Below are 144,179 nucleotides of genomic sequence, written 5' to 3' on the forward strand. Positions count from 1 at the left end.
TCTAAAGATCTCTGGAGATGAAAGACAGTACTTAATTTTAAACACTGGGAAAAATTCCCAGTATAGCTGGAAATTAATGACAATATTCCCAAGAAACTTCATTAGAAGGAGTATTTGGCTCATGTGACGTAGTACAGATGTTTAAATTTTGTCATGATGGATACTGTGTAAATGACTAAATAAAGGAGGAAAAGACACGATGAAATAAAAACAATAATAGTATGTATTTTATAAAATTATCTTAAAATGGATGCTCAAAATAGATGTAACTCTAGGCTTTTGCTTTTGTGTAAAAGTCTTTCCCCCATTTTAAGTTTCCATTTGAATGAACAAAGAGATTTCCTAAAGCAAACCATGCACTAGGCAGAGTAAATTCGAGCTCAGACAATATTCATATAAGTGCATGTCGTGCCTGTAGAAGTATATATGGTTTCTTTTCTCTGGCCACTATAGAATTCATTCTATTGAGAACCAGCACAAACTTGATATATCTGAGAGGAAACAGAACAAGAGAACAGTATGTGTCTGCTTATCTGTTTCAGCTTATTTTTAAATGTGAAAAACTTTCAGTAAAGCCAAACACCAGCAATTAACGATCAGGTAATCCTTTTGGCCTGACTGATCAAGAAATGGTATTATTTCAGTGCTACAAATGAAATGGTTCATAGAACTGGCAAATGGGATACTTTTTCCACACTAAATTTAAAACAGTTGCAATAGCCAAAATTAGCCAAGGTAATAGCCATATATGAAGGTGCTATTTTGAACAGAAAAAATGAGCTATCTGATTAAAAAATATATATTTTTACCTTTCTGTGTTTTGGAAGCTTCAGTGTCTTTCCTTCTTCTCCCCTATTCTTCAAATAACTTTTCATACCACTGTGTTTGAACAGTAAAAGCTGTTTGTACCTGGTAGCTTAAAATGAGTGCTGTGTAAGCAATTCATTCCTCCTGCAATCATGGGTGGTGCCCAGAAGAAATGACAGATTTTCTGTGTGTATTTTGAGAGACTTGAGAGTCCACATTATCCTGACCATTACAGAATGGTTTTGCTCCAACACATGTCAGGGAAATGACACTGAATGGGCTTTCAGGGAAAAACTGTCTGACAGCCCAACTACTTACAAATCATTAAGTTGCCAGTTTTTTCTTTCCTATCAATAAAGTAAGATAGAAAGCAGAATGAAGTAATTTAGCCACATAGACAGTTAGCACATGCAAGTTCTTGAGAGCAGAGGATGTTGATTAGCTATGGGACCTATGAGAAGCCATCTTATCCAGGTAATTATGAGGCCTCTGAGACCTGCTGGTCTATTGCCTGGAGCAGTACTATGATTTTTGGCTGCTAGATTTTTTCCAACAGTTCTTGCTAGAGCCACTGTAGACTTTTAAATCATTATTTTGGCTGATGAAACAGTAAAGGCTTGAGTTCATCATCCGCAGGATGAACTCACTGCTCTGCAGGTATCAGGCAGAGATCATCTCTGCTCTCTTTTCAGCCTTGTTGTAACACAGGTTAACTACAAGAAATGTGACTATAAAAGAGAATGTACTTCTCAGTATTCTCACCACCAAAATTTACAACATATTAAGAAATTTTGAAATAATTAAATAGCATTGTAGACATGTCCTTTTTTAACAACAACAGGTTCCCTCTGGTGAAGATGGGGTCTCAAATACCCCTATACCCCTTTTGTTCTTTCTTAACAAGGCAGCACCCCCAAAAAGCACACATGCACAAGCTTCTGTGCTGATTTTGTGAAACCATTTGTGTTTACATATGTATTTCATTAATTTAGAATAAAACAAAATGATTACTAGTAAGTCTGCCTATAGTCAGAAATATTTTGTCCTGTGGTGGTATGAAGTTAGTTATCTGTCTCCTGTCATATACAGGTCTGCCTAAAAGAAAACAGAGCAAAGCAGTGAAGTCTCATTATTATTCGTATCTGTCACTATTTTGGAAACTTATGTAATTTCATACTACCTTCATACTACCTTTACCTTAAGCATTGTTTGCCACTTTCAGCACTATCTCAGAATGTTACAGGCTCTGTCTCCCTCTGGTGATCAGCGAGGCCACAGGGCAGCCAGCATCCCCATGATGCGTTTCTGTGGTCTACACATAGGACACTGTTCATTTGCCACTCAAAATACAAATGATTGCATGCCAACAATATCTGCATTCTTACCCATGTCTTCTATTTTAACAACTTGGTCCCTGCATTTTGCCAAGTTTGTTGAAAAATGTTCCTGTAATACTTTAGTGCCTGAAGCTAGAGAAAATGTTAGAGTTATTCTTTAAAACCTGGAGCATGCTGCACTCAGTGTTGCATAAAAAAAGCATCTGGAATACAGAAAATAATATTCTGAGTATATTTATTAATTGGATAATTATACCACTGACATATGATTTTGCAGTTACTGTTTAAAATATAATTCCAATACAAATGGTTTGAACTTGTTTTCTAAAAAGTTTGCATGTAAAATCTTTCCAAGCCATGTTGAACCAAGTTATAAATATATCATTAGGAGAATTGTGGCTCCTAAAGAGACTTTAATGTGAAATAGTTCTTAAAGAGCGCTGTATTGCCTTGCACAATGTACTTTCAGTTCTTTGAAGTTGCTGTTATTCTGAATAGGCAGTGCTTGACTGACATATGTTCTGCTCCATAAATCTAGATGAAGATCATAAAATGCCAGAGAAAACCTGTTAGTTTAACAGTAGCTGCCAAGTTATATTTTGTGTTATACCTATGTGACATCCTAAATTCTTCTGATGTGTAACTATACATTTACATATAAATATACATATAAGTGTATAGCTATACACATCCACCCACATACTTAGAGGACAAGGGTAGAAATAAAAAACCCATCTCTGTAGAAATGTATTTCTCCTGTTTCTAGAATTCTGTGCTCTCCTTACTGTCAGAAAAAACTCATTCTCTTCCCCTATCTGATTTAATAGTCAGTAAGATGGTACCTTCAAACTGCTTCAAAAGGTGCGGTTAGAGGAGAAGCATGAGGGGCCTCTTGACTGCCAAGCACTTTTCTGAGAGGCAGCAATGGAAATCTCCATGTGGCTTAGCTACTTCAATTTTAACCAACACCAAACTCTCTTTTCCTTAGTCTCTGCTGGATATGGTCCAGTCTTTGTTTTAAAAGCTGCTCAGAACAGGTAACAAACAAACAGCATCTGGTCTAAAATGTTCATGTGGAAGTGTAAGTCTCTCCTGTCTTTCAGGAGAAGGTTTGAAATAGGCATTGAAATGGCTCCCAAATGCCTACTATTTGTCATGTGGCAAATTTCTATACCCAGCAAAACCAGAGGACTTTCACAAACACAACCACAAAGTAAATTGAAGCATACATATGGATTTGATGTCCAGATGAGTATTTTGTGTTTTTAACACTGCTTAATGAAATATGTGCCTATTTAATGTTTTTTTTTTAAGTATATCAAAAGCAAATTAAGAGAATGCCTGAGGTTTTTAACTGCTATGGCATAAAAAGGATTTTCTCCTTGTTTCAGCCTGTTCATATAAATACAGCAAAGACTTTCAATGTGAATATCTACAATGGGATTTATTTGTGGTAATCTTTGTTTTTTGTTTCTTTTAATGCTTTGAAGTACGCTTTAAAGCACTTACCTTCAGTATCAAAAGGTTTGTGAAGACATACTGCTATTCTACCAAAAACTGGCAAAAATCATCCTCAGTGCTGACACTGGATGTCACTGGATGGCAATTTTCTACCACAGAATTAGAATTGCTGATGAATATGTTTGTTTTCTACTCCATACTGTAGAGGGAAAACAGCTTCATAAAAGTCACCGAGGAGAGTATGCCCAGGAACTTATCAGGCAAACACATTCAAGACACTGAGACATCATCGTGACTTTTAGGTGACACCATCAGCACTTTTGCCACAGTGCTGTTTGTAATATTTTAAAAGCAATGCATGTAAATTTATTTCTTGCTAATGCATTCCCAGTAGATCCCAAAATTATAGACTATAGATTTTGAGGATATTTCTTTTTTTCTGTTAGGATTTTAGGAAATCCAAAGACAACTGTGATCTGTAACATCATCTGTAAGGGGTATGCAAAGGATTTTCTCAGTATTAGGTGTCTCAGAAAGTACTCCCCGCAAATGCAGCTGCCTCAGACATGTTTTTGGGATTTAAATCTTCAAAGAAGAAGTTTATTGTCTCCTCTAGATCAACTGTCAGATAACATGCTTCAGGAAATAAAAGAATTGGCTGATTTATTTACTTTTTTACTTGGGTAAATAAAGGACCTGGAATAACACAGATCTAATCAGCATCCTATTGTGATTGCCAAGTGAGTTCCTCTTGAGCAACATCAGTGAATTATCCCCTGACACATCAGGAAACAGTGTGCAATGCAGCATGTGAGCGCACTGCAGCATGAGGTACCCAAGACATAGTACCTGTGGCAGGTTCAACCAGTGACATGTTACAAACCATTCCTTCTGAAAAACATGAAAAAACTGTGAACAGCCTGTTTTCACATGCACTTTTATGGTGCAGCTCTTTTCTGCACAGGCCTTGCTCCCATTGCTAGGAAAGCAGTTTGTAGAGCACCAGCATTTATGTCACTTTGCAGATGTTAGGGCAGTGCAAATCATAATGACTCATAGTGGCTCAGTGAGAGGCTTGAGTACTTCATGAAGCACCTGATGCTGATGATGCAACTCTTCCTCTTTTTTCTCCCAGAATATTCCAATATCAGCAGCAACTCTGCTTTAAAGAGCTCTTCACCAATGTTCCCTTCTAATGCCAAAGAACTTACTCTATCACTGGAATGGCAAAAATTTTCCTGTGCTGCTAGAAGGACTTTTTTTTTTTTGGTATGTCTAAGATGCTTTTTTATACATATGTCCAGTAAGAAAATGACAGGGTCCAAGTTTGAACAACAGGGAAGGGTACTAAGAATGCCAAATACAGGACAGGATTAATCTCAGGACCTCCATTCTCTCATTCCACACTTACTCTTTTAACTCACTTGGGCAGTGGGAACTTCCCTTCACCAAAATTTTAGTTGCTGCTCAAGATTCTTCCCTTTAATTAAAGCTGGACTATTCAATTACTCTTTGTAAGCCATCACAGAATCAAGAGAATGTTTAGGTCTGGAAGGGATCACTAGAGGTCAGCTAGGCCAAGCAACCTGCTCAAGTATGTGTCCCTAGAGCACATTACTCAGGATTGTGTTCAGACATATTTTGAGTATCTCCACAGAGGAGACTCTACAACCTCTCTGAACAGTGTGTTCCAGGGCTCAGTTATCCTCACAGTTAAACTTTCCACATTGTTTGAGGTGGAACTTCCTGTGCTCCAGTTCCTGCACAGTGTCCCTTGTCCTATTGCTTGGCACCACTGGGAAGAGCCTGGTCCATCCTCTAGACATCCTCCCTTCTGATACCCACAGACACAGATAAGAACCCCGCTCAATTGTGTCTTCTCCTGGCTAAATAACTCCCTCAGCCGTTCTTCATATGAGAGGGACTTAGTTCCCTTCTGTAGTCCTCTGCTGGACCCCCTCCAGGAGCTCCACGTCTCTCTTGTGCTGATCCCAGAACTGGACACAGCACTCCAGGTGATGCCTCACCAGGGTCAAGTAGAGGGGCAGGATTACCTCCCTTCACCTCCTGGCAATTCTCTTTGGAATGCAGCCCAGGATTCCATTGGCCTTCTTGGACACATCAGGTCTATTTTCTCCTGTGCCACTACTGCATGTACAGTGAAACATGAGACTCCTGTAAAAAAACCTTTGCTTATAGCTCCTGGTGCCCAGTGAGAACTGGACATTGCACTGAATAAAATCTTTTTTATCTTTTAAGATAAAATCTTAAAATCTTAAAATCTTAAGATAAAATCTTAAAAGACCAGAAGAATATTTCAGAAGCTGTCGCATTTGGGTAGATATTTTCAAGAAAGTTTAAAGTTAAGTCACTCATTTGATTCCTTAGCAAACCTGTAGGTAAATCTTACCTGACCAGTGCTCTCAGAAAATAAATGCCATATCATGGGCCACTTGCAGAATTGTTGGTAGTCTTGATAGCAATATAAAAGTCACAAGGTGTCAAGACCTCACAGATTTTCCTTTGTAGAATCACATTAAAAACCCATTAAAGAACTGCCTGAAAGGGATCTCAGGTCATCCAAGTCCTGCTGCCTCATGGCATTTCTGATGGTTGTTGCTGGCATGTAATTTCTGACAGTCCCTTCTCCCACCTGTTCTTAAAATCGTCTAATTACGACTCTCTCCCATCTTCCCCTTGGCTATTGTTTCCAGTGCTATCATTACTTATGGAAAGTTTTGCTAACACATGACCTCCATATCCTTTGCAACAGTTCTATATTTACTGCTTCTTGTTCTGCCCCTAGTAGACAATGTGCAGACCAGGAAGGAGGGGCATTATTTCAATCCTTTTTAGCAGTGTACTGGTAGACTTAACACTTGGTCTTAACATTTTCATGCATGTACAATCACATAGGTATATGGCCAGGCCACAGATTTTTGAACTGCAAAGCCCCTGAAGTTGTCCCTAAGCTGCAGTTTTTCCATACCCTATTGAAATGTAAGGCTATGTTCATGTCTGAACAGGAAAGAGGGCAAACTCCTTTTGGGCCTTTTCCCTTTACTTCCAGACACACATGATTTTCTTTTCTTGGAGCAGTATTGCCTTCTGGAAAACAGAGATAAAAAGGTAGGTCTGTGCTCTAACAGCATAATGATTTCTTATCATTTCCCAAATACACCCTGAATAATTATTTTCCTTCTTCCTGTGCACTGCTTGCCAGTAAGCACACTGGCAAAACACCTAACTGTTAGAGTGGGAAAGGAAGTGACTTTGCAGCTGTCAAAGAAATGTTCTCCAGGAAACAGATGGCTAGAGCTATTATTTACAGCTGACTATATATGTTAGACAAAAGCCCACACTACAAAATCTGGAGTATCTGGAAAAGTGGTGATGCATTACTCAATGTATGCAAAGAGTGGTTGGTGCTGTGCATGCAACACCCTTCTTTACTTGGAAGAAGTTGTGTGGCATATTAAGAACCTATCTGATTTCTCCTGTCTAAATTCTCTGATACTTGGATGAAAGTTTCATATTGACAAAGTTACATGCTACCTGTTCCATTATAATGAAGTACAAATTAAATGAGTACAAATAGTGAATTGTATGTCTAGTGTATGCAAGAAGGTGATAGGTCAGTGATATTCTACAGAGGCAGAGGATGAACTGCTGGTAATCCCCGGCCTAGGCTTCTACACTTGGGCATACAGTGCTCACCGTAGTTCTATGTCTGAAAGATATTTTGGTTGCAGGGCATGTGCTGTACTTCTCCTGTAAAACTGCTTGCTTACTTCCAACCTCAAAATGCAGAGAAAAAAAAAAGTTATACAAAAGCTAACTAAGTAACAGCCCATACTTGGGCATAGCTGTACAGTGGGAAAGACATTCCGGAACTTATGACAGGAAATGAAATATATTTTGAGAAATTATTCCTACTATGTCATTGAAAAGCCATTTTATGACAGACAATTAAGCCTTGCAGTTTGATGCTAGAAATGCAGGGACTACTTTTAAAACAAATCTTTCTGTTGATTTTTCCTTAAGTTTTTAAAAGGCTAAGAAATATTTCAAGTGTATGAGGAGGTGAATCTTAGTGTACAGGCAAAGTTGTCTCACCTTTGAGATCCCTTCACTAATCCATTAATTCATACCTGGCATATGATGTGCTAACATTTTTGTGTTAGTTTTGATTGTGTTGCATGATCATATCCTGACATTCCTTGTGATGGCAGGTGATGAAACATGCAACAAATTAGGTCTCAGAGAGCATATTTCTGAGACAGTTACCATCTTGTTACAAATAAGTGGATGTTGGAGTATTTTTTTTACTGTTATGCTGTCAGTCATATTTTGTTATGCAATTGATCTTATGACAATTTGATGTTACAAAAAGGTTTCTGAATGATAATTACAGTAAAGTGAATATTAAATCTAAACTAACTAGTCTCTTTCATTCACTTCATACAACTATGCTGACTATAGTTCATTTATTAATATCTCACTAAACCTATGTAGTTGACCTCTCATCTGGATACTGAAAGGCAGACAAATGGAGTACTATGAAAATGCTGCTCTACTAATGCAGGACAAAGCACAGCCCACCATTCTGCTGATGAAATTAAAGCACCATTCTTGCAGTTTTGATGCTGCATGTGCATCCATATGCTGCTTGTCTCAAATACCAGAACCAAATAGATCAGTCAACCATGAAAAAAATCACAAGGCTCTTAGCAAATTATTTTCATTTTTCAAAAAAGGAGACAGAGATTACCTGAAATTCACTACTGCTCTCTGGCACTCTGTTCATCACCTTTGGTTACAGAACTGCAGGATAAACACTGGGAGGCTTATGGGTGACAGATCATGAAAAGTTATTCTTTGTATCTGTGGTGTCCACAGGTACAGTTTTACTAGGACACACACTGGTTCACTAGCAAATCACTCACTTCTTTGATCAACTTCTGAGTGGATGGAGGAGGATCTTTTATGCAAGAGATGTAATTATAAGGGGTTTATGTTCCTGCTAAAGGCTTTGGATAAGTGATATTTTCTGAAGATATTTGATGGAAATTCCCTGACCTTCTCTTCTGCCTCTGGGAAATGCTTATGCTCTGCTGACAGAAGCTTCACTCATGCCAGAAGGGACATGCTTGGAGGATTATAAACTAAACAGGAGAAGTAACAGAACCTGGATTTTATAACTACTAAAGATACAAATACACAAAGCATGCAGGCATCAGCCAGCTGAAGATCACAGAATTGTAATTTCTCTAAAAGGCACAACATCAGATTGTACCATGTACAGGCTTTGGGGCCCTGGGTAGGAAAGAGACTACAAATAAGGAACAATAGAATCAGCAGTTTATACAACATGAGTTCACCTTAAGCCTTCCAGACACTACTTTCATGCTTACATCAAGCTGGCCTCTCTTCTGCACTAGCTTGTCCCAGCATATCCTTCTGTTGCAATGTGCTCAGGAACCATGGATGCCTTTAACCACAGACCCCAAACATCTCCTGGGGGATCATCACCATATTATCTCATCATATTATCTCACGTAGTAATCTGTATTGTCCTAGGATACTTGCATAATTAGATTCTCCACATGCTGTATAAAAATATACTTTGGAAATACTACATTGCAGAGAGCAGATAACTTTTAAATTCTCAGCCTCTAGAGTAGGCAGTTTCTTACTTCCAGGGTTTGACAATATTTACATTTTCCTCTGCTTCAAAACCTTTCACTGAAATTCAGTTTTATCCCCTGCTTCAGCTATGTATAACAGACTGTGGCAGACTTTACACATCTCCAGTCAGTCAAGATCATTCAGAAGGATTGCTGCTTTTGCCATTGACATGAACATAGTCAACTCTCTTCACATTCCCAAAAATGCAAATTGCCAGTTTGTTTTAAGCCCCTCTACTAGACACAGAATCTCTCCTTTTTAGCTCTCTTTCACCACTCTGGCAATTGCAGCACATGTGTCTCTTCTCATTTTGCTTTCAAATTTTTCATATGCACACAGATGACAGGAGGCCCAGTTAGAGGTATTGCTGTTCCCGACTCACAGATATTTTTAGAGATTTGGTTGTTTCTTTAAACAGATCAGCTAGTGTGTGAAGTTTATCACTTTAGCTAAAAAATCAGAGTGCTGCCAAGTGGTAGATAAGAACTGTGGAAAGAATTTCTGAATTTCATTTCTGCAAGTACAGGCTTTTATTTTTTTATATTGTGTGGTTTTTGTGTATATCTGTGCATATCTTTTTGGTTTGGTTTTGGTTTTTGTTTGGGCTTTTTGTTTGGTTGGTTGGTTTTTGCTTGTTTTTTTATTTGTTCTTCTGATGTCTCAGTTGGCCCTGTATTTATCCAGTAGTACTCTGTGTTTATGCAAGATGCCTGGAGCATTCAGCCATCTTGGTCCATGCAAGACATGTGGCCAAATGTGACATCACCCTGAAGACTGACATAAAGACATTTATCACACCTAATCAAAGGCACCAAAATAGTAAGTAACTATTCCTATAGCTTTACTATCTCAGCTCCCCTGTAGCTGTAGTAAGTAGGAAGGGATTAGCTGATTCTCCTGGCAAATAAGACATATCCAATAGGGAGAATGAATCATAATCAGAAAGTTTCTCTCTCCTCACTGACCATAAATGAAGCCAACTGTCAAGATAAACACAAAAATAAGGCAAGAGAAACTGCACAGAAAACAACTCCATTGTACTTAATCAAAATCCTCATATGCCCACATTTTTTTAGTTACTAGTTTTGCATTTGCAGGAATTTAATTATCACAAGACCATAATTTTTATGTTCCTGCCCACTACTGGGAGGTTGGAAGTCAATAAAGGTCCTGTCCAGCCCAAACCAGTCCATGATTCTATGACTGTCTTTGTGACAAAGAAAAATTTTACTTGGCAAACTTTCTTTGACTTCCCTGTATTCTATTAGAACAGTCAGAAAAACAATTCCTCATGAATTTGAATCTTTCTCAGCAAACTGTAGCAGTCTTCAAATGGAAATAAATCAACATAATCAAAACAAAATAAAGCAAATATATACACACATATTTACTATAAATAAAAGTGACAAGTAAAGACTGCCTAGTAGTCTGCTTTTGGATGTTGTGCTGTAGGATGCATTTGAAGCATGTACTCATAGTTTATCAGAAACAAAGTGAATTAATTCACTTTCTCTGAAAAGTTAAAAGGACATTCAATAAAGTTTTCAATTCAATGACAGCTTTGGAAGAATGTGGATTAGAGTTTCATCAGATTATGCAGTAACTGCAACAAAGCTGAGTACACTGCCAGTGCTTGGCAAGTAGCAGTAATTGGCAACTTAAAACTACATTTGTACTTTTTATTTCTATATGTTTTAAAGCTGATAAAGGACTGCTAAACATTAAAGCAACTATTGACACAACGAATTGACTGAAATCCTGAAACTGGATGTTGTCTAATGAACATCAAAATGAACACTATAAAGAACAAAAAAACCTTACAGCTCAAAAGAAATCTGCACTCAATGTATCCTATTAACAGTATTTATTTCCTTTTTACAAAAAAATAGAAATAACAACAGACGAAACATACTAAAAAAATCCAATGCTTTTGCCTTGATCTCACTGAGGAGCTGCACAGGCAGAGTCCTGGATGAAACGTTGACAGTATATGCTGTTGACAAAGGGAAATAAAGATATATGACAATATATCCATGCAAGACACAAAGTACAAAATGTGTTCCGTGGCCTAACAAACATTTTGGAGATTGCAAGTGTCATAACAATTTTCAAATTGTTACTTCTGCTCACCCATGCCTTTACACAGCACAGCTTACAAACAAGTTACATATACACATATATCATAAAAAAGATTTGTATATGGTCTGATACAAATTAAGGCATCCAAACAGCTGCTGTTTTGCTGGTGAGGGATATGTCTCATATTTGTGTTTCCAGAGGCTATATTTCAGGTATTTCAAACTAAGTGAGACATCATGACATGTTTTAGAGGAAGAATTCCTGCAGCTCTGGCTCTTCAATACTCTTTTGACTGTCAGATTTCTGGATTTTCCAGTTGATGTCATCATGCCTGGAGAAAAAAAGGAGAAAATTACTCAGTGGTAACACTTAAAATATAAATGGGTTGGCAATGTGTTTTTTTACCCTGTTTTGTTCCATTTGAATGTATTCAAATCAGAATTCATCTTTCTCTCTGCGCTTATTTTTCTAGACATATGCTGCACAAAATACTTTTTAATATTGTGGATTTTTTCTAAGTTTTAACTTTAATTCTGAAATCAAACCTGGAAACCAATGGGATGATGAGAAGCTTTTTAAGTCACAGCACTACTGGTGCAGTCTTGTCATGTTCTAGTAATAATGCAAAAAATATTTAAAAATTCCTTGTACTTTAGAGAAAAGTATCACAGTGACAGAAAGATCCACTACAATCAACATTAGACATATCCTATTGGTTTTTTACTCTATCTGTAATAGAATTATCTGTCCCCATCAATAATTATCAAAGAGAAATTAACCTCTCTATCTGTTGCATAGGAGATTTGAATGACAGCTTGCCAATTAGAGTAGAAAAATTAAACACAACATATTTGTAGCACTCATTTTCTTTACTTCATTTCATATGTTCTTGTTCTGAATTGCCAGTATGTTCCCCTTCTCTTAAATTAACTATCCAGCTGATTGTTGACTAAGCATCCAATCCATGGCAATTTTCAAACCAGTTACGAGCCTCACTTTTAGTTTTTACTACTGCAGAGCAAAACTCCTACAATACAATCATGACTAGTTGGTTTGCTGCTGACAGACACTAGTGAGCAAGAGTGCGTATGAGTTGTTTGCCTTTAACTCATGAGCCTGACTCTTGTAAACCAGAATAGCTTTATTTCAGTCTACAATCATCACAAAGAGCCAAATATTCCCAAGAAACTTATACTTAGGATGGTTAGTTAACCTGGTGGTTACTTAAGGGTTTAACAGAAGCTGATCTCATGGTTTTGGGTCCTAATAAGAAGTGCATGAGTGATCATTCTATTTTAAAACCCCCTTTATTAATCTAAATTACAGCTGACACATATCCAAAGCAACAGCAAAAGGCACTGAATTGAGCCAGATGACACTGACTTTGCAGGACTGAGTCTGAGGAGATAAAAGAGAAGCTTAACTCTTTGCCATACCTACAATGTTGGCACTTCATGTGCATTGCTATTATCATAGCATTAACTGTGTATCTTTACTAAAGGATGCTTTAAAAGGCTAAGACTAACCTGCTGCACTGGCTTAGGCTCGCAGTGTTGAAAGAGCCTGTGGGTGAGTTCCCCATGTAGAGGCTCATGAGGCACACCAAAGACCCACTTTGGCAGCTCTACAGTTGCAATGTGACCTCAAATAAGAAAATTTGTAGCTAATGCAGAGATGTCTCTAGGTGACAATACTGAACAGATATGCCTTTTACAACTGTGCCTCCTGACCTGGAGAAAATGTATTACTAATATTGCTAATTAGTGACCAAATTCCTAATTCAATTTCTAACAGATTATAGTGCCTGTATCACCACTAATACACCCTCTCATGCATCAAGCAGTGATGCATGATCACAACAGTTCACAAGAGAACAAATGTAAATCTTCCTCAACAAAGTTAGTTTCACATTCATGTTATACTCTACTAGTATGAATGTTTAGAATTTTGTTGGACATATATATAAGCATTCTTTTTCTGGAGAATATATTTGAAGTTGTAATCTATCCAGTATTAGGCCTAGCACTGGGATACGTATTAGCTTAGATCCATTTGCTATTTTAAAAGCATGCCCATTTTGCTATGAAAGACATCTGATGATGGATTCTGCTAAGTGCTTCACAGTAGGAAGCAATTTTTGCTGATCATAGCTGTACCCAATATAGGTTTCCATATTGATATAGTGAGTCACATAATATTTTAATGCAATGCAGATCTCAGATGATTCAAAGTGTGGGAAAGAACTGTTCATTGGCATACATGTAAGATGGAAAAAATACTACAAGTATTTGCTTGGAGTTGTAATATGCAAAAACGAGCTAATTCTTACAAAGGAGGAAAAAGTATAGCAAACCATCTTGCACATCCAAAATTTCTTCCAAAGCTTTAAGAAAAATAGGGTGCATAAAATTTAAATTTAGCACAAAGAATTTAGCACAGTCTTCTACTATTAAGATGTGCCCAACTTGAAAAAGTATACTACAAAGCCTTAATGCATTTTAGGGTATTTTGAATGAAAACAAAAAAACCAAATGAAAAGAACAGAAGCTGAAGAAAAAGTGCTGGAAACTAGTTGGCAGGAATGCAATCTCACTGAAACTAGATTTTGTATAATGACTTCAGATTTCAGAAAATCCTAATGAAATCCCCTATTATAAGGGTGTAGTGTCACAATGGGCTTGGGACAGTGTTCAGAAATATAACTGTCCAATGTAAAACCTGTTAAGGTTTTAACCACCAAAGACTGTCCTGTTTTCCAAAAAAGTTTTTTTTTTTTTTCAAAATAGTTCTGAAATGTAATTACATAGTGTCTCCAGACTATCCAGGGAAAATTCAAACAGTGTCCAGGAGGTTGTAGTGCACACAATGGTGATGTTCTTTTATGACTAAAATGTCGCAACTACTGGTCATCATGCAGTTGAAAAATGACAGACATCCATTTTTCTATTAAAAAAATCATAACATATGCTAAAGGTTATTACAAAGGCTAGCTTAGAAGCTTTGAGAACCTTCAGGTCTGTGTCCTGATTTCTGAAAAGCAATATACAACTTCCATTCTTATGTGATATTTGGAAATCTCATGTCACAGACTTTGGCACATAGTTTGCCCACTTCCTAATTTGTGGGTACTATAAAAGCCTGCTCAAGCCATGCCGTTTGTCCACCCTGCTCCTTGTTTCCTACTCTCTGTTTTTTCAAGTGTCTGTGCTAATGGGGGCAGCTTTAGGACATGGTGCCTGGACCAGCAATGCCTGGAGTGATAGCCAGGAGTTCATGCCCAACCATCACCCTCCCAGCAAGTGACTCCACAGCCCTGCACTGGCAGCCAGCCATTCCCTATCTCTCATTTCTGGGAAAATGACACATTGCCATTCTCACACAAGAGCAGTTATACAAAGCAAGTGACAAATTACAACAACTGCCTACACCTAGGAGATGGCTCTAACATAAGGATGAGATTAATTATTTTGCATTACTCTATGATCTGGACAGGCAACTGGATGTTTTTACTGGAAGCTGCCCACTGATGCTCCCTCAAACTGCTGCTATCCAGTTTTCTGCACAGAAGTTTCCGTCTTTGTTTTCAAGAGAGAATAAAGCTTCTTGGAAATCTTACAGTTTCTGGTTTCAAATACACTGTGCCAATAGCTTCTGAACAAGACTCACATTTCCATTACAGAAATTGAGTTTTTAAATATGGGAAGGTCCTGGCAATAGAAAACTAGTGAATGGACCACCCCCCCTTCCCCCCTGTGTTAGAGATTTAGGAAACACTAACTTGAAAGTGAGTTAGGACTGTAGAAAAACTAGTCTCAAACTAACTTTACATTTCAGTTTAACAGAAAAAGAAAAAATTAATTTTTAAGTGTTAAGAGAAAATGACAAGTCATTTTTAGAGAGCATTTGCTTATAAAATAAACATTTTATCAATTGTTGATTTTTTCCAACATATCTTTATGGAATTGAGGGACTGGTTTCTATCTGCCTGAATAATCCTGATGGAACAGGACTAAATTAAGGAGTTTGAATACAATCAGAGTTAATCAAAATTTTAGAAAACAGATTTAACTTCAAAGTCTAAGGGAATATAAGAAAAATGTGTGAAAATTGAAGAGCACTTAGACTTACAGTAGTGCATTCTGCTCTATGGTCTCTGTAGTCTCTATTTAGAGATGAACTGTGGTCTTTTTGCTCTTCTCATGAGAGGAAATTTAATTTCCATTCTCATCTGGTACTTGACTTTTATTCAACAGAGGCAGATATTCAGCCAAAATCTGCCATATACCCTGCTGGATTTCGGAACATGAACAGTTTCTATACTTGCTTGGAAATGAAATCCTGTAGCCAGTTCAACAGTGACATCAGCAGAAATCCATCATAAATTTCTGTTTTTCTAGGAATTCAGATATTCATCTACTTTCCCTCTTGTGATTCAATCAATTCTAGTGCTTCAGTTACAATGCTAATAAACACATACAATTTGAGAAAAGAAGGCAACAGAGATGCTAAACATTACCATGCAAAAGCACATACCAAGCATAGTTACACAGCTCTTCTTTCAACGTGCTAGAAGAAAGACTGGTGTAGCTGAAGTAAGGATCCTAAAGAAGTATAACATCATAACAATTAACAGCATGCACAGAAATTCCCACATGCCTAACATGGAAATCTACTAAAACATGCAGTCAGCCACAGTAACATTTTAACAGATTTCCTTTTGCAACTGAATCTGTTACCTCTTTGAGATATGTGCTGTGGTCTTTTGGATTAGTATGAAAATTTCCTCCCAGTTCTGATGATGGCAGCAGGGACATGCAAATATGGCCTTTTCACAGAACAAGCATGTTATATTGCAAGCATCAACACTGTTAGAATTACTTCATACAATCCTTCAAATTTCTTAGGGGAACTACAAAAAATGCTCATGGCCTTTCCATCTATCAGCACATCTTTCAAAACAGGCTGTCTTTTCCCCATCACTATGAAATCTGAATTACCCATTAAAAAACCAAAAAAGCCATTGTGTTATATACTTCTTTGTTAGATTGGCTGTTCAACTAGATGGTGTGTGTCTTTAAAGACTCAAATCAGTAGTTCATATTGTGATTCTGATTAGACTTTGAGAAATGCAGTCCCACTTCTATTTAGCCCTTTAGGCCTCCTTTAAATTTTTCATTCAGTTTCATTTAATTTAATTTCAGTTTGCAATAGTACTACTCGTCTAACAGCACCCACTAATTTGGACTATTCACTGTTTCCCAGTTCTCTCTTTCCACTCTTTCTTTTGCCTCCTCTTTGTCTAAATTTTTCCTGTATTTTTCTCCCATTTACCTTGTCATACTTTTTACTGTACATAATTCACTACTGCTGCTCCTCCTCCTATTAGCCTGCTTTATGGTTTTTTTTTATCCTGAAATTATTCTTCGCCTCATGTCTTTCCATCCACTGCTTCCCTCCTTGCCTATCTTCCATAGAGGATTAAATCATCTACAATTCCCTCTCACTCACCTCTACTGTATCTCCAGATGCTCACATTTCTCTCCATTCCACATACTGCACCCACAGCATTTCCTACATCTGTCTCTTCTATTCAGTAAAAAATCACAGAATCATAGAATTAACTTGGTTGGAAAAGACCTTTGAGGTCATTGAATCCAACATATGACCTAAAAAATTGAAAGATGCATTTGTTCCAAGTATTTAATCCTTTTTTTAAACATGAGGACCAGCCTTTTAACTGCATGCACCCCTCTTTCCCTTGAGTTCCCAGAAAAGGCACTCTATTCACTGCAGAAAGGGGAAGATCTGAACCCAGTATGTTTTGTAACAGGCCAGAAGACTGTCCTATGAGGAGAAGGTGGGCAAAGAAGACTTGCTGCTGACAGCTTCAACACCTAGGGCTGACTGTAGCTCCCACAGAAGTTGGAAGGACCATTCCTGCAATTTTTCCTTGTTATTTTTCTTATTCGGTTGGCGCCATCAGTCTTTATAGGATAGGACAGGGCTAGTCCTTCAGATGTTTACTCCTAAGAAAACCCATGGTTTCAAGACTGATATTCTCATTGTATGTTTTTGCACTCACTGCAACACCAAACATAATTTCCATGAGAATCACATCTCTGTGGAAGCTTTAAACACAGAATATGGCAATTACATGCCCTAAGAGCACAGATTCTATACATAAGCAGTACCTGCCACTGCTTGGAAAATTCTTCCAAAGCTAAATAAGTGGATGGATTTTCTTTAGGTCAAATACAATAAAATATTTGTGTGTATCATTTTGCAATAGAAAGGCAGAAGGAAGATGTTGTCAAACTCATGCACTACTTAATGAGACAAGGAAAAAACAGCCCCTCCTTCTTTCAGTGTACTCACTGGCTTGTTTCTTCCTTTTGAGACAACTGCTGGATTTCCCTTACTTTCTGTTGTCTTCCTTCCTAGTGAGGTAAAAGGTAGTGTTGAGGAGGTTTTGATGAGGTTTGCTGTTTGACAGTTGTTGTTGTTATTTTGGTTGCCACTCAGTGTCTCCATTATGGATCGAAAGGCTCCAAAAGGCCTTTTCAGCTGGTCCCCTGCATGCTCTGCAGAGCTGGCTGGAGCCTGCACAAGTCCTTTACTCCGGTCTTTATCCTTTTCCTCATTTAGTTCTGACTCTGCTAGTTCCACCTGCACCACAGGCTCCTCAAAAGTTACTCGAAGTTTCAAATTTTGAGAGGTTCTGCGCTTTGAGGATGGAGACTTGAGAGCACTCTTTGGGCTAGTCGCAACCTTTTGGGCAGTAGCACTGTCTGTGCTGGATGGAGAGTTGTCTCCACAGAACGGGTTCTGAGGTACAGTACCAGACTGATATGGGGATTCATTATCCACATCGCTGCTCTCCGAAGTAGGGGAAGGACTGTGGCCATCCACAGATTTAGAGACCCTGATACCAAAAGGGAAGCGCCATCCTGCTGTGGAAGTATGCTTCTTAAGCATCATGTTCAAACTCTCTGTGCTCTCAACACTCTCCACTATAGGCTGAGGTCTTGGTTTGTCAGTTCTTTTCACAGGGGTGTTCTTATGGTCCTCAGAATTAGCTGAATCTGTATCAGACTCGCTAAGAGACCGCTGCATCAGTTGCCTCAGTCGGGCTAACTTCAGCTCCCTTTTCTCTGGCAAAATCTTCTTCACATTCTTGGAGGATGCATGAGCATCCTGAAATTCCAAAGTCAGCTTTTCTTGCATACACACATTTTCAGAGATTTCTTTCCCCAACAACTGACGCAAGATTTTATCGGAGTCCTCATCTTTTATCTTAGCTTGAGCATGAGTAGATGTGCTCATTCCCAAGCTGCCAAGAATCTGAATCCCATCTTGGGTGTTCAATTTACTTTTTGGTGGAGACAATTCATCTGCTTCAGATAGTTTCCACTGGAGCTTGCCAGAAGCAGGAGATGATGACAAGCTTAAAGAAAAAATGAGGAAATATCACAGTAAAATTAAGGCATATCTAAAATGTGAAAGTGGCATTTACAATATATGTGTCTGTCTCAGTTTATTGTTCCTTATCCTTTTCATTGCTACTCCCATGGAATTCATAACTGTGATGCCACAGCACAGACTCCATAGAGAAGGATGTAATACTGTTTCTACTCCTATGCAGAATCTGAGTATCTCTACTTTCTCTTACCAAAAAAAAAAAAAACAACAACCCAAATATCATTAAAATCAAAACACCAAATATGACTTTATGAGGAAAACTCCAGAGAAATGACTCCTATCTGTGTGAGCTGACATGCAAAAAAACTCCACAAGGCCAAATGCCTACTATCCAAGCTACATCATAATACAAAAGTAGCATATTCTAAGTTCTGTGAAAGTACCACCTCTCTGCACAGCATTGATTTCATAAATCTAAACTGTATCTGGTATTAATAATAACAAACCATATAAGACCTCCTAAAAAGTCAGGGCAATTTGCTCTGAAAACCTTTTCAGATATGAAATACTGAAAAGCAAGAGAAAGGTGACATGAATGCATTTCAACACTAACAGAATAATAAATTAAATTTAGAACTCCAACTGTTTTACAGAAGGAAACAGCAATTACAGCAATGTCTGATTTGTGAAGAATGTAAATTGCAAAGATCTTTTCTTTTCCTGTGACATATGTCAGAGCTCATAACACTTCACATTCTTACTGTAAACCACTTTTCCTCTAAGGACAAGGTGACAAAATTTAGGTTCTTGTGAGGCTGGCAAGCACCTTCTTCTCTGATGAGTCCATAGTTCTCACAGTGTAAAAAATTTACATGCCTATAATAAACACTCCATTTCCAACTAATTTTATGTTGGTTTTTTTTTTCCTGTGGCAAACCTACACACTCTGAAAAACATGCATTTATCTACAGTGCACACTCCTAATAAAAGGGATATGTTCTCTTAAATCTGCTACTGCCTCTTTGGATGATGAAAATATCTACAAGTGAGTTCCAACTAGAAGGAAAAGTAGTAGCCAATGATGAAATAAAATAAATAGAGTGTAATTTTCAGACTTGCTCTCTTAACCAAAATGATGTTGAAGTCTACCCTTTTACAGGAATAATGAATGATGAGAGATCTGCTTCCACCTGATCTTATCTGATACTGAAAGTAAAACAATCCTGGTGCACACCAGAACTCAGATGAGATACCACTTGAGAAAATCAGGCAGCAAAAATCACAGAAACCAAACGAGCTGGAAAACAGCTTTTGGTGCCATTGTCGCTGTTGAGCTGCACACACAGAAGACAAAAATTCCTAAAAAAGGGCAAAACCCCCTTTTTCCAGTGTGGCCTTCTGTTTCAGCAGGAGTTTGGAGTTTACAGCCCTTTCCTAGCTGAAGTTCTTTTACATGAATGTGTCTTCAATCCTAATGTCTTTGTTATCTACAACTGCAAATATCTGTACTTGTTTGAAACAGTGACACATGATATTCAGGGCCATGGAACACTTATACAGGAAAATGCTCTGTATGTGGCTTCCAGAGAGGAAAATAGATTAACAAATAAGGATAAATTGACTATATTTGCAGGTGAGTTACTTTATTTCTTTCAAAATCATCTTCAGATTGCTGTGAGAGTGAAGTCATGCTTCATAAGCTTCCATGCAGACCTCTCACTGTCAGAGAGACCCCGTCCTCTGTCTTCCTTTTTAATGTCTGAAACCTGTGCTTCTTTCTGTGACTCTGACAGGATACATAAACAATAGTTTCCAGAGTTTTGACTTTTTATACATGCTAGAGCAGGTAAGAGATTTAATGAGTATAATGAACCTTATTAATATGAAAGCAGGTTTTTTGGTAACTTTTTATAACTTACTGCTAAAAGTAATGTATGATAGGCCAACAAAACTTTACATTTTTTCTACGGTTTCTAGGATCTTCTGATGTTTGTTTAATTCAAAACATACTACATTCCACTATAAAACTGGCTTTCACTCTATTGCAAAGCAAAGACTATTTAGTTTATACTCAGGAATTTCCAATATTTATCAGCAATACTTACTGTCAAACTCTAGAAGCTCAGCTTCAAGTCCATGAGGTAGCCCCACATTTTCTTTACAGAACACATCTACTATTTAGCCAGATCACAGCTTCTCCTGATAACTGAAATGTGCAAATACAGGCTGTAGCACAGTTCCAGCCACCTTACCTCGGGGATGTAGGCAGTGACTTGCCCTCCAACCGCTGGGCTTCTAAAAGCTGCTGGAGCTGGTTCTGTAATGTCACACGTTCCACAGTCTGCCTGCAAGAAAATGGAAGACTCTATCTCAATTTTTTTAAAACTGACTGAATAAGTAAGTTACAGGAAAACTGAAACTACGCTTTCAACTTTGAATTAAAGAAAGAAGTTCTCTTCACCTGTACTTTATATACGGAATAGAAAATTTATAAATAAGAACATAGTGAGTTTGCGCTTCTGTCTGAATCTCTGCTGACATTTTGTGATCACTGTACAAGAACAACTGAGAAAAACTTATTTTTCAGATTATTTATTATACTTCATATAAGGACAAGTGTATGATCATAAGCACCAATGAAATGAAACTGACTCACAGACACAAAAATACGGTAAACTTAGGGCGCATAGATTAAGCAGCCACTTCCTACCTACGTTCAATGGATGGCCTTCATCATCCGTGCAACAGCTCAGGCAACTGTTCTCTCCCTTTCTATTTGCAAAATGAACTCAGAGAAAGTTTCTGCCCACTGGAAAGGATTGCTCCAAACTACAGTTGCAGGATGGATCTGGGTGTTTGATGTCTATACCACATCTGCTTTTTGTGCAACCTTTCCAAAGGTCCTACCTGGCCTCTGCATCCACCTTATCCTTGTACTATAACTACCCAAGTTTATCACATTGTGTGGTGTTGTGATCTACACTGTTTTTCAAATAACTTTAGAGACCGGCACTTAAAAATTGCAATAGTACCTAAAAATTGTTAATGAGAGTGATATCCACAGTACAAACTCCATTTTCCATTTGTCACCTGTAATCACATCTGTTTGTCCTGCAACATACCTATTTCCCTTGGATGGTCTCAGTTGAGCATTATAACCTGCAAACCCTCAAGTACAAGAATGGCAGATCAATTTGCCACAATTTCCCATAGTATTTTTCCTGCTTCTGTACAATTCAGACATTCCATTCTTACATCAAAACACCCCATTTTGTTGAAAATTAGAAATTTAGAGGCTTTTATTCCCTGGTCCTGACCAAATGACCATGGGAAAATTACTTTTTATCTGCTTCCCCCAGGCTCTGCTTCTGTTGCTGTCTATGTTTTTAGTACTTTTATTCTTGTTGGATATGCAGAACTAAGGCAGTTCTCTACCAGTGAGCTGGACACTTTCCTAGCACAAACGCCATCAGCAAAAGATTTAGCTGTGTTCCAAATGCAATTCTTATAACTGCCAATGTCAAGGCCAGAAAGAATCCAGATCACTTTTTAGAGGTTGTACTTACAGGGCTGGCAGAAAAAAGATGTTTTACTTTTAATATATCAAAGTGAGTTTGAAAAATGAAATAGAAATAAAGATGTGATCTTGACATACTACTTTGCATTTTACAACACAGCCATATTATATGTAGATCCTTTCTTTCTTTATTTTCCATCTTTCTTCCTCTGGCCTACACTACTTCTTTAGACTATTTTAAAATTACTTCTACCATCTGTCAACGTTAGCTTATATTGCAGATCCCCAGATACTCTCCTACAAGAGGCAGTGAAATTCTTTTTAGGTTGTGATGCAATTAATCTGTTTTCTTTTCCTTTTATAATTTCTTCAATTTCTTTTTCTAAATAATGCAGCTACCAGTTTTTTATGTTTTTAGCTTCAGAGGAGATCTATGACATGTCTGCCTCTTGAGGTAATGTTCATTCTACTTAAACAATTTATTGTGCTAAGAGTTGAAGTTTACTCCATTTTCACAGTTTAACTAGTTAGTACATAACACAGACACACACACTTCTTGCCAGCACTATACCTAAAGATAAATAACATACACATATATATTCCAAGATAATACTGGAAACAGGAGATTACAACCTCTTGGAATAGCAATACTGCAAAATACTAAAGCTAGACTGATTTAGAAGACAAGATCACTGTATCTTCAGAGGTAAGAGGTATATTCATTTTATTATAATTGATGGCCACATTCTGGGGATCTTACCTTAGCCAATGTTCCCAGTGAGTGATATGTAAAGACCCTTCAGTGTCTAGTTAAGACATCTGGGGACCCCAAATATCTCCTTATGGAATCAGAGAACTCAGTAACTGCAGAGGGAATAGGCTGAGGCACTGGCTTCTACAGGAGCATCTTTCATAGCATGTTTTTTTTATTTATCCCTTTTTTTTTTTTCAAAATAACACAAGAATGACTGTGCTACAAAGCAGAATATAAAATGGCTTAACTAAGTGAAAAAGAAATTAATATTTCAATGTTTTTATTTGGTTTCTTACTATATGTCTGTATAACGTTCTACCCCAAAAAAAACCCATATAACCAAAAATCACAGCAACCTGCACACACTTTACCATACCACTACAGAGATTTTATTATGCAGTTAATTTTACAGCTACTTCTAAGATGTTCCAGGAAAATAATGGGTTTCTTTCATACAGCAAAAAAAGTGTCTCCAACAGAGAATATTAAGATTATTTTCTCAGTCTTATCTTTTGACTCATGGTTTGTTTTGATTTTTGCCTTAACAGAGATTTTGGCTTGATAGCGTATCAGAAGAATCATTAGGTGTCTCACTCATTAACTGATTTCCCCATTCATAAATGCATGACTGTAAAATCTGGAAATGCAGGTCCATTTTCAGGCAGCATTGCATAAGACATCTATGGAAGCACTCACTTTATGTCATTAATTCTGACATGGTTTCTTCAGAGCAGGAAAGCCCAAATAATACAAGTTATACTGCATGTAGGAATTTTCTACATGAGCAACCATGGATTTTTTTGCACAGGTGAAATCAGTGCGAGAATAACTAACATTGTAAGACCTGTGAAGACCTCAGGAAGTAAAAGGAAAGCAAATTTCTTTGTATAGTCTCTACAGGAAACTTCTGTGACTGTTCTAAGTATTTTGTTTAGCTCAGAAAGTCATACTGGATTTTAAACAATCTGTAATTAGGAAGAGATTTAAAGGAAAGCTTACATTTTGAAACCAGTAACACCAGGTCTTTGTAGGCCTCTTTTCTTTTTACCTATGGAAAGAATTGCTTAGATTTTTTTCCCTTTTAGGGGAAATCCACAGCTAATACTCTTGTGAAGATTTGATGGAACATTTGTAATTTCCACTTACTTCCTTCTTCCCAATATAAAGGCTTTAGCCTCTGAATGGAGACTTAGAATATTTTTCTATACTCCTTTGTATTTGTCATCTGAGCTGCTTTGGTTCAAAGAGCTGAAAGATGTGAAGACTGGAAAAAAATGATGTTATTGTTTTGATTTTGTGTTTTCTGTTAATAAATGGCTCCAAACAGAGTGATGGTTTGGAATAAGTTCTCTCTAGAATTCCTCTGTGTTGCTTTTCTTCTTGACTGGAAGAACTCACAAAAACAGAATGGAACATCTTTTCTTTGGGTTAAAACCTTTGAAGATATAGGTATTGATAAGTACTCGTCTAAGAGAGTTTCCGCACTATTTTTCCTCTTATCAGTCTTTCTTTGGCTGGGGAAATAGTATTACCAGATGAGGCTCCTTTGTTTCATCAATAAGGAACTCAAAAAAAAGAAGATTGCATGATCAGCTCTCACTTATGAAAACTGAGGGAAGGCTGGGAAGCACATAAGTGCCCTCAGTGTTGATACTGACAATTCAGGTAATCCATCATGATAAAATCATACCTCTTCTCTCTCTAGAACAGTGTTCATTAACCCTGGGAGAAGTATTGGTGAAAATCCAGGAAAGACAGCTTAACTGCACAGGTTGCAGTTATTCCTATGTAACAGCTATGTTACATACATATGAAAGAATTAGATAGCAAACTTGACTCCCGTCTGTTGACATCTAATGTCCTCAGGATCTTCAGAACTGCTTTCAAGATTTTCAGAGGTGTTGCAGCCAGTGAATTCTCCTGCTGTGAATAAGGCCCCCTTGATGAGTTGCTCCACTTTGTACCATCCTTGGATTTTTCAAAAGGATGGCAACTGCAAAACAGGGCAAAAGTCTTCTTCCATCATTCTTTATGGCTCCTGAGCATGAGCCTCTGAACACGGTCCATTGGTTTATCAAAACCACTTGTGGCCTGAGGCCAGCAGTCTCAATAGCCACGCAGAAGCTGCTCCCTCAAGCAGAAAATACATTATTTCACTGCCTCAGTAAACTGAAACAGGGTTCCCACAAGAGACATATGTTGTGGAAGAGGGAGAAAAGGTTGCTCCTGCACTTACTAAAACTAATCTGAAGCCTGAAAAATAGGCTGCTGAAGGGAAGCAGACTTAACTCCAGATGAAACAAATAAATTCATCAGGAGTCAGATAAGTATAATTTCAATGTCTTCCTATGGATGCAGTCTGTGAGACAACAGGGATACTCGGTAAAGGGCTAAAGCTTTTGTCATGAAAGTCACAACTGGACTATTTCTGTGGGACTAAGACTCATATAACAACTACTTTTTTTCCAAATGAGAGGTAAAACTTTTATCAAGTACTGGGTGCGAACAAAAAAGAACTGAAACATGGGTATTCTGTGGCTGCCACATCTACTTCCTGGTGTGTGTGTGTATAGTTTTTAATTTTTTTTTCCTATTGAATTATGGGGAAAATGTATTTCATTATATTACTCATTATATGAGTCAGCTGCTAATTCTGTCTTCTAGGGAAATACCCAATGTTTATTTTTTTCCTTTATGTCAGATGATTGTATTTTTCAGCAAATGGACCAAGTACAACCAGGTATGTTGACATATCCAGGGAATATTGTCAGGCTGTAAATTATGAAAATGATACATTTTATAATGATTCTTACTGGGATACACAAAACAGAGTACTTTAGACCTTATCGGGTAAGAGATTTGCTAAATAAAATGCCTTGGCAAGAGCAAACAGAACTTTGAGACTTAAATCAAGATTTCAAGATTTAATCAGACAGATCTACCAGAAAAAGAATATTACTTCAAACTCTGCAAGCAAGAGATGTTGTAAAATGCGTAAGTTTGTTTGCGTGATTTTTAATCCAATCATTGTAGTAAAATTTCACTAGCCTTCCTAAAATACTATATAAGAATTTGTATTCAATAATAAATTCCGATTCTTTGACTACCTTTGACCATCTCACCAAGTCCCTGTCTCTCTCTCATCATCACTGATAGATCCTCAATTCAGTGTTTGTATTTATAAATGTAAAAGCATGAAGATATTGCAAAGAGAAAATGTAAAGGTAAACACAGGGCAATCACTTCTCTATTACTGTCATGGACAAAAGAGATTCAACATGGGGAATGTAACTTAATTCATAGTTAATTAACATAAATTTCATTACTGGTTCAGGTATTAGGAAACAAAGGACAGACATTTAAAACATCTATCCTCTCCTTTTCCAAGTTCCACTTCTCTCCCAGATTCATCTGCACACCTAGCTCCTCTTCACCATTCTCAGGCTTCACTCCAGATACCTCTCTTGCCCTCTTGTCATTGCTGCAGGTTGTCCCCAGTCTTTTCAGTAAGCCAACATGTAGCACAGGTCAGGGTTCATGTGTAGCACTTTCTCTCTGTTGTTCCTTTCTTCCCACCCTCTCCTGTTCTGTAGTGCAGGTCTTTGACAGGCTGCATTCCATTCAGGAAATCACTGAGTCTCAGCTTGTCCATGTGCTACAGCCTTTTTAAGGGATGTACCTGCTCTATCATAGGTATTCCAGGGACCATTTGGGGCTGTGCCTTCTCCACCATGGCGCACCTCCAGCTCCTCTGGCCTTGCTGTTCCCTGTGATTGTCACTCTTCTGTTTCCTTTGTCTCTCTGGCATTTTCTGCTCTTTTTTAGCCATGTTTTCACAGAATGACCAGTGGGGCTTAGCTGTGTCCTGCAGTGGATCTGTTTCAGAGAGTTCTGTCTAGCAAAGGGAAACCCCTCACTCATTCTCACTGAGGCCACTCTGCAGCTCCCCTGGTACCAGAGTATTGTAATTTATACCAAATACAATTAGCTACACATTTACCACCATAAAAAGATATGGTCTCCTTGAAACATGGGGTTATCAGTAGTCATTTTCATTGACTGTGATAGCTGACATCTTGATCATATACCTATACTGGAAAAATGTCAGGTCAGTGCTGGTGGTTTCTAAGAGTCTTATGAGGATATTGACATGCTAAGCCACAGTAACTGTCTCTACAATTAAAGCAAGCAACTAGAAAATTTGTGTTTCAACATAATAGGGTCTTTACAGAATACTTAATGAAAACTATACCAAAATATTAAAACCAGTTCATATGACGAAATAGAGAATAGAAGGTTATTTCCTGAGTAGCCATTGTAGGTTTTGGTGACTTTCCAAGACCAAAAAAAAGCTCCTTGCGTTTACTGTCTCTACTACTCCTGCCAACATCAACACCCAGCACTGTAGATAAAAACATGCTATATGAGCAGAAACGATGATCTGTAATTATGTGATTGCCAGATATGCAAAGGGAAAAGGAACTGGATTTCTTCATACATACCCTTTTCAGCTGCCACTGCTAATAAACTGAAGATCAATTAGGGTATTGTTTTAAGATAATCCCTCTTGCTAGCAATGAAACACTTACTCCTTCAGCTGCTTAGTCAGCTTGACAACCTGAGAGGCCAGTGACATACATGTCTCCACAACTACTAAGTAGCGGGAACACATGGTGTGCCCATGTCGCTCAGCACTTTGAGAGGGTTTCTCTCCCACATGGTTTTGCATGGTGACATTTGCTCCATATTCAACCAATGTCTGTAAAAACATAAAAGGGAACAGCGGCATCTGTAAGTGTAAATCTCTGCTGTGATTTCTGATCAGCACAAGAATGGTTGGAGAAAAAGCATTCCTGAATAAAATGCTTGAAAAACATTAGTCTAAGCCAGTAATTTTTAAAATTCAGTCACTGACAAAAACACTGACATGTTTGCAGCTTGAATTCAAACCACATACCAATAAAATATACCACTCAGGTGCAACAGGAATACAGAAGAGTGAGCTGCAGTTCAGAGGAGCTATAAAGAGACTATATTTTATAAGTTACTCCTTCCTCTCCCCTTGAAGTTCTACTAAATTAATTTGTTTTCTGTTCATTCATTTGTATAGCATAGCATCACTTGTAGCATTCATACAAATGAAAACAGGACTTTTGTCTGGCCACCTATTGATTCTCTCCTGCACCACAGTAACAAACTTTTGCAGATGTAGATGCATTGTGATAACTTTACATATAGCAGACCTAGAAAAGAAGACACATGACAGCTGTTCTAGATGACATCCAGGTCCAGAGCAGCATGAACATATTGCAAGCCAGTTTATAGTGGGTAGTGATAAGCTGTAATAGTTTGCCACGTCTTTTCTTGGGATCCCCACACTGCAAGGTATTGCAACATACCCTCAGAATCTCATTTTAGTAATGTCTTTGCTGCAGCATTTGCTGACTCTTTTTGTTAACTCTTCATTTTCTACCACAGCAGAATCCCAATGTTTAAAACACTCTATAGGGAAGTCTCAGTGTCCTGACTCTTAACTAAGCAATGCTTAGATATGAAATATAGGGCAGATACTTTAGGCCAGATAGGCACAAATTTCTTATTGCAGATAAAGAACTGTAAAATTACTATATCAATCCAGCTGGAATTTTTGGGAAGTCTGGTCACTATGACTTTTTAATACTGAGAGAATCTCATTGCTTTGCACTTTCTTAGTTAGTCACTATTTTCTTAAGACATACTGATATATGTGTCAGCTTTTAGTCTTCAAGAAAAATAAGATTTTATACTCTGATGTATATCCCTGTGTTACTCACAGTACCAGAAGAGAACCCTAGCTTGCTGCTGGAGAACCATCCAGGTTGTAAGCATGACGTTTGAATTATTCTGAGACCAGACAAATAGTGTTCTATATGCAAAAAAAGTTCTGTCTGACCTCAAGACATCCAATAACTAAAGCAAGATTTCAGACCAAATCTTCCCTCTTTATAATCTGTTTGTGATAATCAGAGTTAGGAGCTATTTGCATTACTGGAGTAGGTAAATAGGACCTAAATATTCTCAGCAATGCTTCGATATGCATTGATACCAGCCACTAGGAAAACTTGTGATCCTGTACAGACAGAAACTACAGCATCATTAACTTCAGGCATACACATGCAGAAGAGGGATTGTATGGCTGAGCTCTTGGTTAACTTATCCAAGCAGAGCTGGTAAACCACTGAGGGTTGGAGTGACTTGGATAACTACAAACAGCAGACACAGAGACCTCAACATATGACAGAGAAGTGGAATGGGTGGTCTGTCTGATCTGCTAAAACCGTACAGAAAGGAAAGTTATGAACTCTTGCACTGCATCTCATATCAATAGGTTGTGCTTAATTTGTCAAGAAAGAAAACAAAGGAGAGTTATTACCTTGCATAAAGTAATCATATAGTTTGAAACATGATAGAGCATCATGTGATTATATTATATTATATTATATTATATTATATTATATTATATTATATTATATTATATTATATTATATTATATTATATTATATTATATTATATTATATTATATGCTTATAAACACAGTAAGTAGGCCAAGGAATCACTGGCAGCCTGTGATTTTTCAGTTTTTATGCTGTCGCCTACAGTTTCTCTGTTTTCTTTATCACTTCTTTATTCTTACCAGATTATTCACTGTGCATTATATTAAATTAGACTGTAAGCTTACTGGGCACAGAGCTTATTTTGTTTCACAGCACAAAGTATCAACTACACTTAAGTCTGTGAGGTGTTAGTGAAGTGATATCACTGACATTGGGTATTTTTATCACCACTAAGTATTTTCATGATTTTCATGACTTATTTCTCATGGCCTCACTTCAACAATAAGTACTTCTTGAATTGCACATTTACTTAAAATAAAATAATCTTTAGAATTCAAAGGCATTTATTAAGGTTTGTTCTTCACAGGGAAAGCAGGGTTTGTTTGTTTCCTTGTTTAGTTCCATGAAAACATCTGCAGATGTCACCACTCTGTTCAAAATAATCTATACCCATTTCTCCTTCAAATGCACTGCACATCTTGATGAGGCACTGTTGAGACCCTAAACACACATGCCACAGGAACCCTACACACACCCTTTACCACAACAGTGCCCCCCACCAATAAATCATAAACATTTCTTCTATCCATTTTTTTTCAACTGATCATAGCAATTGGCTACAATACAATAGTAAACCCAGTAGATTCAGCGTGGATGTCATGGTTTGTTTATTTTATTCTCTTATGAGTTTCTACAGGATCCATTCTTCAAGTCCTTAAGAAAAAAGACATGTCCTCTCAGTAAGAAAACACAGAGATGGTCATGTTCTCCAAATCTGACTGTTTTCTTTTCAAGTCTATTCATTCAGCTCAACCTGTTTTTCTTTCTTCATTATGCGATACTCTCAAACTGGCTTTTACAGAGTTATGTCTTCTGGGTGAGCAAATATATAAATAGACTGCAATAATAATAATAGCTCTGCAGCTGTAGATACAGCCTAACAGTGTACACAAATATACTTAGCTCTCTGGAGAGATTAGCTAATGAAAATTCACTCTGTATTTCTTTTTGGGTTGGACTAATACAAATGTTCTGTGTTTGCTGTGGCCTGAAGAGTGATGTGGATTGGTTCATGTATGGTAACATGTTATTACATGTTTACTGATACATATCTGAATCCTTAGAGATTTACTCCTCCTTCTTAGACATGTTTTCCTCCCTAACTTGACTTAATCACTTAAATTTTTATTTCTTGCCTTTCTGCCAAGAGGTTATTTGTTTTTTTTATCTATTCTTCTCCAATGTCTAGTTTCTTTATCAAATACCTCTCTGCAATTTCCTGGAATAATTTTATTATTATTTCTTCTCCAAAGAGCTTTTGCTCAAAGTGCCGACAACACAAACACTGAAATGTACTCCTGTGACTAATAATTCTAGCAAATTTGATTGACAGAGGGTACGTCTGCAATTAACACAAAGTTAAGTTGCTTCACCTTCAATAATTTACCGGAAGTGCTGATCAGCCAGGGAGGTTCCAGTGAGTGGAAGCTGCCAAACTTGGCACCCATGTATACAAGGGTTTGAGGAAAGAAGGATCCAGGGAAGAGCAGGTCTGTCAGCCTGATCTCAGTGCCAGGCAAGTTCATAGAGGAGATCATCATGACCATCCTCATGCAACAAGTACAGAACAACCAGGGGATCTCACGCATAGCATGGGTTTATGAAAGGCAGCTTTTGCTTGACCAACCTGATCTCATTCTATGACAAAGTGACTGACCAGATGAGGAAAAGGTGTATTTACCTAGATTTTAGTAAAGCCTTAGATATGTTTCCCCACAGTATTCTCCTAGAGAATCTGGCTGCCTATGGTGTCATTGAGTGAAAAAGTGGCTGGTGGTGAATGAATTTACCTCCAGATTGTGACTGGTCAGTGGTGGTGTTCCCCAGGGCTCAGGGTTGGAGCCAGCCCTATTTAAAGCAATCAACATGGACAAGGGGATCAAATGCATCATAAGTAAATTCACAGATATGTCAAGTTGGACAGGAGTGTTGATCTGCTCGAGGGCAGGAAAGCTCTGCAGAGGGATCTGCACAGACTGGATCAAAGGGCTGAGGCCAACTAGATGAGATTCAACTGCACTTGGACCACCCCAAGCAGCACAACAAGCTTGGAGCAGAGTTGCTGGAAAGCTGCCTGGCAGAAAAGGACCTAGAGGTGCTGGCTGACAGTGGTTGAACATGTGCCCAAGTGGCCAAGAAGGCCAAGGGCATCCTGGCCTGTGTCCACAATAGTGTGGCCAGCAGGACTACGGCAGTGGCCATACTGCCATACTATGCACTGGTGAGGCCACACAAGCCCTGTGACCAGTTCTGGGCCCCTCGCAACAAGGAAGACATTGAGGTGCTGCAGCAAATTCAGACAAGGGTAGCAGAGCTGGAAAAGGGTCTGGAGCAAAAGCCCTATGAGGTTGAGGAGGCTGGGGTTGTTTAGTCTGGGCAAAAGGACACTGATGGGGGACATTGCTCTCTACAATTGCCTGATAAGAGGTTGTAGCCAGGTAGGAATTGGCCTCTTCTCACAAATTAACAGAATGAGAGGAAGTGACCTCAAGGAGAAGTTTAGATCAGCTATTACGAAAAAAAAATTCACAGAAAGGGTTGTTAAGCACTGGAACAGACTGACCATTGAAGTGGTGGAGTCATTTTCCCTTAAAGTGGACAAAAAATGGGCGTGGATGTGGCATTTGAAGACATGCTTTAATGGTGAATATGGTGATGGAACTAGTTTGATCAGACTTTATGATCTTTGAGGTCTTTTCCAGCCTTAATGGCTAATGATTTTGTGACCAGCCATCCAGTTCCACTCCATGACTTTTTTGTTATGCTTGCATTGAACACAGGTGCTGGACAGAGGTATCCAAACTGGCTAATTCTGGCTCCTCTAGGTACTGTAGATGTGTAAGCCTTCTCAGCTGGACAAATGACCATTTTTTAGCACCTCTGTAAACAGAACTATATTGTTTTCAGAGGCCAAGATGAGTCAGAAATTAGTTAAATTAGTTAGAAATCAACATCACTCTTCATTGTATAGCACAGATTTATTCCAGGATGATAAGTCTGAAAAGGATGGTTTATTCAAGGTGTAAACAGTTCAACAAACCTATCTTCTATAATTCCCCTCATCTGGATAGCTACAACTATCCTTTCTCAACGGAAAAAGAAACAGAAGGAAAATATCGGAGTAATGAGAAAAGTATGCATATCTGCACTTGCTGCCCTTTGTAACACAAAAACATACATATTAGCTGTTTATATATAAACAATATAATCATGTTTTCATCTTGCAATACAAGTTAGTTTAGGTTTACAACAGCATACTCAAGAGTAGAATCACAACCTGGAGCTTTTCAGTATTTCAGTTTGACTCCTACTGATTTAAAGTTCTTCCTTCTGATATATTTTAATGAATCAATAAGTATCCCCACTTAGATTTCTAATAATACAGTTTTGGCATTCAAGCTTGAAGTTTAGAGATTTCTGCTATAGCTATCACTCTACCTGTATGCATCCTAGATAGCCATGTTGAGCAGCTATGTGAACAGCAGTATTTCCATCCTGGTCAACTTCATCCAGTGAAATCCCTTGTTCTTGCATAAACTGAAGAAGCCATAAAAGGATTTTCTCCTAAGGGCAAAGAAATGTCACAAAAGGTAAGAACTAATAAAAAGGAATACTGGTGCTGTCATCTATAATTAATACTATCCAATAATTCTTTGTTTTCTCTCTTAACTTTGTAGACTTAGTGCATCATGGAACTTTGGTTTGTCTTTTTCAGGGTTTTGGGTTTCCTTTTTTCCTCCCAAGGAAAAAAGCTGAAATATTTTATTTTATAAAAAGAAATAACAGGAAAAACTCAAATACTGTAATGCATTCTGAGAAATTGTACATGAAGATTGTGAGAGCTTCTGTATTGCTGATGAAACCTGAGAAAGAATAACCTGAAAATCCTGAGGAAGAATATCAAGCTGAAAATCAGGTTGTGAAATTTGGTCAAACATCATAAGCCTCTCTGGAAAATTAAAATAGGATTATGCTCAGATCACAGAGCTGAGCAATTAGATTCTTCAAATCTATAATCATTCCCCATCTCTGTGTGTTTGTGCTAAAGAAGAAGAAACACAACTAAAATCAGAAAATAAAGCTACCCTAATAACTCAATGTATTGACTCATGGACCATTTGTATGTCCTGCATGTTGGGAAGGATAGGGAGACTTGGACTGCAAAAACTTGTTGGTGAAGGTCTGGAAGCCAAAACTGAAGTAGAAACTTTCTTTTTTTTAACACCACCTTTTTTGTGTGTATATAGGTGCAATACACATTTATTTGGGTATTCTTTTCTAACAATGGAGAGTTACACATGTGCACTAAGCTTTTTTGATTTCTTATTTTCCCCAGGGAGTTTATTTGGAAAAAAAAAATTCTTCTCTCTAGGAAGTTCCCATGTTACACAAGATTAAATTTCATTTTGCCATAATGAATACAATACATATTGAAAATCTAGAATAAATCTATAGATTACATGGAAAAGTGGGGTCCTTTAAAGCTGACTACAGCTGCTTTCCCAGTTTTTCTGTCTGGAAAGGTTAAAATACTAAATTACTTCCTAGCATAAAACTTTTTTATTTAAATGTGTATTTTTTAATGTCTTGCATTGATATCTATCATGTTATACTGACTCAGATCTACATTTCAAAGGGGCTTTGTGGATTCTAGGTTACTGAGGCAAACACTGATGCACAGGCTTAATCTGCAGCACCTTAGTAGCTTCAGTGACACATAAGTACATAATCACCCAAAATTAGAAATGTGATAAACTAAAGCAGACATAAATAAAACAGTACTGAAACCACATACAGGACACTGAGCAGTAATTATTAGAAAAGACAAAGAATAAAAATGAAGAAATAAAATTCTTAAAACGTTGGATATAAACCTGCATTTTTTGGTGTAAAAGTACTACAAAAATTTTAATCTCAATGAAAAGGAGAGGACCTTTCTAGACCTACTCCAGGATGATTCTGTCTATTTAAGCATCTGGGTCCCTGATTACTGCTTCAGAGGGCTGCTCTGTCTGATGCTTATCTTCTTCATATCTTCACTTTAGCAGCAATTTTGTTCTTATTACAGGGTGAAGGAATAGGTATTTTGACTTCTCCTTTGCTGAAGGCCCTACACAGCTAACAGTCAGCATGGAGAGATGACTACATATCACATATCCCTTTAAAAATACTTTTGAGCATTTCTCAATAAGCCAGTGGTGCTGGCCAGCAAGGAATAAAGATTGTACTACTCCTATGACTTGTCCCTATGTTTTAATAATTAAAAGAAAAATATTTTAGCAAAACTGATTTGCAGAATTGGAAGACAACTATAGCTTTGAAATAATATATTTCTTTGGAATATATAAGAGACCAGAATGTTAAGCATGTTCTGTAATTTTATGATCACAATCAGCATGGAGCAAATTATACTTTCTAGTAATTTGTCTTATCAACAAGGAAATCTAGTGGCTGGGTGGCTCTGTTCAATCATCTATACTTAGGACTACCTGTACACTAAGTGATCACAGGCACAGTGTCATAAGTCACAACAAATGTTTTGTTTCAACAAATGTATCCTTGACCAAAAAAAAACCCAAGAAAACAAATAATTGTTTCACTTAAAACCAGTGAAAACAAAACCATCTTGTATCAAAATATGTCACATTTCACTTTATTAACACTCATAATATGTATTTGCAGGAAAAATCTTTTCTGAAATAGATTTATAGTCTTCAATTTATTCAAACATAAGGAAAGATAGTAAGACAATTCATCAAATGAAGACAACGAAAAATTATCACTTTTTTTGTGAAGTAAGAGTAACTGATAAATACTGATAAATTATTCAGTATTACTTTAAAGTCCTACAAATGCTTATGCTCCAGCAGTTATTAAACCCTCTCTGGCATATTCTAGACCTACAATAATACAAATCTCTCTGCAAAAAGATTTCAGGGAAATTTGGGACAGGCTGCTGACTTTGGTTCCATCAGACGACTTTTAGAGAAGAAAGTACAGCTAACATGGACAACATAAATCATGACATGGCCTACAAAGGGAAGGGTAAGCATGCTGAAGAGTACTGTATCTACAGCTAATCCTAGCCTCATCACTTGGTATCAATTAAATAAGCTGGCCTTCCCAGTATCCCTTCACAGTAGAGGAGTAGGAGTGAGTGAAAACAACACATTTCCTTTGTAATAATGACAATAGACAGGAAGACAAATATCCTGAGGTGTAAAACAAAGGTGTTTTGTTAAGTATCTGCATATTTGACTGTCATATACTCCTTCCCATTGTGCTCTCCAGAACTGTACCACCATCAAAGCATGCACAGGACCCCTTCTAGGTCCTCAGTTATGTTTCAGGCTGGTTGACCAAAGTCTTCCTAGATTCTCCTGAGTTCAGAAACCACAAAGCCTTGGCATTCCCCATGCTCTGCCTCTTACCTGTGCAGTCCATACCACAGTATCCCTGACAGAAAGATATTCCAGCCCCATGAAGCTCTAAGTCAGTACTAGGACAATGTGCACCCAGGACTGCACCACCACATTCCTGTGAGATGGTGAACTGGGTCAGATACAGCTGGCATGCCCAGTACTCATGACTATGCCCAGTGTGAAAAGGCCAGCCAGCCATCATGGTTTCTCTTGTATAATCTCATGCTTAAAGAAACCCTTGCTAGGAGCTACGCTGACCAGGCTACAGGTTGACTTTGAGCTTTTGTTCTCTTCAATCACATTAATTTATGCGATCCCCTCTCCCATTGGAAAAATAAAATGTTGCTACATGTCCTTGGAGGCAGGCCATGACTGTAGTTTGACGACTTTTAACATAGGAACTTTGCTATGAACTCCCTCCTGCTGCCCATTCTAAATTATAATTCTTGAAGAAAAATACGGCATGCCTGTCTAATGCCTGCAGAAACAATGGATAGACTGACTGTCTTAGAAAAGGATTCAATAACAGGTCTTCCTTGTAAAAATATTACTCTTGTAATTCTGCCAAGACCAGTGTTTACATGGATTATCTCTCATGTAAGTAATGGTAAAATAAATTACAGGACAGTGCCAAGTAAGCATTTAAATTTCTTGAAGTTTTTTTTTTTTCTTAACAGAGTTGGGTAAGATAGTCTGGCACCCCTTCAGCCTCAATATTCCCTCATTTTTAAAGGTTGTTTATGGATTATAAAATAAAAGATAATTGGCATTACATATGAACTTTGTTTGGCATTCAGCTAACTAAAAAAATTTGGCAGTAATTTATATATCAATTTATATATCAAATTTCATGGGTGGCTGACTGTAGCTGGTGTTTCTTAAGTGGTAGAGCTTCCGTTCTGCTTTGACAAGAATCTAGATAAAGTGTGCCAAATCTGTTTCTGGCAGTAGATACCATAGCTCACTGAAAAAAAACCCAAAACTTCACTGGCTTTAGTTTATATAAATATCTTTAGAGATGAGGACAAAATCAGGTTAATCAAGTGAAGACAGGAATTTAAGTTCACATGCAACTTTCTCTTCCCAACTTTTTATTCCCAGTAATAAGCACTCTTTTCTCTAATCCAGTTCTGATCTGGCTCACATATTCTCTATCCTCAGTGTTAAGTTTACAGCAAACTTGCTAACACCAGCAATCTGTATAACAAGCAGGGTCCTATCTCACACCAGTAAACATCTGTATAGTAGGAAAATGTGGTGACACGCAGCTGTGCGAAAGGCAGAAGTCTTTGTGAATCTGAACTTAGAAAGTTTTCTTTTCTGTGCTCCCCTGAGCCCTCACCCCTCCCCTGAGTTATTCCCATTGGATTTGACCTGTAATGTATTCAGGCTGGACACTGTCTCTATTTGTTTTCCCTTATCACCTATACTCCCTATAAAAACTGTAACCAGACCCCCGCTCCTCTGTCACTTGTGCCTGCAGGGTTTGAGCAATACAACTTTCTTTGGACTACACACAGGTGGCCTCTCTTGGTCTCTTTGTCTCGGGTCCTAGTAGCGCTCTCAGAGCAGCACTGCCCGCGTCACAGCGAACTCACTGCTACCTGGAAATCTCGGCAGTGACCCAGGGGCAGCGGCGTGCATTCCTCACCATCGGCCACCCACGGGCTGCTGCGGGCCAGCGCCTGGGCGACGGGAGCCGCGTGGAAATAAAGGCAACAGGAAAATGAAGAAAAAAGGAGGTCTTTGCACAGCATGAAAACAAGGGTGTCTCTGTGCCTATGGAAACTGCAGGAGAAAAGGTAGACTCCTAGCTCCACAGCCTTCCAAACCTGCCTCATCTCCTTCCCTACCCCTACAGTAAATTCATGCTTGGACAGAAGCAGTTAGCAGCAGAAAAATGCCACAATAATTGTATGGCATTGAATGAGACAACCACACATAGCAAAGAATGATTGTCTTAGTGATTATATTTTGTTTCCTCTCTCAAGAAGAGTAAAAAGCATTAGCACAAAATCAGTGAGGTTTGGTGTCCATGCCAATATCTGGGGAGTTGGAACTGGATGATCTTTAAGGTCCCAACCCAAACCAGTCTATGATTCTGTGAGTCCATGGTTTATATTTAATGTCTGTCAAAGAAACTGTGGGATAAAATGGTCCCTCTGCTAAAGAGATTAGAGAAGAATAACTGATCACTATTTCTTTCACAGTAGATCCTGGAGAAGGTCCTCTGAAGATGAGTTACTGGAAGATTTACTTAGGAGAAAACAGACATTGTGGGAAGAGAAGATAGTGTAACTAAGTGGCATGTATGTTCCTCCAGATATTAGCAAAGCAGCAAAATGCTGTACTTCAGTGCTGTCTCATTATATCAATAGACAAGTTAGGTGTGAAACAGGATTGATTTACAATTAGCTCAGCTGGCTAGAGCAAGGTACTAATAACACCGAGCTTATGGGATCAAACCCCATATGGGCCATTTATTTAAGAGCTGGACCACATGATCCTTGTGGGTTCCTTCCAAATCATCAGAATATTCTGTGAACCTACAGCTTGCTTTTGTATGTAGTTTTCAAGTAAATTGGTTAAAGCTAGACAGATGGTGTTCAAATTCCACCATACTTCATGCCAATACAATGAATTCTTAAACTGCAAAATTTTTCTTGCTCTTTTGATGCATCCTATGTGTCCTCTAGATTACAACTAATCTCTGTAGATATTCTTAGGATTTGCTTGTTGACTTAATACACCAGTTAATCTTCTCCTTGCCATTATTCAAACCTTATAAAACAAAACCCAAGAAAATGCTGAAAAAATTATACAGGTTAAATTAGGAAAGATTTTGCTATACTTCAACTAATTCAGAGCACCTGTAATTAAAAACCACAAAATGCCATAGATACTTTAAATCTTGTACAAGCATCTAAGTAATCTATTTGAAGTAAAATAAAGTCATACCTGGCCATAGCAACCTGCATAATGAATAAGGCTTGGGTGGTCTTTTGAGCAACTGAGTTCTGCAATAGCTTCTGTTTCACTCACCATCCACCGAACACACTCCAGCTGACCATTCTAAACAAGATAAAAAAAAAGTCTAGATTCCAGCCATTTCCATTCTAAATACATCTACTAAAGAGCAAAAAGCTTATCAGAATTATTAAAAATTTCCAGTTTGTTTAAGAATTTAAAGAATAAGTCAATAACACCTTTTGCCTTTTTCTGCAGAAAGGCTGGCTTATTTAACAATTGGTTCCTTCCAACAATACTTGAGCATTCTTTGTCATTCACAGAAAAGAGTGTGAATGTGCTGGAGTTCTTCCTGTAAGTGAGGATGCCCCAGAACAAGTATTTCTAATGATGACCTACATAACTGGACTTGTCCTGGTCATTGCAAAGTTCTGTAAGAGCCTTTAAGTGATATGGCTTAACTAAATATTGTAGCTCTTGATCCTTCCTTCCAGAGTGGTTTTCAACATTGATACAATGATATTTATTTTTCTTGTTTCTTTATACCACTGCAACTCCCATAATGTTGTACTATGCAGGGTGTGGCACCTCTTTTCCACAAAAACACTAAGTATCAGAATTTACTGGTTTACAGACACATTATATACCTACCTTGAATAAACATGACAGAAAAATTGCAAAACTTTTCTAAGACTTTAAACTGGCAGACTGTAACTATACAGTTTGACACAGGCCAAGATTTTGGAGCATTTCCTTAGTACAACTAGAATCAGTTTAAATTTCTAATTATACGACTTGGCCCAGAAAATAAAAAATGCAACTCTGCCACCTGCACTAGGGCCCTAGATCATTGAAATGCCACAAAAATGCAAAACTGCAGGTTGGAATCCACCAGTCTTCTCAGTTTCCAAACCCTTCCCAGGAAGCAAGTAACAATAAACCACTCAGAAGAAACAGAAACTCTTGTATTATGTTTCACCCCTTCTCTTCTTTGTCCTTAAGGTATTTAGAGAATAAAAGGAATTATATTTAACCATTCACTCTCACTAAAGAACCAGAACTACTATGGTTAAATCATCAGACTTACTGCACAGTCTTTTATTTTAGCATAGTAACAGTATGAAATTTCATATTTTTCTACAAAGTAAGTTTTCCCGTAAACCTGGACATTAAATTTATTGAGATTTTAACAGGTTGTTCTGCAACATGTACATTTTAACTTTTTTGCAACTGCTTTAGGCAACTGGGAATTTTCACCTCGAAGTGCTTTTATGCTTTGTAAACTTATTTTCACACTTGCCTTACAAGATTATACCACTATTTGTAAAAAACCAAGAAACTGTTACTCTCCCTAAAGAAACAACTGAATCCAAGTTAAGTGAAAGCTGCTTGAAATATAACAAATATTCTTTAGATTCAGTAAATTGATCTAAAAATTGATGCATTGATAACAATGTAAAAATTCTGTCATTATTATTCAGTGGATATTACATTCAGTGTAGTAATTCATTTTACTTTGCTTATGTAGTATCAGCCAACAGGAGTTTTTTTCCCTTACTTATAAAGCTTGAAAAAGAACATCCTGCTGGATGTGTTTCTTACTGCCATGACAGGAGGAAACTAAAAGACCTTTATGTCACCTTACAGTAGAGAAAGGGCCTATTACCTTTATTGCTAACCCAGCTGGAGTTAGCTGCAAAATGTTTCGTTCATTCAAACAGTCTTCACCCATCAAAGAAGTGAGATGCTGCAGGCATTCTGCATGTCCCTTTGAAGCTGCTACATGCAACAGATTGTTGTCACATTCATCATGGATCTTATCCAGATTATCTGCTGCTAAATGTGGCTGTTAAAAAAAGCAATATGTTGTTTACAACTAAGGATAAAAAGATACATTTATCCTCACAGCCCCAGACACAAGCCAAACACAAGGAGGTTTCCCAATAGGCATGTTATTTTACAAGTCAAAATCCAGAGCTTTTCACTTCACTGTATAGAACCTGGGTACTATTAGCATAAGGACAGAAGTGGTATGTTCATTGGTTTGATTAATTGTGAAGTTTCTCTCCTCATGCAATTGTCATGCAATAATGCAAGCTCTTAAGTGCCTTTAAATCTTTGCACTAGTCTAGTCAACAAGATAGCTGTAAAAATACCCACATGCTAATAATTCCTGTCTATTTTGAGTTTTCTCTGATTTAAATTTTTTGGCATTATATTGATAAGTAACTAAAGATAAAATATTCATGATTTCTGAAATACATTTCTGATTAATTTTGCTTATCATAAAATGGTAGCTTATGCTAAGCACCATCTAAAATCTAGTTAAAGCACAAGACAGAAGACTTTTTATGTGATAGCTTATTTCCATGAAAAAAACTGTTGAGATATTTACTCTAAGTTCAACAACCACTATGGTGTAGTACATTATTTCTGCCTAATTCTAATTTAAAGACAAAACAATTGAATTGAGAAACTCCAGAAGAAAAACAGAAGATTGAAGACAGAGTCAAGAAGTACCAATAACGAAGTTCCTAGAGTTACATAGTCTTGCCAGAGTATTGTTCCATGAGTGTACTTCATGAAGAGGTTTCAACCAATTTGGAAAAGATACATATTTTCTTACCTATGATGTCCTCTTTTACCCCCCAGTTTCTATTTCAGGATGAATTTAACTTGCTTTTATTTCTTAATGAGTAATCTAATATTCTCTTCTGCATCTGTCTAGTTTTGAATATCTTCCTTTGTCCTTGCTTCTATGTTAATGGCATGCCTTCGTGCTTGAGCTAGACTGCTAAACAGAGAAGCTAAACAAAAATCTAACAACAACAGTTTTTACACATACACTGTGCCTTCACCAGCTGTTCTGTGTGGAGATCACATGCTCTCCATCATTGCACTAACTTGCAGCCGGTTACTTTGGAAACCATCATTGACATTGCCTGATCACAGAGCTAAAATTTACTAAAAAACCTTCATATGGGTTAGAGGCCAACAAGGCTTTACAGAAAGCTCCTCCCTGAGAATGCTGCTGCAACAAGACAGCATAAACACTCCTGAATAATAATCAGAATACAACAGAAGCCTCTCTGTTCCCATCATCAACTTCTACATAACCACAGTGTAAACCAGCAAAAATTGAGCCAACTGACCCACAAATGTGAAAGGCAAAACTCAGGATTTAAATTTGATATTTAAGTGATCCTATCGGTTAAAATGTCTGCCTTTACAATTTCAGTGTACTACATAAAAGAGCAATCTTGGCCAGGCATGCATAAACTTAGTATCTTGGTTTTCCTACATATTTTATTTAAATATTAATACTTTCCATTTGGAAGCCCATCAGGTCAATTTCTAAGGAGTCTACAAGACAAAAAGGGCAGTGATTCAAAGTAGGAGCATCAGCTTAGCTAGCTTAATAAACCACATCATATGTCACTTTTATTCTATGTTACTTATGAAAAATATGATACTTACCAGTAAAGATATTTGGCCTTCTTTTACAATGTTTAAGATGCTTTTAATTTTTTTCACCTCTTCGCTCCTCTCTTCTGGGCCCCCTGCACTGCTCCAGTTCATACTCAGCTCCTCTAGCTGCTTGCTTTCTGCCAGTGCCGTCTGCAGGTGGAAAGTCCTCCGGTGGCAGTTTGGCATAATCTTCTCAGCTTTGTGAGCAAGAGGATCACCAAGTGTCTTGCTGAAGAAGCCCTTACCTCGGGCTTCAGATTCATGGGCTGAGCTACACTTAACTAAATGCTGGGAAAGCTCTAATTCTTCTGCTGAATGCTTTTGCTGATCAAGAACAATGGGTTGTGTTTTTCTCAGCTGAGTGCCTTTTACAGGAGACAGTACACAAAACTGCATCCCGCCAGCAGGCAAGCTCTCTGTGCTCCCTGCAGGACAGGTCTTGACACTTGGACCATTCACAGTTGAACACACATTTAGAAGTTTTTTCTCAGGAGCTACCTTTATAAAAGGAACAGGTTGCTGACTTGATTTAATATAAGGCACGTCCAAAATTTCATCCATATCCAGATCATAGTGCTCCAGCTCCCCAAGCAGAACAGCAGGCTCAGTGCTTTTGCTTTTAAGGCTCTCTCCTTCTCCTGGACTCTGGTCATCATTTGGAGGTGCAGACTGAGAATCACTGCCTTTCTGGTATTCTCCCTTCTGGTTCTTCTGGTCATCACTTTCATTGTTCTCAGAGCTTTCTGGATGGTGCTTTAATGGAGAAACCCTCTTCACTGGTCTGAATTTATTGCAGACATCTGCAATTCCTGTTGGTTTCTGTGCATTTCCAAGAAGAGTTGAGACCCCACAGTTCCAGCTGCTGCTGGAAACTAGAGAAATAAAGGAATTGATTTATCAGTGAGTGCTACCTAACATGTGTCATGATAGCATGCTGTAATGATACACCTGGCCAAACACCAGAAACAAGAATTATATGATAATATGCTGAATTCATATCTAAACAGATTTAATGGCATCTCTATCAAAACTGAAGAATTTTACATTCCTAAAATAAACTTTCTTCAATGATGTATTATGTAATAATTACAAATAATTAGTTAGAATCAAATTCTAATCAAAACCACATGTTGTCTGTGAGCCAACAATGTGTGCTTGTGCCCAAGAAGGCCAATGGCATTCTGGGCTACATCAGGAAAAGTATTGCCAGCAGTGATCTAGAGGTGCTCTTCAACCTTTACTTGGCCCAGATGAGGCCACATCTGGAGTTCTGTGTCCAGTTCTGGGCTCCTCACTACAAGAGAGACACGGAGGAACTGGAGTGGGTCCAGCAGAGAGCTGTTACTAGTAAGGGACAGGACCATCTCTCTTACCAGGAAAGGCTGAGAGAGCTGTGCCTGTTCAGCCTTGAGAAGGACCTCATCAATGTCCATGAGTATCTGAAGGGAGGGCTTCATGAGGAGGGACCAGGCTCAGCTCAGTGGTGCCCAGCAATAGCAGGAGAGGCAATGGACCCACACTGATGCACAGAAGTTACACCCAAACACAGGGAAGAACTCCTTTACTGTGCAGGTGACTGAGTACTGGAACAGGCTAACCAGAGAGGTTTTGGAATCTCCTTCACTGTAGACATTCAAGAACAGTCTGGACACAATCCTATGGCACATGCTCTGGGATGGCCCTGCTTGAGCAGGGAGATTGGACCATGGAACCTGCTGTGGTCCCATCCAACCTGACCCATTCTGTGAGTAATAGCCTAGTGGCATTTACAGGGGTCCTGTCCAACCATATTAGTTTGTACTCTGCTCTGTATTGAGAGGCATCATAAGATTAGGATGATTTCCTGAGAGGGCAGTAAGAATTAGCCAAACCTTTTTAGTGGATTTGTCTTAGCACCAATAACAATAACAACTCAATTTTAAAGACCTGTTTCCTCTGGAAGATGTATTTTTCTTACAAGAACTAGAAATTCATGAACATTAACTGAGAGTTTAGACTGTTCAGCTTGGGAAACGAAAAGATCAGGAGGAATCGCATCATTAAGAAGAGGCTCTTCTCCATGACAGGGCAAGAGGCAACCAGCACCAAGTGAAATATAAGAAATTCTATCTCACTACAAGAAAACACTTTTTAAATTGTATGGCTGGTCAAACACTGGCATAGTTGCCCAGAGACTTTGAAATCTCCATCATTAGAAATATTCAGAATTCAACTGGACACACTCCTAGCTTAACCTGCTCTAGCTGCCCTTGCCATTGAATTAGATGATCTTAAGTGGATATCACCAACCTAAACAATTCTGTGATTCTCTGATCTAAAAATTAAGCCTACTTATTGAGATGTGATGTTCCTTTTGAACCTCTCCTCTCTGTGTTGGGCTTCTCTGTCAAACTTTCCATCCCTTATATGTATAACCTGTGTACACTCACACACCCACATCCCCATCTACACCTATAGCTCTGAATCTTCCAGACAGTTATTTCAGTGCACTGCAGGATATTTTGACCAGGGAATCTGACTTGAGAGAAGGGAAGGAGCTCAAGTCAACAGAACTCTTAATCCTATTGAACTTGAACTCAATCCTACTGAATTTGTACTCTTTCAGAAATAGTCCCATCTGGTAATATTGATGATCTTCATAATAAGTGGAATTTTGGCAAATAGTTTTCTTTCTCTTGTTATTTTCAGTTGAGGGACAGCACTACACTAAAACCACAAAAGCATTTAGGCAGTTAACTATTCCCCTCTTAATGTACACTAAGAGTTAATGCAGCCTAAAAGTCAAGGATACTGTTTAAACAAAGCAGATTTATAGCATGTACTAACTGCATATCAGTGGGATCTAATTTGTGGTGAAAACACACAATTTGCCATGAACACCTTCCTGAGGAAACAGATATATACACTTTCAGTGCAACATTAATACCTGACGCAAAAGATTAGTATGGCTTAGTAGTAATGGATGTCTGAAAATTACATTAATACTTTTGGAAGTGCTTAAGAAAACATTTCCAAAGAAGAAATAAAAATAATAATAACCAAAAGGCATGTAACTTAGTGGGCCAATACAAAGAACGCACTGTACTGACTTATTTATGTATTGTATAAGATTCTAGGTTCAAAGGCCTACACTTTTATGTTGGTTTTATTTACATGTGAAATTTTTTCCAAGTGATACAGGGAAATGGATACCATATGTTTCCCAGCTGTTTTGTTCTACAGGAACTATTAAACCCTCAGTATGGAAATGAATTCTGTCTGAGTTTTATGAAAACACTGCTTTCAACACAGGGGTCTAGACAGAGGAAAAAGCATCAATATTTTGTTTGTCGTCACTTTATTTAAGCTCACATTTATTTTGTTGCTTCACTTTCTCCACTTTTTAACTTTAGTAACATGCATTTACAGAAATACTGGTGACCAAATTGTAAAATCAGGCACTGAGAAGAAGCACTGATGTTTGTTACAAATCTGCCTCGGATAACTGTGAAGTCATGTACTTCTCCTTTCTTTCATTAAAGTTAGAGCAAAGTAAGGTATTTCCATTTTTCTTCTTTTTTTTTTTTTTTTCCCAACATTTCCTTACACACACAGGTTTTCCAGGGAAAAAGAACCAAACTGGAGCACCAAAAACAGTCAGCAATATTTTCACTGACTTAAAAACATCCTCTTCATTTAACTGAGATAATTTGCACTGTTTTTAATAAAGGATTAGAACATAGCATTTAACGATATAGTTGAAGGGATGAAAGCAAGTCAGACCAGCAGACACAGTATTTCTTTGTGCCATTTACCCCTTGGGAGCTGCATCAGTCCTTAGGCAATTAGAGCATGATTTCCCTCTACATGGCACTGCAGCCATATCCTGGAGTGGACCAGGACATGGCTTGAATCTCTTTCATTCTGCTTTCAGATGCTTGTTACCTGAAGAAGCAAAAGCAAGTGTTGCCTATAGCTTCCAAAGCACCAGTACAGCAGGAGTTACGCTGAGTAGTTTAAACAGCTGCTCCAGAGGAAAAGCCTCTTGCTCATCTCTCCATACTTATGAACTCAGAAAGGAGCCATTAAAAGTCTGAGTCAAATAAATACTGTTTGATTATTTTATAAAGAACAGTAAAAGATGGCCTGAGTTTAAGGCAGGGGGCTAGAATGTGGAGCAGCTAGTTTGATTCTAGAATCTGACAAATAATTCTGGTATACTCCTAAAAGGTGATGAAAATTTTTCCCCTAAGCTACGTGTCAAATTTCCCACATTTTCATTCATTAATATAAGATATCTGGATTATCCTACTATTGTATTACTGAGGCAAAAAGACCAAGGTACACAACAATTGCAGACTTCTTTTGCATTGGTAAAGAAGTGTTAGCTGCTTGATAGACCTGAGTTGTCAAAGTACTTCTATGGCATAAAAAAAACTGCATCTGATGAAAATCTGCAAAGGTCAAATTTGCAGATGTTGCTCTTCTCTGTATATTGCACTCTATTTTTTTTGGGTTTTTTTGAGGAAGACAAAATGCAAATGAGTCCAGAGGCCTGCAGGTTTATTTATAGGTTTTCTTATCTATTTACTTAGAGATGTCCTGGAACTATGGCAGGCAAATAAGCAGACAAGCGGACAACTAGGAAGCAATTTCTCTTTCAATTTAATCCCCATCTGACTCTATTTTCAGGAATCAAAATTGATTCTTATAACATGTTTCCAGTTGGAAGCATCTGTTGACTTTGGAGTATTTTTCAATCATCTCTGTGTCTAGAGCACTCTGTGTCTAGAGTATGGAGTTTTTCTGGTAAACAAACATCCATAGAACTACAGGTTTTCTTCAATCAAAAAGATAACCTCATGCACAGATGAAATTTTACACTTGTGACATGCAGTTTCTATGATACTTACAGTTCAATGCCAAACATCAAAATGCCACTAAATTGTCCTGAGTATAATGAAAACATCAATATAGTGTTTTACTTTAATGAAGTTTGTGAGCAGCATTGACAACTGCTCATATTTTTTTAATGCAGTATTTCAGCATATTGCTCATGCAATATTGGGAGGGGATGTGTAGCAAGTCTACAGAAAGTTTTATATTTGGAGTTCTACTCTCATCTGAAAGAAATGCCTGAGCTTCTTCCTTGTGATATGCCTTCAGCAGACTTGAATCAATTAAGACCTGCATTAATTCTAGGTCCATATAAAGCACTGTGATTCTGACGTTGTATACAGGTGCTGAGGTGTTGACTACACTAGGGAAACTTTCCAAAAAATTATGTTTGCTATCACCAATGTATTGCCAACACTTACAGGAGTATGTGGGCTCCATGTGAAAGATGAAGGGGTGTCTCTTACAAATCAATGGATAATCAGAGCCAGATCTGAATATCTATTTACCCCTTTGTTAATATCACAAAATCCATATTTTACTGAATTCATTTTGACTGAAGGTGGCACTGTTTTACAGTTTTAATATGTCAATAACCTGTACCAGGAATACATACTGGAGTTCTTTAACATAAACTCTATATATAGCATGAGAACCTCAGTTAAAGAACAATGCTGAACAGATAAAAATGGAGAGGGTTTGCTCCCATTTAAGTGGAATTTCAAATCACTCTAAAGAAGAAAGGAAGAGTATACAGGGTAAATAATAATTAAGGCTTTTAAAGAACAGTGCATCTTTTCTAGGTAACTCAAACATTTTGTATATCTGTAAATGACTGTTTTTTTCTTATCTTCACTTGAGGAAGAATAATACAAAAGCCATCATTCTCAAATAGATAATAAAGGAAAGGCGAAGAAAATATTGAAATAAATAAATTTGGTTTACTCTTGTATAGAGCAATCTATGGATGCAGAAGGAAGGTAGCATGCAAAGTTTTAACAAAAAATCAGAAGAGATCATTCTGGCACAAAATGTGTGAAAAAAGAAGAGGGAGGATGCAAAAACTAGGTAGGAAAAGAACTTATATGTAGCTAGCACAATTGGTTTTTTACTAAGAAAATTCTTCAGTATTCTACCAAGGAATGATCTAATCAGTATTTTATTGTTTTAGACATATTTACCTGGGAGATATTTGGAGAACAAGTCTGTGAAATTGACGGTTTTTAACACTTCTTCCAAATCAAATTTTACTTTATTTTCTCATACAACTAAAAACTACCAAGAGCTTGAAACAGAAAATTTCTGCTCATTGATTTATTTTTCTCAATTAGGAGACTAATATTTTGAATAATTTTTCAAATGGCAGTTTCTTTGGGAATGAATAAAGCAGTGCAGAGGGATAACTGCTGGACATTAAAAGTGAATTTGTTTTGCCAATCAGTGAATAAAGATCTAAACTAGTATATTACCTTCATTTGAAACAGCCATTTAATGACAACTGAAAGTTGTCACAGGTGACAGAATATACTTCCACAATGACATGGTTCAGTGAAGCTTGCAGAACATTGTTGTCTTGAACCTTTTGTTCAAGTGTCCTTAGAAAATTTGCCCAGGAAGAATGCAACAAATTTCATGCATAATAACATAAAGGACTGATTGCTGTTTCAGTTTATCAGTCTATATTAAACAATGCTGGAAATCCACAGGCACTTTGGTTAACACTTCATTTCAGGAAAAATGTGCTAGCTTGGTCCATTTCTAAACTACACTCTTTAATTTTCTATCTTTGAAGATAAAAATAATTACAGAATCACAGAACAAAAAAATTACAGAATAACAGAATATTCTGAGTTGGAAGGGATCCACATGGATCATTGAGTCCAGTTCTTAAGCAAAGGCCCTGTACGGGGCTTAAACCCACAGTCTTGGAGTTAATTATCATCTTGCTCTAACAGCTGAGATAATGTCCATCTTAGTGGTTATAATGCTATCTAAATGATCATTATCTTGAAGCATAATTGTAGAAAAAACAATTACCCTTAATCACCCTTTACTGTGGACAAATCATTACTTCCCCTGCAATTTTTTGCCAGTACAGTATCTCTTTCACCTTGTAATCTGGGGGTACTGGCACATATACTTTGGCTCCAAGGATCCCTTGAAACCTTCCTGAGTCAGAATTCTCTATCCAAGAAGGACTCAGAAAAGTCATAAGGGACTTGGATGCAGGACTTGAATTAATACTAAGGAAATTTACAGATGACACAAAATTAGGAGGAGCTGGTTATTCCCTCTGAAGACACAGAGGCCCTGCAGAGAGATCTCGACAAATTAGAGGCCTGGGCAATCACCAACTGTATAAAGCTTAAGAAGGGAAAGTGACACATTCTGCTCCTGGGATGAGGTAACCCTGGATGAACAGACAGAATGGAGAATGAGAAACTGGAGAGCAGATCTGTGAAAAGGGACCTGGGGTTCCTGGTCAATGGCAATTGAACCTGAGCCAGCAGTGCCCTGGCAGCCAGGAGGGCCAACCCTGTCCTGGGGTGCATCAGGCACAGCATCACCAGCTGGGCAAGGGAGGGGATTGTCCTGTCTGCTCTGCCCTGCACTTGGGCAGCCTCACCTCACATTCTGGGGACAGTTCTGGGTGCCACAACACAAAAAAGACATTGAGCTGTTAGAGAGTGTCCAGAGGAGGCCCATGAGGATGGTGAAGGGCCTTGAGGGGAAGCCGTGTGAGGAGTGGCTGAGGTCACTTGGTCTGCTCAGCCTGGAGGAGACTGAGGGAAGACTTCATTCTAGTTCTGCAGTTCCCTTCTGAGGGGAAGCAGAGAGGCAGGCACTGCTCTCTTCTCTGTGGTGACCAGTGACAGGACTCAGGAGAATGGCATGAAACTCTGCCAGGGGAGGTTTAGGTTTGATAACCTAAAGGTTTTTCACCCAGAGGGTGTTTGGGCACTGGAAGAGGCTCCCCAGAGAAGTGGTCACAGCACTAACCTGACAGAGTTTAAGAGGGTTTGGACAATACTCTCAGGAACATGGGGTGACTCTTGGGGTGTCCTGTGCAGGGCCAGGAGTTGGACTGTGATGATCCTTGTGGTACCTTCCAACTCAGAATATTCTGTGATTTTTTGATTCTGAGTCAGGGCGGAGACTGAGCTGCTTCATGGCTGTCATGCACCTCTTGCAGAAGAGAAAGGAAGAGCAGGACATACCAAACAATACACTCCACCTGCCAGTGGTCTCCAATAAAGGGAGGCGATGGTGGCATTTCAAGGAGGAAAAACTACACATTGGGAAAACTTTCTAATACCTCCCTTTTCAAAAGAACAAGTAATCTGAGCAAAAGTTACAAGCCATCAGAAATAGTTAAAAAAACCCCAAAAGTCTTCTGAAGGAATTATATTAAATGCTTGAGAAGACACACTGACTTCTAAACAACAGTACTTGCCTAGGATTAAAAGCACTTGGAGTAATTTGAAAACAATGTAACCAAATACTTTCATATGTTACTAGCTTATTATTCAATTTTTACATGAAAGGGGGAAAGAAAATCAGAATGACAGGCCTATTTACCAAACTTATCTGCAAACAATGAATAGTAACACTTCCATATTATTAGCCATATAATTAAGAAATATAATTACATAACAATAAACTGGTCTGGTTTATATCTGTTCTAACAAACCTGCTTGTGAAAATATTTGCCTATATATATATATGCATATATGCATATATGCATATATATATACATGTATATACATAATTATTTTTTCAAGTATAAATTCTAATCTTACTTTCTCCACAATTTTGTCTTAACTGTAATTACTGATCTAAATATTTTCCTGAGACAAAGATGACAGACAATTGCTTTTTAGATTATGATATGTCTTATCTTTTTAGATTATGATATGTCTTATCTATGGTCAACATTTGCTTAACTTTCAGCTTTTCTGAAAAAGGAATTATTGGATAGCTACTTTCACAGTGCTCTCTGTTTTAAAGGAGAAATGCAACCTGTAACTAAGCAGGAGTCAGTATGAGGTAAAAAGCTGTATCAGCACTTTGTAAAACCTGAGTTTTTCTTTTAGTAACTACTTGAATGAACAGTGGAATGCAGATATAAATTAGTATGAATGCTTCATGCTATAGTATGAAAGTTTTATTATGTAATCCGTTTTCATAAAAAATAGCACACATTATCAATACTTTGGCAACATTATTTTAATGATCTACAATATAGAGAAGAAAAAGACTTCTCAAAAGCAACTGTGAAAATTTATCAAATGGAGCCTTATAGTTATTAGTTGACTATACGCTCTGTTGATATTTCAAGATACTTGAGATACAGAAGTCTATACAGACATGTAAAGTGATACACTCCTCTTCAGCACTGTATTATTACTCAGTAAATAAACAGGGTAAAAATAAAAATATTTCAGAACTATCTCCTATTCACCAAAGTACATGGTAAGTAGCAAGGAAACCCAGCTTTCAGTACTGTTTCCACTTTGCCAATACTACTATCAGTGCAAAAGCCCTGTTTTACTCAAGACTTATACTGGTAGACTCCCCAGAGATATTACTGTCTTTCAGCAATCCATGTATTTGCTTCTGTTAACCCCTTTTTAAGGGAATAGATGAGTACTGATATAATTAAAATCATAATAAAAAAGTCCATCTGCAGAGGCAGATGCAGAGGCAACCATGGAATACAACAGATACACAGTATGCTGTCAACATCCCACAATCTAAATTAAGACCTCATAACCAGTATTTCATCCTTACTATTGGACTACATTTCCCTTTATGTCTACTACATGAATTTTAAATGGAGAAAGAATGGGAGGAAAAATATGGGAGAGAATGGTGGGAGTATATGGGGAGCAATGAGGGACTAAATGCTATGGAGAATAGCAGGGAAGTATGACGAGCAGAACAGGGAAGAAGTGAGTAAAAAGAGGAAAGGAGAAGAGAAGGCAGCAGGAGGAATGAGAGAAGAGCAGGAGAAGAACAGTGTGGAGCAATGGTGTGACAGTAGGAAAACAGGGAGAGTGGGAGTTTGAATGGCTAGGAAGAGAAGGAGATGGGAAGAAAGTGGCAAGGAAATGTAACAAACGGGGAAGATGGCAGGATGAAAGGGATGAGCTGGGGGGAAGAACCAGCAAGAAGAAAGGAAGAAGACAGAAGAAAAGGGATAGAGATGAGGCAAGGGAAGGATTGAAGGGTTTAAAGGGGCAGGATGGGAAGAAAGAGGGGAATATGCAGGGGAGAATGGAGGGAAGGATGGAGGAGGATGAGGGGAGACTGGGGTAGAAGGAGATAGGGCAATTTGAGGAGGGTGGATCAGGAGTCTTCACCCATTACACTTCTGTCCTGCTCTTGCTTGCAACAAGTAAGACTTTGTGTTAGTCACAGCTGTGCTCTATGTAGGCAAGTAAGAATTGTAAAAGCAATATGCAAATAAGTACTGTAAGGACAGCTTTGCTTCTCTTTGTTGCCAAGGACAGTGGTATGTGGTGACCTGGCCTCTAATAACTCTGTTAGAAGAAGTAGCAATTAGAGAGTTTCTACTTACATTAAACACAGTAGAAATTTTTAAGTCTGAAAGGAAATACAGAATTAAAAGTTGCTGAAGTATAGCATGGTTCTTAAGTCCTTGTATCACCCCATTAATTCCAGATCTCCTGTTTCTGTTATAAAAGTACTTGATGAAACAACATTAACAAAAGTTCAATTAAAAGATGAAAAAAACACAATAAACTTTTCATAGCTCAACAAAAATGCTTCTCTTACCAATTCATTTCTCCTCCATCAGGAAGAGAAAAATAAAAGCATATTAATCTGATTTACAGAGTGAAAAACAACACTGAATGCACTTTTTGTCAGGGGGCAGGGGGAAGATCTCCAGCTGGTTCTCATCTGCATGCCATGATTCTTCATTTAGTTTACACTATTAAATTAAAAAACTCAGCTTTAATCTTAACTGTTACAGTATGCCTTAGAGTAGATTATATCATGTAGCATCCTTGATATAGTTTCAGACTCTGGCAAAAAATCATCCCTCTGACTAGTCGTGGCCATATGGGTAGTAAATGTATCCAACATTTTTTCATTGGCGCCTACATTATTACGTCTTGTCACCAATGGTTTCTCGGGTTTTCAAGTAAATTGTTGCACATACTGTGGTTTGGAGCTGCTGAGATGAAGCCCTACATTTATCTGCATACAGCCAAATCCTTTTTTGGAACTTTCTTTCCTTCTAATGAACTAACATCTGTTAAAAAACAAAAGTAACTCATGTTTCCAACTGTACATAAATGAGAAAAATCAAAACAACAGGACACTACCAAGAAACTACTGTTGCCAAATGTTACATGATTAAAACAAGGCCTAGAATATTGTGGGTGGACAGAAATTATACAGCATCATACCTGATTTGTCTTCATTTTGTGACTCACACCTTCTGCATAATTCTGGGATGGTCTTGAGAGAAGTTACAGAATACTGTAAAAAAGGAGAAAAAAATGTATAGAAGTAATAATTTAAAAATATACAAAGTAAGATTTTCAAGAGGTACAAGTGTCATGGACACTAAATCTACAGACCAAGGCTGCTTCTGGCAGTCTGATGGTCTTCTTAGGTTGCATGAGAAAAGCAGATGGCACCCACTTTTGTTTCCCACCAAGAGACATATGAAACAGACTTTCAAAGCCAGAGCAAAACACCTCCTCACCTCAGATTTCTCCTTCCTGCAGGTCACCATTATTCAAGGCACAATGTGAGCTACATCAGAGGTCGGACCACATTCAGGCTTCAAGGGTCTCTATTTGCCCACATGTATACCTTTTATGGTGTTGCACTGCAACAATTACCATGCTTTAAAATTACAATTCAAGCTGTCATAAGCCAATATGTAAAAGGAATGCAGATTATCTGCACTGCAGAGATTTGATTTTAGAGAGGGGGGGTGTCAGAAACAGGCCCATTTCTCTAACCTGGGCTTTATTAAAGCAAACTTGTACAATTATTTTGATGTAAATAAAATATTTACAAAATAAAACACATCTAATATGAATCAGCATGTTATTCTCCACATTAACCATTCAAAAATGGAAAGAAAACCCCAGACATGCCATAGGTATTTTACTAAACAGAACTTTTTAGTTTATACAGTTGTGGAATACCTTTGGAAAGACACAGGATCCAGTGTCATAAAACTATACATTCTGATATGCAGTTGCTTTATAGCAAGTCTTCCTTAATCCAATGCTTAAATGTTACAGGAATCTCCACTTGAACAAATGAAAATCATTATGTTTGTGAAAGAAATATCAATTACTTTGCTTATACAAAAAAAGACCATAACAAAACAGTGTTCTGGAAACTTAAATAGAAAAAAAGTGTTTAGGATTAGTGCAACTGAAATTTTTAGAAGAATACATAAACACCATATGTTTTCAAAAAAACAGATATTTCCAGTTGGTGTGCTGTTGACCAATGAAGCAAAACAACCACATATAAAACCATACGAACTTTCCACACACAAAAAAAGAAAGGATGATACATAGGGGTTTGCTGACAGTTTGTCATTCAGTGTTTGACATGCTTTTAAAGCACAGCTGGCAATCTCCTTCAAAATAATCTAAATTCAAGCTCATGTGACCAATTGCAGAGTAATGTACTTTTCTGGTACAAGTTTAAGACTGTTACTCAAATGACTGTAGTTACTTCATTAAACCTAGAAAACCTCCTAGGCCCTACTTTTTCCCTTGCCAACCTAATTCAGGGACAATAAGAACCACAAGAAGAAACCCTTTTAAGTATTCCCAGGATCAATACCCAACTTATTAATTAAATTGTGTAGCAGCATTCCAGAACTACCCAGTGATTCCAATCCCCATTAAACAAGGGGTTATCAATAAGGCTGTGACTGCTTCAGGATGTGACAGCCTAAAGCAAAAAAAAACCAGAGCTCAGACAGGGAGAAGGATGCTACTAGAGACAAATTAATACAAGTTAGACACAGACAAACACTGTGTGCTGTACTTCACTTTAGTTATTATTTAATAAAGCCTGAGCTGTTAAGCTATACATCTTGCTATTTTAGCACAAATGCAATGTTAGAATGCTGGTCTAGTAAGATTCTTAAAGGAATCCAAGGAGCGTGTCTCCAAGGAATATGGTAGCTTTGTAAGACCAGCTGTTGCAGTTTAAACTATTACACAGTTTGTAATTCAATTAGAAAGAGGCCTTTTGTATTCTATTGCTATGTATTTTGTGAGGCAACTTCAAAAACAGAAAGCTGTCTTTCTTTTTGTCTTTTTCCTGTTCTTTCATGGAAAACCAGATATTTTTTATGTTTCAACATTGCTCTAAAATTTATTCAGTTAGTTGTCCCACCACCAAAAATCTACTTTTGTAACAAATTTATAAATTAGTTGTGCATTTTATTAATATTAGCTTGATTTCATTAACAGATTTCCTCCCACTTAGCTCTGTTCTCAAAAATACTTCTGCAAATTCACATTTCTGCCTTCTGTAATTTGTGGTTAAAATGTAAAGAACCAGCTTTTGGTCCACAAAACAAATAAAATTACTTTTTCAAGTGGACCTTTCCCAAACATAAAAACAATCAATTCCCAGCTCTTCCCACTAGAACTGACTTCTCACATATCTAGCTCCAGTTCTAATAATCAGTAATGTTTTCTAGCTTTTGTACAACCATAAATTTCAAGGTTACACATGACATCAAAAGAAGTTGAGACTGCAACCCTTCCTTGGAACAGAATTTAAGACTTAATACTTATTCAACAGCATTTAAAATTAATTACTTCCAACTCTTCAGACAATAATTTCAACTTTTTTTGCATGCAAAATGAAACACTACTTGTCATGTTTCACCATTGTAGTAAGCACATCAGTCAGGGCTGAGGGCTGTGCCCAAGGGCATAACTGACTAATAGCTGAGCACACAGTATTACTTCCTCAGTCAATGCTTACTGAGCTCTTTGGTATTTAATTAAAGTCTGTTGTGGTTGATGGTGACATTCTGTAACAAACTAAGAGCTTGTTCCTAAGATAACACATGTAATGGAATTTTTGATTACTGTTTTAGGTCTGGGTTCCTTTTCTGCATTTAAGGCCTGCTGAAATAGTGAATTCTAATAAGCCCCTAAAGAACTTTGTAAGATGGAAGAGCAGTATCAACAGCAAATGAGACAAGAAACAGTAGCAAGCATTCCATGCAAATGCAAGACATTTCCAGCTTTTTCCAACAGACGCTGCTAATTCAGGTTAAAATATACAATACATTTGTTTATTATGTAACACTGCACTACAGAATCTGAATTAATGCCAATGTTAACCTTTCAAATTTCACATGGTTTTCAAATTTTAATGCAATGAGTTTTAAACAAAACACATGAGAAAAAATATCTTTAATAGAGGTTGTTCTGCTCTGTGCCACTTGTCCACCACTTGCAGATGCACTAATGTTCTAGAAGTACCAGAAAGAAGAAATAACTGATTATGAGTCGTAGCACAGAAATATTACAGAAAATAGTAAAAAACCCAAGTAAATCAAGAAACAAAAGTTACTTTTCAACATTCTGCTGTATCCTAATTGTAGTCAAAGTGCAAAGTTGTATGCATAGTACAAGTCTCTGACCACATTGTCATAACCATGACACCCTCAAAGTATGAAGGACCATGCCCACTGTTTGCAGTATCAGAACTCAAATAATTTAGCACCACCAATGATCTTGACTGGATAAAGACACCGATGACTCTGGCTTGATCCTAAATGCACAGCTCTTTGCTTTCATTTTGGTACTAAAAACAGGCACCTTCCTCCATTGCAGCCATTTTTTTAAGTGTTTCCAAGTAAATAGTCTCATTTCAGTTTATTTGTGATAGTGGAAGAAAATGTTTCATTAATATTAAATATCTTTTAAATTAGTGACTTTACAATGTATTTTCTTAATCATTTAACTGTGCAATGCCATCATATTTCTGAGACATTTATTTGGGAATAGCAAGATAAACTGAGAAAAAGTAAAGGAACAATGCTTGGTCTGATGTTGCAGGAAGGTTTTTTTCAAGAGTAGCGTCAATTTAAGCAGCTTCCAAACAAAAATCAGAGAAGGAAAGAGATTAGACTGGCATGGTGCATGTGGGTAATATCACCTCCCCAGACTAAATGTCTTTCTTACAGCTATGATGAACATCTTTGGAGCACTGATTAGGTTATTTGTGCCATGTGTTGTGTATCTTATATAGACACTTGATATGTTATTCTTCTTTTTAGCTTAAAAGGGGACCTATATAGAAACTACTAACACTGCTAGGGGTACAAAATGTCTGTCTGAAACTAATACTTCCTATGAACAACCCAGTGGACATCTGCATTTTGCTTCATTCTGAAATGGGAGACAGGAAGAAAAGAGAGAGATGTAAGAGAGAGGTTCAGATGGATGGTAAATGAATCAATCTGCTGCAGTTAATGACTGTGCCTGCACAGCGATGTAGGACTCTGCACACCGAGCCCAGCAGGACTGGTGGCAGAGTAGGCAAAATCTGGCTGTGTGTGAACCTGAGGGGTCATCCAGCTCTTTCTGTGCCAAAGGAAGGGTGCAGCAGGCTCAGGAAGGGCCCCGTGTCGAATAAATGGGAGGCCTAGCAGCTTGGGCATAGTCTTGACCACGCATAGTCTATGTCTTCCTCCTTGCCAGGCAAGGATTAACAAGAAGTGTTTAAAGTTGTTCCAAAATTCCTGATGATTCAACAGGTGTTTACTTAGATTTGAATGCAATTACTGCACTTACATTTCACAAACCTTTAAATCAGGCACAGTCTCACACTGGCACCACTGAACCTGGCTTTCATTCATATGGAGCTAAGAGAATGATCACAGCAATGATCTATACATTCAATCTCTAACAGTTTACAAGTATCTTAGCATGAGGATCTCTGGTTATGATGAGGCTATTTTGTACTATTTCTGTAAACCAAAAAATAAAATAATTTCAATTTCCTCAATTTGCCAATACAATATAAATCCTGCATTCCAATCAAAGGGTTAGGACACCTTCAGGTAACCATACCAACAGCATATAACTTGAGAGCAGGAATAAACTTAGAGGCAAAGTCAGGAAAAAAGCAAAAAGATGAAAGCATAAAACATACATTTGATAATCTTTGTATCATTTAATGCAACCTAAAGGTCTTTTTTCTCCCCTTCCTTTCTGTGAGCAGTTATTAATGAAGAAATAAATGAAAATATTCAGCTGGGTTGCTTAATGTTACTGCACACAGAATATTACTTTTGTTTAATGTAAAAAAGAGCCCCAAAAACGTGTTCTGCTGTCTGAACTACAAATATACTATATCATTTAGATCAGGAATGGAACCATCTTGTGAAGTAAGGCTGAGAGAGAATTTGGATTCTTTATCTGGGAGAACAGGTGGCTGCCCGGAGACTTTCTTACGGCCTTCCAATATATGTAGGAGGCTTATGAGAAAAATACAGAAATTATGTTTTCCAGGGCCTGCAGTGACAGGACAAGGGGCAAATAAAAAAACATCAATTTAGATTGAACACAACAAGACATTTTTTACAATGAGGGTAGTAAGACACTGCAACAGGTTGCCCAGAGAAGTTTTAGATGCCCACCACATATGATTGTATTTAGTTTATGTGGCAAACTAAGAGCAGAGGCTGACTCCATGGAGGACTGGCTGCTAGCAAAGGCTGAGCCCATCAGAGGTGTTGGTAGCACCTCTGGGATAACAGACTTAAGAAAGGGTAAAAACCACTGCATAAAAGCATCTGGGAGAGAGGAACAATAAAATGTGAGATACCAAAATCAGTGAAGAAGTAGGGGAAGGCAGAGTTCCAGATGCTGTAGCAGACATTCCCCTGCAGTCACATGAGAATACCATGGTAGAGCAGATACCCAGCCTTCAGCCCACAGAGGACCTCACACTGGAGTGTGTGAATGTGCCCTGAAGAAACCTGCAGCCTGTAGAAAGACAGTGCTGGAACAGAGTCCTGGTAGGAACTAATTCTTGTGGAGAAGAGACCACATTGGAGCAGGTTTTCTGGCAGGAACTATAACCCTGTGTGAGACCCATGCTGGAGCAATCTGCTCCTGAAGGATTCTATCTCATGGAAAGGATGTATGCTGGCACAGTCCATGAAGAATGCTGGTCCTTGGGAAGAACTCAAAATGGAGAAATTCACAGAGGATTGCCTTCTGTGAGTGGGACCCCACACTGGTGTAGGCGTGAAGAGGATGAGGAGGGAACACTCTGTGATAACCTGTCTTAGGATACAATGTAAGATGTACCCAAAAGTATGTATTCTATCACCTTCTTCATCAGCTGTTAAAACCAGGTAGGGCAGTACTCCTTATCTACTTCATGACTCACCCCTGATAACTCCAGGGGATATCTTCTGTTAATGGGCCATCAAGTCTGACTGCAAGACTGATAAAATTGTGAGATGCTCCACCTAGGAGGAGATCCAAGCATTCCTATCTGGATATGATCTGAAGCTTGGAACACAATGGGCAGCTTTAGCCACTGAATTCCAGAGGATAAGAGCTCCATAACCATCACTGGATCTTTGGCGGGTCAAGCCCTTCTACAGGATCACTGCTTCAACAGAACTATATCTATCATTTCAAGAAGACTGTACCCACCATTTAATCGGACTGCTACCAACACCCTGACCAACAGGGAGTCAGGTCATATTCTGACTCTGTCAGTGTTGCTGTATTAAAGCATTTATTTTAATTTTCCTATTAAATTGTATTTCTGACTTGGGATCTCCCACTGCTTTCCTTTCACACTAGTGCCTAACCTGAATGCAAAACCTATCCTCCCCCATCCCCCTGTGCTTACTGAGGTGGAAGGCAGAAAGAACTCAGGAGTAAAGTTGAGACTGCAAAGAGGGAGGGGTGGGGGAAAGGTGCTTTTAGATTTGTCTTTGTTTCTCATCATCCTGTGCTCTTTGATTGGCAATAAATTAGTATCACCAAGGAGTCTTTTTTTCCTATTACACTAATTGGTGAGTGGTGTCCTTCTTAAAACACAAGTTTCTTGTTGGAGTAGGACTGACAGAGTGGTTTGGTGGGCACCTGATGACCAGTCAATGTCAATCCATCACAACAAGCCTTTGAACAACCTGATCTAGTGGAAGGTATTCCCACCTATGACAGGGAGATTGGAACTGAATGACCTTCAAAGGTCCCTTCCGACCAAAACCATCTAGGATTCCATGATGTTGGAGAAATGTACTTCCCTTTTCTCATGTACAAATGTAACATAAAAACAAAAATAAAACCAAACCAACAAAAAAATCCAAAAAACTAACCAAAAAACCAATGAAATAAAAACAAACAAACCAAAGGAAAATAAATTAATAACTCAAACACACTCCCCCCACCCCCTTCCCTTATTTACTTATATATTTGCCTTTTAGATCAACTTCCTGTCTGTCAATCTTTTTTGATTATTACATTTTGGTCAGTTTTACTGAAATGGATGACAAGGGTCTGGACTACAAACAGTGGCTTTCTAAATGAAGTACATTTGTAAGTGCATAATTTTAACAGCTTTCTTGCTGCCATTATTATTAGTCACTTTTCTGCACTGGATTAGAACCAGAGGGCTAACATGAATAATATAATTTGCTAACACAGATGCTATGCAGCTGCTCTTACCAGAGCATGCTAACGATAAAACGTGAAGGTCCAGTATTTCTAAACTGTGTATGATGACATATGAGTAGATCACTAGAGTAACCACAAATGCTCTTGTTGATCTGGGTTCTGGCAACAAATCCTTTGTTCTCTTACTTGTTAAAGCAGGGAGTAAAACTGCTACCTCAATCATTTGTGATGATTTTTCATTTAATGTTCAGCATCCACTGCAAGAACAGGCTATGAAAGAAGGCAGCCTGAGCTGTTCAGCAGGAAAGTGAGTAATCTAACCCACCAGTATGCAGAAACAGCCACAATGGGAGGGACATGGAAAGGTTACATCTATTATGTTTTACAGTTTTACTAAACTGAGTATAGAAACTCTGTTTCTATACTTACCAGGACATAATCTGGCATATAACAGTAACATAAGAAAGTTGCCCCTAATAAGGCAATCACTCAAGATTGGCTCATTGTCTTCTAATATTCTGGGCATTTGCCATATTCTGATTTAATAAAAATTCAACAGTACAATAGGTACAAAAAAAAAAATCTCTTCAAAAGGGATTTTTCAGTGAATAAAGCATCTGGAATGTTTTAAAAGGAATCAGAAGTCCCAAATGCTAATGGGAAAACCAGGCATTTGTGGAAAAAAAAATTACTATAAAACTATGAAACATGGAAGGAGAGAGCAGGATACTTTAATCTGAAAATTTAATTATTAATTTATAATTTATAATATTTTATAATACATTCTCTTATGGGAGATTTAATTTATGCATTCAAGTCTATTTTTTAATCAAACATTGAACACATGAACAACTCCATTGCACAAAAAAGCAGAAACACTGGCAGTAAGAGTAGTATTATGAGTAACAAATACAGAGTACCAGTATCTCCTATAAGAACACTAAAAATGTAGAAAGTAACACTGTATTTTTATTTGCAATTAGGGCTGTTTTATTTGTCACACTAAGATCACTGCTGCCTATGAATCCCTCAAAATCTTTCTATCTCTTTCTGTACACTACCATATCACATCTATTGATAAAATGGAACTGTATTGGGAAATGGCTATTCATGAAAAAGGCAAAGGTGAGAGAGGCAGGTTTCCTACAACTGAAATACGTTTGATTTAAAAAAATGCTGTCTAAGGCTAGCACTACAGCACAGCTCATTTGGGACAATACAGGAGAAGCAACCCAGAAATGAAACTAATTTATTAATTTTGTCTACAAGTAATTTTTACTACTTGAAGGAGAGGAATCAAGTTTTCATTCCAAGCTTTTTAGAGACCTTGCCTTTACAAAACATCAGATTTTTTTTTTCCTCAATTCAACCTATTCCCTTAAATTAAGTAAAAAGAAGTTTGGCTTCTAACACGGGTGTTGCTTTTTACATCACGACTGAGACATCTAAGGTCATCTCAACTTGAAAAAATAAAATAAGGCTTGTACTTACCGATATGTCATCACTAAAATCTATTTCATCCAAATCAAGGTATTCAGGAGCTTCCATTATTCTCTTATGGACATTTTGGGTGAGTCAGCACATTAGTAAAGACCTAATTAAGAAAAATTTGTTGTATTTAGAGAGCCAAAATCACACAGAAGAGTTTTCATATAGTTGCTACAATACTGAAGCATTTAACTTGAATAGCAAAGTGTTTTATAACTTAATCTTAGGAGATAAATGCAATTTACCACCTCTACTCAGTGTATTGTAAAGCAACATTCCAATTTTCTGGGAGAATAGCTAAATGCTGTGTGAAGTAGAAGTAAAAAATATTTGATTCAGTATCACTTAGTCCCTCCAGAAGTTCAATACAGGTGGAAAGACCTAAGCTGTTGAACATCCTCATGACCTTGCAACCATAGCTGTGTTAATGATGTGCCTTCACAAAATGATGGGACATTTACCCACTGCAACTCCTGTTACTCTGCCCAAGATGGTAGAAAAGAACTGAGATTCCTGCTGTGCACAGACAACAAAGTCCTGTCACATCTTATCTCTGCTTACAAGCAGACTAACACACAATGCAGCCAGTGCTTTACAGATTAATGGTTTATCACCCCTCAGGCTCTGAGTGTATATCCCCCAGAACTGTACATCTGAATTATATCATGCGCACTAATTATCAGAAGCATTAACCATTTTCTTACTGCAAGAGGAAAAGAAGAGCAAATTCTCTTGCAAAGCAAGAAATTTTTCTGGAAAAGTCAGTTATTAGATCTGAATAAACTGAAACTTCAACAATCAAAGATAATAAACCCCTCATTGCCAATCTTAACTACAATGAAGGTGTGTGTTATCACTACAGACAAGTGAGATGGAAGTAAAAGTAGAAACGGAAGGTATTTTAAAGGAAGCTGAAAAACAAAAGCACAATGCATTTTTAAATAATGTGAGACTACATAAGGATTAAGTATTACTGTAGAAGAAAATTAAACCCTCCAGTACTTGCATATAACAAAGGAAACACCTTAAGGAAAAAAAAGACACAAACCCAATTTATTCATATGACAACTACCAAGACATATGCTTATGAATAATTAAATCAGCTGTGTAGGCTTAAATAAAATCACTGCGTGAAAATTTCACATGCATTTAAAAATTACCTACATACAGGATCTGAAAAAAAAAAAGGCTTTTCTGTAAGTGTCAGACAAAACAAAACCACAGTAATTTATCTCCCTAATAATACAGTATCCAAGCGCAAAGCTGACCTTAATACACCTGTACTTGAGAAGCCATTACAAAGAGAATCATTAGGCAAAACTCCTGTAATATGCTGAAATAGATGGAAGAGCAAATTTTGTTTCTCACCAAGTTACTGAAGCACTATCAGCATCATTTTCTCATTAAGTGAATGTTCCAGTTTTGGCTGGGGTGGAGTTAATTTTCTTCACAGCAGATAATATGGGGCTGGGATTGGGACTTGTGCTGGAAACAGAGTTGATCATTCAGGGATGTTTTTATTACTGAACAGGGCTTACATAGAGCTAAAAATTTTTCTGCTCCTTACACCTTCCCCCTGTGAGCAGGCTTGGGGTGCAAAAGGACTTGGGACAGCCAGGACAGATGATCCCAACTAACTCAATGAGATATGCCACAGCAGATGACATAATAATCTGCATCGAAAACTGGAGGAAAGAAAAAGGAGGGTGTTTGGAGTGATGAAGTTTGTGTCTTCCCAGGTCAGTGTTACGCATGATAAGGCCCTGATCTCCTGGAGATGGCTGGTCTCCTCATGTAAAATGGTGAATTAATTCCTTGTTTTGCTCTGCTTGCATGCACAGTTTTTGCCCTTCTTTACTAAACTGTCTTGATCACAACCCAAGGGTTTTCTCACTTCTACTCTCCAAGCAATTGTGTGGTGACACTGTGGAGGACAGCAGCATGTAAGAACAACCTCAACAAGCCTACAAATTTCTCTCACTGTGACTGTTAGACTTGAGTGAAGCAGTGGGAAAAGGCTGCAGAAAGGTAGAACCAGAAGCGTCTCTATCGTGAAACTCATCAGAAACTTTTTAATTTGCATATTCCCAAATGCAAAGTTTATTCTCAGAGAGACCCACTAAAATCAGACAAAAGCCTGACAATGAAAGGAAATAGCTATTGTGAAAAGGCATGACACAGTAAAGTCTACAAATTTCTGCATTTCAGAATCTCCTTAACAGAAACACAAAGATCAGTATACTTTTTAAAGATTTACGTATTTGGTAGACATTACAGCTAAATTGTGCACTGGTAATGTATTGCAGTGATTAGCAAGGCAAGGTTTTGGTAGTTGGAGAGTAACAAAGTTGACTTCTGAGAGAAGATGCTAGAAATTTCTGCTGTGTCTCATGGAGCCAATTCCAGACAGAGCACTCCAAGCCAGATCCATTGCTGATCAGACGTGAGCCCATCAGTGATGGTGGGGGCACCTCTGAGATAACAGTTTTAGGCAAGGGAAAAAATTACTGTGCAACAGCAGCCAGGAGAGAGGAGTGAGAATATGACAGCAATGGCCCTGTAGACACGAAGGTCAGTGCAGGAGTGGGACAAGGTGGTCCAGGTAGCAGAGCTGGAATTCCTCTGTAGCCCGAGGTGAAGGCCATGGAAGGGCAGCTGTGTGCCTGCATCCCATGGAGGAGCCTGTGGAAGACCTCAAAGGAGGCTGAAAGCCCTAAGGAGGCTGTGACACCACAGAAAGTCCATGCTGGAGCAGGGTCTTTGCAGGACCTGTAAGCATGTGGAGAATGGAGACTGCAGAAGCAGTCTGAAGGCAGGACTTGTGACCTCCCTCCAGAGAAATAGAGACTAGCTGTCAGTCTATCACTGTGACTACTGACATCAGTTCAAACCAAATTATTATTAGTTTTTGAAGTAAGACAAAGGCTGACTAATATGCCAAATGTATTTGAAAAATTCTGTCTGTATATGTCAGCTACCAGAGGGTGGCTTGGCACTGGAGCAGGTTTCCCAGGGAAGTGATCACAGCACCAAGCCTGACTGAGCTCAAGGTTTATTTGGACAATGTCCTCAGACACAAAGTGTGACTCTTGGGGCATTCTGTGTAGAAAGCTGGATTTTATGATCCTTTTTTGGTCCCCTTGCAACTCAGAATATTTGCATTATTCTGTATGTACTGTCCAAGACAAATTAAAGGACTGTTACTACATAAGGTGATAAATGTATGAAGTAGGATGAGCACTAGAAAAAGTTTAAAGGTTAAAAATATATATGGACAATATAACATAGAAATAGTCTGAAAACAAACCAAATCTTCAATAAGCTTCTGTTTTTTACTGGAATTAAATATATTAAAGCTGCTCACCCACTATATTTAAAAGTCAACAGAAGAAATAAATAAAGCTATTTTAAACATGTCATATAAGGAAGAATCAAGAAGTGATCCAGGGTTTTTATTTTCAACTAAAACTGAAGTTGTTCAGTTACAATTAAATTATAATTTTTTAAAATGAGATTTTGAAATAATTTTTTAAAGTAAAATTAAATTAGTCACTTAAAAATTATTCAGTTCATAAAAACCTCCAGTAAAAAACAAAACAAAACAAAACAAAACAAAACAAAAAAAACCACCATAGCTTTAGTAAAATAACTATTATTCCTGGTTACCACATATCTCAAGATTTAGAACAGAAAGATCTCAACCTTTCAAAATTATTACTTCATTCCAAATTGGAAGAAGCCGTTGAAGCAAAAGAAATTTGCTGTATCCATGCAAGGATACAAGGACTGGATTCCACTTAGTGATATAAAAAACCCATTAAGTCAGTCCACAGTCCCCAAAATCTTATCTTCTGTCTTTTCAAAACTTAAAGACTATGAAACACACAAAGGCTGAAGAAGTCAGCCAATAACCAAACCAAAGACATTTTCTCTATGGAAAGCTTGCTGAAAATAGCGTTCAGTTATATGAAAAGAAAGGGCAAGAGATGAATGTATTGGCTTTGCTACAAGATTTTTTTTTTCCTTAACAAAGTAAAATTGAACAGCACCTCAATTCAATTATTATGACTAAATAAGATTTCTCATGACTATACTTGGAGTTTTATGCAGAAGGTGTACTTTCTGGATACAATTTAACACAGTAGAAGTCCACCATGCATAATCCAAACCATATGGTAAGGATGGTAGTCAGTCAGAGCTGTGACTATTTTGAGAGCTTAGTGATGGCTGAATCCAGCACAACACCAGAAGCAGACACAATCTGAATAGGATTCACAGGAAGATCATAAGCCCAACTGGTCAAATTCAAGGTAGAAATAATTGCAACCAAAATTACAGCTGCTAGCAGTGGCTGATATGAGATGAATAATGTGTTTTAGTACCAACATCAAAGCAATATAGATGACTGTCTCTAGCTTGTCAGCAGAAATGCCTGACATTTAACCTGTAAATGTTCCTAACTGTATTTTGGAAGCTAGTAATTTAATATTCCACAACATTTTAACCGTGAAAAGGGCATTTCCTCTGTGGCAATTTGACTAGCAGAGAGACATATGCACAAACATGTATGTTTTATACAGGTTAAAGAAATTTGTTTGGCTCTCAGAAAATCACAACTAAAAGAATACCACATAAACATCACCCACATGTACTGGGGGAAAAAGTGTCTTTTTACAATTTTCTGAATAAGTTCACCAGGAGAAATCAAGCTAAAAACTCCTACAAAGAAATGGGTAATACTAGAATTATTGGTACAATAACATATTGCATATGTTTCATTGCAACAGATAGTAGTAATTGGAACCAAACTCATCCTTCTCCTTTTCAAACACACTGTTTTTCCAAAATAGATTTCCTCTGCTGTTTTCCTTCTCAGCTAAAACTAGACATCTGAGCTCAAATCCTGTTGCTAACATTCAGTACAATCAGATTAATTAGGGGAAAAAGGAACAAAAAGAACAGTTTCTAGAATAATATTACTAATACTAGTAGCAGTGAAGTATTAGATGCAGCGAAAAAATCTGTCAACTCCTGCAAACACTAAAAATCCTCTCTGGATGATGGTACATATTTTCAAGATTGCTTACAATTGTTCAAAGATTTAGTTTCTAAGGCAGACCAAGCCTTGGATTTTTCTTTCCACACAGTCTCAAACAGGCACACCATCAGAAATCCCTAGGGCCCAGTGTGCCTTTTGAAGATGAAGTAGACTCAATGCAGGAACAGCAGGAATGCTTTAAGAGTCATATCGGTCCATCACATAACCCATACTAGTGCTCATAGGTAAGAACGAGGCCCTACTGGTGAGCTTTTGCTGTCAGGCAATTAACTGAGTGAATGAGGATACTGACATAGGAGGCAGGGTATGTGCAGCCATCAGGTTCAGGCTCTTGCTCTAACTGTTCAATGTAAAACTGAACAGCGTGGAACAAAACAATGTAACTGGGAACAAAACAACGTAACTGATTTGTAACGAGGCTGTAGTGAATTCGGTAGCTTCCACAGCAAACGGATCCAGTGCCTCAGGCAAAACTAGTCTCAGTGTAGCATGTGAAAGACTAAATCCAAGAGTGAACACAGGGAAAATGTCCTTTACAGAGCCAAAATAAAACATGTAATTGAAAAGGCATAATTTTAATTATTCATGAATACACAAAAACCAAGAACAAATAATAATAAAAGATCTTGCTGTCAATTAAATCTTTATTTCAGTTGTAACTCAAAGAAATCCTGCTAAATGCCACATGGGATTTTATTTTCCACAAGTCAGAACTACTTTGACAAAATATTCAGGGATTTACTTAAACTTTCAACCAAATATAAAGTGAATCAGATGTAAAATACTTCTAAGTTTCCTTTAGAACAGTTAATATTAAAGATTAGGCTTTAAATGCCATGTCATGACAGTTGCTTTTTAATTAGGGGATAAGGTTATATTTTCCAATTATAGGTCTAAGATAACAAAATAAACATATGGTTGTTCCCTAAGCATCAGAAGCTATTAGTAGCTCAATATGAACAAGATCTGTGGACAGAAATGAAAGACACTACATCTTTAATTTAAGCACACAGTATGTGTTTCAACTAATGCTTGAAATCTGGTAAGCATCTGACTTTTATTCCCTACCATTAAGAAATACCAAGATCATACCCCCAAATTTCTTCACTTTCAAAGAAACAGATCAGTGTAACATTACATTATGTAAAATGTATTCAGCATGCAATGAAAAGCCCAGCACACAATTAAATCTACTGTTGAGGAAGAGATGTCAACACTAGGAAATGCCTAAAACTGAATTCAGTTCCTCCATTCTCATATTCTACTGTAACACCCAAGTTCTACAAAAAATTAATTTGGCCTTCCACCTCTATTTAATACACAATGTGCAGAAAGCAGTACAGTTAAATCCATGAGCACTGCCACAGCTGGGGGATGTGAGAACTGGACTACTGAACGAAGACAAGAAAGCTTAGCTACCCTGGGTTACACTAACACCTCTTTAGCTATGCCATCACTACTTATGCTCCCTGTCACCTGGCTGTGTGCTGTCTCCTGTTAAAGATTACATGTTCTTTGAGACAGGGATTGCACGGTCACTGTACATTTGTCTGGCTTTTCGTATAGCTGGTGTCCCTGTCCATTTACAGAGCTTTGTGGTGCAAGAGTAATCCAGCTAAATATAAACATAATGCAAACATAATACACTAAAGTGGGCCCTGGAAGAGGACACATTTGAAGATCTGTAGACATCTTTATTCACTAAATGCAGATGGTGCCTTTGCAGTTGGTAAGTGCCGAAGTCAAGGAGAAAGCATAAAACACATAGAAATTATCAAGCAAGCATACAGTTTTATTAGAACAGAATAGCTGAGTTGAAAGTTGAAAAATGGTCATACCACGATAATTTAGGTATGAGTTTAAATTATTAAATTTAACACTATATATATATGCACTCTTAAAAGAGCCCACCTTCTAACTCCTATTTATATTATCTTCATAATCTCTAAAGGGGAAATTACTTGGATATAATCAATACATTTTTAAGCAACATGATTTTAAGAATATAAAGAGTGACAATGAAGCTCAAATGGAGGCTGATTTCCTTTGCAAGTATACCGCTTTAACTTCATGCATTCAAATAAAATGGCAATGATACATGGTTAGACTACGTCGGTATTTTTAATTCATATAAGGGTTTGTGATAATATAATGTACTCTGAACTGCATTGTGCAACCAATTTTTGTTACCCTCTAGATCTCCCAAAGTATTTTTTCTGACTATGTGATGTAACATTTTTTCTACAACTTGTCATTGAAATTACCTATCAAGTCAGATCTTAAATATAAAAATATATAGGGAAGGCTCAATAGGAGTGGTAGGAGTTAAGAGTTAAGATGAATTTTAAATAACAATTCATTGGAAAAAAAAATTAAAAGGAAGTGACAGTGAAGCTGTGATTTATTTCAGTGAAGGAATGTATTCTGCAACCAGGATTACCTAATCCCATATCACATTTATTCAGGAATACTCCTGAGTTTAAAAGTTTACAACAGCAATTCATAATAGTATGATACCTCTAAGGCAAGTAAAACCAAAAGTACTGCTTTTAATCATCACTCAAGTACTATCAGTGCACAAGCTATACAGATAGGATAGGAAGACAGAATTCAGCAAAGCACAATTTTCCAAGACCAAAAGATGCTGTTTGCAAAGTCTTACTTCAGAAAAATTCTGCATTGCAGACATATGGAAACAATCCACCTACAGCCCTGAATAGTCCAAAATACTGAGCCCAGTTCTGTTCCTAATTAAGCCAGTGTACAAAGAGGACTGGTTTATGATAAGAACAAATGTATTTATTCCTGGCCAAAGTAGTTGAACTTTTCCTGGTTATATACCCAGACCTTGAGAACATGTGTTCTTCCATACTGGTTGCATATAAAGGGCAGGACTGTCCTGCCCTGCTCTGCAATGAGGTGACCTCACCTCAAGGCCTGCAAGCATTTTTGGGTACCTCAATATAAGAACAATCTAAAGCTATTAGAAAGTGTCCAAAGGAGTGGTATGAAGATGGTGAAGGGTCTTGAAAGGAAGCCATAGGAGGTGCAGGAGAGGTCACTTGGTCGGTTGAGCCTGGAGAAGAGGAGAATGAGCGAAGACCCCGTTCCAGTTCTGCAGTTTCCCCGTGAGGGGAAGCAGAGAGGAAGACAGTGATCTCTTCTTTGTGGTGACAGTGACAGGATTCAGGAGAATGGCATGAAATTCTGCTAGGAGATGTATAGGTTCCATATCAGGAAAAGGTTTTTCAACCAGAGGATGGCTGGACACTGAACAGGCTCCCCAGGGAAATGGCCACAGCACCAAGTCTGACAGAGCTCAAGAACTGTTTGGTTAATGCTCTCAGATACAGGCTGCAATTCTTGAGGCTGTCCTGTGCAAGGCCTGGAGCTGGATTTTGATGATTCTTGTGCTTATTTAGTGACTCGGGATTTTCTACACTTACATGATTCTATTATTCAGTCCCATGGAGCCTTAAGAGGGATGCACAATTTGCCCAATTTCTGCAGCCCAGAAAGTCAAACATGTCCAAACAAAAAGCAGTGCGACCACCAGAATCCCCAGGAGGCGATTATGCCCCTCTACTCTGCTCTCATGAGATTTCAGCTCAAATAGTGTGACCAGTTCTAGGATCCTCATTTCTAGGATCCTGTAGACCCGTTTGTGGCAGGTCTACAGGAGGGCCATGAAAATAACTAAAGGGAGGGAAAAACTTTCTTACAAGGAAAGCCTGAGAGAGTCAGGGGTGTTGAATATGAAGAAGAGAAGGATCCAAGGAAACCTTACTGCTGCTTTTCAATACTTCAGAGGGGGCTTACCAGAAAGACAGGGACAGATTTTTAGTAGAGACAGTACGGATAGAACAAAACATAATAGTTTGTTTAAACTAGACATAGGGAATAATTTTTTTGCAATGTGGTGGTGAAACACTGGAACAAGTTGACAACTTGTCATCTGCCAACTACCCCTGCCAACATTCAAGGTCAGGTTGGACTGGGCTCTCAAGAACTTGATCTGGTTGAAGATGTCCCTGCTCATTGCAAGGGATTTAAATTAGATGACCTTTCAAAATCCTTATGATTCTATGATTTTGAAGAAGTCATGTGGAAATAGGTAATAATATATGGTTCACCTACTCTTCTACTTCCATGAAATGAATGGAAAATTCATCACAACCTCAGGCATTTTATCATCAAATATATGTAACTTCTATAAAGACTGACATCTGTAAGATGTGTGTCAGCATAAACAGAGTGAAGATAAAGCATGCTTATTAAGATAAGTTCCTCATGTTTTTGGGATTTTTTTTAGCACATTGAATAATACTTCAAATAACTTCCTGCAAGTGTTAGCCTAAGGATGACATCTGAGCTGCAGTGACATGCAAGAAAGCTTTGCCAAAAAGCTTTTGTGTCTAAAATGCTACCCACCTTAGCACAAGGAGTGTCTATTTGGCTGCTGGAAGCATCTCCTTGCTTTTTAAATTCTGGTCCATTTAGTTGTCTCATAAACAACCATTACATTAATATTAAAAGAGAATGATTCTAATCCTTCATTTCCAAAATAACACAGCAACCTAGCAAGAAGAAACTAATATTGAGGCTACTGGGTGATCTGACAAACAGAAGAGTTATTTTTACTGTAATCCAACTGGAAAGGCATCTGCTCACTGTGAACCACCTCAGATTTCTTATTAAAAACCCATTATTCTCACCCAATAGTTTTATATTCCTTCAATATTCAAGCATAAAGAAACATGGACTCCAAGCATTCAGCCAGAAATATCCACTTGAGCATTTTGGAGTGAGGCCTTGAAAAATAAAGTTGTTTGCTTCACTTAGCCTTGAAAGAGAAACCTTAGGAGTTGGAAATGAATAGCTTTTATTTCAAAACTGCCACAGCATATGATTCAAGCACTGTAAAAAACTTAATACACTGTCTGCTTAACTTTGATGACAGGATCAAAAAAATAAGAGGTCAACTATCTGTTCAAGAATATTAAATAGGCTGTAGTTGATTAATTTATGGTTTTATTCCCTTTGAAGTACTACATGGTTATTTGTTCTTAATACGAAATATCCCACAGTCATGCAAAATTAATACACTTATCTCACTGCAATCTTGCTTATATGGCAACTGTTTCAGTTATTTCAGACCAGCTAACTCCTTTTATATGCTTTAGAACTTACTGATGTGCAGATCAAATCCAGATCAAACCACCTCCCTTTGTAAATAATGTATGTACATATATATGTGTAAAAGCAGAGAAAGAGAGGGCAAAAACCTCACTAGAAGATAGAGCAAGAATAAACACTACTCCATTATCATAACTTGTTTCTACAATCACTACTGTTGTTAGTGATCTCCAGTGGGACAGTGGCCACACTGGACACTCTGTTTGGAGTGAAACACACAGCTGTGCCTCGGATGTAGTCCCAGACAAACTGTAAGAAAAGCAGGTGGTGGGATTTATTTCAGTTTCTAACATCTTAACTTTTGCACTAGAAGTGGAATCGGGTCTGGCTTTGACACTTTCCAGTTGTCAGCTGATGACAGTAAGAAAAGTATGCGTTATCCAGGTACCAAACACAGAGGTACAGCTCCTGCCGAGTGTGCTGCAGCAGTATCCTTTCCTCTTCACAGTGACATGCTGTTATATTTGCACACAGGGACCACAGAGTAACTTTAACCATAATGTCTATAAGCTCATTCCTTCTTTAGTAATTTTCCATATTAAAAAAAGAGACTCTGCCTGAAAGAGGAGATTAAATGAACCAATGCACTATTCATTCTTAGCCATTTTTTTGTTAATGGCCATTAAACTAGTCCATCATGGCAAATAGCCTGTAGTTGTACTTATTTCTACTGCTGCTTTCATGACACTTACCTAAAATGTGGAGTACTACTTCCTGCCAGCCACTGACCCTGGGCATGAGGGCTGCTCCCTTCAGTTGTTTAGAAATGGTCTTTAAATGGTAATGAACTTCTGCTTTTCCTTCATGCTACTCTGTGAATATGTATTTATTGTCATGTTATCTTCAGTTACTATCTGTTCTCAAAATGGATTTGCTCATTAAACATTTTTGAGACAGCACAACTCTAAAATAACAAAATATTTCTGCTGAGAAACATTTGTGCACAGAAAATAATAATTCTCCAATCGCTATTACAAGAGTAATATTGAAGTCCATTTGAAATTACATAAATGTAAATTTAAAAACCTGTCACCCAGAAGCATAAGAAATAGTTGCAAATAAAGCAATCTACTTAAAGTGTGAAATTCTTATAATTCATGTGTGAAATGGCCACTTCCCACAAAAAAGACCAGCATAATCTCCATGAAATATAATTTACTTTCTCAGAAGAAGTGTTCCTATAATTTCAAAAAAGACACTTGAGGTAAACACTGCATTTAGAAAAAAAAACTGTAACAGCAAAAACTCAAAAATCATTTTCCATCAATGAAAATCAATTTTTATAAAAAAGAAGATTCATTTTCTCAAAGAAAAAATAAAAACATGAGCAAAGACATTTTAATAGCTTTATATATCCTCTAACATAACCAACAGATAGACCAACATTATCACCCAAAATAGCAGCATAAAAGAGGCTGGAAGGGTTTGCCTGGGTTTGTTTAGTTCAACCCCTCTGCTAACACAAAGTCAAGTAGAGCAGTTTAAATCCAGGACTGCACCCAGCTGGTTTCTGAATATCTCTAAGAATGGACACTCAAAAATGTCCCTGGCCCAGTGTGTGTCCAGTCTCACTGCAAAAAAGCATTTCCTTGTGTTTAGGTGGAATTTCATGTGTTTCACTTTGTGCCAATGGCCTCTTGTTCTGTCAGCGTGCACTGGAGAAGACTTCATAGAGAAGAGTCTCACTCTTCTCCACTCTATCTCAGCCTGGAAGAGAGAGGACCTAGGAATTACCTTTTTGTGGCCTTCTAGTTCCTGAAGGGAGCCTACAAGAATGATGGAGAGGAACTATTAATAAATTAGTGACAGGAGAAGAGCAATGATTTCAGACTGAAAAATGGTAGATTAGAAAGAGGTTTAGATTAGATATTAGGAAGAAATTCTTCAATGTTTGGCTGGTGAAGCACTAGAACAGGTTGTGAAAAGAAGTGGTGGATACCCCATGCCTGGAATGCTCAAGGCCTAGTTGGATAGGAAGAATCTCAGGTAGCAAAAGTTGTCCCTTCCCCATCATTGTGGGGGCATCAACCCAGCACCACCACTATAATTCCTAAACAGCTAAACCACATGATCCAGTGCCTGATCTAGATCCCTCTTAAACACCTCCAGGGATGGTGACTGCACCACCACCCTGGGCAACTTATCCCAGTGCCTGACCCTGCTAACAGGGTAACAAATTTTTAATATCTAATCTAAATCTCCCTTGTCTCAATTTAAGGCCATTTCCTCTGGTACTGTCATTGGAGGCACAGGAAGGGACCAACCCCATCCCACAATGTCCAGAGAGTTGTACAGACCCATGAGGTTTCCCTCTCTCCTTGAGACTAAACAAACCCATCTCCCTCAGGAGTTCCTCATAAGACATGTTTTCTAGACCTTTCAAGATCCTTGCTGCCTGTCACTGGATGTGCTCCAGCACCTCCGTGTCCTTTAAGGGTCCCAGAACTGAACTCCAGGTGTGGCCTCACCACTGCTGAGTACAGGGGAAGAGCACACACTGGCTCATATTGAGCCAGCTGTCAAACAGCACCCAAGGTCCCTTTCTGTTGAACAAGCAGCTTTCAAGACTCTTCTGCCCAAATCTGTGGTTCTGCAGGGATTACTGCAATCCCAATGCAGGATCTGGCATTGGGGTTGCATCTGAACATCCTGCAGTATCCTCAGTCCACTGACCAAGTCTGTTCAGGTCTCTCTACAGAGCCTTTATAGCCTCCAGCAGATCAACACGCTCACACAACTTGGTGCCATCTGCAAATTCATTGAGACTACTCTCAATCCCCATCTCCAGATCATCAATAAAGATGTTAAAGAGAACTGGCCCTAAAACTGAGCCCTGGGGAACACTGCTAGGGACAAACTGACAACTGGCTTTGCTCCATTCACCACAGCTCTCTGGGCCCAGCCATCCAGCCTGTTTTTTACCCATTGAAGAATACACCCATGCAAGCCAGCTTTTCTAGAAGGATACTGTGGGAGATAGAGAATGCTTTACTGATGTCTAGATAGACAACATCCACAGCTTTCCCTTCAACTACTAAGCAGGTCACTTTGTCACAGAAAGTGAATCAGGTTGGCCAAGCAGGAGCTTCACTTCATAACTCCATGCTGGCTGGGCTTGATTCCTTGGTTGTCCTGCCTGTGCCATGCAATAGCTCTCAGGATGCTCTCTTCCATGACCTTGCCCAGGACCAAGGTTAGGATAGCCTAACCTTGTAGATAGTGTAGCACGATGCTCTGCCCTGGAATGTGGTTCAGCCACTGGACAATATCCTATTTGCAAGGCTCTCAGTAATGGATTGAGAGGGAGAGTCACGTGCTGCTTTTGGTGTTGAATTATGCTAGAAACAATCTGGTTCACTAAACCTGAATTAATATCCTGATTACTGAGACAACTGGAGACATGTGACTGGCAATCAATCACTTTATACTTTATACTTTATACCACATTCTCATGTGGTTAGCTTCTTCTAACATATTCCTTCTTGCAGTATATATGAAGTTTCCTCCTCTAAAGTGGGACTGCCTCTTCGAGGATACTCCTTGAGGCTGAAAGAGAACTGCCCACAAGCATTGGTATTGTGAGTTACATCAATCTCTACTTAATAATTGCTTATTTTTGCTAGCTTTAGTACAATTCCTTTGATATAATACAGTATTCTATCTTATACTATATGCTAGTAGTACTTTCAGATTTTATATAAGTATTAGTAAGTGATTCTGATTAAGATATTTTGTCTGATCATTTGTCATCATAAATAATACATTTTATACATCTGATACGCCACCTTTAATTCTGTGAGACAAAGTTATGTAAACTGTTGACAAAAGACTGGAGCTAAGATTGGATTCAGGTGCACCCAGGCTCCTCTTAAAAGGAGTTTAGGAAGCAAGGAGGTCCTTTCTGTACCTCATGGTTCAACAGCACAGCTTCTCTAATAAACTTCATCTGAAGCTCACACTCCCACCTGTGACAGACTTACAGGCCTATAGTTCTCTGGATTATCTTATAAATGGGCATTATATTTGCTAATTTCCAGTCAGCTGGAACTTCTCCACTAAAACAAAGACTACTGTTAAATGATTGAGAGTGATTTGGCAACTTCTTTTGCCAGTTCCCTCATTATTCTGGGGTGTATCCCACCACAACCCATGTTCCTTAAGGTCCCTCCCAACCCAGGCCTTCCTACAATTCTATGAGCAACAAGTGCTTTCCAACTCTTCTTTCCAGGGCTGTACACATGGGATTCTTTCAAGCAGGTCTCTGAAGTTATGTATGGAACAGTATTGGTGGCTTTTATACTAGCAATGACTTCTTCCTCTAAGCATTTTTTTGTAAATGTGTGTGAAACTCCGTAATAGGAAATTGATATTTCAAACATAAGATATCATAATGCTAGTAATGTAAGATATCCCGCACTGAGAACTATTCCAAGGCAGAGGTGAGGACTAATTTTGCATTTTTCCAGGTTGGCAGGGTTTCAGTGCTTTTTCATTCTCATGTCCTTTTTATATATTGAAGTATTTAGCAGAGATAAGAACAAGAAAGAGATAATGCTGTTATGCTGTTAAAAGGCTTTTTAGCAGATGCAGAAACAGAAATACCTATCAAAACAATTGTTTGCATAATCATGACATAAACAAGCTGCAATTAGACTGTACTTAAAATTTCATTATGCTGCTCATTATGACCAAGATATCCTGTTTGTTCTGCCTGTTCAAACAGAAAAAACCCCAATCCTTCATAAAAGCAATTCTTTAACAGTGTTTCAGAAGGAAGCTGTAGCTGGTAAACACATGTTCTTATGGGAAATTGCCATAATCCTGACTATATCCCAGCAGGCTCTGAAAATATTTCTCACAAAGTCTCTTACATAAAATCTACCACATATGTACAGCAGACCATGTTTCACATCCTTTTAAGGAATTTGTGAGATTAATTAAGAGGACGTTACACTTGCTTTTCTTTCCAAATGTCTACCTCTTGCAACAGGTATTCTGTAGTATTTATTTTCTCTCTTATTTTCATAGTTTCTGCACTACCATGAACCAGTAAAAGAGGCTGTGAAAGTTTACAACTAGATCCCCTATTGACAGTGTCTTTACTGTCAACTTCTTATGGAGCCTATCCAACACACAAACTATTGATAAATCCATTTCTTTACATTTGTACCACTAAACTCCAACCATTCTTCCAGGACATTTTCAGAGAAATCAATACACTTGCTATTTTTTATGTGGTTGCTAAGAGGTTTTGAAAATCAACACAGTAGTTATTTTTTATATAGTTACTAAGAGGTTTTGAAATGGAACTCACTTTTTTCTTTTTCTTTTTTTTTATTACTATTGACTGATGTGTCAAAAAGAACATAAACAGACTAATACAGCTCCCTTACTAATTGTCATTCAGCTAAATATCTATAAGCTATTAGGGACATTTAAAAGTCACAAATTTCTGGATGAGGAATGCTAACTGATGAAAATTTTAATACACTTCACCATTTGAAAAATGTAGATAACTCTTCACAATCTAAAATGAATAGAACGGTTTTCTCACTTCTTAACTGAGTTTTTGCCCTCTTGCATCAAACAAGACAATTCAGTTAGAGAAAATGAGACTACATTATAGACATGGAAAAATTCTCAGTGCAACCAGAGAAAAATTCAAGAAGTATCTCGATCTATATTTTAAATATAGTTTATTTGATATTCAAAATCAGAAGCCTAGCAATTAGTCTTTCTGAAAAGCTCTTTGATCCAGTATCACCTACTGTAATTATCTATTTTTATCAAAACCAGAATCAGTAGCAATTAGAAATCTGCCAGGACTACTGTGTATGTTATCTCATACCTCATCTCCTTTTGAAATTGTTGTTTTTTCCAGAATTGTTTACCAAACACATCAACAGTCATGCCTCATTGTCTTCTACTCATTGGAACAAAACTGACTTTTACAATTTGTGCAATTTGAAATTATGTGTTCAAAAGACAGCAAGGGTAAGAAAGGGGGTGGTACTTCTGGTTACACTTCTGATCTGTGTAATTTACTAAATCTGTAAAAAGTGGATTTAGAACTCCTCTATTCTGATTTACCAGCATTATGCTCATGCTTAGGCTGCGTTTGTAGAATAGCTGCAGCAAATGCAGGAGGGAAAGAAAAATGTCAGACCTTTAATGAACATAGAGAAACTTATAACCAATGTCCTCCATACTGAAATCCCACAGATTGTAAGATTAATTTTTAAATGACTGTGCTTTCCTTTACCACACGTAAAAATATTGCAATAGTATTTTTAACTTTTTGGATGTTAGTTGGCCACAATGACTTGCTACTACAGTTGGACCACAAATGTTCTACCACTAAAGTTTAAATCTATCTCTTGGTTTTGACTCCACACTATAAATTACAAAAATAAACAGGAAAATTTTTCATTTGCACTTCTGTTACTTTCCATCCAGACTCTACTCTCTAGAAATTATTCAGACTTCTCTGTGTTGCTCTTTAAAGGCCAAGGTTTTAAGTGCTCTATTTAGAGTACTCTAGCTACTTCTGTGGGTGTCACAGATAATCAAAGACACATGGAAAGGAAATGAAGAAGCCAAAAAGCAGTCTTGTTGTCTGGAAAAACCTCAGAATACATGGACATGGGTGACAACAGTAGGAAAAATCAGAGCTGTATAACAGGAAATCTTTGCAACTTACCGAAACAGTTTAATTAGAGCCTAATTTTAAAGCATATGAAGCTGAATGAACAAAATTTAGCTGCAAATTAATGGAAAATTGGGGCAATGACATCAAAGTTTCAAATGTACCTAAACCTCTCAAGACATTATAGGATGAGCCTATCACAACTGTTAAATTTTATTTACTTTTTACATAGTCTATGCAAATTAAAATACATTTTGTTTTCTTTTATATGTCCTACTCAAACGTCACTAAATCTGTAGTCATTTGTAAACCTACCAAACGTAGTCAGCTATAAAGAGTGAATTAGGATGTTTAATAGCTGAAGATGATCAGATAGGCCCTTGCAGTAAACCAGTAGGGAGTAATAGAGACACAGTTACTTCCTGAGTGATTTGGAATTAAGCTATTTTCTCTGTGGTAGCCTCATTTTTGATCGACACCAACTACACTTCTGTTCACAGCAACAAAAAAAAGCATGCCTAAAGCATACCAAAGACAGCTAATTCTGATCTCTGGTTATATTAACTAATACCCCATTCTGGTTTCTAGCTGCTGGCTTTCACAAGAGAAACAAACATGTAGCTTAGGATGACCTCTGAGAAAAACTGCAATTTAAAATATGTAAGTTGTATGCCCAAACTGTTTATCATACATAGCAAAGAACTGATGTTTCACCACTGAGCTATTACCTTCATTTCCAGACCCCTTCAAGTCCTTCACCTCCACTGTGATGGCCTGAACTACACTCTTTTCTAGTTATGACTCTTGGGCCCACCAAGAGCAGCTGTTACATTTAGCAGAATCTATTGACAGGGATTTGAAAGAATGTATGACCAAATACCACACTCTCTTATTTTTTCACTCAAAAATTATGTCAACCAACATTTCTATTCCTAGTTCTAGAAGGATGTAAAAGAATAAAATTAAAAACTGGGAATAGAGGAAATCCCCCCCTTCCCAGATTGACAGTATTTGGCAAACAGCAGCTTAGCATGACAAGTATTTAGTTGTCTGCAAATGAGAAGTAGGCAGAAACACTGATTGGCTAGACTTGGTTCAAAAATCTAAGCAAACAACTAACAATCAATGTTAAAATGTTTAGTTTTTGAGTAAACAATATTGTCATAGGAAAGCTTGTGCTAGTGGATAGTAGTTACTGTAATTTGTAGTTTTATTAATGTAACTTTCAGCATCTATAAAACAAATCATCAGTCTTGGCATGTGTCCAAGGTACAAGTGTAGTCGCTTCACTGGCAATAAATACAGTCAGCTAGGCAGTGTTGTAAGACTGTTATTCCATTTTTTCCCAACAGAGGAGTACTTCTTTTACTGCCTCTTTTTCATGCATATATACACTGAAACAATCAACCAGTCAGGATCTCTCCCACTTTAGGGAAGGGAAAACAGCTTTAATACTACTTAGGCAAATAAGCACCAGTTGCAACTGTTTAAGAGATTATTCCTTTTAAACAAGTTCCAATCTTTTCCATTCACTTGCTGCAAGGTAAAGGGGCATTACATCTGGTGAGAAAGAGGAATGAGGATTTCCTGATTTGTATATCGTACTACACAGAAGAAAGCGTTGCCAATCCCAGAAATTGAATATTGGAATACTGACAAAGTTATGAACTTCATGTGGTCCAGGATGTTCATATGGTGTTTCAATTACACAGATGATTCACAGATATTTATCAGAGCCATATAGTCTAAAAAGGAACTTTGGATGGCTATGTCAGTTAAGCAGTTAGCTACTACTGATGAATATGAACTTAGGCTGCTTGTTATCTAGCAAATCTGTCTTTGAAAAAGTACAGTCTTGCTATTCAAAAGACAGTTGTTACTCTTACAAATGCTATTAGGAGATAAGAGATGATGCCTTACAATTCCAGCAGAACCATGCTGGGCAAAGAAAAGAGTATACTGTCTTGCAGCTGTCAGAGCCCAATTTGTCCAAAATCCTGGATCCAACTGTTTCCAGCCCTCACAGCCAAGTTCTCAAAGTTCTGACCATTAATGAAGAATTTCACCCTCCCTGGCTGTTCAAACACCCACAGATCCAACACTGTCACAAGTGCTGAGACCAGCAAAACTGAGTTTTGTGGCAGTACCATTCTTTGAGGATTTGCAGAAAAGCATGCAGAGCTATAAAGTGCTGGAGAGTCACACACAGAAATACTAAGTAGCTTATGAAAGAGTTTCCACAAGAGATCAGGCACATCTGTAGAACTGTAAGCAATAAAGACACTAATCTCTCCCTTAACTGATAGATCCAAAGAGCCTATCACCAGAATACTTAGGAAGATACATTCTTCCCTGTAAGATCACAGCAACTTTCCTTTTACCTGCAAGTTAGTTAATGCTTGTACAAATCCTTTAAAAACCTAGCAGGACCTTTTAAGCATGAAATGCTTAATCCTTTAATGCTGAGGAGAGTGGCTCTTTCCTTAAGGAAAGCAAGGTCTAAGTAAGATATTTCAGAATCAACTGGCAGACTCACTAGGGCAGAAAATACACCATTGTATACTTCTTTAAATATAGAAACAAGTACTGAATATAATAAGCAATTCTACAGTATATCCTGCTCTACCTAATCTACCACAGAACCAAAAAATCAGATTTACACTGAAGAAGAAGGCAGGAATTGTTCTTAATGTAAAAGATTCACCCACCCACCTGAAATCCAGAATTGCTGCATCAGCCAGTCTCCAAAAATAAACTTAAGTTAACTTGTAACATATATGTACTTCTCAATTCAGATATTTGAAAAGCTCCCTTTGAGTCTAGAAAAGAGGAAGCACTGATTATTCATCCACTTTCACCAGTGAACGATGCAGAAGTTCTAGAAGCAGCTGTGCTGACTCCAGACCATCACCACTTCCATCAGCCAAGACAGGGAACCTTAAAGTATGCCACAGAGTTTGAGTGAGGGATGCAAAACAATTATTACAGTCTCTTTCTTTTTAATGTACACATATCGATTTACTTTACAAAGCAAAAAAGAGAATTATTTCCTTTGCTCTGCAGAATTACAGTGACGAAAATATCAGCTTTGGAGATTTTTTCACTTTCTCAATTTTAAGGAAGCCATCTTCCTCAAAGAAGTTTATTTATTACATTGCCATTCTGCAGGCCCATGTCTAGAAAAATTACAGCTGCAAATATTTAAAAAATATTTTGAAAGTGTTGTAATTTTTCAAGCATCTTCATTGGTTTAAACCACTCCATTTATGGGAAAAGCAAATTTATTTCTGTTGGTCCTGGTGAAACTTTTATTTTCCACATTGCAGTTGGAGATCTAAAATACATTTAGGGAACATTTTACTACCTTATACCTGTAATTAAAATATGAGTTTTGCTTTCTTCCCCATCACAATCATGAGCCTTCATATGTTTTAAAATATTAATAAAATAAGAAAAAGAAGCCTTTTTTTTTTTTTTAATTCCAAACTGTTCCAAGAGCCAATATTAAAGCAATGACTTGACAGTGAAATATTTTCTTATGGAGGTTCCAGTAAGATTGAATTTATGATTTATCACACTGTACTACCCCATAATCAACATAACCTCTGAAACTGTAAGATCTCAGCAACATGTAAAAAGCAGATCCGTCAGGGTCTGTCAGGGATTTTTCCTTTGATTTTGAAGGTGAAAACCATAAAGGATATCATATCAATGAGTGGACTAAACCAAAACAAAAGCAACTGAACCAAAGGAAAAATATTACATATCCTATCAAGGGTGTGTATGTTAAACCTTGAATAACGTTAAATGAGACCAAAAGCATAATCTGGAACAACCAGTAATAAAACAGAACATACACAATAGTGGGAAACCAGCTATTTATACATTTTGTAGCACTGAATATACAAAGGCTCAAGTTTAAATTGTGCAGCTAGTAACTAGTTCATTGTACTTCCTCTGAGCTTTAAAAATATTTTCTTAAGCAGAACTGGCCAAAGACTTTTCAAATACATTTGTTTTGAGTACTGGTAATTCAACACTAACACCAAACCCAGGTTAAAATAATAACTTCACATATAGATCTGGAGATTGTGTATGACATAATTTTCCATAGAAAATTATGATCGAGCAGGAATTTAACAATTCTGTTCTTCAATCATTTTAGAAGTGAAATCTGACCAGAAAAGCTTTCTTTACAAACTAATCTTAAAAGACGCTCATCTTTTTTCTCCTCCTGAAAAATTTCAGGGAAAAATCCCCACTGCTATTCCAAAGTGTAACTCCCTGGAGAAAATGTACAAAATGTTTGCAATTACTAGGAAAAGTCCACTGAAAATTGAATTTATTATTACTAGTGGAAATTCAGCAGATGAACTAACAAAATAAGGTTGAGTGTTGATTATTTTTAATAACTTCCTCTTATATCAGTAAGATATGGCAGAAATTAATTTTATTTCATGTTACCTATCTGTTCTACCAATGCCAATGCAGGAAGTTCATAAATGTGAATCCTCAGGAGGCTGACATGCATCACTGAGAACAGTAAAATGAATGGTTACACATCTGCAGTCTGAACTTTGAGAGGAATACAAGCAAACAGTGAATGTGCATTTTTCAAATGATTGTACCCATTATTTTCCACTGACTCATGACTGTTGGCAGAAATGAATAATACATTTTACTATGCAGAGGTTCAACAATCACAAGTACAGAGAGCATGTATGTGTATATATCCATCTTCTCTGCATACATAATACTAAGGCTATAGGTTTTCATCTGTTTTTTATACTTAAACATCAAATAATTTATAATGCAGAATTGTAAAATATATACAGAACATTGCATCAATCATGTAAAAGTACAAGTCCTGTTCAGCATTTCTGTAAATCCTTCATTAAACCTGGATTTGAGCCCAAACCAAAGACTTACACAGATCAAGTCATGGTCACTTGGAACACTGAGAGACATAAAATACTGTGTTATTTCAAGATTATTTGCAGCTCTCTTCAATATTTCAAAGAATATTAGTGACAAATACAGTGCATTCCACAATAAAGCCATTGCTTATGCCCTTTAAATTCAGGAAGCAACTGCTAAACAAGGAATGGGAAATCAGCTGACCTGAGTCCTGAGGTAATTTTACACAACCAGTACACTTGTAACATACACATAGAAAACATAACTAACTTTCAGTAACATCGTCAAATAAGAAGGAGTTTGTGAATACTGATAATGTCTTGCTCTGCATCTCTACACTCCCTATCGGGATTTGTAAGATACCATACGCCACCTCTCAAGACATAAATCATTACAGGTTCTGTATGGAAATACACAGAAAAAACTAAAATTCAACCAGTATATCCTAAATGGTGGCTGAAAGTGTAAAGCACATATGTCACCTAGAAACACTTCAAAGCAGCAGTAAACTTTACTGAAGTAAATAAGCAGCATAGAAGAATATGTGTGTGTACTTGAGCAAGACTTCAGAGATCTGCATTTGAGGAGAATTAAGCAGAACATTAAAGAAATTAATGATTCAATATGGTTCCAAATCAACTCAAGAAGAAACTGATACATAAAAATATGCATGATATTTTGATTTAACAACTTTTTACTCCAGGTACAGTTTGAAAAGTACTGTGCTGTCAAAGCACTCACAACTTCTAGTCTTTTGGCAAAAGCAATGAATATCAAACATCTGCAGGGCTGTTGTGAGTTCATGAACTACAGAAATAAAAAATATGCCTTTTTGGTAGCCTAGTTCTTATGTAAAAATCCAAAAATAATACACCCTAGTAACCACATCCACAAGGAACCAGATACTTGGCCCCAAAGTAAGACAGAGAAACATAGGGCTTATGGCAACTACCACCGCTAATACAGGCTCCAGCACTTCTATTAGGATGAAATCAAGCATAGCAGAGCTCAGCCTTTCCAAATCATGCCGTGGTTTTGGGGGGAGGTGGAGGATTCTGTGTCAATGTCTTTAATAAAGCAGATGTGACTTACTGCACTCTTGTTTCAAACCATAAACTGAGGTTTCTCTTCTTTCTCTGAATTACTGGCAGTAGCACTGGGCAGCAATCTTTTGTAAGTTTTTGCTCAGTACAATAATTTCAATTAAATTCTATTATTTTATACTGAAGTTTTGTTACAAAGATCCTGACTTTAGTTTCTCTCCTTAATACCTTGCATCCTTATTCACCTTATCTTCTTCAGGTACTGTTCATAGAAAAATAAGGAACCAATTTAATCAGTATATCATCCCCATAAATCTTCCTAAACCTTTTTCTTTTAAACCTAAATCTTTTTGCTGAAGAACACATTTCATTTATAAGTGTTGTTTCAATAAAACCAAGCAGTTGAAAATACCTTTAGCATACTTTTAATGTTGAAAGCATCTGTTAGATCATGTTAGGGTTTGAGGTTATTTTAATTATTATTATTTTTACACAGACGAGTAAAAGGAATTTTTCAAACACTTCCTTGCATCTTCCTTTTCCCATTTAAATTACTCAACCAAAGTTCAATAATAGTCCAGTAGAATTTCAACACCTTGTAGCTCCATAATGGCCTGCTCAATTATTTCTAGAGATATCCTGGAAAAGAATTAATGCCAAACAGGCATTAACTAAGTTTGCAACATTCAAATGCTGTACTTGAAGTTAGAAATTTAGGACTTGCCTTCTTTACATTTCCCTGCCAAAATCATGCATGCAGTCCCATGATGATTTCTTGCTTCATGTAAGCTTTAATTATAAAGTCAAGGGGAAATGCCTACGAATGTAGATTTTCTGCTTCAAGGGTCAGAATATGCCAAATGTATCCACCATTTGTATGAAGTCTATGACTGTCTTGCTCACTTGTGGGAGGCCTGTTTTCTCTGCAATCACTTTCCTGTGTTTCCAGTTTTGCAACTACACCCTTTTTTATTCTCTCCTTTTATATTTTTTGGCTGTCAATTCCACTGCCCCATCCTTTGTGCCCTGAAACTGACTAGAACATCTAAGAGCTTCACTCTAGCAAAATCTGATAATCCAAATTTCAAAACTGAATTTTCCATTGACACAAGGTGAATTCCAGTAACAGTCAGGGTTGGGGGGCAGCAGTGGGTAACCAGCATTACACTTCAATTTGGGATATCAGCCAGCCTCACGCAGGGCTCGTCATACAGAGCATATATATGTGCACATGGCGCCCATGGACCAAAAGAACCAAACCTCAAACTCAAAAAACCAAACCTTGAACTCAAAAAACTCACTCCAGGAGTCATGCTCCATGTCAGTCAGACCAACCCACTTTCATTTGAGACTATTTGATGAATACATTTCACAAATATTATATATGCATATATTACAGGTTTTACTTTTACTATGTTTACTTATAAAGCAAAAAATATTGAAAATACAAAAAAAATTTTGCATTTATACTGCAAACATTAACCTTCCTCTCACTTAGAAATGACACTTGACTATTAACATCCAAGCAAATATTTGCATTTTGATAAAATTCAAATTAAGACAGAAGAGAAACATCACAATTTTTCATACTTTATTCTGTAGACATAGAACATGATGTTGTTTGCAAAACTCCTTAAAAATTAAACAGTGCAAACTACTGTAAATTTAAGCACTGTCAAAAAAGAACTTTTTATTTCCACTATAGTTTGGTGGAAACTGGAATATTCAGTGAAAAACAGCTAAATTATTCCGGAGAGACATCTATGCCCCTGAAACTAGAATGCTGTCTTCTGAAACTGTCACTGTTTTCTCATTTCAGAAATAGACTGCAACTGCAGCTCTTATGCTCTGCAGCTATACAAGGCTATTCTATATAGAACACTGCTATCCTCTATTATTTGTTTAAAATGTTATGGGTAGCAGATACAACCAGCACTAGTGTTCACCTACGCAGCTATTAGTGCTGTAATAAACTGTGGGAAGAGGTTGAGAAATGCCAATTAGAAATAGTACTATTCTTTTAAGCTGAAATTTTGTAGTCTTCAGAGATTCCTAAAACCCTTCATTTAAAAAAAAAATGAAAATATGTTAAAGAAATGAACCTCACTACCTCGCTACATCAAAAACCACAATTTTACAAAATTTACGCATGAGCACATTTCTTGTTTGTACTGATTTGGATGCACGGACTAACTGAAGGATCCCCCTTCAATGCTTTGCAAAAGGTGATCTGTCTTACACAGATCACACACAAACTACTCAGAAATATCAGGTGTGCATATTCATTTCTTGTGTTCCCCTATCCAGCATTTAACCAGCCTAAATTTATTTAAAATTTTAGACTGCTGAGGTCCTATAGCAAGCGGAAGATATCTTTGCAGCTTTTTTCATGGATACTTATCAGTAATGTCCAAGTGTTTCACAAACATTCCCCAATTAATTCATAGTCTTACAGATTACAGGATGAGAAAGCATTATTATCCCTCTAAAGCTGGAAACAAAGAGACTTAGAGGAAGCCACAGAAAACCACAGCAGAAGGACCAGAATGAGAAGCATGGGAGCACACAGGTATTCCTGTATATCCATCCACATCTCCAGACTACTGATCACTGCCAGAAGTGGGAGGTGGCTCTCACTCCAGTTCACTTACCATACAACCCAACACCAAAAGACTCTATGAAGATAACATAAATAAGAAAGCACACATATTTCCTGTCTACAGCCATGCTATGTTTTGGATTGTGCTTAGCAGTGTGCAAGGCTATCATCACAGAGCCAGAGACACAGACTATTCCCAGTAGCCTTGTGTGTATTAGTTATAACAATGTTTCTTCTTTTCACAGTGCTTCACAGAACCACAAAACAGCTGAGCATGGAAAGGAGTTCTGGAGATCATCCAGTTCAACCCAATGCCCGTGTCTCATCTAAAGCCTGCTGCCCAGGACTGCATCCATGTGGTTTTCAAGTATCTCCAAGGATGGAGAGATATTCCACCACCTCTGAGAAACCTGTGCCAGTTCTGACCACTGTGATAAGCTTCTTCCTCAGCAAGGCTGCTGATGACATCAAGCTGACAGTGTAGCTGACTCTCCTGAAGGGCAGGATGCCATCCAAAGGGACCTGGACAGGCTCAAAATGAGAGCACATGGGCTTGAGATGAAGCTCAAAAAGATCAAGTGCAAGGTGCTGCACCTGGATTAGGGCAATTCTCGGTATCAATCCAGGTTGGAGAATGAAGAGATTGAAAGCAGCCCCAAGAAGGACTTGGGGGTGCTGGTGGGCGAGAGGCTGGACATGACCCAGCCATGGGCACTGACAGCCCACAAAGCCACACGTGTCCTGGGCTGCACCAACAGCAGTGTGGCCATCAGGGGAAGGAGGGGATCTGCTCCTCTGCTCTGCTCTGGTGAGACCTCACTGCAGTGTCCAGGGAATCACTGTTAAGACTCTACAAAATTTCAGCTTAAAATAATTGTACTGGCGTCCCAACACAGGAAAGACAAGGACCTTCTGTATCAAGCCCAGAAGGGGCCCACGAAGATGATCAAAGGGATACAACATGTCTCCTGAGAGAACTGGGATTATTCACCTTGAAGAAGACTCTGAGGAAACCTCATTGTGGCCTTTGGTACCTGAAGAAGGACTACAACAAAACTGGAGAGGCATTTTATACCGTGACTGTGGAAATAAAACCAGAGGCAGTAGTTTCAAACTAAAAAGAGCCAGTTTAGTTTGGGTATGAGGAAGAAATCCCAGTTTGTGGGACTGGTGAGGCACTAGAACAGGTTGCCCAGAGAAGTGGTGGATGTCCCACTCTCTGCCCCACACTCTGAACCTCAACAGTTTGAAGGTGCTGGAGCTGTTAAACATAAAGAATTAATTCTTTTCATAACAAAAATATTAGGCACTCTTTGATAGTTGCTTTACAAAAAGATGTTGCTACTGTCAATTTGCAGTTCTCTACTATATTTTCTTCTCATAAGTGAAAAGAATTAGATAATTTATTCAAGACCACTTGTGGCAGAAACCAGGCGTAGCTTGCATTCTTGTGCAAAATCCAATGAAGAGTGTTCTTTTTCCTTAGAAAGGTGTCAAGGACAGGAGTAAGAACCACTTCTTTTAAAGAACTGTTTGATGAAAGATAAGAGAATATTTTATCTTTTTAGTTTAACCATTTATCTAGAAAACAAAATATTTTCTTGGCAAAAAAGTAAGCTCTAGCATTGCACAACACTGAAAAGCTCAGCTTTACCTTACTCGTCTACAGTATATCTCATGTCATAGTAACACATGAGAGTCTATTTTGTATTCCTCTTTGACAGTACTGATTTTATGTGAAATATTTTTTGGCATGAAAAAAAATTGCACTAACTAATCCTTTTATGTTTTAACTTTTAAGCCATGTTTTCTCCTTTGTCTTTGTTAAATAGCATGGAAAGTGCACAGTGAAAGAATTAGACACTTGACAGATGTTTTCAGACTATATCCTTAGATACAGATCAGCTGTTTTATTTTGTTTTGTTTTTTTTTTTTTTTTGTTGGTTTATTGGTTTTTAATGCAGAAAGAAAATAAATTTCTGCATAAAATTTACTGAAATCTGATGTGCAACTATACCTTTTGTCAAACTTTACTCATACAATAGAGTACCTTAATAAGAAGGTTCACTGACTTCATTTTCAAACAGATGGAGTAACTTAACAATTAATCTGACAAACCAAAAATAACCCTTACTACATAAACTAAAAAAAAATCCCCAACAACAAAACCCTCAGAAACCAAAACAAGAAATTTTTAGAAGTGCAAGGATCCTCCTTTTTTCCTCCCCATAACTGTGCTCTAGATTCAATGTTTTGATACAGACCATTTTAAAATCTCACTTTCCAACTTTGCTCCTTAACCCAATCTCTCATCTGGATTTTAACACTTGCAAAATGTATGGTCTGGATATGATGGCTCTTTAAGGCTGAATTTAATCAAATTTGGAATAAAAAATTAATTTTTGGAGTGGAAATTTGCCAGAAATCTCTCTGACACTCTATTGCCCTTTCCTTACAGAGGAGAATTAATAATTCCTTACAGAGGACAATTAAATAGTGAGACAGTCAGTTAAACTCCATGGAAAAGGACACTACCTCAGTACAAAGAATAAGTGATACACACGCAGATGCAGGGCATCCACCAACAATGCTGCAGGAGGCATGAAGTGGGCATGCAGTCGTGAGTTTATGTCAGCATGTACAGGTGTATCCACCACAGTGCAAATCTAGAGAGGACAGTTAAAAATAGCAGTGGAAACAGATGAAAGCAGACTTCAGCATGGCTTAATAATCTGTCCGGAAGGCTTGGAAATTCCTCTCTTAAGTCTAGGCTGGCATGTCTTCACATTACATACAGATCAACGCAATTACAGAGCTGTCTGCATGTCCTGCAATCACACTACTCGACTGCAGTGTAGGTACATCCAGAAATAGTGCTACTGTAGATACGTTCATCTAAAAACTGCATTTGCAAAAAGCAAAGCCTGGAAGCATACTGTAAAGCATATGGGACTTGATGAGGAACATATGCTGGACAGAGTGTCTATTTTGCTAAATTCTATTAGCTGGAATTGTGGAGGGCTTCCCTTATACTTCTGTGCCATGCGTTGGTACACATGACCTGTACCACAGGTCACTCCTGTGGGGATTCAGAGTCAGGCCAAATTAACCTGAACCTTCAAGGACAGCAATTCACGCAGCTTTACCATCTACAGAAGAGACACCTACACTATACAGGCAAGTGGGAGAAAACTTGTAGCAAGTAAACAGCACTCATTCCTCTCAATTCCAACGCAGTACCAGAGCTGGGTTCTGAAGCCCTAACCCAAGCAGGCATTATTAGGTACCTACTGATTCAAGGACAGTCATTTCAGAAGAACATCAAGACATCAACACCTTTATTTATCAGTGCTGCTAACAGGGGCAGAATTTACTGTGATGCAGAAACCCAGAGTTGGTAAAACCCTTCAAATTCAGGACCTCCTCTCCTCCAACAGCTGTTTGCTGCATGGCAGCAACACTACAACTCCTCTACTGGCTCTAGCCTCTACTGGCTACATCCTCTCAAGGATGGTTTACTACCTTTTGTCCAGCCAGTCACCAAAGACATGCATGTATGTTCTAAAACTGTCTGCATGGTGAATGATTCACTCTGAAGAGATTTCGTATGCATTTTGCTAAATCACAACCAGAAGACAAGAAGGAATGCAGTTATTCAGCATATTTTGCTGCCTTGCCAGGAGAGTATAAAGACACACAAGAGCTAATGTTGACTCCGACAATTAAAGACCTGGTAGGAATTGGATCACAGCAGCAGGGATTACATACATGCCAATTCACCATGGGAAGAAGCAAGCTAGTGAAATTCATAAAGTTTTGGGTGCAGGGATAAACATTCTGTGCTGCTCCCTGTCTCTTTGTGGAAACCCCGAGCACATGCACTGTTGTGCTCCACTTAGTTGTCTGGACCTGAACATCTGAGGACTCAAACAGCAAAACCTCCACTCACCAGGCAGCACCATTCCAGCAAATTCCGCTAAACTGGGAGAAGCTGCTGACTCAATTGAAGAGATGCCCTGCAGACACTTTGACAAATTATAAGGCTGGGCAATCACCATCCACATGAAGCATAACAAGGGCAAGAGCCGTGTTCTGCACCTGGCACAGGGCACTCCTAGCTGTAAGGACAGACTAAGAGACTGGAGAAGGAATGAAAGCTCCCATGAAAGAGGATCTGGTGGTTCTGATGAAGAGCAAGTTGACTATAAATCAACAGTATGTGCTGGCAGTCAAAAGGCCCAAAAACATCCTGGGGTGCATCAAACATATGGAAGAATTGCCCCGAGCACTGCTCTCGGTTCTTGTCAGCAGAAGAACAACACCCCACATCCTGGGGTGCATCAGAGACAGCATCACCAAATTGGCCAGGGAGGGGATTGTCCCTCTCTGCTCTGTTCTGGGGCAGCCTCACCACGAGTGCTGGGGGCAATTCTGGGCACCACAACATTGAGCTGTTAGAAAATGTCCAGAGGAGGGCCATGAGGATGGTGAAGGGCCTTGAGGGGAAGCCGTGTGAAGAGTGGCTGAGGTCACTCGGTCTGTTCAGCCTGGAGAGGAGGAGACTGAGGGGAGACCTCACTGCAGTCACAACTTCCTCCTGAGGGGAAGAGAAGGGGCAGGTACTGATCTCTTCTCTGCAGTAACAGTGACAGACCCCAGGGGAATGGCCTGAAGTTGTGCTAGGGGAAGTTTAGCCTGGATATCAAAAAAAAGTTCTTCACACAGAGGGTGAAGGTTCTTCACTCAGGGGAGTGGTCACAGGACCAAGCCTGTCAGAGTTTCAATGTTAATGAGAAGTAAATAACTAGTGATGTATGTGTAACTCATTTTCCTGGTGATTCCAGGCTGTAACTCAAGGTAAGCTTTTGGCCATATCCTAGCAATAAGCACAAATATTGTGTTTTATCAGCATGTGAGCTGGCAAAATGGTAATATCCTAGATATTAACATAATTTGGACACATAACCGAAGACTCTTTCCATGTAACAAGAGGACATATGAGTACACTTATACTTAGCACAGTAGAATGTGGATCAAGGAGTATGACACAGCTTATTTACCTTAGGAGTACTCTGCTGCTTCTGTGTGCATGTGTGCAGTATATTTACAAGATATACCTGGCTTCATTTTGTTTGACTTTTTTTTTTTGTTTGTTTGCTTTTAACAGCATCTTCTAGACAGCTTTTACAAATATTCAAATAAGTGTCTCAACAGGCTGACACTTCAATATTTAAAATCTTGAGCCCATTCAAAAGCAGCTTGTGGATATTCATAAATTTACTACTGTGACTCAACTGGAACTGACAGCATAGCATACAAAAAGCAGGATATTTACATCTGAATTTTAGTTAAAGAGAATATGAGGAATGTACATGCACATATAAGCAGTTAAAGGTATTTCCTAATTCTGTAAGAAAAAGAGGCTAGTCAGTATGGCAAGATCCTGCAAAAGAACTACATGGATCAATAACCCACAGGGAACCACAGCTCCAAATCACAATTACATGCATACCCCTGTCATGCACATCACAGATTAACAGAATGGCTAGGGTTGGAAGGGACCTCTGGAGATCATTGAATCCAATCCCCCTGATAAAGCAGGCTCACCCAGAGCAGGTTGCACAGGATCATGTCCAGGTTGATCCAGGAAGGAGACTTGACAACCTCTCTGGCCAGCCTGTTCCAAGAAAATCATGCAGCACAGCCTGATATTTAGTCACAGATGTAAACAAGTTGGTTAAAATGGGGGGGGGGGGGGAGGGGGGGTTGAAGGGAAGCGCTAAGTTCCTAATTAGAATTTCATTTTAAAAGGAAAGCTCCAGATTGATTCAGTAACAATAAAACAGAAGCGGGGAGAAGGGGGAGGACTTATATATAAGAAGAGGTCATGTGGTACACTGTATTGAGTTTAAAAGATAAGGAAGACAATGCTTTTTTATCTGGTATAAACAAAAATAATGCCAGCAGTTTGACTGTAAACAAGAACTGAGGAGAAAGCTGAAACGAAAAGGAAATGATTATAGCAAACCTCACAAACCTAGTGCTATGTTTTAACTAAAAAAAAATACATTTTTAAGTGCTGCTTCATAGTTCTTTATGAAGTGCAAATCAGCCATATTCGTAATCAAAATAAGCTTTTGTAAACACCCTATAACACATAAGAAAACATACCTAATGAAGGATTGCCCCAGTTGCCAAACTGTGACAGCTGAATTGTACTTTCCTTTGATAACTCTAAGACCTTCACACCTTTGAGTCACTTGGAGCTTTATTGCAGAAGAAATCACAGTTCCACCTTAGAACAGGTAAATAGCAGATGATATTTCTACCACAAAAAGTAATTAATCATTTTCCCCCTCAGTTTAGAACTCTCTTAGAGACTTAAATCAATAAAGTATCTGATGCATATGTTCTATCTCCTTGTTTCCAATGGTTCCACTGTGCGTATAAATCTACTGTAGAACCACATTTGCATTTAAAGAGAAATTCTCTTGTGTTTACTATGCACCTGCTCCATGTAAGACTGACTTCTTTACCTCCTTTGAGAAACAACAGATCTGCCAGAAAAAGAGGGAGCTCAGACACATCACTACTCCAAGTCCTCTTGCCAATTATCTAAGCACCATTTCCTTCAGTTTAGTTTAGTTATGGTCCTATTCAGAGAAGAGTTGAAAATAATTACTATTTGCCCCTCCAAAATCCAATGTTTTTCAAGTTTTTCTAACATATTTTTCATTTTGACAATGATCATATAGATTTCAACTGTAAAAAATTACTGTATTTGCTAAGCAACACAGAGTAAAGCACTGGCAAAAAGATTATTTACAGATTTGCACATGAAAAAATATAAACTTTATTTTACTTGGCATCACTTTTAATTATGGCTGCATAAGGAAAGGTAAGAATAGTCTCCTCTTGACATCTACCTGAAAAGAGATGCAGGATTACTCCAGGAAAACTGAAATAAAAAAAACAATTGTTCCCTGCCTCCTTAGTCTTAATTTGAGGGTTGCCTCTTGAACTTCATGCACAAAATCAGAGACAGGCAAGGGTACAGATAAAGCTCCGATACAGACCTCATCTAGTCAGCTGAAATGTTTAAACACCAGATGAGGGAGATAACTTGCTGCATCCCACAAAGGCTGCTGAACTACTGCCTTTGTGTTCATGAGGTGCAGCATCACTGCTTCATGACACCAACCTATGTGCAAGGACCATCATCCCTGCACCACTGCTAACAGGACTTTTGTGCTGCCGTCTGTGACAGATGAGCCACCCCACGGGGCTGCCTCTGGCTGTCTGCTCCCGCTTTCTTGCCAGTATGTCCAGCATGTGGAGGCTGTGCTACTTGTGTATCTCCATTTCAGAGGACGGAAGCTACAGTAGCTGCAGTAGGGCTGCCATGCTTTCCCCTTCCTGCTTCTAATCAGACAAGTGCCCAAGGACAGAGCTACTGTGAAGTAGGCACAGGTCTGAGACATCCTGGAAGAGGACTGTGAGAAAGAGAGTTGTGCCAGTGCAGGTGGTATTCCACCTCAGGTGTGTGTGGAATTAACTCTTCTTGCACCTTTGGAGTCCACATGGGAACAGATTTCAGGTGCCAGGAAAAATGGACAATCGGGAATCAGAGGGACACTTCATAGTTTTTCAAGCTTTGTTGATGCCCAATCATGAAACAGTTACAAAATATCTGATATTTGGGATCATGATTTTGCAATTATGAAAAAGATTACTTATCACTTATTCACAGTACTCTGTGAAGGGACTGAATCTTCAAGGGTACCTTCAGACACCTTGTCTAAGCAGTCTAATTTTACATGCACCTCTTTGTAAACTTGGAAGCTGGCCTCAAAGAACTCATGACATACTTACTTTCCATGTTGCTGTCATTAGAGAAAAAGATATTAAGACAAGCAGCTTCTAGCTATTATAAGCTACTATCTTCTATGGAATTTCCTTATCTGAAAGACTGTCCAGCTCCTTATTCCAAAATGACACTTAAAAGCATTTTGAATAGACTGCACTGGACTGCTTGTTCAAAAAAGATGGAGATTTTTTTTAACCAGTCTCCTTGAATTTGCAGGTAACCCTACATCAGGCTAATACTCTGATGTAGTTTTATTTTACTCACACAGATCAGTCTTATACCACATACCCTTACAAAGGAAGCTTTTTCATTACAGGCCTTTTCGTGATGAGGCAAGGGTCTATTTGACTACTGAACAGGTCAAATCCTAATTGTTTCATTCATATGAAAAGTGCTTCTCACTGTTTTTGAACTACCTCTTGAGCAATCCCCCAAGCCTGCTCTTGTAACCAGCTTACCTGCTAAATCTTCAAAATATGGCTCCAGTATTCCACAAGGCATATTTTCAGGCTCAGCAGTATGAAGACTGAAGTGGTTTACCAAGTTCACCAACCATGAGCTCACGCATGAGCTAGTTGCAAAGGATTTTAGGGTGAAGAAACTCATGTTTATGTGTGGTAGTAAGGCAACAGGTCATGCTTTTTATGGCTTGCTGGAAGCACATGTAGTGCACATAACTCCTAAATTCAGTACGGGCAGGACACCATTAAAAGTCTGCTACAGCATGCTACACAAGGCTAAATGCATGCACATCTTTCAATATAATTTCTGACTGCAGGATCAGTGCTATTTGCATGAAATATAAAATTATTTTGATTTCCCAATGATATGATTGTATATCTTTCTTCAGCCATTTAAATATCAGAAAAAGATGCAAAAAGTCAAAGTGAGTTGCTTCAGAATTATTTTTTTAAACATTTTTTCAGCTCCCTTTTGCTGTTGGAATGCTGAGGTATAAAACGAGGCTAAGATGCTAAGATTTTCCATGGAAAACACAGGCAATAGAAGTTTTTTGGTGGGTTTTGGGGTGAGGGGACTTTTTGAGGACCAGTTGTGACTGATTAGTATCGCTATAAGAGATGTGGCTTTAAGCCAACCATTGAAAGTGCTCTGAGGTGATTAACACTGACAATGAAGACTGAGACGCTTTAGGCGCTGGTTTGCATCCAGTACCATCGGAACCTGATCCTCGAGCTCTTCTTTATATAAATTACATCTGCTCACATTAAGCGCTCATTTATGCAGGTATGAAAAAGGTTTGATCCCCTCTGCTGCAGAAACACGATTTTGGGCCGACCCAAGTATAAGCCTTGGAGCATGTTTCTATCAGACAACTTGGCATTTGTTTCCCCACAGTTACAAACATGCAACTCCTACTTGATTTTCTCCCAGATTTCGGCTTGCCCGGCGGGACAGGAGAGCGCTACCGGCTGGGTGCCCGCCCGGACGCCCGGCTCCGAGCAGAGCAGCGGCACATCTGCGGCGGGGGCGAGCGTCAGCGGCTTACCCTGCGCTACCGAGGCTTCGCGGCGGCACTTCGCGCGGCTGACATCACGTATGTGCTCAGCCTCACAGAAACCCCCCGAGTTTAGCCCTGATTTCATGCGGAAAGCACTTCCCCGGAGCGGGCTGGCGGGGGCAGGGCGGGGGCTCGCCCCTCGCCGCCGCTCGCTCCCGCCCGCCGCCCGGCAGCCCCGCTCGGCGCGCCGGGGACGCCTCAGCAGGGGAAGCGCCTCCAGAGCCACCCGCAACCCCCGCGGGGCACCCTGGGCTCGGCTCCGCGCCCCCTCTCCCGCCGCCCCGGGGTCAGCGCTGTCGGCGGCAACAAAGCCCCCGTCCGCTCCGCTCCCCTCTGCTCACCTCACCCCCGCGCTCCGCTCGGCCGCGGCCATTCCACGGCAGCCGGGGTGATGGAGACGGGGGAAGGACCTAGGTGCCGCCTCTCGGCTGCCGCCCCCCGCCACTCCCCGCCGGCGCAGGCAGCACTCCGGCAGCGCCGAGCTCCCGGTGCCCCGCCCTCCGCCCCTGCCCTGTCAGCACGCAGCGGCCGGCAGGAGCGGGAGGAGAGGAAGACGGAGAGGGAAGGAGGGAGCCGGGGTCGGTGCGGCTCCGCCCGGCCCCGTGCGTCACAATGCGGGGGGTGCTGCCACGTGACGCGCGGGGCGGGGCGCGGCGGCTGCGCGGGGGCCGCGCGGGGCGGGCGGGGGCCGCGCGGGGCGGGCGGGGGCCGCGCGGGGCGGGCGGGGGCCGCGCGGGGCGGGCGGGGGCCGCGCGGGGCGGGCGGGGGCCGCGCGGGGCGGGCGGGGGCTGCGGCGCTGTCCCCGGAGCGGCGGCCTCGCTAGCGCCGTGCTGCCGCAGCCGCCCCGCGCGTCCTGCGCGCTTCGGGAGGGATTGCCCACGGCGTCTGAAAACGCTGCTCCGGCATGTCCAGTGCGAAACGCGTGGCACGCCGCTACGCTAAAAATAATGGAAATGCAGAGCTCAGTGCCTGAAATGCCGAGTTCAATCCACTCACATCTGTTTAAAATAAAATTCCGTCAGTTTGGGAGTAGATTTTTTTTTTTTTTTTGTAAAACCGGGAAAGCCTCGCTGCTTCGCTCTAGTTTACAGGTTCACGAGGACAGAGGTGGTGGCATCCTTGTACACCTCCCATCGACCTGGTCCCACTTGCCTTGACAAGAAACCAGCATTTTCTCAGACAGTGCTGCTAAAGGTGCTTCTGCACCCCGCCGCTGCAGGTGCTCGATGAGCGGGCAGAAACCCGCTGGCTGTCCTTCAGGCGCTGCAGGGATGCGCGAAGAAAGGATCCTCTAAACATCTTAGCCCGAGTAACGCCTTGCCACCCAGGCGTCTGATGGCAGCACGAAGAGAGCAGAAAAGTGAACCCTTTGGCTGGGTTTTCCTCTTTGTGATTTAGCCTGTTTTGTTTCTCCCTTTTCATAGGCACATTTTCCATCCTGTCTCTTAAGGTGTATCTCTTTATGTACTTTTGTGTGCTTTTACCTTTCAAACAGAGAACATCTTGAATTTTCATTTACTCGGATGAGTGAGGAGTGCAAAAGCCTGAGAGATGCATACAGGAAATTTAAGTGAATTTATGCTAGTTTGGCATTATGGAAAACTACTGCCCACAGAGTACGCTCAGCACTACTGCAAGCATGCCCACATCAGTCAGCACTTAGCACTGCTCTGGACAAGTGTCTCTGGAAATGGCAAAAATACTTTAATCTCCAGCTAAATAGCTCTCTGTTCTTCCTGTAGGGATTTCTAGTGAAAGTGCCTAAACTCCCCTACTTCCCCCATTTTAATTCTGCTTAGCTGAGTCAGTCACACAGACACAGTCATCAGACAGTAACAACCTTGAGAAGCTTGTCATCTGAACCCAGCAACTTGGACATGAAAGGAAATGTAGTCTCCCATGATACATTACTTGGGCTATCTAGGAGCTGCAGCATCATGCATTTTCAGCTTATTTAGTATACTTGCCCAGAATTGGAAAGCTGCTATATGTCTTTCTTTTTAAATTAATCTTTTAAGATTTGTAGAAAACAAACGTGAATATGAATTTCAGTGATGGACTCTAATGTTTATGTGCAAAGCTAACTATATGGTGCAATAGTATCTTAAACACCTGTGCATACTGAATGTGAAGAAAGGAGTGCTTTGGACAGGTATTCTGCTTTTATGTCATTCTCTTTTAGGAAACTGATATTTATGTACTGCACATTTCACACTTGAATGTATATGGAGATTAGTAACCGTTTGAGGTATTTGTAATGCACTTGATTAGGTGGTTTTAGCCAGGAATGTTGGTCAGCTGTGTGTGATTAAATGGTTTGAAAAGAATGCAGGTCAGGTCCAGAATACAATGTCATATAGGAGTATGACCTGCCTGACAAACAGTGTTGATGAAAAAACAAAACCAAAAAAATCTTATTTTAATGTAGAGTCTATAAATACCATTGGTATGCAAATACAATTTGTAAGATAAAAGCTTGGTAAGCATCTTTGTGCATATTATATATTAGTATCTGTATTAGCACTGATAACCCTGTTTGTGTGTGTACTTCTGAAATCATTGCTGAAAATATTGTTTAAATAAGAAATGCTGATTAGGCTATATGACTGTAAAAAACCCTTAAATTATGATATATAACTTCAGTTCTTATAAGAACTTCAGGATGGATTTTACTGCCAGTTATATGGCCCCATCATTTTTTGTATGAAATAAAATCACAGAATGTTACCTCTCCTCTTGCTGTGTGTGCAGATACAAGCATTTGCTGAAATAGAAAAAAGCTTGTCATTGATATTCCAAATGGAGTAAAGTGATTAAAAAATATGTTGCCTGTTGTTTTTCTAGTATGCCTCTGCAGGATCATTTAGTGGTTTGTTGAACCTTGGTATTCCTATGTGGTGAAGCCAAGGCCAGTATTTGCGTCAACTGCAGAGTATGGCTGGATGCATATGAGAACATGAGAACAGGCTGATTTGTGGCCCACATCAAGGGTCCATGGCAGCCAGCAGCAATCACAGCATCTGTCAGTGATCACATACATTGACTTTAATGAACACAAGACAAAACCCTCCATTGCTTTTGAAATTCTTCTGCTAGAGGAGTTTGAGATTTGAAAGTGCTTGGTAACACTGCTCATGAAGACATGACCACATTGTACTTAAGGCACAAAGCCCATGGAGACATTTCCTGCAGGAGATTTTTCTGTTCTATTTATTCTATGCAGGACCAATGGCTGTGTTTCTATATTTGTTCCTGAATATGTGCAGCAGTCTTGTGAAGCAAAAGGTAGACAGGAACAGAAAGGAGGCAGCAGAAGCCTGGAAGAGATGAACCCAAGCGACATAGAGTATGTTGCCATTTTTTCCCAGAACATTAAGGCTGGGAATCAGAGTTGTACAGGTAAGTCTAACAGTTGGTAACCTTAGGGATTTTATGTAATTAATACACACAGGCAGCCTGTGAACTTCCAGATGGTGACCTAGGACTGCTGATGTATAATATCTCTACCAAGGAACATCACCAACAGTATCATATTAGCAAAACCCAGTAATCACAATGTAAGAATATCTCCCGAAATAACAAAAGACAAGCTTTAGTTCAGTCAAATGATGAACCATGATGATTCACAGTCATTCAAGGCAGTCATCAGGGCACTTCAATGTTCTCTTTAAAAAAAAAAAAATTAGAAAGATTAAAAACAGATTTAGCTTTGAGAATCAGTAAGAGCAACTACCATTTTTGAAGCATGACAGAATTTACTCATTTCAAAAGAGTGAGTCCAAACCAGGTGACTTGTTTCTGGCTTCACCTTTCAGATTCTGAGTGGATATAAATAGATCAAGTCAACTTTGCATCTAACATTCAAATTACCACCTTTGGTCTGCCCTGCAATAAATATATAAAATATTTTGCTCAAATTGGAAGAAAACATTTTAATTCTTATAAGTGCATAAGAATAGAGCAAATAATGGTATAGGCAGAATTTTCTTAGGTTGAGAAAATGATGACAATATTTCACAGGGTACTAGAAGTAATTACTTACTGTTTCACCTTGGTTATGCCAAATACATACACACATATGCTGATGAGTAAGTCGACCATCTGAAATTCATGGAACTGCTACATCTGAAGGAAAATTGAGATTACATAGCTAGGACTGCAATAAAACAAGTTTTTCTGCTGTGTTTTTGCATTGTTTTCAGTGCTTGTAATGCCTGAACCTGATCTGGTAGTCCACAGTGGGCCAATCTCACATCAGCAGAATTCAGAAAGCAAGTGTTTGCCTTGAAAAGAGTGCAGATCAGTTCCTTACCCATAAGAAGAGAAAGGTTTACAAGACCAGAAATAATTTGTTCAAAACCAGCTTTCAGTGCATATTGCAGCTTTTTCTGCAATCTTAAGAGGCCATTTAGTTGGCAGCATCTTGGGTGGAGAGGAGACTCAAGCCTGGGCTTTATTAAATGCTTATTTATTTGATCTATTCTGCTGGATAAATCACACATAGAATTTTACAATGTGACATCCGAGGTCCTGCTCACTCATTTGGTGCAGATGTGCAGAAGAACTGAACATAGTATGTATGGTTGGAAAGCTAGTACCTGGCATTACTGCATCAAAAAGTCAGGGACAATTACCATAATCAGGTACTCTGATTTCTGGCATAAAGCCCCACAGTTCCTAGTTGAACTAGAGAATGTTTTTCAGAAAGTGATCTAATCTTGATTACTACACTCCTAACAATGTTGTTGTAATAGATCATTAGCTTCACTGTTAAATTATGTATCCTTTGTCCATCTTCTCATTCAGCTTGTTTGACTTTTGGGATTCTGACTTTGCCCAATGTAAATACTGGGCAATATCCATTCTCATAGGTTTTCTTACCATCTATGCATTCACAGTATGTTTTCAAGACACCTTCAGAAAATTTTTTGATAGGTTATAAAGGATTTCTTAAATCTTCCCTCATATTTTGACAGTAATGCAAGTCCACAACTTTGAATTTGTGAGTATTTGACATCACAGATTTTCATTCTGCGAATTAATTTTGGCAAATTGGAAAGCTTCTAAGTCTGATACTCACAACAAATTACAGACCATTATAAGTCTTCCTCTTTTTTTTTTTCCCTGTCCATTATTCCTCTGCTTATGTACCAAGACCACCTTTGAATGTGGCCACATTAGCAAGTTGCCACAAGGCAAGACAATTTGAAGCAATGGATTACATATCTGATTCATAACTACCCTGGTGTAACTCCTTCTCCCTCCCATGCTGAAGCCAGATCACTTGCTAGGGGAATGCTCCTGTTTAAGGGGTGGGTGACTTTGCACTCTTTAGAGGATGAGAGCATGCACAGAAGCAGATCCCACAGAACAGCTGAACCCAACCGGATTTTGAATTATCTTAAAGCATTAGAGCTTCGTGGGATTACTTGGCTACTGTTTTATACTGGGAATATGTGGGGTTGGCTGTCCAGTTTTCTTCCATGCTGTATATATGACACACATTCTCTGATGTGTCTTCATTAAGCAAGAAAAACAAGGAAAAAAAGTTATTTTTTTAATGTGATTAGAATACAAAGATGTTTTAGAGATAAGATAAAAAGTCAAAAGCCTTGGAGTTTAGGTTCAATGTCAATTTACACATATCCTTTTCAATTCATTAGGGGCATGAATGAGTCATTAGAGGAAATCCTGACTGGGGAACACATTAACTTGGATTAAGACCAAATATTATGTTTCACTTGAGCCTCAAGCAAACTCTGTACTGCCATAAACTTATTGTAAGAGCCAGAAGTGAATTCCGGTCACAGCAACCCTGGGAACAGAATTCATAGCTTTAATTTATAGCTTTAACCAGTACACCACTACTGATTTGACTGTTTTGAAGATGCCCCAATTAATAACATTATTTTGAGGAAGTTTAATTCTGTGCTTACTGTCAATCCCTTGGCAGCAGACTCTATTTCCTGAGTTAGATCAAAGCAAGACATTTCAAACAGTCTTTAAGTAATTGCTAAAATAATGATTAAAAAAACACACTAGACAAAACACCCTGTAAACCAGCTGACTGTAATAAAGGCCTAAAAGGAAGGCAAATTCACATTAAAAAGCTAGGGCAGAAAAGCTTCAACTTTAGGGTTTGACCAGTGTATTGGGACCTATTACTTCTCTGCTGAATTGAAGGGTTCTACAAGAACTCTCTATGGAGGGAACTCAGGGGACACAGAGGGAAAAAAAGTGTTTCTAAGCAGTTAGAGAAGTAGTTGCTTCCTGTTTTCTTGTTTTACTAAATCTCAGGCAACACATGTGGACTTGCAGTTGCACAGACACACACATCTATCTGCATGTCTACCTATATGAAAAGGACTCGACACAATGACAGCTAAAACCAGCCCTGAAATTATTCCTTGTTGGGAAGGATGAATAAATAAAATAGCCTGGCAGAAGATTCACCACAGTACAGCCAGGATGAAAACAATCCTCCCTACTGGCTGGACAATGCCCTTACCTACAGATAGGTCCAAAAGTCAAATGGACTGTTCTATCTCAACCCCCAAAATTCATCCAACACCTGTAACCCTCCCCTGAAACATCAGGTGTCTGTGACCCCATTGGCCTAAGTCTTGCTCCAGCCCACCTTGAAGCTCCCTGATAAGGGGTCTCCAAGGGGCCAGACACTCTCTTGGAATCCCTGCTCTCTTGGAACTTCCACTCTCTCCTAGAGCGTCCTCTCTACCCCTTGTCTCTCCCCTCCCCCATCCCCTCAGACCTTGCCATGTGCTGCATCTGGCAGCTCCAAGCAAGACCTTTCACCATCCCTAATATACCTGATAATCTAAGAGCAGCCTTCAGAGATCTCTCGTCTCCATTCATCACAGCCATCCTGGAGCACAGCCTTCCCTACAATTCCTTGGAAAGTAAACATCAGTTCTTTATCCCTCTTAGTACACTTGGAAGAGAGGGTTCATTTGCTGGATCAGCTCAACAAATGAGAATATACAGTGGTCTGCTTTGGTTCTTATAAAATTAAAGTGCAAATAGTGGCCACACTACTCCCATTACAGACCACTCTTATTGTGATGTCTTCTTAACCTCCCAGACATTTTTCATTATCAAAGGCACTGTTTTGGGTAAAAATAGTAACAGAGTTTCAATATATGGAGAGAGATGACAGCAAAAAAATGTGGCATTTACCCAGAAGGTGAGTACAGGCATTTTGTGTGTGAGTGTCAACACAGGCTATAGCCATCTTTAGTAAAGGTGCTGCTTTGTCCTGGAAGAAGGCCAGTTCACCTGTAGCATCTTGTGTGATCAGATGTAGAGAGTTTCCACCTTCTCAGTTGCTGACAAGATGCTTCAGAACATTAATGTTCACATAAGAAATAAAAACTCCATTTCACATGACAAGAGCTTACTAAAACCATGCCTGAGCTTCCATCTGTAAGATTGGAAATAGTTCTGTGAACAAAGAAAAACATGCGAGAATTCTGCTTTCCTTTACCATAATTAACATGTGGAATTAAAGATTTTTACATATTACTATACATCCCTACTGGAAAAAGGGAAATGTCCTGTGAATCTTCAAGCTGACTTAACCTAACTGCTTTAAGGTCAAGAAATCAGGTTTCAGGCTGATTTCTTTACAATCACAGAATCATAGAATAGACTGGGCTTGAAAGGACCTCAAAGATCCTCTAATTTCTTACATGGGCAGGGACACCTCCCACTAGACCATGCTGCTAAGGGCCATCCAGCCCAGTCCTGAGCATTTCCAGGGACACAGTATCCACAGCTGCTTTGAGCAACCTGTCCCAATGCCTCATCACCCTCACAGCAAAGAGTTTCTTCTTAATACATAAACCAAACATGCTTTCTTTCAATCTGAAACCATTAACCCTTCTCCTGTCAATACATGTTCTTGGAAAATATTCCTCTCCATTAGGTTCTTTTCAGGTAAGGGAAGGCTGCAATTAGGTCACCCTGAAGCCTTCTCCCCTTCAGGCTGAACAAACATAATTCTCTCAGCCTTTCTATGTGGAAGAGGTACTGCATCCCTCTGATCAACCTGGTGGCCTTGCACTGGACTCACTCCAATGGGATCACGTGCTGGGAACCCCAGAGCTGGATACAGCATGCCAGGGAGTCTCACTGGAGCAGAGCAGAGGGCAAAACCACAGGAAAACCTGCTTTTCTTGCCTTTTGTAGAGGCAATTACAAACAAGCTTATTTCAGACTGCATTTTCCTTTGGCTCGTCTGTGTTCTATTCCACTGTTCTTTTCTTCCACTGTTGTAATTAGCTATCTCTTTGCCAGCTTTGATATCTAATGAATATCTATTTAGAGTATTGGGAAATAAAGAAGAAACAGTTTATGTTCTTTTCTTCTGTACTATTCTGCTGTTGCTACTAAGTAGTATTAGTCTGAAGTAAATAATTCATAAAAGAATCACAATTATAAAGGCATATTAGACTGTGATACTCTTTGTAAATACCCTTGTGTCCTAGTTTAGGGCAAATTTGGGGAAAACCCTCTGGAAAACAAACACCCATGGCCCCTCCACACCCACATGGTTTGGGAAAAAATTTTCTCTGAGAGAAATGGAAAACAACCTGTTTTTTCAACGAACAAAGCACTCTACAGCACCAAAAAAATTAACAACACTAGATGACAACAAAACTCTTTCACCACTCTGAAGAGATGAACAAATCCAGAAAGTTTTTCCTGGGGGTGGTGGCCCGGGTCTGGGCGCTGGGGATTGCTCTGGCACTGGCGATGGCTGCTGCAGATCATAAAATGCAGGCTTCCTGTGTTCCTTGGTGTTTCCCAGGTCCCAGTCCGGAGCAGGTTGGATGGTATTCAGGAAGAGGAAAGGAAAATAAACAGTCCAGGGAAAGAATTGGACTGCTTAGGTAAACTAACTAGGAAGCAAAGGCAAAAGCAGAAGCAAGCAAAGCCAGCAAGCAAGCAAGCAAAGCAAGCAAACCAAGCGAGCAAGCAAGTCCAAAAGCAAGCCAGCCAACAGTAGGCTTTTCTAGACAGCAGACCATGGGGGGAGGTGAACCAGCTGCTAACAAGGCAGAACAAACCTTCACTTTTAGAGTCAGTTCTGAAAGCAGAGAACATAATATCAAACATAAACAGAACACACGATTGGGGATACAAACACCATAATGTCACCCTAGGACACCTTGAAAAGAAGAAAAGGACTGTGGTTAAAATAGACCAAAACCTAATTAACAACATATTGCTCTTCATGACAAAGAGGGCATGTTTTCAAAGCACAAGCTGAACTGAAATCTAATCTAAATCCGTCTGAACTCAGGATACTCTATAAACATGGAATGCAAGTTCTCTCCACATGGTCAATAACACAGAATCAACTTTTTCTCTCCCAACACTCACACATACAATTATGAACCAGCAATAACACAATTTGGTAATTGTCATTTGAAGGCATCATTTAGTTGCTCAATACAAAATAGGGTTTTTGCCAAAGAAAACTGTTAATTATTCAAGTAGAATTGTATTAAACATTCAAAAGACTTCGAAAACGTGAAACAGTAGTCATGTCCCATGGGATTCATAATTTATATTGTCAATCCATCCTCTGTCCCGTGACCATTGCTCTTATTTAAAAAAATAAGACCAGACAAAAAGCCTAAAAACAATGTGGACCAAATAACAGCTGTTCTGAACTGTCATAACTTTTCCAATCAAAGAAGAATGATGTTGATACACCCATGAATATTCCAACTCTAGTCTTTTATTTTCTTCCTTCCAGTATGTCATAAGGAGGATGATAGTAGCCAGTGATAACACATCTTGCATGGTATTCCTATTCTCTTTGTATTTGTCCTACTAGTATTGTGTACTACACTAGTGTTATTTTTCTCTTTTCTCCAGCTGTTTCTGTTCCTCCTCCTCTTTCCTTGATATATTATTGTCAATTGAAATGGCAAAGAAACAGGTTCCTATTATTTTTTCTCCAGAAGAAAACATTTATTTGAATCTCTCTTGGCAGCATGTTCCCTTCTTATGGGCCACTATGCAAGTACCAGCCTCTGCGCCTTGTGACAACTCCATTGTTTTAGATACTTCTTGTCACTGTGGTGTGCCTGCATAATAAGAAAAAAATCCAGAATACTTAGCCTCTTGAAAGCTTGGAAAATGAAGATGTGAAATTATGTAATCTCCTTCTACACCCTTAGCAATATGAGAGGATTACCAATGGGTTTGAAACTTATCATCTACCAGAACAGAATTTCCTAATTTCCAAGGAAGCATCTAGATGGATCCTTACATTCAATTTGTCTTCCCAGTCCAAGAACTAGAAGCTGGCACGATTGCACTGGGATATGCCAACCTGGTAGATGTTTCCTCCAGAGCTACTATCAAATGGTATAGTTTAGAAATGCCTTTTGGTCATTTGAAATGGTCTGGGAGCTGGCATTGCATAAATGTGAGGACCAAGCTATTCAGCCCTCCTTCCCCCACACCCCTTTGTGTGATTAAAAAGACCAAATTGAACATCTCAGAAAATCTGGCCCTAAAATTAGAGTTTAATCCAGAAACCTACTCAGTCAGATGCTCTATCTGCACTATCAGAATTTGTACAGCAATAGGCTGTCACATCCCTCAGGCTTCAGGAGATTATCCTTGGCCAGGTATAGTACATTGCAGTTATGAAGCCTGAACACTCACAAGGTCATTGGTCATCCTCCATTAGCCAAAACAGGCTGTCTCCTGGCCAGCCAAAAATCCCAAGGTATTTTTTTGCCAGCTACTGCTTTTGGATGTCTGTTTTAAATAATGAAGCATTAAAAGGCAAAGTTTAGAACCAGACCTAAGGATGTGAGGTTACTTCACTTAAGGATGATATCAGCAAAAATAAAATGTAAGTGGAAGTTTGAGCACTGGAGATCATGGAGGTAGGTGTGACTTAGCTAAAAACGATTTGTGAACTTCAAGGATAAAACAGGCAAAACAAGAGCAATTGTGATCTGACGCTGATGCGTGCCAAAATCCATTTGAAGCCACACAATTTAAGAAAAGCTGTGGAATTTGCACACAGCAGCACCTGTCAAGATTACAGGCTGACTTCATAATTCTTTTCCAAACACAGGTTAAGACAATAAAATGAAAGGATTTCTGAAAGCAGGAAAAGGAAGGTACAATTAGAAATATACAAAACATTTAAGAAAAGGATTTTATTGGCTCCAGTGTGAGTGGGTGAGAATTTGACTATGGCATGTAAGAGGGTTGGGAACACAGTCAGCAGATTGAGAGAAAAAACAGGTCAGAGCAGTGTTAAACGCAACAGAAATTCCTTCAAGGAATTTCAGGCCATATGGAGTAATTATAAAATGTATTTACAGAATTACAGAATATCATTACTTGAAATGAATCCATAAGGATCATCAAGTCCATTTGTTACACCTGCATAGGAAAACCCCCAAAATCACACCATGTGCCTGAGAGTATTGTCCAAACCCTCTTAAACTCTGTCAGGTTAGTGCTGTGACCACTTCTCTGGGGAGCCTCTTCCAGTGCCCAAACACCCTCTGGGTGAAAAACCTTTAGGTTATCAAACCTAAACTTCCCCTGGCAGAGTTTCATGCCATTCTCCTGAGTCCTGTCACTGGTCACCACAGAGAAGAGAGCAGTGCCTGCCTCTCTGCTTCCCCTCAGAAGGGAACTGCAGAACTAGAATGAAGTCTTCCCTCAGTCTCCTCCAGGCTGAGCAGACCAAGTGACCTCAGCCACTCCTCACACGGCTTCTCCTCAAGGCCCTTCACCATCCTCATGGGCCTCCTCTGGACACTCTCTAACAGCTCAATGTCTTTTTTGTGTTGTGGCACCCAGAACTGCCCCAAGCACTCAAGGTGAGGCTGCCCCTCACCTCAAATAGAATAATTCTTCCTCATGTGTCTTTGGTTGTTTCTCTACATGAAAATCCAAAACTGTTTCAGTATCAGAGTGGTCTCAATTATCCGCTGTGACATTGCATAGATAGATGATGTTTCAATGCCTTATTGACTTAAAGGAAATGGTAAATTTCATGCAGCTGAATGTGAAGTAATCCTGACCCAGCAGTGAGATGCCTATCTCTGGCATTGTTCTTCTCCTTGCCAAACATTGTCTCAGCCAGCTGCTGTTTTAGATTTAATATCCTTGACTTGACATATCCCTTCTGTTTGCATTATTTGCTTCTTCTTTCTTCTGGTTTATGTCATTCCCCTGTATGGAATAAGTAATTAAAAAAAATAAACTCAATAGGAGTATTATCAAAAAAAAAAAGATAATGAGCAGAATAACCTCATATGACCCAACATAACTATGCAGATAGCTGCTTTTGAAATGAAACAAAAATTTATTTGCCACATCTGATTTCCCTGATAATTTCCCTAATAGACGTGATCTATTTATCACTCAGCTTGTATCTCCTTCTCCTACTTTAGCTCCTTTCATTTTGGTGTATAATTAATGGAATCTTGCCTTTCCATACCTTCATTCCCTATTTATCCTGTATTTTCCCTCATTGTCAGATCACAGCATTCTGGCAAGAAATGACAACATAGACAAGCCTTCTTCATTCTGATTGCAGAACGGCTTAGGCTAGGAAAGCATAGAGTGTTTAGTGAGAATCCTGCAGAAGAATTATTTTAACTTCTAACATACTTCAATTATTCCATCAACTACTCCATCAACAACAAATAAGAAATTCATTATATGCTTAGATACTCATGTTCATTAGAAAGCACTGTATATCAGAGTAAGAGTCAAACTAGATTTCCAACATCAGTAGTTAGAAATACAGAAGGTATTATATATATTATGAATAAATATATATATAATCTCTATATATATAATATCTATTGTGATATCTATTATATATATATTATATATATCATGATACACTGAAAAACTATACCACTAGCTAAGTGGATGAAGATTTATGGTCAGAGTTATGGTTGGCTACAGAGACCTCACTATTTTTAAGATTTCAAAGAAAAATGTTATACTGAAATAATAGATATCATCTTTGAGTCCTCTTCATCTGCCATCTACCAGTTGGAGAATTTTACTTTACCCTATTGGAATATTTTTTGTGCTTTAAGATAATAGAATAATGAATTTTTTTTTAATGGGTGAAACATACAGTAACAGCTCCAACTTCTACAATAGATAGTAGCAATTCAATGTCTTAAGAACTACCTACTAGTAATTTCATGTTGCTAATTTTTGTTTTGTTTTGTTGTTTGACATTGCTCTTCAGAATAAACAGCACTGTCAGTTAATTCATGATTAAGAGAAGTCAGTTAACTAAATTAAAATAATCCTTTTTAGCATGCTTCTCTCTCTCAAATAATGTATTTTAAGAAGATGTACAGGATTCAAAGTAATTTGTTGAAGTGTTGAAAGATCCTGCACAGAATGTAATTCTGGCTCTAATGAAAAGAAAAAGACAACATTTCCACTGGCTTCGCTGGGCTCAGGATTTTGAAAGATGTCATGTTTCCATACTGCAAAAGTCAACTCATTTGGCCCTTAATCTGTGCTTACTTTTTGCATATCCTGTGAAACAGACACATAAAGTTCTGCTCTTTCTAAGGTATTCAGTGTGTGCAAAACCCGCTAAAATAAAAAATAATGTTTTATTTGATATAGTTCTATACTTCTGAAATTAAGCTTTTGCCACTGTTTAAAATAAGATACATTCAGGTTTGTAGTAATGGGGTTAGACTTCAGGTTACTCTGATAGTATCAAGTCTCTCAGTTCTGCTATCCAGATAGTCTTAAAAACAATGCTTTATTTCAGAGTGGAATAAGCCTAGGCTTGTTTATTTTCTTTTAGATTTATAGAGAAAATTACATGGAAAGACAAAAAAATACAGATAGTTGATGGGAATACACACTTATTTATTTCACCAATGTGTCATTATTAAAACCAAGGAATAAGTTCATCACCACTGGGTTTTTTTGGGTTTTTGGGGCAGCTTTGTGGTTGGTTTGATTTTGGTTTTATTTTTTTCATGCTTTTGATGTTATGGCATATTTTTAATCTACATAATGCAGTGTACAATCCCACACAACTAGAGGTTTAAATAGCTATGGGCCTTGTTTATTCAAGGCAAGTTATTTAAAAACACATATCCTTATGAAATTTAAGAGGCATAAAGGATTAGGTGGGTGTTGTTCAATGAGATGAGTGTTGGAGAAATGCTGACCAATTTTTAGCTACAGTAGTATTAGGGACCCATGCCATGGTAATAGTATAAGCTGTGCAAAGAGAGGATTAAGCTGGATAAACCTTTCTCCTTACGCATGAAAGAACACCTTTAGAAGTCAGTATTTTTGTCAGTTATAATCCTTGAAGTCTAATTCATGAAAAGTTTATCACATAAGATTTTCAGTCAAGGAGATTAACAGTCTAAAAAGTAGGGCAGGAGTTAGATCTATCAACTCATGTTTGAACATGCAAATACATTCATTTGGTTTAAAAAAGGATTTTTTGTGGTAAATAAAGGACAGTACATCAGACCAATCTTCTCTTTACTGCAATGAATTTTGTTTTTACGTTAGAAGACCAAATGCAAGCACCTGTACTCTATGATGAGCTGAAAATTCAAAGACCCTAATGGTTGGGTGCATTGCGCATGTTGTTACTGGAGGTGACTACAAATGGCAAAAGGAGCATACTTACTTGCTCTCCCAGCTTCCCTCCTGAAACATTGATATGCCTCAGTGTATTAAGGGATTGCAAGCACCGAATTTTCTTACTTTCTGGTGAGCTGTAGCAATCACAGCAAGCTGCTCTACCTATGGAAAACAAAAACACAATGAGAATACCATGGAAAGTTCACCTGTCCTTTGCATTCACCTTTTCTGAAAGTATAAATATCCAGCAACATTATCCAAAAAGTCACACATATCTTTCACTATATTCTTGGTGAAATTTGCTTCAAAGTGAGAAATCCATGGAGAAAGCAGTTACAAGTAGATTATTTTAGCCTAGAGATGAATGACTCTGGTGGAGTCACATGGTAGCATGGTAGAGAAAAAGGGGTAACCAGCCAAAGTAAGCAGGCCACAGACAAAACGGGCAGCAAATTGAAGGAAAAATAGCAAATTAGAAATGTATTATAGAAGAACTTGAACCAAGGTTGGACAGTATGGAGATAAAAATATCCACATTGCTTTTTGTGTGCTACCCTTTAGCATGAGTAATAAATCTTAACTGAGGCATGGAGATTTATTCTCTTTTTCTGCCACCTAGCTTTGCTTAATGCCTGTTACTGGAAATAAAGCTCTTCCATATACCAGAACCAAAATATTTTGTCTTTGACAACAAGTCTTCTTTGTAAGTTAAGTATCTTGTGTTGCTTCCCCATTTACAAATGCAAATCTAATGTGATTTATTTTCCTATAAAGGCTGTCATGCTACTTTGTTTATATCCATGAAGAAAAGATGATGAAGCTTGTCTTCTGCTGCTGCTGGATACTCTCCATTATTTATTTATAACAAATAACCATCAAATTGGACTCTTTTTGTTGCTGTTAGTTTCCCATTAAAAACCATACATGGGAAAAAAAATCTGTGATGGAATTAGTTGGAGTTTCTTAAATATATCAAAAGAATGGCAAAATTAGAGCTCAGTTTCTAGTTTGAATTTGAAAGCATGCCTGTGTGAGAGGCTGCTATTGGCTGGCTGAAGCTACAATGCCCTGGCATTACATTGGGCCCGATGTAGCACATTTGCCCTTCAGCAAAATTTTCAGCAGGTCCTACTGAATTACAGCACTTGACTGTCACTACTGAGGTCACTTCCAGGTGGTGGGGCTTGCACCTGTGTAGGAAGACATGCTTCCAGCTTTCTCTCCAGCAAGCATTAGGAATATCTTCCACTAGAAGATTCTTTAGCATACACTATCACAACACTTACTTTACAGTAAACAATATTTAAAACATATCATGCAGCTTGACTACCATGTTTCCTGTCATAATATTTTTGAAAGATATTTTTTATGTTAAAAGCAAAATTTTGAAGGAGTCAGAGTTTCAGCTAATGTAATTTCATTAATTATTAGGTCCATGAAGAGGGAAGTGGTAGAAAAGCATAAGAGCAAGCAACTGACCCAGCTATTGCTGACTCTTTCCAAAATGTTGATCGTGAAATGATTTCATTACTTAGGACTGACATTAAGAATTCTCATTTAACTCTTAAACCTGAAATTCTTATATTATACTTTCTTGACACAGGGCTGCACTGTTAGCTTAGTTTTCTTCTATTGCTTCTATTCTACTTAATTTCGGATATTCCAGTTTGGAATATCTCATTGCTAAAGTAAGTAGGTCAACATACAAGATGAAAATAACAGTGGATTTCACTTCCTAATGCCCAATATACTACCAAAAATTTGATTTCTTTTTAAAAATTGAAGAGCGACAAAATCAGTCACTAGTTCATCAATGTAAGACAGAATTCATAGTTTCACTCTTTAAGCCATATTTTGAGGGCTAGTCCTCTGGTCATAGGTGATGTGTATATTTCTGTCTTACAGGAGTGACACAAGTATATCAAGTGAACTGTAAAGACAAAGGCCTCCACTTTCTGCTGACTAGTCTCTTTCAAAGTCTCTTCACTTGGCACAGAGAAAGCAATGAGTGCCTGGACTTTGATATTTGCAAAGGTGGCAAGGCTTTCTACAATAGGGTTTATAAAGCAAAGTGGTATCTATAAGCTATTCCTGATAAATATAAGGTCTCCTTGTTGACCTCTTGCTTTATCTGCAGAGACCATCATTATAAAGTGGACAACCCCTGTTACTAAGAGTATCATATAAGAAACAACTGATCAGCTTCAGCTTGGGTTACACAAAAAAAAGTCATGGATGCTTTGGTGCCACGGATTCTGAAGGAAAGAAAACATTCAGACCCAGACTACATCCAGAAATAACATGCTTTGTTTGAGTTCCTGGGTAAAGGGGAGGTGGGGGGAACCTCCTGCTTTGCCTGCTTTTGTACAACCTAAATTCAATCTATAAGAAGGAATGAAACAGTCAGCATTTCAGAAGCTTACCAAATAAATTACTAGTGCCATGTCTATTTGTAATTGTCAGTCAGTTCTTAATACTGCTGTAAACCACACATTCCAGGACTTTGCAGGCACTTCAAAGCATATTTTAATCTCTTTGGATAAAAGAAGTGGCCATTGGCAACTATAAAAAAAATGCAGAGTAAGTCCCTTGGTTCTTACTACAAAATTATGCTTTTCACTACTTTAAACAAACCCAGCAAACAAGCTGCATGCCCTCACATACCACCCCTGCTAAGTTATTTCTTGTGACAGTTTCAGCTACATTATGGAAAAACTCCATGTCATGCAGTATCACAGCACCACACTGAAAGTGCTCACATGATATAATGTCTGGAGAGTATGATAAAGATATCAGAGGCAATGTCTCATAAAAGGCAGTCACTGCTAATGGCTCCACAGATATGTCAAATCCAAATGTATCAGGTTCAAAGAAGCTGCAGAAAAGTGTCAATGGCAGAGGCTTTTCTTCCTATGGATATAATTTATCATTTTGGATTTTGGAAGGTGTACAAGGACAGTAAGAGTTGTCTTTTTCCACTGTATGTGGAGTGTTCAAAATTAACGAAAAACTATATTAATTATCCTTTGTATCAGATAGGATGGGAAGCATGAAACAATAGCATACAAGTTCCTGCTGGTACACTGAGACATTCCTTTACCCTGAGATCCCTTACCTCCTAAAACGAGGTACAGGAAGCCACAAGGAAGACTTGTTCTGGCTTCTCTGGCTCTGTCGGATGCAGCTGTTACTGGCAGGGAGGGAAGGGTGGAAGCTGCTCCTTGGGTCCAACGTCTTAATGGGGGCTCCAGATCCACAATGCAGCTCTTTCTGATGCCCTTTCCCAGAAGGTTTGTGCTGTGCTCTGTGTGTGTCACCAGGGCTTTCAGCTGTCCCTCTAATCATGGTGTGATTCAGCCTCCCAAATAGGCATGGGTGGCAGGCATGACCCTAAATGACCCTAAATATTTTCCTTTGTGTTGAGAGAAAGAAGTGCTAAGCTGATGTTCTGGATCTTATGTTAGACCTACTGAAGCACTGGCCTCAGGAAATGAAAGACTTAACATTTTAAATATCCACTTTATCTGGTCAGTGTATACTTAATAATAAAAATTAAAAAGAAAAAACACACATTTTCAATTGTGTCTAAGTTCATGCAAAATCAGAAGGAAAAAAAAAAAGCATAGTATTTTTCTACCCTTTCTTTACTCCCCACTTCCAACGTTTGCTGTCCTGCTGATGAACATCTGGCATCCTGATGATGTTTATGATCAGTAGGCCAAATTTTGAAGATTTCATTAGTGGTTGCAGTGTCACAATCTAAATGCTGTGGCATTAAGTGAGCAGTACTATCCTTTTCCATCAAATGTGATAGAGCTCATTCTGAAATGATGGACAAGTTCAACTTGACACTATTCAGGCTGCAAATAGATTTGACTTTCAGGTCACTTCAGAAAGAACTAGACAAACAAGACAAACAAGAAAATTCATCTACTTCTAAGAGAGATTATTCATGTTGCATGAAATGCTTTTTTTTTTTTTTTTTTTTTGTGGAGGAGGATGCAGATGCTTTTTGCATTGATGAATGCCTTTCACATTCTCTTGGGAGGAAAAGTTTGTGTCTTCCAAGAACTATTTTGTTCATTATACAAAGTGGAAGGCTTTAAAACAAAACAGTTCACAAGCCCATTTCCAGACTTCCCAGGTATTGGATTGCATGGTGGCTGGAATACAGTAAAGGGAACTGTTAACATCCCCAAAGGCAGGCAATGTGACTGAATCTGGAATTGGCAAGTCTTGGTGTATTTTCCCGTAACTGAATTACCATGGAAAAGGGTTGCTGTAAGCCTGCTTAGCCATATCTTTCCCCATTTTATTATTTTTTAAAAGTACTCCAAAATGAAAGTACATTGTTTCTGACAAGTGTAAGTTTTGGCATGCTCTGGTTTGGTTTTCCGATTTGGGTTTAAGCATGAAACAGGCTCTGAAATATTAAATGTCCAGTATGAAGGTGTTTTTGTTTGCTTGTTTTACTGCAAGAAAACTCAATATATATTTGTCTTCTTTTTAGTTGTATTTATTTTAGGCTCATAAAGGCTGTGATGATCAAGTCTTGACTATTAGGTTGAACTACTAGAATTTTTTAATAAGCTATAGCAGCTTTAGAGATATTTTGTGTCAGTACTTTGATACAAAGAAGTTGCAGGACAGGTTTTACTGTTTTATACAGTAAGCCAGATTCTGTTCATTCAAAATGGCATTGCCACTCAAGGCGAAGCCAGTAGCTAGGGTAAAGGTAGTTGTCTATGTTTTGTAACTTAAATAAGGGTCACAGCAATAATGTAAATTCTCATCTAGCAGTATTGGAACAGCTTGCAAAGTGCAGGTGAAAAACCCTTAATTTATTTCTGTAAATTATTTTCCATATCATTCTTATTGAAAGTTTTCAACATGCAGACATTAGTCGCAGTTACAAAACCTTTTATTCATACGCTGTAAATTAAGTGTTTAAAATGTGACATTTTAATGTAAACTAACAATACCACATATAGAGAAAAAGGATGTTGTGACTTCTACTGTGGTGATATTTGCTGGTGGGTTGGTGTCTGAAATCATGCAGAGAACTGCAGAACTAAGGTCTCGGCACAAATTCAAATCAGAAGGAACATTTAGTCAGGAAGACTGAAAGAGTGAAATCGGGTACTTTCCACATAATGTTTGTTTGTTTTTTTTTTTTTTTTTTTTTTTTTTTTTTTTTTTTGTTGATGCTGCTTCCTTGAAAAAGGATATTGTTTAGTTTTCCTACTTCACTGAGGGAAGGGCCAAGTGCTCTTATCCTTTGGAAACAAGTATGCTTTGGAGAAACATTCCAAGACAGTGTAAACACTGTATAAGCATAAAAAGAAAACAAGAAAAAGCATCTTTTCTTTTTCAAACTTTTAATGAAAGCAGTTACTATATGCACTGGCAAATTGGGAATATAAAAAAAAAAACAATAAAAAGGATAAAATCAGAGCTCCATTTTAAAGGCTGGCATAAGTTATGTGGGATATGGGTGCATTAGGAGAATGATGAGATAATTTTTCACCACCTCTTTTCTTGTTTTGCCTTTTAAAAGTTTTCTTTTTGAATTATCTTATTGTGCCACAAAACAATTTTTATACAGACCAGCATTTTACATTTATTTCATACACCAGTCACTCTTTTTTTGTGTTTTCACAGAAAGCACTTAAGGGATTATAACTGTGTGGCATCACCAGTTGTTTTATTCCTCTGCGATGAAGGAGAGAAAACTAATGAACATTAAATACATTCAGCAATAAAGAGAAGAAATAAATAATAATCAAATGTATTGAAAAATCTCTTGCATAAAAGGCCAGAGAATAATAGTGGAACTCATTTTCTAATATCTAAAAACATCATTTCCAAATACATAAAAAAGCATTAAATTTTATTTTATTTTATTTTATTTTATTTGAAAAGTATAGGTGAATTTATGCTATTAAAACTTCAAATCAAAGGAATGAATTATTAAAATATTATTATTATCCATTTAGATTAAAAAAAATTACAGCAAACCATCCATCAATCAAAATAAATTTTCTTCTATAGGTAAGATAACTAAAGTAATTTTTAAAAGACAGGTTGAAAAGATATGGTAAGAAATTTGGATTTACAGGAAAAAGCAGAATTTTCAAAACCACCCAGATTACGGGTATTGTTTTGAAAATCTAGAATTGCTTCACTTAAGCATTTATTGCTAACACATCATAACTTTTTTGGTTTGTGTAATGAGCCAAGACTGTTTTGCAACTCCATGCCACAGAAGAAAATACTTCCATGATATAAAGACAGAAAATTCTACCATTTAGGGTATAATCAATTAATATACTTCAAGTCATGTAAAGAACTATGTCAGGTAAATGTCCCAGAATCTTTTGCCTGCACCAAAATCAATGGCAATATTTTGGTTTTGGCTTCCATGGTCAGGATTTTAACTTTAGGGGCTTCTTGCAACAAAGACTTTACCCAAATTTACACAAAGGCACAGCAGACACAAAGATAAAATCCAACACCCTAAAGAAGGGAAAAGGTCATTTCAGTGGCACAAGAAGGCAGTTAGTCTTTAATTTCTTATGCTTTGTGACTAACAACAGCAGGACTGTAAACTGAAATTCTGCAATCCCCTCATTGAAGTGCATGCCTGAGACAGAGAAATAATATCACTGGGAAAGCTAAATAGCAGTATCCCACTTGGAAACTGAAGCACTACATGGCTGTGCATGGCACACTAGTGATACTGCTGAGATCAGACCCTCTAGAGTGCTACAGACATCAGCAAATAGTCTTTTGCTGCTTGTCACAAGATTTTGTCCTCGTTTTCAAAGCAGAGTATCTCCTTCCAGCAACAGCATATAGCTTATGTTCCAACAGAACAAAAAGAAAAAAAAAAAAAAAAAAAGCTGGTATTGTAAAAAGTCACCAGGGAATGATAATCTTTTGGCTACTGATACCTTTCAACTTGCCAGGTTTGCCCAGCCAGTTTTTTGAAAAAAAATCCATCCCTTGGTGTTTCCTGGTACTATACATCAACTTTTAAACAATGACACATTTGCATTGCACCCAGAATTGTGAACAAATTTCACACTTCGTGAAAATGCAGTAAATGAACTATACAACAAACAGCCTCAAACGTGCTGAAACAAAAAAGGCCTTCTATCCATATTTTATGTCCTTAGATCACTTCTGAAGTAGTCTTTGCCTAATTTTTTTCCACAAACACACAGAGGCATGCTACTATTGTATATTGGCTTTTTTGTAGAGCTATAACTATAAAGTCTGGAAGTTGGGTGATTTTTTCTCTTCAAATATTTATTGGCTTTTAGTAACTAATAAAAAGAAATATATTTTTTTAATTTGTACAACTAAAAATTTAAAATATTTTTCAGACTTGTGATAATAATACTTGCATGATTTTCAAAGTATTTAATGTTCATTTTTTTCATATACCTGTCAGGCATGAATTACATTAGTGATGCACAGTACCTGTGCTTTTTTATTATTGTTCCTAGAACAATTTATAGATACAGAGATTGGAATTCAGAGCTTGTGATATGAACAAAGATAAAAGACAAGTGTTTGGCAAAAGCTGACCCATAATTCAGGTTCTTAATATCCAGTCTCCATCTCAGTTGATCTTTTGTAAAATATTTAACTGGTTATCACTTGTAAAACCCTGACAATGCCCATTATATTTGTAGCTGTGATTTTCTTCAGGAATACTTCTGATTAGTTGAGTTAAAATATTCCTCTCCGTATCAGAGAATAGGTTTTGTTCTCAAATGTATTTTGTATTGATTAAGTAACATATAGTTAATTCTTGTGGAGGAAAAGGATGTATTTTTTGTAATCACTTTGAGATTTTACAGCCTTTTCTTTTGTCTCCACCTCTCAGACCTAAAGGCTCGGTTTCCATGCTGGGCCATCACAAGAACACATGGAGAGTGACTGTTGGAGATTGTTCTTGACAGAAACCCTGCTGAAAGAGAGTTACCGGTTGATGCAGCAGATCAAGGAGGTTGTTAGTTCTTCAGACACCTGGTGAGCAAGGGAAACATCATCCCCCTAAGGGAGACTTTGGCACAGAGACAGAGGCTGGCCATTCTTGCTATTAAAAATGCAGGTGGATCTCATAAGTGGAGTTGGTTAATACATCTGCCTCCAAGAGCTGCAGCTGCTCCTCCTGGCATCCTGAAATACTGCAGAGGAAGGGAATACAGAAGGATTGCTGGGAATCACTGCTAACATACCATCGAGCGGTGACTTCTTCAATGTAGATAATCATCCAGGATCTAGCATGCTTTTCTCCACAACCAGATGCAGGAGTTCTCTTTGTACATGCTCATCATTTTAAGAAATCTGAGTCTATATTCTTGGAAGCAGCATGTGTGGAGACCTTCACTGGCCCTACCTGTGTTCTAATACACCACAGGAACCCCATATTCCACTCCTCTCTTCAGTAAGGAAATTTGGCAGAAATTAGGAAGGCTATCTTTTAAATGTAGCTTTTCACCAAGCTTTAAAATAATACTCAGCTTGGAGTTTTCTGTAGGTATTTAGGTGAATTGTATTACCGGAATAAAAATCTGTGCTCTTCTGTACAATTAAAGCCTTTACTCTTTATCATTACTGCACAAAATATGCTGTGTTTCTAATAGTAACTGAAACCTTGTAGATACAAATATCTGGTGCATGTAAGGAACAGTGGAAATTGGGTCATCTTTGATTCTATCCTGTTGCTAAAAGAAGAAGTACTGCTTTAAATGCAATTTTGTACTGGCTTGCATCAAGCTGAAGTATGTCACAGCAGATATTTACAGTAGTTTATGTACTGAAAAAGGGTGAGGTGAATTCAAGGTCAGGAGGATTCTGTAAATGCTATTCCTGCTGTTCTCTATAATCCTGCATGCATGTGTGGGGAATAGTCCAATTTCTTTTTACACTTGTGTGTACTCACACTGGGCCCTACCTAAGTTGGGTGTTGAGCACCTACAGGCATTGGCAGATGCCAAACACCTTCTCCCAGGCCATTACTTCTCCACAGTAATTAAATGAGTTGAAACCTTATAACCATACCTTCCAGCCCAGCCACAGCTCTTAAAATGATCCAGTCTAGATTTGACTTCTGTGGTTCATTGCTGATTTTGACCATTAATTTCTTCCTTGTTATAAAACACTTCATAAAGGCTTGGAAATCTGCAGATCTGGTAAATTAGATACTCAGGGAGAAAAAACACATGATATAACAATGCACCACCTGCACCAGAAAGATAGCCTGGTGATTCTAATTAATCAATATCCCAAAGATGACTGTGGTCTTCTGCCTTTGACAAAATACATGGCTTCAGCCAAAGTCTGATCTCAATTACATGCACAGAAATCAAAAACAATTTCACTGTATTCTCTGATAGAAACAAGACCAAAGTTCAGGCTTCAGTTTCTTTCCTTTTTTTTTTTTTTTCTCTCCAAAATATTAAATTCCACCAAGTTTCTGATCCACAGAAATTCTGAGTCTGTGTCACACACAGACATACACAATGACATTCTATCCATCAAGATTTGGCATATCTGCTGAAACTTAAAGCAAGATAATATAGACATGGTCAGATGTATAGACAATAAATGAAAATAGGAGGGAGGGGAAAAAAAGAGATGAAAGAGAAGGGCTTGAAGAAAATAAAATACGAGAAGCCAAAAGGCTCATCTTTTCACCTTCATGACTAGTATGTATTTTATTTTTGACATGTGGGTTTTTAAACAAATGTAGCTTGGGCAGCAAGAGACTTGAGCCTTTTTGACACTACACTGATGAACATGATGTGTATTTCCCCTTCTTAGGAAAAGTAACCTAAGGACCATTATAATCCTTTAATATATTTCAGAATTTGGGAATCCAAATCACTTGAAGATGGTAATCCAATCCTTTGTGACTGGTCCCTGTTAATCTCCCATGTGTGCCAGGTCTGCAACAGGTTGTAGACACCTGGCAGGGCTGTCAGGGAGACCAGCATGCAATGGCAGTCACTTCTGTCACCATGTGCATTACTCAGTGAGGGCAGCAGCCAAGTGGTGACACAGTGGTGGCAATTCTGGGCATGGGAAGCTGCCACTAAGCCAATGAGCAGCTGGTGGGTGGTACACAGCAGGGAGGAATGATGTGGGAAAGGGTTGCAAGCTGCTGACAGTTCCCATGTTCCACCCCTCAACTCCCAAATGTGCTTCTTCTCCCAACAACCTCCCACCTCTCTTTCCCCAGGTCAAAGCTTGTCAGCAAAGATGCATCCTCCCAGGCACAGGGCTCCATGTAATGTTGAATAGCTAGGAAGAGGGTGGTGGTGGTTCTGGTGCTGGAGCTTAATGGGTGGCCTTGCCTCTGAGTTGTTTTCATCAAACCCAGATGGTGATGGTGTGCCACAGTCCTGGTGCTGTTTTTCCACAGGAGTCTGTGTCTGAAGGCTAGGCCCCAAGGCTACAGAGTCACAGACTATGAGTAGCACTGTGGCACAGTGCTGAAACTTGCTTGTCAGACTGTGGTCTCTTCTCATGAGAGTCTGTCAGACAGTCTGACTGAGAAAGGAAATGGTCTTAATCTCTCTCACTGACAGTGCTTCAGCTCTTGTCACAGCCAGCAGAAGCAACCTGCTAAGGTTCCTGGCTTGCCTCTGGGAACAAATCTTAATTTAAAAATCATAAGTCCTCTTGAGGTACAGCCAGGTCAGAAGGCAGACAATAACTTCCTCCGAGCCCCGTGTGTGACTAGGACTGTGACTGGGCCTGAGAGAGCACATTTTGTGGAGTTTATGTCCTTCTTTTTTTCATTTTAAAAATTTATCTATTTTATTATTTTTTGAATACAAAAGAGCAAAATAGGAAATTTGTTTCCAGAAATATAATTAGAGCCAAAAGTGCAAATAGTATACCAGAAATCTAAGTTCTTAAATGTTAAAAATACTATGCAGTATGTCAGATGAGTGTGTTTATAGCATCCTCTGGATTGTTCTCATACGGCATAAGGATCCTGGCACATGGTGCTTTGACAAATTATTGAAGGATTCCTTCTTGAGCAGGGACCTTTGGGAGTCAGGAGGATTGCTGGGAGTGAATGGTCTTCTCCTTCATACATTGCTGGTCTCTGGTGTGTGCATCTTTCATTCCAGACAAGTGACAGGACTGTGATAAATAGCATGTATTAGGTAAATATTACTGAGGAATAAAAGGCCCAGGATTGAGCAGGTTGCACAGCAGATTTCTCAAGCAACAGTGCTACTATGAGCAGAAGCAACCAGTTCTGTTCTCCATACTACCTGTTTGGGAATGCATTTGCAAAGACCTGTTTCTTACCAGCATTACAGAAAATGCCAAAGATTTTACATAGTCATATTGGTCTATCTGCATCTGACTTATTCTAGAACTGGTTTGCAACATTAAATATTAATTTTAACTTCTATATTCTCTGATATAGTTCAGAAGATCAGGCTTCTTGCACACTTCAAGCTCCTAGCAAACCATTGAGTAAGGTTAGAGTGAACCATTCTTGGAGGTTAGAGTGGGCACAGAGAAACAGGACTGAGCTCTAACATAGCATTCCAGCAATCAGTTTTCATCAGCTTTAGAGTGGTGGTAATGAGCCTTGCCTGGCAAAAGCTCTAACCCTGAACTAATGGCTGGTATTAAAGTACTTGAAGAGCCCTGAAGAGAAGGTGCAGTGCTAGTGCCAAATATTACTCTTCTTAGAGGCTGTCAGATGCCTTAGCAGTCTGTGTGCAGTTCCTAGTGGCTCTCCAGCATTCTTGATTCTTAGTTTCACCCTGGGGAACTCTCCAGTTACTTCAGAACCCAGAAGCCCAGAAGAGAACTTGATGTCCACTACAACTCACTTTCTCAATATATTCCTCTATGCAGATACAAATTATCAGGACACTTCATGAGAGCAGTTTATGCCTATAAACAACTTCTTTCAATATATCCTTTGTGCCCTTCCCATACCTTTTTACATAAACTCTTTGAGTCTGTTTAGAAGTAAAGCATGATAGTCTAATCTCAAGTAATTTCACTCCTCTTTAAACAGTACATTTATGTACAAAATGAGCTGGAAATCAGTGTTAGCCACCAGGAGAGGTGATCTTGAAGTCATACTGCAGAAGGAGGTCATAGTTTTGAAGGAAGCTGATTAATTGCAGGTAGAGCAAACCTTTTGAAATAATGACCATGTGAGAATATTTACTTCATGTCGACTCGTAAGTAAAACCTGCTTAGAACAGCACTTTAGGAGATATTTCTGGTCAGAGCTCATTCTTTCAACACACATATAAAATAAAGAAATAAAGAAAATATATGAGGTGTGTTTCTAGATGTAATCTGGTTGCAGCTACAAGACACTGTGCAATATGAGATGAATGCAATAGTACTACAAGAAGGATCCAGAGATGGAAAGAATGCCAGACTCTCACACGTGAAATTTGCATTATTTTAGTAAATAGAATAACATTCAATGTTGTTGAGGCCTATTTACCATGCAAGTCAGACCTATGAAAGGCTAAATCATAATGCTATTAGATTATGAGAGTTCAATTATTTCAAATTAGGAGAAGTGCTTATATTGCCACCTGCTGGGCTTCATTGCTTCACAGGTACACAAGACAGCTCAGCAAGCACGCTGTTTCTCAGGTGCCTCTTGCAGATACTGGGTTGCCAATAATTTAAAGATGAATGAACAAAGAGAGTCACAGAAAAAAAAAAAAAATTAAAAACCTATCATTGTTAATGTGCTTGTGGTTCCACCAGACTACTTCTCACTAATCCCCAAACTCCTCTTCGGAAAACTAACTATACAAACTGTTTTTTTGTTAAAATGCAAGTAAATCCATTTTTAAGGTCCATGTTTGGTCACCTGTACCACACGTGAAAGTACCTGTTTACAAGACAGAGCAAAAATATATTTTAATTACTGAATAGCGGGGCTGTTTTGTACAGTGTGGTATCTACTACAAAGACAGGGTAACAATAAGTTATTTGAACCCTTTTAAATAGAATAATTTACATATTTTCTATGCTGACTGTTGTAGTCACTTCTGTTGTTGTACAAATACTGTAGAGTGCAATGTCTGCTACTGTGAGACTGTATCAGTTTCCAGTTGTAATCAAGTGTCAGTGGAGCCATCATTTAATCCTGTTTTATGCAATGCAGTTCATCTACAAGATGATGCAGCAGAATTGGTGTAGATGTGAGAATGACCCAAATTGGAGACAAGTTTGCAGCAACTAAAGTGCTTCCTGAACACCTTTTCGCTCTTTAGATTTAGAAAATTCATGAGAATGGGAACTAGTAGAAAATTGCTGCATATGAGACTTTGCCATTAAAATGTTATACATTCTGTGAAAATTGTATTCTTTCTTGCACAAAAACAGATCTTAGGAAACAAGAAGAACACGAAATATTTGGGGGATTTTTGAATCTAAAAATTCTTTGGATGAAATAAAAAAATGAGGTGGGAAAAAATACTTTTAAAAAAATCAAAATCAAAGTTAAAGCCCTTTACTTTTACTCCTAAACAGATTTTGGTTCCTTGACCATAATGCTATTGAACAGGGACAAACAACAACAGGGACAAACAACTTCCTAAAACTAGCAAAAGACCCAACCCTAAAAATGCTTGGTTTTCACCTGTGCATTTGCTTTATTCTTTCCACTGCCAGGTCAGAGGATTTATGGCTGTTTAATCAAGATTTTCTTGGAAAACATGTAATTGAAAAATGTGCTTCACATGTATGTTTGGCATTCACCAAAGGATTCTAACCCTCTATTTCTCTTAGACTTTAGGTGATGCACTGAGAAATACAACATGAGTGGAAATAGCTGGGGTTTTTTAAGTCGTTCAGCCATGTGCAGCTTAGAGCAAGGAACATCACGCATGCTGCAAAATCTGTCTGCAAATAGAAATATTAGCTTATTTGGATTATCATAGTTAGAATGCTTTCAAGGTCAGAACCTAGTGAGTTGAACTTAGCTGGATGTTTAAATGTAATGCTGCAGACTGTTGCATGGCAGCATGGTTGGACAGCTTCAGTTGCAGCTTGTCCTCTCAGAAAGGCAAAAACTTCCTTACTGACTCAAGTGGAACAGATCAGAAACATATATATTACCACAGTGTGGAAAAGCACTGGGTATGTACTCTAACTGTGCTCTCAACAGCTGGTATATTTTTCCTGCTCTTTACTCATGACAAATATTTTGCTTGCATTGAAGACTGCCACTCCCAATACCAGCTAAGCTGGGTTTTCATAACCACTTTCACTAATGAGAGAAGTGATTATTTGACATATCTTCATGTTGATTTCATCCATACAACATATCTACATGGTTCTGCAAGGGCTGATTTATTTTACTAGGATGATACTGCAGCTTTTGGATGACAAAAGAATAGGTACTTCATATGGCTGTTTGAAACTAATGACCTAGATCAGTGTAATTTTACTGTGCAGAATTTTATTACATAATTTTATTTAAATTACTGAAAACACATAATGAAAATAAATTTGAAAAGAAAATACAAAAGTCTACCCCATAAGTCACAAGCAAAACAATCATCTACAAAGAGAGGTGTTGTAAACAGGTTTTGGGCATGAAAAAAATGCATACTCAAACTGTGGATAATAGCGACAGATAGAGGCTATAAATTGGATTAAGGACACTCTCAAGAAACAGAAGAAAAAAAAAACAGAAAAAGGGCTGTGTTTTATTAAACTTTGACTTCAAATAACTGAGTTTATCTTTCCATTTATTGCAGGCTGGAGCTGTGAGGGTCAGAGTTATCCTCCCTGATCTTTTTTGGAGTGCTGTGAAACTCCTAGATTTGCCTAGAACACACTGACATTTAGGTGCTCCCTAGAGTAGGAAGTTAGTCTGTGGTCACTTAATAAGGACCTTGGGACTTAAGTTACCAAACCCCCTTCTCCATAGGCAAATTTTCCCTTAGAAAATTTCCCTTAGCAGACTATTAATATTTGAGAGGATCACATTCCAGAAAAAAAAAAAACATCAAACTATAGATCTGATAAGACTCCAGAAATTTTTGCTTAGTTCTGATAAAAAACTCTCAAGACATTCATAACATCTATATATAATTGCTGGAACTTTACTGGATAGAAGCTTTCTTTATTCTTCAGTCTTAGAAATACTATGCTAACATTATACTTGTCCTGTGTTCATCATCAAGCCCACAGACCTTCTTCAGATCCTTCTCAACGTGACTTTTGTAAAGCCAACAGCTCATTCCAGCTTCCAAATACTGTACAGTTGTCTAGTTAAACACAGCTGTATCTCTTGAGATATGTAGGCACATAACTCCTTTGACCACAGATGCTCAGGAGAAGGAGAAAGGCCTCTTACCTCTGCTGAAAATAAACTGCCTGTCCAGACCACTTCATACCACAGTCATATTTCTGACAACTCTCTATTCTCTTTGACATTCAGGTCAGCTTTACAGACCAAACTGAATAGGAAACACTAGAGAACCTGCTGATATTCTCCACATATTTTTTCAAAAGAGCTAAGACAAGATGACATGGGTGTCCTCCCTTGTCTTTTCAGAAGTCTAAATTTTGCTAAAGCTGGTATTCTGGAAGTTGTGCTGGGTATTTTTAGTGCCACATCATTGAGGAATCTGGTATCTACTCTGCTATGTTACCTACATGAGATGAAGTTTGTAAAATATTCTTGGGATCCTGGGCATGTCAAGGTTAAGTATGCTAAAGTGGAATTCTGTGAGTGTTCACTTCTACCATTGTACTTGGTTTATGAAAATTCAGAGCTGAAATATAGCCTGCATGAAAGATCTAACAGCCTCTCTGTCTTTGAGAAGCCAAACAGACTGAGCCTCTATATTCTTGTAGCCACAATTGTGTTTTCCAAGATGCATACTCCTTTCTTCTATCTTCTGAGTGATAAAATGTAAATATTTCATATTAAGGGATTTAAAGCCCTCCATGTGGCTCTGCTGTATTATTTGAATGTAAACAGATTATAGCTCTGTAACATGGAGTGTAGTGTGTGATCCATGTTTCTGACTTTGGCTTCTTTCATGCTGCACACATTTTTCAGCCTCAAGGCAATACACTGAGAAGTTTACTATTCTCCAAGAGGTATTCAGAGAAGATATCTCTGAATGCATCAAATAAGCCTAAATGGTAGATATGGGGACACAGGGAGAAAAACAACTAGAGAGAAATCTATGGTGGCTAGCAAACCAGCATTTGTTACAAAGAGGGAGTAGACTGGAGAAGGAGGTCTTGGAAATCTGCATTTATCACAAGCTGTATCTGGCAGAGCCTTTATTTTGCATCTTTCCAGCCTTTAAACCTGGTATAAATAGCAGTAAGTATGACTTGTTTTGAATTGGATGTATTACAACAATAAAGTGTGAAAGTAACCTGAAAAAGTCAGTTTCCTAACTATTTAGCTTTACAAGTCCTAAGAGCGAACTTACGTAAATCTTTTTTCCCTTTAAGGTGCCAGAGAAAGCAAGGAAGGCAAAGCACTTAATTGTTTTGAAATCAATCTCCTCTTTCTGATGAGACTATCTTCCATTTGAGACTGTATACTTTAAAATTTTTTGTCCAGTGATCTCTCACTGCTGCTCTAAATATGTCTTTATCACAATATGACTTGGCAGTCTGATTCAGCTTCCAAATACAGGTACAAATCTTAACCCAATTCAAACATTCTTACCTTAAAAAGCCTTGTTATTTACATGTTTCACAGGGGAGGGCCCACATTCTCGGAGAGATGGCGCCATTTTAAAAATATATGCATCTTTCTGTTTCTTCTTTTTATTTGCTAACTTTGAATTCCTGAATACCTACTCCAGAGATACCACTAGCTGTAGGAATGTGCTAGAAACAGGTCCCCAGGCAGACCATGTGTCGCTATAGGACACATGAAGGCACAATGCGAGCCGCTGCTATTGCAAAGGTGAAAAAGAGGAAGGTTATTTTCTGACTCCAGGATTTATACTTTTCCAAAGGTGACAGTGGATTGGAGGGTGGATGTGCCACCTCTCCAATGACATTGGACAAACTACTGGTACATCAAATTTCTTCGCCTCTATAGAGGAATGCAAAACAATAGATTGTTTACAGAAAGTTGCATGAGAAAGTTCTCTACAATAATGTAAACCCAGAAGGCTTCAGAAAGAATCATGGCAACACCATGCATTCAGGCTTGGAGCATGACACCACTAGAAAGTTGATGAAGGATGGTGTTGGGATGGCTTCTTGTTTGAAAATCCTAATGCTGGTTTATTGAAAATCAGGATACAGCTTCAAATATAGTCCAGGGACAAGAACCAGGATGACTTCAGGGTCTAGGACTATATATGAGGTAAGAGAGGCAGTCCAGAGGGTTAGGGTCCAATGGGAGTAAGGTAAAATGGTGCAAAAGTGGGGTTAGGGAGAGCCATTGGGGATTGACTGGAGCTAAAACAAGACCAATGGGGATTCAGGGACAGGAGAACATTCTAGAGGATATACATAAATAGAAATGAGAGCTGAATACGGGTGGTCAGAGCCAATGGGCCAATGGGACAACAGAACTCGGAGGGAATTAATATATGAACAAAAAGGCCTGTGTGAAAGAGGCTTCTCACCCTAACCTTGGGATGTATTACTTATTGTAACCTTTCAAAGGTCAAGGGACGATTTTAGTAAGTAGTCCTTGGGCCTCCATGACTAGTTACTTGCAATATTTTTTCTTAAGACTTCTGCAAACTGTTTTCCATCCTAAAAAATATATGTCAATTATTATATTTCATAATCATCTGGAAAAATATTGGAGTCCAGTGTTATACAGGCTATACTGTAATACAAGCCTGGCCTAAATTCGTTCATATTATACCTATGCATAACTTTTAAAAATTTTGTTTGTAAAAATCCTGTCACATCCTACTGAAAATCTCAGCAAACTCCTAGAAAATTCTGGGTCTCTTACTTCTGAGTTTGACTAGCAACAAATTCCTGCTTGGAAATTTTTCAGTTGTTTTCTTCTGGAAAGACATCTCTTTGATCTGAATATGTACAGGCTATCCGGGAGGCACTTAAGTGGATTTTTTTTGAGAAGTTAAAGAGTCTGGCCTCCTGGAGTCTCTCTTGTCAGGTACATTTTCCTGCTGGTGTCAATTCTTTCTTCTCAATTCTGTGAAGATTATACATTTTTTTCTTCACCTGAAAATGACAGAAGTTTTTTGAAGAAATATATATTTAGGAGGAGTACCCAATTCTTGCATGCTCCAAAGTCAACAATATTCTGTGTATGTCTGTTACGATATTGACCAAGGAATAAACAGGAACAGCATGCAAGAATTTAGACAGTTCCTCAAGCAACTTCTTGGAGGGTTTTCCAGGCTTGTAGGTTTTGTTTCTTGGTGGACTTCGCACTTTTGTTGAATCCTGCTTTTGTACAATCCTACCATGATGCTGGGGGTGGCATGTCTCCAGATACAGCAAACTTGTTTGTACCCACTGTGGTTGACACAGTCCAGAAATACAAAATTCAGAGCCTTATCCCCACTGACAGTGAAGCAAAACTAATCACAGGACCTTCAAAGAAAATACTAATTCAGGCAAAAGACCACCTACAATTCCTTCTTCATGGATCAGCTCCATAAACTGGGTAATAAACCCAAAATTCTCAACTATGAAATTCTATTAAGCAAATATAGGCTTTGAAAGCTTGTGTGCCATCATAAAAAATAGCACAATCCAATTGGATTAAGACATATACATGTGTCAGCATCTGATCATCCTCTACTCATACAGTACAGTATATACATACATACGTAGGATTTGTTTCAGTGAGTATAGGATCAAAAATCATGTTTACAAATCCTAGACTAAAACTTAAGCATTCAAATGTCTGTAGTCAATACTGAAAAAGTAATTTCTACATAGTGCCATATGCTTCCTAGGTTTGTGGCCTGAAAAGAGAATTCACAGATCCATGTAAATGGTCACTATCTTTAATTAGAAACTGACATTACATTTACAAATGTTTTGTTCCTCAAGTTGTGGTCTATTTACTGCTAGCAGTCTTTAAGATAAAAGGTCCATGAAACTGTCTTGTTCAAGCCTATCAAGCATTCTTAACTACTGCTCTTAAAGATGCAGGACCTTTTAATGTTTGTATGGTAACTGTGACATTTTCAACTCAAGAAATTATAACACTTTACATATAATATAACTACAGTTTGGATTCTTTCATTAAAGCCCAATTTTTCAAGTCTGCAGCTAAACTCTTCTAGCTTGACTATGATCTTCTGATTTTCTTTTATAAAATGCCTCTTTTTTTTTAATTTGAAACTGGTAGGTTCAAATGGCTGAATTAAAACATAAGTCATGGCTTTTATTTATGATTAGAAAGTGCATGCTCATTTGTTTAATGTGATTGAACTTTGCTTGTCAATCCATGTCCTAACTTTCTGTACATTTTGTCCAGGAATAGTTTTAGCTGCTATCAGCACAACTGTGGGAAACTAGATGACACGTTACTGGTTATGAAGTACCAGAAGATATTTTTCAGCTCTTTAAATGTGCTGTGGCATTAGGAAACATGGGATTCAGCTGGAAGTAACACTGAGCCAACAGTCAACGAGACAAGGTTAAATGACAAATCACTAAAGTATGGAAACAAAGGAAGCAAAGTAGCTCAGTTTCTCATTTCCTCTTCCTCTCCTGCAAAAAATGTCAAAATTATACATGCCAAGCAATAATAAGAAATGCTCATAAGATCTTATTTTGACTCTGTTGAGAGCAAATAATGAAGGCACTCTAAGTGCTTCTCCCAGTAAACAATGCTTGCTTTGACTTCACTATCATCACTGGCAAACACACTAGCACTGGTGAGCTCAGCAGAAAAACATGTGACAGAGTAACCTTGGGATGTGAGTGACAGTCTGAAATGGAACAATATGCACTCCTATGTCAGTGATTTTTGTATTTCTACATAGTTTGGAAATCATTATTCCCATGAAGTTGCAGAGAGAAGGGAATCGCACAGCCTTTAAGATCCTTCCAAGGACTGTTGGCTCCAGCTGAGTTTCTGCATGCTCTGGTCTCACCATCAGCCCTCACAGCCCAATGCTGACTTTACTTTGTGTGTGGTAAGGCTCACCATTTCTCAAATTCAGAACTCAGCAGCAATCACTGACTAGCAGAGACAGCTCTTCATTTGACAGATCCTCATTTCCCTTTTTAAAAGATGATGTGGAAAACATACTCTAGGCTTATGGCTTCAGGAGTTCCTCTAAAATGGTATTTCTGGTTAAGACATAATGTACACTTAATATTGGTACTTTTTTATTGTTCATAAACATTCAGCTCATCAGAGAGATTTTACTGCTTTTTGGGAAAAAAAATCCAGAAACCAAAAAATATACAAGTGTAGGGCTGACAATGAAACACAGAAAACATGTTCTGGGTGAAATCTCTGAAATCTAAAATTGTCAAGACAATAAGCCTAACTTTCAGAATGAAACACAGGGACTTCCATATATAAATCCCACCACGAGACAGAGCTGAATTTCTAATGCCAAACTCTGCAGTGACTCTGCAAAGGCTTAATTTATTTAAAATATGTTTTTGCTCTTGAAGTGGATGTAGTGAATCTCGATGACCCAATAAGGCAGATGTAGCCAAAAAATGCTTATAGTGTCTAAGAAAAGAGAATATTCCAAGAAGAGGAAGAGGGGACACAAAGGTGAGATTGTATGATATCCATAATCCTCTAATTACCAAACCACTTGTTAGTGAGCCAGCACTTGGTGTGATTTAGAACAGCCTCAGGGGCTTGTCAGCCAGCAGCTCCTAGGAGCCAGTCTAACAATCACAAACTAGTGCCCCTGTTCTTCTGTCCTCAGGCTACATGCCTTCTTCCCAGCCAAAAGGAGGAGGGATGGCACTGGTCCAGCTCTGACAGCACCTCATCTTATGCTGGAGACACTAAGAACAGATCTGCAGGGTTTACACAGCTTTGTTCCGTAGAACAGAAACTGAACCTTTGACTCCTGAAGATATCTATCTTTAGACTATACAATCCTCATTCCAAAGATGAAAGGGCTGCTGAGGTACCATTGATTGTTTTGGAATTTATTTTCACCAAAGAATGCTGGTACTTCTCCAGTCTGAATTAACAACACGCCAGGGCTGGAGCCAGGAGTTTCTCTAATAACAGAACAAAGACTTCTTGTTTCACTTACTCCACAAATCACACAGCTTGATTGCTTGGAAAAGAAAAGTTGTTGGTACCCATATTTCATTTTAGTGTGTATGAAAGCACTCACTTCCTCTGATTTGCAAGTACAATAGTAAGTGTGAATGCTCTGAGAAAAGTCACATCAATCACATAATACATAACAGACAACTCTAGGCCTTAAGCCCATACATGAGGTACAGTTTCTTTCATGGTATCAGGAAGCCTAGACTCCTAGTTCACAACTTGTACTGGATTATGTCATACCTTTTGAATAACCTCACCACTTAATAAAATGCTTCAGAGTAAGTAAAATAATAATTGCTCTCTGCTGTACCTTGTGAAAGGGAGTATTACTTTTTTCATATGTTTAGCCCATTCCTATACCAATGTGTTTTGGCACTCATTCCTCCACATAACGTAACAGCATTTTTCTAAATAGCACCTTCAAACACATTCTCCATGGCTTTTTTGTATAATACCCAGTCTTCCAGCCAGCACTGGCTCTCTGTTATGGCCACACTTGGCATACAGAGAGCAGGGTGGTATTTTATGCCAGCCATCTGGCACATCATGCTCATTTTGTCTTGACATTAAAATGTTTTCTTTTACAAAGTTCATGACCAAGATGTGCTTCTCTGACTTACAAATTTTTTGACATGATGAGTTTACTGAGCTGAGGATAAATTATATGGTCAGTATCATTCTTAAATAAAAAGAGGGCACTTCTGGGTGTTTTTCTAAAAACAACCTGTGTCTGCTTCTACCACATGACTGTATTCCTTTACATGAGAAGGTTTCACTTGTAGCAGTCAAGGGCTTCATAAGATGCAGTTACATATGGATGTGAACACTGGAGTGCTCCAAACAAAAAAAAGCCCAAAAAACTGGAGAACCCAAACAAAAATGAAAAAACTTAAAGGAGCTACTTGGTTTCACTGGTTAGTCAAGTTCGGCTAAAGGTCCTTACACCAACCAGAGATTCTCTGACACAGGAGAAGCAAAATTTTGTTTTCAACAAAGTAATTTTCAGTATTTGACTTTACACTTTAGTAGCAACTGCTGATTTTTACTCTGGAGACTTTTGGAGCACATGATATCATTACACAATAAAGTTTTGGTGACCATGTCTCTCCAGATGAATTTTATTTCTCTCATTGTTTGTCTGAAAGGCATGGATACATGTGTGTCTATTTATGCACACACACACAAACACACACACGAACACTTTATTTAGCTTAGGATAAATGTGTGTGTGTCTATGTATGTGTGAGCAGACAAGCATTTGTATGCATGTGTGCTACATCCACTTCACTTTGCACGTTTTGGTTTACAGGACCTCTGGTGGACAATCAGTCTGTCTGGAAGAAAAGTACGCCCACAAATATCACATGGAACTAGCTGGGCTTGGGCACTGGTCCAGGCAGCCTTATTTAAAGCATCAAGATCATAGAAACCTTTGGCTGGAAAATAAGAAAAAAAAAGTATCAACTTTCATTCTGGAGACCCACATTCAACTCTTTACGGAAAATATTTTCAGGAAATACCTGTTGACTGAGCAACCAAATCATATTGCTTTTGGAAATGAAAAAGAAAAGAAAGAAGAAAAAGAGTAAAAATTATATTAAAAAGACTGTTTTTTGTCCCAAGGGTTGAATTAAATTAACTTCAAACTGAATAATTTTGTCTTGTATGAGAGTACAGAGAAAACATCATGCTGTGTGTTATGATCTTATTCTCAGCTAATTATTAACATCTTTGCATACCTACTATTATCAGCAAATTCACTTTTTGGCTTTGCTTCAAGCTCTGTTTAACAAGCATGTGTTATCTGACCATGGCTATGGGGGGGAACATATTGTACTTGAGAAAATACTCTTTGTACTTCTCTGGACAAGGGCCCCAATTTTCTTCCTGTTAGAATCTATGTAAATGATACTAAAAAGTGGAGTAAAACTTAGATAAGCCAAAAACCTTGCAGACAAAAGCTACAGTACTTTAAAGCCACAACTTCCTGTGAGGTCATTGCATTGATGCATCTATTGTCATCTAAACATGAATCCAGCCTTACTCTCAGTTATTTTCCACTGCGGGAAGAAAACTGCTCTGAAAACTCAGGACCATTCTTCAAAAACTCAGATGTGTTTTCAAGATTTAATTTGGTTAAAAAAAAAAAATCTTGTTAACTTCCATCTTGAAATGGACTTTCCTTTTGAAATGGATTTTCACATAGTGCTGTTCCAAACTGATTTGCAAAAAGGCCAGGCAGGTTGCTTAATACCTGGATTCCTGGATTTAGATCTTAAGGATTTTCATTTGAAGTGCATGCAGAAAAAAATCTACATGGCTCAAATTGAAAACATGACATGACAATATAGAAAAAGATTTTAAAATCTGTTTTTTTTTTTCCTTTACACTGTTAGCAGTGAACAATTTTTGAAAGAAAAGTATTTGTGCATTTAAAAATAATCCATGGTTTCTGTCATTGGCACATAATAGAGCTCCTCATTAAAGGCCCATACAATTTTAATATGATTCATATCCAATGGTTCACATAACCACAATAAGCCTTAGATCTCTTAATATGCCTGTTCCTAATGTTCTTTTTGTTAGAAGAGCAACCAAGTAGTGTTTCTTTTCTTGGCTGAGACAAATACCCCTTTGCTTTCAGGAAATGAATGTGTATTTTCTGTACTTTGGAAAGTTTATGGAATATTAAAAAAAAATAAAAAAAAAAGGAGAGGGAGAAAGAGAGATGACTTTCTCCTTGCAGGCATGTGTTAGGCATTCCACAAACAAAACACTGTGTAATGAGGGCAGTGGTTGTCTTCCCTTGAGTTTTCAGAAAACTTATAACTTTTATAACTTTATGTAAGTTATAAAAAATTTTATGTAAGCACTTAGTATTTCTGAGCTTTTTTTTGAACATTGCCTGTTTCATTCAACAACAGGGTAATCCCTCCCCCCTGAGCTGAGAAACTTTGAGACATGCAGTGCATGCATGTGGTCTGAAGGTCAGTTAAAGCATTTACCACATGATCAAGAGTAAGCCTTATGGAAAAAGAACAACACTGAGATTATTTTCTCAAGGCCAGGAATATGAGGCAGCTGCAGGGGGAACAACTATTTTAGCTCAAGCTACAGAACTGATCAGGCTTGCATCAGCAGGCATTTAGGGACAGATGCGGAAAGCAGGTCAGTATCCCCAGAGGAACCGTGGGCACACAACACCTCACAGGAGATTGGTGGCATTTGATATGACTCACTGTGTAAATGAGACAACTTTCTGATCTCTATCTGGGAGCCTTCTGCTCGATTGTTTTTTCAGAGTGGTTGTCTTTCTGCTTTCACTCCTTTAAAATAATAGTGTATTTCAAAATAACCTGATTTGCCTTTTTGCATCCCCCTCTTTCACATGGAATTCTCATTTTTTCCATCTATTTTACCACCCTATGCATAATAATTAAAAAGTGCTTAACATCTAAAAAGGCAAATACAATGAAGACATCTTTTGAACACATCTTTTACTGCAGATTTTACTATGCTACTTGGCATCTGTTAACCAAGTTCCGATTTTATATTACTTCAACTTTGATGATTACTTTGAACATCTGGTTAGTGTTCTCAGTGATCCTGATCTCATCTGCATGTCTTCTGAGGATATATTTCTTTGTACTGCTGTAAACTGATCTATTGTATGACTCTTTCACAAGTGAGTTGTAGGAGACATTGTCTACTTTTCCAGACATTATGGGAAGCTGAGGGAAATTGTAGGGAATATAAAAAAAAGTGTGTGTGAATTAAATGCCTGTGAGGAAGTGGTCCAAACTTGGCCCAAAGTAGTTCAGACCAGCTGGCAGAGCCAGGGAAAGCATCCAGCAAGAAAGGTGAAATAACTTTATATGGGAATAGGAAGTTGTGGGAACAGCTTCCAGGCAAAGCATAGATAGGAATTTCTTTTCATCCTAGAGTGAACATACAACCCTCAGACACATATGACATCCTATCTCTGGAGATGCTGGGGATCATCAGTGTTCACTGATTTGAAGAAGTGGAACCTTACAAAACAGAACCCACAGCACAAACATGTAAAATTGGCAAAAATTAATTGTTTGCTTTGTACTACATATGTATTTTTCCCCACTGTGTGTATATTACAGTGTCTCACAATGAAAGCTTCTCAGACTTGTAAATAAAAAGGGATCAATATGGGTTGTTGACTGTAGAAGAATCTGGCTGAAGTATCTACAGCTATGTTGCCTGAGGGCATTTTATTTTAATGATTCTGTGTCGTGTCTGCACATTATTCTTGGATGTTTTTGCTTAAGACAGGCCTGTGTTAAAAGAAGTCAAAAAGTAGTAGTGTAGCTATGAAGCATTTTGCTAATCTATTTGTGTTTTGATTCAGGACACACTGACACATAGAGGGGAATGCCACCAGAGCCATCTTCCATGGATAGTGACTACTTTTACTTTCAAGACTTTATTAAAATAAAGTTTTCTTTCTGTGAAGCAGAAGGAAAGCTTAAAACAAACTGGAGAACAAAGTACTTGTAAACTGTTTACCTATTGCTTTAAAATATCTTTTTTAATTCCTCTCACTTATTTGCTCATCTCTCTTAATTTGGTCTGTAGCTTACCTTGCACAGTTCTGACTTCAGGTTTTTTGGGTTCTGGCCTTCTCAAGTGCTTGGGGAGGTTGTCATTCTCCCGACGCCATTTTTTCAGGCATTGTGGCTCATGTATACCAATAGATTTTGTTCCATACTCACGGCCACATATGTAGCAAATCACTGTTGGTGGCCGTCTTATCACTTTTGCCTGCAAATAACCATGAAGAAGAAGAAATAATGTTTTCAATATTCATTTTGAATCAGAATTACTTGTATGAAAGCAATCATGTAGATAAGGAACATGCTACCTGTGAAATCTGTGTAATTTTTTTCAGTCTAGTTTTGTCTGGAATCAATACTGCCTCATTAAGTGAGCACCTGGAACAGGAGGGTTTCTTCTGCAGATGCTGGGCTGACAGATGTGTGTGACTAATCTATACTTAGCTGTGTTAAGTTTCACTTCTTTTATTTTCATACCTTCAAGTTCATGAAAATGGTAAGTCTTCACATGCAGAGAAAACATCTCTGCTTCATCAGGTTGCAATGCAGCATCCACCTTAAATGGCTGAAGCCGTTTTTTACTTACCAAGCAGATGTAAAAGGGAAAGCAGCAACAAAAGCTTCATGAGCTGAACTTTTCACTTCTAGTACAATAACAGAAAGACTCCATTTTCTATCAGAACACAGCTCAAAGTGCTGTGATACTAAAGCCTTAGTATCTCTCTTAAGCTGGAAAGTGAGGTCAGCTCTCCCAAGAGGTGATTGTGGTTCTTTACCCAACTTTCAACACAGATCAGTTAGCTGGTGGAATTCTTGGCCTTCAAATATTAAAACCAAGCCAGGATATTTCAGGATGAGGGGCAAAATAGGAACTGCTGTTTGTTTATCCCAAAGGCCTTAGTGTGAACCTTGCCAGTGACTGCAGCAAGGGCAGAACTGGACTCTAAGCAAGTCATTGTTTCCACATTGAAGATCTGCTTTTGTTCTCAGAGGAAAACAGCTCAACAACAGAAGAAAAAGATTCCTCAACCTCAAACCTCACAAATACATAATCTAAGGCTGGAAAATGTATAATTACTGTAGTATTGCAGATTATGGACTCAGCTGTGTCCTTAGGCGCATCTTGGGCTAGGCGTGGTGTCAGTACCAGGCTCAGTGCTCAGGAAGTAGGATAAAAACATGCTGTAGAGAAGAACTTTGAGGCACACAGATGGGTTTCACAACTGCCAGTACTTCCTACACTTCTGACTGCAGAATACCAGTAAGAGATGAGCTATTCCCTGCCCTCCTCAAATTAGACGGACAGCCATGCCAGACCAAATACAGGAAAACCTTTCTCACTCAAACAAGAGTGGTGGGGGTTTTCATTTTTTTCCTCTGCTGCTGTGCAAGACAAAGCATAACCTGTTCCCATATTTATTACTCTTTCTGTCAGCCCATCAATGTGTTCATGAAATTCTGGGCAGCTCTTCTCGTATTTATGTTACAGTCTGAAAATGTCATTAGTGAACAATCTGCATAAGATTGCCTTCCTGTATCACACATGTAATCTCACTTACATGAAAGAAATACTACTCTATAAAGTCTATTTTTTCTGGGAAAAGTTGGACTTCATCTGGAAAGTTCTCACAGTGTCTTGAAACATAACATCCAAAGACAGACTCTCCGAGGACATTTTCATCATCTTGACTTACAAATGGAATTTCCTTGCTATCTTTGATAACACAGTATTTTATATAAGCATATTTTCTAATATATATAAAAATACAGCCTTCTTCTCCTATTTTTTAGATTAATACAGCCACAGCTATTTTAAAAACATCTTATAACTTTTCATTATCAAATTTCCCCTACTTCTTTACTTCAAGCTGTGAGCTAGAACTAGTCTGATTTTAAAGTAAGACTCTGGGTCCAGATACAGAGTCTTCTGAAGACAATATACATTTATTTGTAGGCTCTGGAGAGCTTTAGATAAGGATACTACAATCTAAACTCCTGAGGTCAGAGAATTCTTTTTAGTGTGCATGCCTGTTGTGGGTATGGTTATTCTATTTTAGAAATGGTTTTTTACAAAATGATAGGTGTAAAATCACTGGGAACACACTTTCCCCAAGAGTTCTCATTAGCCGGGTTCCTGCTATTAATTTAAATGGTTACTTATCGGCTGCAAACTAGGAAAGAGCCATTTGATTTATATTCAGATTGTAGGGACTCTTCATATGGTAACAGAAAAAGAAAAAGAAATCCTAGTACAAATGCAGGAATCTTCTCAAGTAGAACTGTCTGTCTTTTGCAATTTCCACATCTACAAATAGTACAGAATCAACAGGAGAAAGCACAATTAATTAAGAGAAATCAGATCACTCTTAGGATAGAATTGTTTTTATTCCAGAAAAATACTGAGATTGACCCATCACCATACATACAATTATATACACAAATTCTTCTCTGCACTCATGTTTAAGACCTGAAAGAGATTAGCCTAACAATCGGTACTAACAGATTTTTCTTTTTTAAATGTAGAATCCAAGATATTATAAGCTTTACTTGGAATTTCTACAGCTGATTATATTTACCCTTCATTTCTTTTTGTTTTCAGTGTGCCTATCCCAAATGTAACATCTGGTGGCCTGCAGTTTGAAACTAAACTATTTTTGGAAACACCACAGTTTTCCAACCCAAACTACTCACAAGCCAGTGGCTAGGCTCTCTGTTCACTGCTTTGTTTTTAACTTTCAAAAAGAGTTGTAGGGAAGGTCTGTTCCTGAGGATACGTGTTATTATAAAAATACCTACAAATACCTAACAGTGTAGTTAGGCTTTCCTCTGGTGTCTCAGTATTTTCTTTTTTACTCCAAGACTGCTAAGTATGTCTGTGTGACTATGAATGAAGTTATTTAGTTCAGAGGGCTATGCAACTATGTATTTTCAATAGACCTGACATTACTTAAGGTTAGCCCCAGGCTGCTGTTTTGGTGTTACATGAGGTCAAATCCTTCCATACTGCACAAAGCTTTTTATTTTTTCTTAAGTACACACAATAAGACTGAATCCCAAACTTCCCTACAAAAATATTTATCATCCAGGACTGCACACACCTCTTCCCTTATTATTTAATTATCCATTTATTTTAATGGGAAGAGGGGGGGCTCCATCCTGCTCTAGGATGGAGCTCATCATAGACTTGAATTGCCCATGGATTAGAGGTTCAGGAGAAGAATGGTGCAAGCACTTAGCAGCAGCATTCTATTGTATGAAAGCAACCCTTTTCATACATTCCTCTCTGCCAAGTAAAAAGCATTTTGCATAAGGATCACAGACAAGGTATAGTATGGGTCTCATGACTGTCCAAAGCTGCACTTCACAGCCTACAACAGCACTCATGTTAGGATCATATGCCTTGAACAGCAAGCTAATTCTGCAAGATTATGCATACAATTAAAAATATCACTCCACTGGAAGCATGAGATATCCCATTTTGCTCCTGATGTGCTTTCTTTTTAAATTGAGTACGTCAATACAATGAATAGCACGTCCATGTAGAAGCAAAGGAAGGACACAGTGATTCCCAATGATAATACTCAGTAAGTTTCATTCAAACCATCCATTCACTGTTGATTCTCATATAACTTTCTATATTTGCAAATTTATTTGTCAGTATTCTCCTAGCAAGGTATTCAACACCACTGCAATGTGGCAAAGAAAGCTCATCATTGAGCTTCCACCTTCATTAGAATTATACTGCACCTGAAGAAGCCTTCCCTTTACCAAGATGCTACATGGCTTTATGTTAGAGCAAAATACAACATCAAAGCTCTTGCTACACAAATTTTCAAGACTTACACTTAAAATGTATTACAATTCACCAAAGGAAGATCAGTGAAATCTTTTTAGGTAGTTACCCAGATAAGAAGAAAACAGCAGATGGCAGCACCATCTAATTGGCTTTTAAGATCAGCATTATCTACTGTCAAAAACCCTATAACTCATATATGCACAGCAAATTATTGATGCTCACTTACATGTATCACATATTTTTGTCTATGAAACAATAGAACATAGACTCTGTTTCAGTCCAAGTCTGAGTTTCAGTAGCTGCAAACACCACTTCCATTGTTTGAGGTGTCCACAGCAGAATCCAAAGCAGAATTTCTGAGCTGATGTGACCCTTGAGAGTATCTAAGCATAGGCTGTTATTCTACACAGCAAGACATGATTAACTCAGATGTCTTCAATGATTCTGAGAATGACGACAGGTACTGGAAGAGATAGCTTACAGAGGCTGTTCAGCCTTCACCTCTAAAGACATTTAATGCAGAACTGAGAAAGAGTTCTACTGGCCAAGTTGATGCCACACTTGCTAAAGGGGAGGGAACTCCAGGGCATAAAGGCAGAGGCATACAGGGAGAAGTGCTTGCAGTTGAAAAGTTAAAATGCACTTTACATGGTATACCACTAAATCAGTCAGAACTTTATTTTGGAAATTAGGAAGATACAGGTTTTTAATTTAGGGCATCTTTCATTGCATAAATTTACTTAACAGTAGCACTAATTCTCTTAAATATACAAGGGCTGGGTGTTTTTTTTTTTTTTTTCCAGTTATTGCTTTCCTCTGATGTTCTGCTGAATCAGGACTTTTAAGCAAGTACTTAAATAATTCACTGTCACAGTGAGTCTGTTAGATGAGACAGGGACTGCCCCAAATGCTTTCCAGCCAGGACCAGAACAGTAGCCATTTCACTTCACCACTAGTGAAGCACTGTTTTTTAACAGTATTAATAAGCAGCCGAGTAGCTGGTAAGGTGAGCAAAATGAAAACCATATGCTGGAAAAAGAGGAAGACTTTAGTGGAGACACAGACCTTGTCCCTGCTCATAACTAATCTGCAGTTATTGCATAAGCTTAGTGCTTTTCCATACCCTTCAATGTGTGGACATTTCAAAATGTTCAGATGGAAATGAAGATTCTCTCACAGAGAATTTAAATTTACAGGAAAGTAGCTTGCTTTGACAGTTTCTTATAAGCTGTCTGCAAGTCCTGAAGAACCCCTTGCATCACAGGATACTTCTTTCAATCTTCCCGTCCTGTATCTGCCTTTAATACATAATTCTGTACTAAAGAATTGACCTCAGAGACATAAAATCCATCATCTCTTCCAGAAAGTCACTGTTAATAATGAAGTCCCTCAAAGTCAACTACAAACTGCAAACTGTACAGCCTCATTAGTTCTGCTGCAACTGATGAACTGCAACTGCTTGGAAGTAAATGAGGAAACCTGTTGTTCACACAGAAGAACAGATTTGAACAGATTTCATTTTGGCTCTGCAGAGCTCACGGAAGTAAAAAGTGGCAATAATGCTGTTGTTCAGTAAGTCAGCAGACATGAGTGTATCCACAAAGGGAGCAGATATGTTGTGCAAGAGGGTAACATTTTTTACAGTCACTGTCAGTGCTTAACCACACTCTAAACTTTCCTTTTATGGGATCATAATTATAGAAAAATACCCCGTCCCTCTCTTTTATAATCTACAGAATTATGTGTGGTAGATTATACTCTCTGCTTCACACCCATGCCTTTCATTGAACCATCACCATTAGAGCAATGACAGTTCTTTGGGAAAGAGCACAATGTAGTGTAAACAGCACCACTTTTTCTACAACTATAAATGCAGCTGTGCAACACTTTGAACTGCTTGTAGCTAATGTAAAATTTGCTGATAAAAGCAAATTCGCCAAATATATATAAATTTTCCAAAATATATCAATCAGTGGCCTCATATAGCATAATAAATATATTTGCCAAAATATATCAGCTGTGGCCTCATATAGCCTAATAAAAAAAGGACTCATGAAGCCTTTAGTCTCATGTGAGCTAGGGTAATGCTATTATCTTAATTTTACTCAGCAGCTGGTAAACTAACGTTACACACTTTGCCTTCTAAAGCATCTTAAGAAATGCTCTGCATAGCATTGCATTCCTTTGGCGACTGAGAGACCTAAATCCCATTTTCAAAAGTAATGTAGCCAATCAGGATTCCAACCTACATTTGGAAAAAAAAAATAAAAAGGCCATTTAATTTGGACACTGGGCCTAAATTTAGACAACTATCTTACAAAACTTCTGGCCAAAAGACAGCTTGTGCCTGAAGAAATGCAGAAAAAAATATCCAATTTTCCAAAACTCTGTGTAGCTTTTGGATAATGTGAATC

General features: G+C 38.2%; 2 protein-coding genes and 1 pseudogene across 6 annotated transcripts; all 3 read right to left on the bottom strand.

Moving 5' to 3' along the window:
• Positions 1–11,142: 11,142 nt before the first annotated feature.
• Positions 11,143–97,952, bottom strand: SNCAIP (synuclein alpha interacting protein). Of its 5 annotated transcripts, XM_021546229.2 has the most exons (12): positions 97,802–97,952; positions 62,618–62,720; positions 53,885–53,957; positions 42,582–43,444; positions 40,771–40,950; positions 39,096–39,209; positions 33,154–33,279; positions 27,652–27,821; positions 21,044–21,136; positions 17,748–18,816; positions 15,906–15,973; positions 11,143–11,703 (listed from the first exon to the last, which is right to left on the bottom strand). In XM_021546229.2, exons 2-12 carry the CDS (start codon positions 62,672–62,674, stop codon positions 11,619–11,621), a joined length of 2,898 nt encoding a protein of 965 aa, XP_021401904.2. In that variant the 5' UTR covers positions 62,675–62,720; positions 97,802–97,952; the 3' UTR covers positions 11,143–11,618. The 5 variants fall into 5 exon arrangements, with proteins under 5 accessions (XP_021401904.2, XP_021401906.1, XP_021401907.2 ...); XM_021546231.2 differs by lacking the exon at positions 15,906–15,973; XM_021546230.3 differs by lacking the exons at positions 11,143–11,703; positions 15,906–15,973 and adding an exon at positions 15,993–16,958.
• A 36,715-nt stretch (positions 97,953–134,667) lies between these two features.
• Positions 134,668–139,653, bottom strand: ZNF475 (zinc finger protein 475). The gene is made up of 3 exons (XM_077790164.1): positions 139,600–139,653; positions 137,997–138,177; positions 134,668–134,819 (listed from the first exon to the last, which is right to left on the bottom strand). Exons 1-3 carry the CDS (start codon positions 139,651–139,653, stop codon positions 134,668–134,670), a joined length of 387 nt encoding a protein of 128 aa, XP_077646290.1.
• Positions 139,654–143,965: 4,312 nt separating this feature from the next.
• LOC144248222 (zinc finger protein 475 pseudogene) overlaps positions 143,966–144,179 on the bottom strand; it is a 1,254-nt pseudogene continuing 1,040 nt past the window's right edge.

The sequence above is a fragment of the Lonchura striata genome, chromosome Z (assembly GCF_046129695.1).
Source record: "Lonchura striata isolate bLonStr1 chromosome Z, bLonStr1.mat, whole genome shotgun sequence".
NCBI lineage: Eukaryota > Metazoa > Chordata > Aves > Passeriformes > Estrildidae > Lonchura > Lonchura striata.

Coding starts and splice junctions, on each gene's coding strand:
- ZNF475 (XM_077790164.1), bottom strand. CDS start 139,653: ATGATGAAAATGTCCTCGGAGAGTCTGTCTTTGGATGTTATGTTTCAA. Junction 138,178..139,599: donor ATGTTATGTTTCAAGACACT/GTGAGAACTTTC, acceptor GGTTATTTGCAG/GCAAAAGTGATAAGACGGCC. Junction 134,820..137,996: donor TGAAGTCAGAACTGTGCAAG/GTAAGCTACAGA, acceptor CTTATTTTCCAG/CCAAAGGTTTCTATGATCTT.
- SNCAIP (XM_021546229.2), bottom strand. CDS start 62,674: ATGGAAGCTCCTGAATACCTTGATTTGGATGAAATAGATTTTAGTGAT. Junction 43,445..53,884: donor ACAAAATGAAGACAAATCAG/GTATGATGCTGT, acceptor TTATTTCTCTAG/TTTCCAGCAGCAGCTGGAAC. Junction 15,974..17,747: donor CAAAAGGAAGAAACAAGCCA/GTGAGTACACTG, acceptor ATACTTCTTTAG/GATCCTTACTTCAGCTACAC.